Consider the following 144,179-nt stretch of genomic DNA (forward strand, 5'->3'; position numbering starts at 1 on the left):
CTCAGTCAAATAGTCTAGAGAGGTGGAATTCAGTACTTAAGCGAGTTTTGCGGGCGCTCTGTTACGAGCACAAGGAGGACTGGGAGAATTGCCTTCCGGCCACTCTGTTTGCTTTGCGAACGGTTCCTCATGAGGCTACATTGTTCTCGGCAGCAGAACTAGTGTATGGGAGGACACTCCGTTCTCCACTGAGAATGTTAAGAGAGATATGGGAGGAAATAGAAGGTCCAACAGCGGTAGAATACGTGCTAAATCTGCTAGAACGGTTAAGTGCAAACCAATAACTAGTAGAAAAGAACATGGGAGTAGCTCCAAAGAATGCCAAGTTCTATAATCGCAAGAATGCGAAGCTTCGTACGTTTAACGCCGGAGACCAGCTAATGATCCTCAAAGCTTCAAGAAAGAAAAAAGCTTGAAGTTCACTCGGACGGGCCCGTTAAAGTGTTGCACAAACTTTCAAATACTAACTATGTTCCAAAAATGCCCGGTAGGAAGGAGGTGAGGATATACCACTGCAATTTGATGAAGCCGTACGTAGAGCGGAGTGGAGTCGTTAACTGGACCATCAAAGAGCAGGATGACACTAGTACCAAGTTTAATAAGTGTAAGGTGACCTCCAACTCTGAAATCAGCCTAGAAGAAGTGGTAAAACATTCCGTAATCTCGCACGCTCTTAAACCCGAGCAGCTAGTTGAGTTGAAAGTGATGTTAGGGGAATATCTCGACAGATTCAGCAATCGGCCAGGTAGAATCGAACTAATAACCCATCAAATAGAGTTGACATCAACCGAACCCGTAAGATCAAAGCCTTACGGGTGTCTCCACGACAGAGAGAAATTATGGAGGCAGAGATACTGCACATGATAGAGTTGGGAGTTATTGAGCCCGCTGAGAGTGACTACACGTCACCGCTAATACTTGTAGAAACCCCTAATAAGGACCCTCGTCCGTGTATTGATTACAGGAAGTTAAATATGATCACTAGGGATCAGCTGTACCCGATACCCAACATTAAGGAACGAATTGAAACTGTTAGCTCTGCTAAATTTATTTCGACTATAGATCTCTTGCGGGGATACAGGCAAGTACCCCTTTCAGAAAGCGCCAGCCGCTATGCCACATTTATTTTACCTGTAGGCACTTTTCGCCCTCTCACCCTCAGCTTCGGGCAGAAGAATGTGCCGTTTAGCTTCTCTAAGTTAATGGATATTGTCCTAAAAGTCATGCAGGAGTTCGCCTTGCCATATCTTGATGATGTAGCAATCTTTTCGGACAGCTGGGAACAAAATGTGTCGCACCTCAAACAGCTGTTCTCACGGTTCAGGGAAGCTGGCTTAACGATGAAGGCCGAAAAGTGTAGGTTTGGCTGTTCTCAGGTTACTTATCTGGACCATGTTGTCGGTCAGGACATGAGACGGCCGGCCGAGCTGAAAATAGCTACCATTGGATATTTTTCTCAGCCGCGCACGAAAACAGACATTCGTTCATTTTTGGGACATGAGGAAGTACTATCAACGGTATATTCCGAATTACTCGCAAGTGGCAAGCCCTGCAAAGGACGCCCTCCGAAAGGGAGCACCAAGTAATGTACACTGGGATAAGGGCACAGAGAACGCTTTCCAAGGTGTGAAAAGGCTATAGGTTTCTCGTCCTGTGCTTCATGCGCCAGACTACACACATGAATTCATAGTTCAGTGCTGCGCAAGTGACAGAGTTATGGGCAGGGTGCTTAGTCAGGTCGGCGACGATAACGAGGAACGTCCTATCCTCTATGCCAGCCGTGAACTAACTGTAAGAGAGGAAGCCTACAGCGCTTCAGAGAAGAAATGTGCTTGTTTATTTTGGGCAGCCCAGAAGTTGTGTTAATTGTACAAAGCGAAGTTCATCTTTGAGACCGACCACTGTCCTCTGACGTGGCTCAATCAAATGTCACACAAAAATTGCCGCTTTCTCCGATGATATAATGATGATATAATTCTTTAAAGCACTTAAGAATTTTTCTACAATCTTTGCTTTTGCTACACAGATATTTACCTTCGCCACACACAAAGATTCCATAGCGCGCCTCCCCGTATCCCTTGCACTAAATTTGATAGAGTTAGGCCCGGGCAGCGGTCTCAATTTTCAACCGCTCATAAAACACATAGCGCTTCGCAGCACTTTATACCTAGTTTATTGCGAAAACCGCCAATAACTCACACCATATAGACTTGGCCTAAAGATTACCCATAACGTGCCCCTTATGCAGGCGCAAGCCTCATATGTCTCATGGCTCAGTGGAACTTGAGCGAAAACGTGTGATGACACAAATCGGGCTAAAAGGTTACGAGCCCTCGACCTTTGGTGGGAGTCGAACCCTGGGCATTTGACGCGGATTGAACTCACAACCTTTGCTGGCAACTACGGTGAAGTTAACTAAGGCAGACGTAATAAATATACAGTTAATTCGGGCACTCGCACCCGCGATCTTTGGTGAGAGTTGAACCCACAACCTTTGTTGTTAATTAAGGCTAGGTTAAATAAGGCTCCGGAAGCTAAAACAGTTAATTAGGGGAACTCGAACCCATGATCTTGGGTGGGAGCCTAACTCTCGACATTTGGAATTCAGAGGGATGGCTAATCGAATTAAGTGGGCTGACCAAGCGAAATAGATTAAGCGAATTTTGGAGGACTGTAGGTCATGTCTCCGTCTTTATGGCATCGGCACTTGGGCTTGCGCCTTCAAGTTGTTTTAGGGATAACATAAGGGACCCTGTTAACTTAGATTTTTTTTTCCAAACATCATGAAGGTGCTTTGTTTACTGTTCACACCTGAGGAACCAACGACGAATCTTGTGTAATGCGTGAAAACGTGAAAAAAGAAAAGGTTTTCATAGTTATTTGCCACACTGTTTATAAACACAGGAAACACAGCTGTTCGCCCCGCATTATACGTAACATGCCAACCACTTTCACCAAAATAAGAGATGGTGTGTAGAACAATTGCGTTTTGACTCTGTTTTGACGGTCGTTGACACGCTGGAACGCATCAATAATGAGTTTTCTACAGCCGAATAAAAAAAATTACCTTTAATCGCTTACATCTTACTGCATACTTCCGCGAAATCTAAGCAATGTGCCTGACATTGTTCATCGAGCAGACTGGACAAATCAATTACACGCCTTGCATAATGCCCGAAGATTTCAAAAAAAGGGACATTGCGTGATTATTTTTAACAGTATTACCCTACAAACTTCAAGAGTTTGGTATACGTCACACGTAGCATGGCCCCTGTTTCCTCTAAATGTCAAATGGTTGCGGTATTAGTCTTTCTAGGAAAGCGAGGAAAGGCTGTAATCATTACCGACAACGCCTCTACAACGGCCGAATATGAGGTAATTCCTTTCACATAACCCCTAAAAACATCGACCTTAAAATTTGCTTCAAATCGCCTCTAACATTTACTGTTTCTTCTAAATACAAGCTTAGTGAGCGTTCTAGTTACTTAGTTTTTTTTTAAAGAAAACCGTGACTACAGGAATATAATGTTCCGATAGTTTCTAGTAGCTTTACGAGCTTCGCCCTAAAAGAATACGCTAGTCATGAAAGGGGATGTATTTTGCGACGAAAAAAATTGCGTGACCAATTGCCAGCATCACGCTGTCAGAAAATTGTGACAAATTTATTGTTTGGAATTTGTACGCAGACGTCATATCCGGTGTCGTGAGGCAAAGAGGGGCAAATCGCCTAAATAGAGTGGCAGAAAAGAGTATTTCTTTCTCCAATATTATTTGTTTTAGTACGTGTAACCAAGCTTTGCCACCATGTAATAAGTAAAGTAAGACAGCTATATCTAATTTGGCGTGCATGCCTAGAAAGCGGAGATATTCAGACACAACAAACTCGCCATCTTCTGCAATCCACCGTTGTATGCGGAATACATAAATTTCTAGGTTCGCTTTATTTTATTATTGTCACTTTGTTCTTCACTGCGTCATCTGCAGTCTGATTAGAAGGCTTTACGTCTAAAACAACACCTGCCTTCGCACATATAGAGAGGAGGATGAAGAATGGTAAACTGATACAGGCACCATGACGCTTTGTTACAACTATTTATTTGCGTACAATATTCTTTATTTCGTATCTTCTCTTTATTTTTGCAATGTATTGTCTTTTAGTCTCTAGAACTGCACAGCTTTGGCCCACCACCTCGTAGTGGGTAGTACCTTTTAATTTAGGATCAACCAACCTGCGCGAGATGCACTGTCATCGTGTCATGTCGACGCTCTCACGGAATACGACTTAATTTGCACCCTGTTGCTTAAGAGCGTTTCGCAAAGTCCATTAACGTAGGGAATACAGTTTCCTCACGCATAACTTGACGGCGTAGTCTACGGGATGAGTGCGGTGAAGCGCAGCGGTTCACAACGACAACTGAGCGGCTTCGGTGGACTCCTGGACTGGCGACCACTCGACTTCGCCGAGAGCGTTCCTTACGTATTCTGTTGCACGCTCTGTGGCGTCTTGGCAGCGTTTCCAAAGAGACTCACGCCGTGCTGTCACGTATTTTGCCCGGGGTGCTTTGACAGGATTGCCGGGGACAAACGAGTATGTCCCTTGGACCAAACGTCTTTCACGGACCACATGATCGAATCACTGGACTCTGTTCACAGCGGCATCAACCGGCTGCGGGTGCGCTGCCCGAACGCGACTCACGGCTGCACCTTCGTCACTGCACTTGGTGAGCTCAAGGATCACTTCCCAGACCGGTGCGACCACCACAGCGTGGATTGCCCACGCTGCGGTCTCACCGTACTGCAGCGTAATGCACTGATCCACTACTCACAGTACTGCAGCGGTGTGCGCAAAATTCTATCCGCATCCGAAGACGGCTCCTCCTACAGGGACATTTCCTGCAGTCCTCGCCGCAGTCGCAAATCTCGGTCAGCAAATAGCCTCCTGGGTTCTCCAGCCCCTACAGGCCGTTACGCTGACGCTCGCAAATCAACCTCGGCTGATACCGCAGCAGATAAGCCTCAGAATGGCACCGCCATCAGAACATTGACTCAGGAGAAACCCGATAAATCCGTTCCTTCAGTCTCCAGCAGCAACAGCGGTGAATCCTCCGTAGAATCGTCCCTGATAAAGAACCAAGACGACGGAGCATTGACCAAGCAGGACCGCCAGCGTGATCCCAACACTACGAGCCCACGAAAGAGAGCCGGAGGCGCCATGAAGAAATATGACAGCCTCTCTGAGATTCAGCTCCTGGATAAAGTGGAATCGATGTTAGCGCGGGCTGCTCAAAACGCCGCGGACGCTGCGGCCATCGTAGAAGTTGACGTGCAACCACCGACCAGAACCAGAGAAGGAATGAGCACACCTGGCGCTGAGGCTCATAACAAGACATCCGGCACAGAGGTCCCGACATTATCATCGGCGGAACGGCTCCGGCGCTCGTACAGAGTGACGCTGCGCGATAACGTCGACAAGCAGGACAGCGAAGAAGGCGTCACCACCGCTGCGTCTCTGGCTGGCTTTGCGTTCTGCTACATCACGGGCCTTGTAGGCTCCGAATCTCGTCTGGCGTGCGGGGAACAGTTGTTCATACGCAGCGACAGCTCGAAACTGGCCGACTGTGCATTCCGAGTGCACGCAAGGCTTCGCCGCGATTCAGACGGAAACGTGCTCATCTGCTTCGCGCTCTGCATATGCGGCGGAACTTGGCGCCAAGTTACCGAAATTGCTCTCTCCAAAAGAATCAACCTTGTTCTTGTGCACCCATGGAACCAAGGGCAAAACGAGCAGCTGCCGCTGTGTCTAAAACCGGATGCGATGCCAAGACGAAAAGAAAGAAACCCTCTTGGGCGGTGGGACTTCTGGACTCCCACGACCGAAATGAAGCTAAGGGATCTCGCAGCCCGTGGGTTCGTCTCCAGTGGTGCCCTCTGTGTGGCACTAGAGATGGAGTGAGCAACGTAGCATGCGAATGTGGACGGGCGCAAACTAGATCCGGGCACAATGGAAGGAGGGGGGGGGGGGGTCGGTGTCATGCATGAATGTTTTGTTTTCTCCACAATAATTCAAGTGACCACAGCGTCTAGGAAAAGCGATAAATATTATTAACATTTGGATTTTAGGTGACATGATTTCAGACCATCATTCGCCAGGTGTATGAGTTCAAGTGCTTTTGGGCTGTCGCTGTACTATATTGATACAGAATTTTTAACATGATACCTAAAATGGTGAGCCTCACTAGTAATTTTGACTGAGTACACCGTGTCACAGAATAGCATAATATCACTTGTGACCTCGGACCGCTGCAAAGTCGAAAAATTTCGTTTATTATTATTCCGACGTGAAAGGATCAATAATAGTAAATTATATAAATTAGTTCGAGCAATGAACCTCTGGGTTGAGTGATATTTCTCGCGTTTTATGTCACTTGTACTAGTGGATCGACAGTTCAAAAAAATTCGTGCACAATGCTTGTTACTGCCATCATGATCGCGCTTTTTGCTAGTACAGTTTATAATATATATTTTGCGATACCGCGACGAACCTAACGGAGGGGTATTAAATGCTGCTTGGGCTATTAGCGCAGAGTTAACGGTTATACATTAGCACAATCTTCCTCCTAAAGGTGATGATACTTAAGAGAAGCAAAACATCAGAGGGGCGGCCACACGAATCATGTGACATCTTGATAAAAACTTGCAAAGGTGTGCTGTATGGCTAGCAGATGGTGGGTACACAACTTTTTCGCGATTGAGGCGATGTGCATGACGACGAGCTCGCCTAATGACTGGAATACAATGTGACACGTATTAACTAGGAGAAATTGCACAGACGAGCAGTTGTGCGGCGTTGAAAGGCTTGCAAGGTTAGCACAGGACTGTAGTTTGTTGATACCTGACCGATATGGTTCATCGGAGAAAATGAATTGTGGTGCAAGGTTTCGTATCGTATTAGTATCGAAAAGAGTTGAACTGCGCAAGGTTTAGACAGGGATTCGCTGGAAAGATTCGTGCAATATGAAAACATGCATGTAAGTTTCTGCGAATGTAGGCACGATTGCTGGTGTTGCCAAATTTCCAAGGGGGGCTGTGTGTCTTACTTTGAGTGCGACTAGAAAAACAATAAAGAAATATAATTCCAGCAGGGAACAAACAAAATCGATTTTGAGTCGCGCATGTCTGTCATGAAATAAAAGTACAAAGTAAACTCCTTTGTCTAACAAATTCAAACGCTATTCATAAGAACAGGAAGTCAGTAGAACACTGGATATGCCTTTACAAACTTTCACTAACTCTTTGCCCAACGATCACTACGGTGTGTGCAAAAATAATAAAATATGGACGTAATCCCGGTACCGCAAGCACCAACATGTATATGGAACGCAGTTTTTTTTTCTCATGACAGCTCGAAAATATGCGTGAGTAAAATACGATACAATGACTAGTAAGACGAACAAAGAGGAATTGAAATGATCAGAAAGTACGTGCATATGAAAAGTCAGCCATAATCATAATTACTCTGACGCACATAGTTTATATGGGAAAAACACTGTCGCAAGAGTACCGCAAGTAAACCGACGAGTTAACAGCCTGATGTTGGCAAGGCAATCATTGCAGACCTTTGGTGAGCGACCGTCTCAGTCATATTCACTGTGGAAAAAAATTGTTCTTCATATATTTGCAGAGCTTATCATTTCAATAATGTGCAACGTTCAAGTACCATCAAACAATCTCAACTTTCACGTAAAACAAACCTGCTAGACTAAAACAAAGAACGAAAAGCATTGCGTGGAGTCCCAGTTGATACTTCTAACACGAGAGATCTACGCAAATGGATTAACTACACAATCTAGCCCCATTTCAATTACCTTCCACTGCCACTTGGACCATACAGAACTACGGAGTTGAAACGCGACAGAAACTCTTCATCTGGCTCACAACTATGCAGCAGTCCCCACTCTCTGCCAGACCAAACTTTACCTGAAGGAGAGCTAGCAGTGTCTCAATCTACATGGGGTATAGAAATAAAGCCTGGCTGAACATGCGTACGGCGGCTGCATTCGGAAGAGGCAGCGCAAGTAGGGACAAAGCAAGCCAGACAGCAGGAGGAACAATTCTCGTTTAAAGTGACTGGCGGATTTTTTCGTGAAGTTACTCGATACAAAAAGTAACGTGGTGAGTTTCTGGATCACCAAGCAATAGGCTTCGAGGAACCCTTGATGAAAATTGAAAGACCACGGGTGAAAATGACGCCTCAAGACATGCGTGCGAATGCTTGAGCTGTCGTGTAAGTCCACATAATAGTTTTCTGCATAGCAGCTCGCACGGAACACGTACTCGACAGCTGTCAGGCCCACTGTTTTTCTTACTGAAGCACGCGTGAAATGGCAGCAGATGGCGCCTATACCAATGCAAAAAGAAGAGAGGAAGGAAGGAAATCAACTTTAGTCAAGGTAATGCTAGCTACGAGAGCTTTGGGCTCTCATGGATTGCGTAGCGCTCGAATCACGTATAAACATGGCAGCCATGACATAACGGTGTGCTCCAAACGCCAGCGTTTCCTAAAAACACAACCTTCGAGATTCCCTACATATCTTTTTCAGCAGCAATGAGCTTTCGGTTTTGATAAACCAGCGTTCCTGAATGTTGTCAGTATTGACGTGGTCAGGCCCCGCACACTTTCAAGTTCCAGCGATCGCCCCGGAGGGCGAAAAGTCAACCGCGGCGCGTTCCAACGTGAAGCACGTGAGTGGAGCTACTGTATCTTGGTCGAATACTTTAATTCGTAAGTTTTCTTCTAGGGGCGCTCAACGCGGCTAAATAGGGAGGGAAGCTCGCAGTAAAATTGAGTATGAAGAACGACTGTGGAATATGGAAGGAAGCAAATGGGCTGGGAGAGTGTTCAGGTATCTGTACAGGAAAAAAATTGATTCACAGAGAATGAAAAGAACTAGGAAGCTTACCAGCAAGTATGCTGTCTGTAGGGTGGGCAACACAGCAACAAAGAACCTCAAGCGGAAAGTCAGAGAGGCTGAAACAATCTCATGGCTGGCGGCAATGGAAAAGAAACCTGCTATGAGTGTCTACTTAAGAGGAAAAAACGAGACCAGGAAAGAAACAATTTATGATAACTCAAAAGGAAGCTCATTACTTTTCGAAGTGAGATCGGGATGCCCTAGAACATGCACATATAAAGCGAGATATAAGAAGGAAGAATATTTATGTGCTTGCTGCGGTAAAGTTGGGAAACTATGGAGCATGTTTTATTAGAATGTGAAGACGTCGCCTCAGAGGTCGACTTAGGCACTACGGGCCTCCTTGAAGCTCTTGGGTTCAACGAGAGCAGTGGAAAAGTAAACATGTTCGCAATAGGGATTAGTAAGATGCGACTGGAGGATTGGTGGAAGAAAACTAGGCGATTCTACAGAAAACGGAGACGTACAAAAGGAAAGTTCGCAATAGGCGATCAGAAAATTTTTTTGTGAGACTTCATAGTGTTCTTTTTCTTTTTTTTCTTCTTTAACTTAGGACATTAGGCAGTGTAATAGCAAGGCATGGTGGCGCAACTCACCGCCCTCTTCCAAAGAGGACTCTCATAAAATCCATCCATCCATCCATCCATCCATCCATCCATCCATCCATCCATCCATCCATCCATCCATCCATCCATCCATCCATCCATCAATATTTGATCTATAAATGTACATATAACATCCGACAAACATCTTACATCTTATTGTTTTACAAAATAAGCAGAGCATTGTTTTATTGGACTTGTGTTACTAAAATGTGTGCTTTAGTACTTGAAGGAGGATTTTGAGACCACACCGACGTGTGATAAGCAGCAGCCTACTGGTATCGATGGCAGTCCGTACTGTTTATCGATTGAAATTGTGCGGTGGTAACAATTGCGAACGGGGTGGTCGTTTCCTTTGAGCTACCTCACGCAGGTTTGTTTGAATTAGACGACAATAATATCTCAGCCAGTTTACACGTCCAACATTCCATAGCCGCCACCAAGCGAACCTGTTTAAACACGGTGAACTTCATCAGCTGCGGCATTTTACTGGCATAACGACTGCACGGCTTCCGCCGTTAGTGATCTGCCGCGTCTGGTCGCGTAAAGACGTGTTGCTTAAGAAGTGTGCTAGCTAGTGCGAAAATTCATCGTTAGAACCAAGTAAAGTCTGCTTGGAGACCACGCCACGAACGTGGATTAACCTTTCAGCCTCTGGGCTGAAACTTAGAAACTTTGAATTTCTTTGTGTACGAGGCGGATAAAACAGATTCCTGTAGTCATTTCGTAAAAGTAGAAAATATTATTCATTATAAAGTTATTTCTTTCCAAGGGCAATTCAAACTAGGTTAACTTTCTTTGTTCATCGCTCCATGATGTGACGTGATAGCATATTGCCCTACGAAAAAGCCCCAGAGGGTAAACAAGATAAATAAAATGTAAGGACCGCGACCCTGTATGGGCTGCATTCCGTTGTTTTGTACAAGCTAATTCTCAATTTATTCGTTTAGGATCCGTGCCCTGCTAAGCATTTTTAAAATTTCCCGCCAGACGCAGCCGCACCTCTTAGTTTGCTTCGCAGCCCGCCACTCGGCGCGCGCATCGTGGTCGATGCAGAATGTCCTAAGCTGCGGTTGTTTTCGTTTGTGTCCATAAAGAATGTGGCGCCCACCTGCTATCGGAGATTGGTAAAGAAATGGGTGTAGTATTTGGACGTTTCCCCTATTTTTTCTGTTATCTACGTGTGTTAGCTAGACAACACCTTGAACCTTGACAACGATACACTGATGGATTTTAAATAAAGTTTTATTCTCTCTAGCAGCATCAGAATCTCGCCGTCGTCGTCATCTTTGTTGTAGTTGCTGCTGCCTTTCACATGCGGCACATACCCACAAGGGTATGCAGTTACGTCCTTTCATATGACCAAATGTTAATGTTAGGTATACGAACGTACAACAAATGCTGCATAAATAATAAAATCGAACATGCCAATCTTTCAAAATTCGGCCACAAAATAAAGGAGGGAGAAGAAGACCAGCGACCGAGCAGTGAGCGACAGAAGAAGAACGGTCCCTTCTCGAATAAAGCGACCTTTCTCGGCCCTTTATGCGACAGTTCGCGTCGAGGCCAACTTGGTGCCGCGACCTCTGCCAGCCGCCATGGTGAATGTTTCCTGCCAGTTTATTTTTCTTTTACTTTTTCTTTATTGTGCCCCTTTTGTGGTGCCTAAAAGGCTCACGCCGATGCATGCGTGGGCTCCATTCGACTTGTGTGCGCGTTACCTGACTGCCTTGCAGGAAGGGGGAATACCGTGAACAGCTACACCATAGCGTCTAAGCTGGGGTTATTGACGGTGGCAGGTACGTCTATGTTCATGAAAAATGCCTATGCCAAGAGGTGCAACCACAAAAGTGCCTTCGCTAACACCAGCCGAACAAAACTTGCCTTTCCCGACTAAGCGCTGCTAATCGCCGGAGCTTGAAATCTAACTCCTGAGCTACGTTCCCGGAGGTGTGGAACAACTACCTATTTCTGGCGTCCAACAGGATGAGGTTCGACCGGCATACCAAATCACATTGATGGTACAGATTATCACATTGTCTTAGAGAAGTGTGCTTGCAAAGAAACGGACAAGCCTGACTACAGCTCCAAGGACACTGCCAACGACGATGACTAGAAAGAACCTGGAATGGAGGAAAATTAATTTAAATAATTTGTATAGGGCGGTAATTCGTTTTATTTTAATGCAAAGAAAAAGATGTGTGTATGTAGGCCTGGCTTTGCTAACTCCCGCGCTAATGAAAAAAGAAGAGAACTCATCCAGTAACTTGCAACCTATAATGCCTTTTCATGTGTAGTACAAATCCATACTAGCGAGAAAGCGAGCAATGAGAACGATGCCCATTTCGGGGGGTTAGTAAGGTATCACGCCGCAAAAACAGAAATGGATTGATGGAGAAATGCGCTATTACAGTGTCGCTCACATAAAGAAGCATTAAAAAAATTAGCGTTGATTACTCTTTCATAGGAATTAGTAGAATACGAAATTCAAGCGTGTCTTTACAGAAGCTGTTGCGTGTGTTCTTCGTGTACTGACGCTCCGCTGCAGCGAAAGGTGCGCGATTTTCGGGTCAACAAGTGTGTGGCAGGCTGTCTTGGTTGCAGGCTTTCTTTCGGCGACGGTACGAGTATTTTAGTCTGACTCCATAGTGTCTTGGGCAGCCAGTTGAGTTGCGACGGGCATAACTTCAGCAATGCGAGTGGCAGAGTTGGCAGCGTGCGCCGCAAACGTGCTTAGGCGTTCTGCTTCACGATGGCGTTCTACTTCACGCTGGCGTGTCTCTCGCTGGACCAAAGCGAGATTACCCCCATCGACGCCGTTGCCTTTCTGCTCCGCATCGCCGCAACAGTTTTCTTACTTGGTGACATCTCAAACGAAGAAGTAGACGGCGTGTAAGCACTGCTGATCCATGTTGAAGCTGCGCTCCGTAGGCAATGAGGTGCGACAGGCTAATCCGACGCGAAAGACAAAGCATGCGCGCAAAGTGCCAACACCAGGCGTTGGAGCCTCCGCTGCGCTGTGACTACCGAAGCGCTCCCTTTCGGCGCTCGTTAATGTCACGATGCATTACTTCGCTTCACTGGTCCTATCTCCATCTCACAAGCTGGTGGCAGCCCTGCCGAAGGTACAAGGTGTACACAGGTAATATCCTCGCGCAAGGGTATGTAGTTTCGGACGTAACTGGCTGAATATTGGGTACACACTTGAGAGATTTGTTTTTTATCGCTACGTGATCAGGTAGAGCGAACGTGACATCGTAGGATGTTTGCGCATGCACGTCGTATTCCCAAAATTACTGAGGCAGTTACCGCCTGTAATCATATTAGCCACCCTAAATGTGATCAACTATAACCACACGGCAGCGCCTCTACAGCGTTGACCACCCGAATCGATCCGAATTTACGCTTGTTACTAGCTCTCTGCCATGTCAGCAGGAAACAAGCGGGAAAATGCTTGATCGCTAATCTTATCTAAAGCTGAGGTCCAATTATTAGGTATGTTTTGTCGAGAATATTGAGATCGGCTGTTTGTTCTCCCGCTGCTAGGACTACATGCACGGCATCGAGCCGTGAAACTTATTTGGTTTCTGCTTAGCAGATGGCTACACAGCATTAACATTGGCGATGCGTTGACGATGCGGAGTATTACAAAAACCTAATTGTTCACTGCATCGTTAATTTACTACGCCGCTCTATACTCGCCACCAACTTTCTGTGGCAATGAAGGCAAAGCTACGGGCGCGTAGCTGCTGCAAATGTGTTACGGCGCCAAGTAGCCCGCCTGGCAGCGCTTTTGGTTCCTCGAAACAGACGCTGAATCGACGCAGCCCCACGTGCGATGGTTTCGTGTTTGCCAAGACGCGGAAGGGAAAAGCCCCACAATAAGTCAAATTTTACATTCAGTGGTGCGTTTTATCTTATTTACCTGTCGTTAATAAGGTGTTTATGTTTTCTCTTCCCCCACCTTAAACTAAAGTGGATAAAAACAGGGGACTGTTTTCAGAAGCGCCCTCACTTGTGTGTGCTCTGCCTCCGTAGCTTTATAACAGCCAAAGCTTGAGTAATAAATTTGATGAGGTTACCTTATTTTTACCGAACCTAAACCATGAATTCGATTTCATTTGCTTTAGTGAAACATGGTTCACACCGGATGGTTGTTTTTTACTACCGGGATATGACTGTGTGTCGGCCTGTCGTTCATTGAAGCGTGGAGGTGACGTTGCCCTTTATGTCCGTTCGGATCTGTCGTACCAAATTCCACCAAATTATACTATTGTGAACGAAAATTTTGAGTGTGTTTTTATTCACTGTTATAGCATAGTTCTTGCTGTCGTGTACCGACCGCCATCTGGGTGTAAAAGTGAATTTATGCAGTTTGCAGAAGGAGTATTTGTGCGTAGTATTGAAATCAATCGTGAATGTGCTTTTGTCGGCGACTTTAATATAGATGCTTCTGAAAATAATGCTACCTTCTTGCATTTCAGAGAACTTTTCGAATCATATGGTTGTTCAAATGTAATTAACGAGCCTACCCGTGTCACCTCAAGTACTTAAACGATATTATACCTGAGTATTACAAGCTTTTGCCCTGATGAAGTTAAGTCAGGTGTAATCACTTGTGATCTTACCCATAATTTACGAATTTATTATCTAATACCATCGAAACAAAAGCGTACATTAGAAAAAGAAGCTCTGGTTAGAGAATACTCGGAACAAAACATGTTAAGGTTTAAAGAACTCATGGAACAATAGAAATGGGATAGTGTCATAAAAGAAAACGATCCAGATGTTGCTTATCATGTCTTTCTGAAGTGTTTTACTTCTGCCTACAATGCCTCTTTTCCGCTAAAAGCTCCTAATAAAAAAAAAACAAGAAAACCTTAGATATCGCATGAATTATATACCAGAATTAAACACAGGCAGAGACTTTTCCAGAAGTTGTTGGACACAATATGTGAAGGTGATCTTCAAATATTTAAAGAAAGTGAGGAACGAATTAAGTGGTGATGTCAAAAAAGCAAAACGAGAATTGTACATGAAAAAAATTTTCTGAAATTATGGGAAATTCTCGTCTTGTATGGAAAGCGATCCGGGACATTATAGGCAAGACAAGTCCACCAAAACGTGTTTTGTATGAAAGTGAGTCCATGAGTGACATCGAGGTCGCTAACTTGTTTAACGAACACTTTATTAATGTGGGTGCTTCGGCAGATGACCGCGCTAAAATACCTTGCGAACATTTTGTGGGAACACACTGTCAAAATACTATATTTATGTCATCCACTGATCAATATGAGATAACTGATGGCCTATTGGCTTTAAAAAAACGATTGCGCCGCCGGAGCTCACGATATTAAAGCTAGACCACTGAAAGCTGTCGCGCAGATGGTAAGCATCCCCCTTATGCACATTCTCAACCTTATTCTTTCAACCGCAGTGTTCCCAGACGCAATGAAGTTAGCCCGTGTGGCCGTAATACATAAACGTCGTTCGGTGAAAGAGAAGAACAATTACAGACGAATATCAGTGCTTGCTATCTTCGCAATGATAGCGGAGAACATAATACATAAAAGACTTTCTGGGTTCTCACGGCAAACAATATAATAGTAAGCGGACCATTCGGGTTTAGGAAAAACAAGTCGTCTGAAAGTGCACTTCTCGAAATAAAGGAGCTCATGCTGGACATCATTGAAAGGAAAATAGTTACCCTGGGAATATTTCTGGATTTTATAAAGGCTTTTGACTGTGTGCAACACAATATGCTCTTAAGTAAATTGCCATCGTATGGAATACGCGGCAAAGCTTGGCCTTTGATAAAAAGCTACTTAACTTTGAGAGCTCAATTTACATACGTAAATGGCGTAAACTCGGACCTAAAATTTGTAAAATTTGGCATACCACAGGGATCATTACTAGGACCAACGTTATTTTTATTATACATTAACGATATTGTAAACATTAACAAAAATACAAAATTACTTTTATATGCAGATGATACAAATGTATTCTTCTCAGGTGCTCATGTAAGAGAGGTATTTCATCGAGCTAACGAATGGCTAACAGATCTGGATTAGTGGCTTCAATCTAATAGACTTCAATTAAACATCAGTAAAACGAAATACTTGCTCTTCCGGCTGCAAAGAAACCACCCGACTGTAAACTTGGATTTAAAATTTCAGAACGTTATCATCGAACAATCTGTATCAGTTATATTTTTGGGGGTGACGTTTCAGGAAAACCTCTCATGGACGCCTCACGTTGACACGCTCCGAAGTGAGCTAGGGCGAGCTGTTGGAATCTGAAATAAAGTAAGATATTATATCCCGTCTGCGGTGAAAAGGCAGATATACTACGCCCTTATTCATTCCCGGTTATGTTGCTGTTTCTTAGTATGGTCAAGAACGACTAAGACCAACCTCGACGGTCTTTTTTCCTTGCAAAAGCGAGCGGTGCTTGCAATCGGAAAATTAGAACTTTCTGAAGACACTGCACCCTTTTTTAAAACAAATAAAATACTGCCTATTTATAAATTTTATAAATACACACTGGCCCTAGAAATATTGCATCAGCACCCAACAACACCTTTCCAAACCAAATATCAAGTGAAACCTGGTCCCTACTGCCTACGAAAGAATTTAATACCCAGGCCACGTTCTCGTTCAAAATATGGCGATCAAAAACTAAGTTTTATGATACCAGACCTCCTAAACGAATATCCGGAAATAGCTGAAGCACTCGTTACAGCTACCTCAGGGCACATTTTCAAAAAAATATGCTCAAATTTTTTTTGTTGACGAAGACTAAAAATCGTGCCGGTCTGATCCCAGTTGGTTTCTGCTTACTCTGTGTCTCGGCTTTTCATTGTGAAAGTCCGATATATATTCTGTACCCGGACGACTGCTGTTTCCACATACCTGTACAATGTATCTGATTGTATCTGTATTTATGGTATTGATGTAAAAAAAAAAGAAAGAACACTTGTTGATGTTTAAGTTTTACCGTGTTTCAAATTGCGGCTATTGTATTCTACACCTATTGTTAATAATTCATGTGCTTGTGTGACCGCAGCTGCCAAGGGTGGCGAGGCCCCGTCATGCACGTTCAGTGCCTTTTGTCGCGTCCCCCAAGAAATTTCTGTACGGAATGTCATGAATAAATGAATAAAGAAAGAAAGAAAGCTTTCCCTTCATAATCACAGAAAGTTGTCCGCGAATATAGCATGGCACGTGTTGACGGTATCGAGGAAAGCCCAAATAGACACCGAGCAAGCGATCGGGCGAAGGTGAGCATTTGTATGGACATTCGTCCGTACTGTTTGCTAAGGAGGCTGCAAGGTAACTGTAGGGAAAGCCTACGTACAGGTAAGGCGAAGCCCTGGTTTCGCATGCATGTAAGTACAGCTCATGGTTACGGCGTCAAAACATTATTTTGCATCAATAAGGATATTACAGGATGGCAAGCAGACGTTGAGTAGACGACGCGGCGCGCATGAGGACATCTCGAGGGGCATTCAGCCTTCCTATTGGCTAAAAATTCGTGTAGCTTACACAGTGCTGCAACCAACCAGCTATTTTACTATTTTAACGCTATTTTTAACGACACATCCGTTACCAGAAGTCGTGCGTGGACCCTGGCATAAAAAACTTTCATGTTAAAGTATATGCAGACGCCATGCACTGGGGTATTAGTTCAGGCGATCTTCTTTTTTCTTTGCTTGGTTACGAAGAATACTCTCCATGTTTAGCATTGATTTTTGAGTATAGAACACGCCTGGCTCGACACAATGTTTGGCGCTCGCCCGCGCAGACGTTAGCAAGTATGCTGAGCAGGGAATAACGACAATGTGATGGTGACGACAGCACGACGATAATGGGACGATGATCCTGGAATGACTTTGATAGAAAGAAGATGGCATGGTGACAATGTCGGCAATGCAACATCATAATGACTACGTTTGAACTATCATGACGGCATGGTGACGGCTGCATGACAACGGCGCAGTGACTACGTTATGAGGAAGAAGGAATGACGGCAATGAACGGGCTATGGTATTGAAGACTGTGGCAGGAAAATGGCATACATAAGGCTTGAAGGAGGACGATGAATAACGATGATGGCATGACAACAATAGGATGCCAATGACTTTATTACGACAATGGCTTGACGACAACGGGTTGATGAAATTCGAATCAGGATGATGTAATCATCAAAACGGCTTCACGACAACGATATAACTGCAAATTTGTGCTGGCCACGGTAGGAGAGGGGCTGCTGAAGCATTCTTCTGAGACCTAGTTGGTGAGACGGGATGCTACGAACTTAAAAGTTGACCTTTAGGGATGGAAAGATTAAGTTTAAATTCAGCCCAATCTCGGAGATGGATGTATTCAAAAGCTGCTGACCACAGATACTGTGGATTACATAATTTGCCCGATCGCAGAAACCGTGTCATGAACGTTGGTGACTTGGTAGGCCCAATTCTGACACTAGTGAACAATATCTGTGTTTGCCAGGATCAGAGTTGAATGCGTCTTTAACGGGACCCGAACAAGTCCGCAGTAGAATTCTGATAATTCTGAAAAGTCTCTTGGACTGACGACGCTTAAATGCCGCACCCAGACGTAGCATCTTTTTCTCTTCGGCCGTGTTTGGCGTTGGCAAGTATCTGCCGGGAGAGGGGCGGGGCGAAGCTAAGAAGAGAAAACAGCAAGAATATTTACAGGACAAAGAACATTTACAAGGATCACGGAAAAATTCGGCGTTGTCACGGCTCGCCCCAATGACGACAATGTCTGTGGCGAACTATGTCAAGTACTTCATCCCCCAGACATTTCAAGAAGGCAAGAAGGAAGGCAAGCCGCAGCCGAACTTTGTGATACTGCGTAAGGGGAGCCTCTGACTCATTCCGGATGAGCTGTACCCCGTTGACCACTAAAAGTGCATTGCCGGAACACTGTTCAGCGAATAATTGGAGAATTTTCGCTACCTAGATATTCGTCGCTCCCGGTGGTAACGGCCGGATCGTTCACCTTGCAATAGTAGGAAAAGTGTCCTATGAGCATCGCGACTCACTCGTCTACGATACCGAAGGCAATGGGGCCTAAATGAGTGTAAAATAAGTGGCCCTCCGTTCGTGACATCTACAATGTAAATAAACTATTCTGCCAAGGTAAACTCTGTCACTGCACGGCTTCTCTATTGCAGACGGCCATGTCCAATCCAACTGTACACCGCATCACATACTGAGAAGCAAACTACTAACTGATTTCAAACTGCATTTCTCACCATTTGAGAAAGAGAGAGAGAGAGATAGAGAGATATCAAAGATAGGAAAGGTACGGAGATCAACCAGATGAGCGTGCGGTTTGCTACCCTACACTGGTGGAAGGGAAAGGGGGAATAGAAAGAGGAAAGCGAAATATAGCGAACGCTGTGTGTGCATGCAGCAAAGTGCTTTGAAATCAGTCAATTCCAAGCAAGTGCCCCGCCGATACTTTAGGCTGCAATAATCATGCTGTCTGAAGCTGAACTTGGTGCTTCCCGATAGCTGGTGATGCTCATTGAAGTTACCTGTGAAAACCAAGGAGCCGGTGGGCGTCAGCAGTACGTTTGAGGATCTCCCATAAACAAACGGCGACAAAAAAAGACATTTAGAAGTAAAAAAGTCGTGTCCGCAAATGCGCACACAAGTTGCAAGAACATCTAAGCAGCTCGCAGCCATCGTTCTTTTTAAAAATTTCTTGCGGCTGCCTCAGCTATAAGGGCTTCAGCCTCAGCCTACATATGGCGCCTGTTTTTGGAAGCTGGGTTAATCATAATGCAGGCTGATAAAGGCGCGTGATTTGAATGCCTTATAACACTGCTAATGAATAAGGAGATTAGCGAGAACGTCATGTGTGCCGCTCCGAAACGTCTTCTTTCTATTATTTAACGGCCACCTCTACGAATGCTGTGTCTTCGTTACGAAGCTATGTAAACCACGATACAGGTTGTGGAAAGCACACAATTGAAGGCTTTGCCCCTTTTCGCTGAGGAGTATTTGGCTTCAGGAAAGTGTCCACAAATGCACTCTGGTAGGGAGGAGGCTATACCAGGTTGTAATGCCCGATATACTAAGTGGAAGTTCTCTTCCGTCCCATAGGTCATATGGTGTGGGTGATTCATTCATCCCATCTTGGTCAGAAGGCGCTGAAGCAATAAATATGAGTGTGCAAATTTTATAGATTGTGTAGTTAAGAATCATGCTTCGTAATGTTATTCATTACCAACCTGGCTATCGACTTCAAATAATCGAAACTTCCTCGTCGCATACTATAAGCCGATGTGAAATCGTTTTTATGCTGAATTAGAGTGTGTAAATAGATAAACACACTAGAAATAAAATAGAATTGCATGCATCACGTATCTTATTGCACGGCATTTAATAATGCGAAAATTTTATATGCCGCATTATGCGAAAATGCTATGTCGTCTTCGGTGGCGTAACTAAAAGACGATACCAAAGATGGCCGACGGCGCGACGAGCAAAAACATGTTAAAAATACCCTGACTGACGCGAAATTTGTCACGTCAATGTGAAAGTCAATTAATGAAATTGAAATGAAAATTTGATAGATCTCGGTCTGCGTGGTAATCGAACCCGGGCTTCCTGTGTGCGAGCCGAGCACGCTTCCCCTGACGTCACGTGGCCTTTTTTTATTTCTTCATAATTGGAAAGCCATGGGAAATACATAGTTAGAAGGAGAATGAGCTCAGCTTATGCTGACTCTCCGTTGGCATTAAACTCGTTTGAATTTAACCAATTTAACCAGCAAGTCGAACAGGCGCAACCATTCGGGTGGCTCTTCATGCGCTTTGTACACTTCACGCATATAGGCGACACTGAATAAAGTTTTTTCGGACAGAACGGACATTCACATCAGCATGACATACCAATATTCTTGTGCACTATATACTATGGAGGCTCAGTAGCATAATAAAGTCACGTGGAACATTGTTATTCTCTTTTTCTAAGTATTTGATACCACTTCGACCTATTGGTAATTCTTTCTTCATTGTTCGTTGTAAGATGTCTGAATGAAAAATGGGCCCCAACATTCAATGAAGACGTGGTCAACAGTCTCTGCGTTTTTACACATTATAGAATCGGCAGTCCGCGGCACAAATATTCCCTTGTCTGCCAGCCAGGTCCTTACAGTCATGGCATTTCTGTTAATATTAAAGAATGGCTTTACCGATTGTTTCACAGGCATTCGTTTGAATCTTTCGAGCGCATCCCCTGCTAAACCTCCAGAGTATGCTATTCTATACAATGGAAATAGTACTAATGAGTATAACATATCCTGATACAATTTCTCTCATTTACTCGAACTTCAGTATTCTAGTGAGCAACGAACACTACCTAGCGCGTGCGTCATTGCACTCTTCACGTCACTTCCTTCGTCATTACCTCCCACGTGTCATTTGCTCTTCGGATTTCATCGGAGCTGTGTCTCCTTCGACGCACTCTCCGATGCAAAATGTTATTTATATAAAATGAGGTGTGCCTAGTGCACGTGTCATTGCAAACGTCACGTCGCTGCCACCCACGCTTGCTATGCTGTACTACGGGTACTGGGATGCACTCCGAAGCCTATGCCGCGATGTCATCTGTTAAACGTGGTTGCCCATGGAAGCGCGCCACAGAAGACGAAGCCAGGGAACACAAAAAATAATGCCGTGCAGGTTTACAACGTGCACGACGACATACGGATGAATACTTAAGTGAAAACATTTCCCCAAAGCGGCTACAATGCGTTCGCATTCCCATACGTAAGCAGTCTTAAGTGTGTCCGCCGAACTTTTTGCAACAATTTGAAAGAGATTAGTTTTATGTAGATTCTAAGAGGTGTTTTCGATCTGGTCGTATCTTTATTAGACTTCTCAAAAGTAGCTGAAGCTTAATGATAACAAAGAATAGGAAACAAGTTCTCTAGCCTAAATATTCATTTCGTGCACCAAGTCATCCCTGCCAGGGGACCTGGGTACTGCGCACGCATGTAGACATTTTTTTTAAATATTTCCTAGTCTAAATAGCAGTTTCTATATGCTGTCTTTGAAGAAACTGCAGCCACATTTTCTGGCTCTGTTTCTACTAGGTTACTGATGAATAGCAATTTTTTGTTAGTGAGTTATTCGCTTAAGCGCCATGTTCTTTCTCATTTTCTTAACTCCCGCTCTCTTACAATATATGATTTCTCCTTCCCATTAATTACTAGTGCTTAGGTACAAAAGCTTTAAAAACCCTTCTTCTTTCTAGCACTACGTGTTAGGCGTTAAGATTATTAAAAATGCCGTGGGCTGTTGAACCTGGCGCTTTATTATGACCACACCCGAAACAAGATCGCCGTCTATGCTCAAAGAGAATCGCGCCCCTGAAACAAGTGTCCCGTGGGGCGCTTCGCGCCAAGTAGTGAACATATTCAGCAACGTAAAACGGAGTTGTTAATAAAGGAGTAGCACGGTGAGCTGATGTCAGAGAAACAAGTTTCTCAAATAACAAGTTCGTCAGTCTTTGGATATAGGGGTTTCTATGCCTGGGTTACATAGAAACTAGGAGTTTAATTCGGATGAATCACGCCAAAGTTTTGCGACTTGTAAAGGAACGTGGTCGCGGCGTTCAGAAAAACACGACTTTGTAAGATTTTTAATAACATGTAAGCCTTTCTTGCTCAGCAGAAACAATAAAGGCGATAAATGGGCTAGCTGTGATTTTTTTACTTTGGTTGCTACCTCCTAAGAAATGGTGGGTACGAAAATTCACATAGGCCGCCGCGCAGTGTTCCGGGAGAGGACGGCCGGAGAACAGCCCTCGGGATCCTGCCCCAGTACCATGGCGAGCCAGCGACGTGCTGCCCGGATACCAGGCTCGCCGAGCAGCTGACCGCCGGCAGTTAAACTATCGTTGTCCGCGACCCACCCGCCAAGACACCTCAGCGTTCACGCCGCTGAACGGCATGACATGCCGGCATGTCTTCGTCACGTCAGCCGGGGCACCAGTGATGCTAGACTGCTGTGATGATTGGCCACGGACGGGTTGTGACGAGAGACCAGAGACCGGGTTGCCAAGACATCTGCGATGGTCATAACCGGTACTGTAACCGCCTTGATGCTAGCTTATAATCGATCGCCCCAAAGACGTTGTTTAACACGGGGGACGTTAACACAACACCTAACTAGGGAGGATGCATTCCGTGTTCAACGAGTGCTGTATTTTAACGTGTGCGCAATTTAATCTTCTTATGGAATGAATGTTGTCTTGGTACGCTGGAATGCCAATGCATTTCTCCGCAAAGTACGGGCATCATTATCTCGAAGCTGATGTCATCCTGAGAACTCATTCCAAGTGGATCCGCCTTCTAAGCTCCTTGGCTAGAATTTGTAAATTTCCGTATCCGCCATTACATAATTACTTTCAAAATAATTAGTGTATTATTGTGCTAGGAATGTCCGCGTCGTCGGGTAGACAAGCATATGGACTAGAATCGTGAAATCTGTCAAAGGCAATTTGTAACCATTTTTGAAAGCCTTCGCTGAAACGCCTGGTATGCAGCAGTGCTTTACGAAGAAATTGACGAAATATTTCTCTCACCGCAGTGACGTTGCAGACACTATAGAAAAAATGCACAAGTTCAGGCAGACGCGGCGCAGCTGCGCTCAGCAAGAGGTCAAAACAGGAAGAACATCTAGGTGGGTAGCGATGCCCGGGCTTTTTTTATAATGGCCTTGTAGAGAAGCTGCTCGATAATGTTGTATTTATAATACAATGCTAAAAGCAACCAGCCACGTGGGGCTCGCTCCCTTTTGGTGGGATTGGAATGTTGTTATTCTTTTATGTCGTGGGGGAAGAACTCTAAAGTTGTTATGCAAATAAGTTTATGTCTCTGGGGATCATTCAAAACATAGAGGCCACAACAGACTTACTTCGTGAGCTGGGCTCCTCAAAGGCACTTTCATATCGGTCCCATGGCGGGGCTCTCGACTCCGGTTCGTAAACAATTCTGCGAGAAACAGGGTCAAGAACAGAGCTTTAGCCGGCGTAGATATTGCCTTTATCGCCCTGGGGGACGTTCTTTTGTAGCGAAGCTGTACATGTTTTTGTCGGACTACGCTAAAACTATCATCATCAGCAATTGCTCGAGTGTCATCGTCTTCTCCCACAGCTGGCTCGTTGGCGCCCCGCGCGTTGGCGTTACCGCGCGAACACGCTCATGCCCCTGCTCCTGCGTTCGTCGTCGTCGTCGTCGTCGTCGTCGTCGTCGTCGTGATCGTCGTCGTGGTCGTATTCTTCTTCCACAGATGGCTCCACTGCCGCTTGTCATTGCAACGTGAAATTTCACATTTCTTCTGTCGTCGTTATGGCGAGGCCGCGTATACGGATGTGTGAGCCATTGCTTAACCCTTTCAGACGCTATGTACGCAATTGTGTACATTTCAATCTTGCGGCTTATAAAAAAACAAAAGGCCAAAACTCGAGGTTTTCGATAGTTCTGGCTTTTTTTGTGCTCTCGTCTGGCAACACTGAAGTTTTCAGGGCCATCTGGCGGATAGTAAAGCAAATATGACCAAAAACAAACATGGTGGCGCACGCGACGGCTTCCGCAGGTGAGCTTTTTCGATTATTTCTCCTTTTTTTCTCAGACCTATTGCGGCTCTAAAATATTATAGAAACAATGCCTAACATGCAGATATGTACGTATGTTGAATTATTCGGCGTTACTTGAAAGACTTACTTGCCAGCGGCGCATTTAGTGCATGGTAACAATTGTGTACATAGCGTGATAATGGAAGTAAAATCGACTGGGCGCCAATTTCTGTCAAATCCGTACATTACTTCTATTTTCCAGATGTTATGGGCTTGCCTTGCGCGTCATTCTACAAACCAAAGTTGCATCATGCAACCAAAGAAACAGCTGATCGACTACTGGAGAAGATTGCTTCGGGGAATGTTTCCGATATCGGTGAAAGCGACGATGAAGATGACGTTCCACAGGAAGACGTTCTGCGGGAAAATGATGGTAACATACAGAGTCCCAGCGAAGATGAAGAAGAGGAGCATTAAAAGGCGCCATTGAAAGAGATAAGTGCAGAAGACAACATACCTAAAAACTTTCAGTGGAAAAAGAGACTTTACGTGCCCCCATCAGACACCGACTTCAGCGGTCACAACGAGTGCCCTCCTGACGCAGGTGAAACGTGTACGCCGTACATGTACTTTTCCAGATACGTGCCCGAGTCAATTTTCAAGGTGATAGCAGAAAACACTAATCTGTATAGCGTGCAGTCAACTCTGCATAACGTGAACACGACAGCCGATGAAATAAGGAAGTTGTTCGGAATGCACATCATGATGGGTGTCGTCCATTTGCCTCGGGTAAGGCTCTATTGGAAACCGATGATGAAGGTTCCACTCATCAGTGAAACTATGACCGAGGAGCGCTTTTTCAAGCTTCGAAATAATCTGCACATTGTTCCAGAAGATTCTGATTTCCACAGTGAAGATTGCCTGTGGAAAGTGCGTCCTTTTCTGGAACTTATACGAAAGCGATGCTTGGAGCTGGCTGTTGAGGAAGAATGCTCAATCGATGAGCAAATGATCCCTTTCAAGGGCCAGCTTTCAATAAAGCAGTACGTGAAAGGTAAGCCATCTCCCTGGGGCATAAAAGTGTTTGCTATATGTGGTAGAAGTGGTTTACTGTACCACTTTGCGGTATACCAGGGTGAAAACACAATTCCTGCTGAGTTGAAGAAAGACTACGGTCTTTGTTCAGGCGTTGTCTTGCATTTGTCTAAACGAATTCCTTCTGGATGTAATTATCAGCTTTATTTTGATAACTACTTTACGTCAGTTCCCCTCCTTCGCCGACTGCGACATGACAAAATTTTGGCAGCTGGAACAGTGAGACAAAACAGGCTAGGCAAGTGTCCTCTTGAATAAAAAAAAGTGATGAACAAGAAGCCGCGAGGATACTCCGCTGAATACGTCACAAGTGATGATGTTGTAGTGGTGGTCTGGAAAGACAACAATGCTGTGTGTGTTGCATCAAACTTTGTTGCCATTGGTGAGGAAGAGGATGTCAAAAGGTGGGACAAAACCAAGCGTGAGCACATATTTGTGAAACAGCCCGAGATCATTGCCAAGTACAATAGAAATATGGGAGGAGTGGACAAGATGGACTTTCTGCTGAGCCTGTACCGCACCAAGATCAGGTCAAGAAAGTGGACCCTCAGGGCGATATTTCATTTTGTAGACTTGGCCGTCTGTAATGCTTGGATAGAGTTTTTACATGACAACGCACACACACGGCGGTCAAAGCTCCTTGATCTCCTGCACTTCCGCCTGCAAATTGCGGAGGCCCTCATCAGCAGTGTGCGTAATACAAATAAGCGTGGGAGGCCGTCCTACGAAGACGTTCCGAAAGATGTTGCTCACCAGAGGAACGCCCGCATTCGACGACCTTGCTCGGATGCACGCTATGAAGGCGTGGACCATTGGCCAGAAGCCCGGGACCAAACCCTTCCTTCTAGATGCAAGTATGAAGGTTGCAAAGGGCGATCAAGAGTTTTTTGCAAGAAATGTGAAGTCCCACTTTGTATGACGAAGGACCGTAACTGTTACTACAAATTTCACACTTGAAATATTGTTCCTGATTCTTGACCTCTATGACGCTATGTACAGAATTGTGTACACGACTGTAAAAAATAAACTGCTCTTGTATTTTCGACAGTGGCCTTGGAATTCATCTTATTTGGTCACATATATATAGTAGAAACAGAAAAAAAGATTTATAGGAAATAGTGAGCGGCGTCTGAAAGGGTTAAGGCGGTATGAGCCATTCATTGTCTTACGTGACGGAGATATTTATTTTGAAGCAATTTAATTTTGAGGAATCGCAAGCGGCAATGCTAGGCTGCTAACCACGCCAGCGAGCAAACTCGTGACGTAGAATGCAAGCGACAACGGCGGACGGCGAGCCTGTCGGCACTGACGTCGTTCTCTCCTTCGCAGCCGAACGTGAAGAAACACGTATTAAGAAACACAAGGACGTCGATCGTCAAACTAATCCTACCTAAAGCGCAAAAAAAAAAAAAAACACTGGGAGAACTTCAAGAAAGAAAGCACTCCTAAAACGTGCTCTCCACACGAAGCGCTCAAAAGCAAAAATGAGGAGAAAGAATGTGGAAAGAAGAGATTTACTATACAGACAGCTCATGAAGTTTCACTTGCATTGTGTGACACTCGATGTAAGTAACACAGCTTCGCTGTTCGACATTCTTCACGGACTGGAAGGGGCGGTGATATTTTTATGTAGTTTTGTTTTTGTGCCTGCGCGCGATGAATCGGTGTGCTAGTGAAATCGCTCGTGACATGTACCCCTCAAGTGAATGGTTGCCTATAACATTGCAAATTAGATTTCTGACTCAACTGGACAATGGATAACAATGGACAGATGTATTAAAAAGCAAGCTAACTAGAACAAACAAACGCAATCGCGAAAATTCAACACAGAAAAATTTAATTACGAAAACAAATTGTCTGTATACAAGCCTATAGTGCATTATATGAAACTGTAAATACATACAAATGGCAAATGCAGTGCAACGAATAACGTACACTTAGGTATACATATAAAACAGCTTAAGGGCATGATTAAATGAATGAAGGCATGAAGATTTAATGCTGATGGCTAAACCATTCCACAGTTTTCTAGCAGCGAATGATGCCGTCATTTTTCCATAGTTAGAATGAACCATAGGTAGTAGAAAATTGGCGTTATGTGCAAACCTGGTAACATTATTATTTATTTATTTATTTATTTATTTATTTATTCAAGATACCTTACAGGCCCGAAGAATGGGCATTGGGTAAGGGGAAAAAATTGACACAGTATAAACAGCAAACAATTATACAAAATTATACAATGCTTTGTTAATAATAACACAACGAAGAGTCAAGTTTACATAATGTAAAAAATTCTAAGATAAAAAGAAAAAAAAAGCATACAAGAAGCAACACAGACAAGAAGTGTTTTTTTTTTTCTTTTAAAGTAAGAAATGAATGTTTATGTCGTGACGGAATTTTTCTTTGTTAGCTTCAGCTACCAGGATATCGGGAAGATCGTTCCACAAGCGGATGACACGTGGAAGCGCAGATGAGTTAAAAGCGTCTGTTTTGCCGTAGATGCGCGTGAAAGAAAGATTATTATGCAATCTTCGTGAGGTGAATGGAGAAACTTGCAGAGCTATTGGTGATGGCCTTGGTCCGTGAACGTACTTGTGAAACAGCAATATCAGTGCTACATCACGACGAGCGGTCAAAGAAAGAATTGATAGATTGTTTTTAATTTGCGTTATACTTTCGTTCCAGTTGTAATTTTGTGAAATAAATCGAGCGGCTCTATTCTTAACTGATTCTAGCATAGTGGTTAAATAACTGTAATGAGGGAACCATATCGAAGAAGCAAATTCAAGTTTAGGGCGAACAAATGTAAGGAAGGCTAATTTGCGGATATTTGTGGCGTCTGGATATTTGTCGACGATGAGGTACCTCGTATTAATAAATTAGTCGAAGGCTGTTTAGTAAGTAATTTATAAGACACAATTATTAGGTGATAGCTCAACAAAGTTCGTTACAATAAGGATGGTATTTTCCCGAAGTAATAAAGCACTCGTGAAAAACCCACTCTTAGTGATAATGCGTATTTCTTGGTTTTGTAAGTGCTGAATAGGCGAGATACGAAAGTGATATATGTTTCCCCAGGAAACAATGCCGTGATTAGTGTGACTGTAAGTGAAGGCAGAGTACAATGCTAATAATGCGTCATTGGAGAAATATTCTCTTGCTTTGATTAATGCTCTAATACCGACGCTACACTTTTGCTTAATGAAGGCAATCTGTTGAGAAAATACTAGGTTAGAATGTAATTTGATGCAGAAAACTTATGCACCATCTGAGACCCGAATGTGATGACCATCTAGAGTTGTCTCAGGCAAGCCAGATAGTATTCTTTGGCTAGAACGGAAAATCCTGAATTGAGTTTTCGAAGGATTGATAATTAAATGATTGAAAAAAAAACACCATGCAACAATGTGGTCAAGCTCATTGTTTAGTTTAACGATTAAGGTTGTTAAAGAATTGTCACGCAACGAGATAGTAGTATCGTCTGCCTATAGTACACAATGTGCCGATTTAAGACTCGTGGGTACATCATTAATATAAAGGGAGAATAGTAAGGGACCTAGTATGATCCCTTGTGGTACATCTTGGTTAATAACTTTAGTATCAGAATAAGCACCTCAAAAAAAAAAAACTGTTTGTTCCCTATCGTGCAGGTAACGCGTTAGGAGTTCTAGTACTGGACCGGTAATTCCCAAGGGTTCTAGTTTTGTAGAAAGTATGTTGCAGTAATATCGTTATACCAACATGGGGGGGGGGGGGAGGGGGCAGCGAACATAACCCACTTGAGGCATTTCATTTTCATTTATTCAACCCTAAAGGCCCGAAGGCATTAGATAAGGGGAACGTGCATCAAAGTAGCACAGCTTCATAAGAAACATAAGAAAGTGCACATTGATTGTAATAGGCACAAAAAAGAGAGAATAATTACAAAGAAAGAAGAAAAAGGAACATATAAACAGTACCAACGAGGCGATAAATCAATATTAATAAGACAAGTGTGGTACTTAGGTGGTTATGTTGGCATTATCAAAATGTTTAGTTTTTCGCGAAATGTTTTGTGGTCGCTGCACGAAACAGTTTCATCCGGGAGTGCGTTCCGAAGTGTTACATCATGGGGGAAGATTGAGCTGCTCATCGCCGTCGTCCGGCGCTTTATCGCCGCCAACGGGTGAGTATGAGATAAACGGGACGATGTTCTGAACCGGCGTTTTAAGAGGGCGTGTCCTGACTGAGTGAAGTAAAAGAAAGTGTGAAGAAGGCAAAGACGAGCAGTTACGTGCCGTAAAGCAAGTAGTGAAAGAGACAAAGTTTGTTTTAAAGTGGTTACGCTGCTATGTCTTGAATATTGTGACGTAATGAAGCGGGCAGCGCGGTTTTGTACGGCTTCTAAGTCATCGGTGAGATAAGCTTGCGAGGGATGCCAGATCGATGATGCGTACTCAAGTTTGTCTCGCACATACGTTAAATATGCGAGTTTTTTTTTTATTTCAGGCGATGCGGATTTTAAGTTACGTGGCAAACACTCTAGCGTGCGCGAAGCTTTACAGCGAATTGTTTGAATATGTTTTACCCACGAAATTGTGGTCAATACGAGCAGAGTTAATGCGATAAGTGTGGTGCATGGTGGTCTGTTTGCTCGTGAAGGATATTACTTTGCTTTTAGTCAGGTTTAGAGGCATATGCCATTTTTCGTACCAAGAAGCGATAGTGTCAAAATGGTGCTGTAGGGCGATTGTGTCGTTAGATGTATGAAGGGGGTTGTAAAGAACGCGACAGTCTGCAAAAGCCCCAGCTTCGTTAAACTATTAGAGGGAAGGTCATTTATGTAAATCATAAACAATAGAGGGGATAAACGTGCGCCTTGGCGAACACCGGAAGTTACATTGGTAAGGGTTGACTGAAAATTGTTAGCATAGGTAAACTGAACGCGCCCTGTTAAAAAACTTTCAATCCATTGATAATCTCGGGCCGGATACCAAGGGAGGATAATTGTGCAAGGAGATGGTTGTGAAACACGCGATCAAAGGCCCTTCAAAAATCTAGGTGTATTGCATCTATTTGAAGGTGATCGTTGATGTGTAATAGTAGGTCTGGATGAATTAAGTGTAATAGTAGGTCGTGGGTAAATTCGGCTGGTTGGGTTTCGCAATACAGACATTTACGAAAACCGTGTTGTATAGCGTAAAAAAACTGATTGATTCTAGGTAATCCATTTGGTTAGATGCTTTAATGCGCTCAAGGAGCTTACATGAGACACTGGTTAGAGAGATGGGATGGTAATTAGTAGGGTTATTGCGCCTTCCTGGTTTAAAAATGGGAACTACCTTCACTTTTTCCCAACCGCCGGGCCCGTTTCCTGTGTTTAATGATTGAATAAATATAAGGTAGAAAAATTTAGTACGGAGACTTATAGTGCTTTGAAGTAATTTGGTGCTTATGTCGTTGCAGCCAGCCGAGGATGATATTTTAAGAGAGCGAATTAGATTACATATGCCATCCGGGTTTATTTGCACTTTAGGCATTGTTGTTGCCAAGAAGCTAGGTAAAGGTTCGATAGTGTAGGGATTAGGGACGTGAAATACCATCGTGAAGAATTCATTTAGGGCTGCTGAGGAATTATTAGGGCTTCTAGCCTCACTTGAACAACATGCAAATCAGTGGCTGTGTCAGCTGCAGGTCTGCTTAAATAGCAGCGAACTGGAACTAAATATAAGAAAATCACCATATCTTATTTTCCGCCCCAGAAACAAGCCCTTGAATCATCATGTCCAACTACAGTTCTATACTACCAATCTATCGCCAACAAATTCTTGCCGCATCCTGGGCGTCTGTTTCAAATATGACTTAACATGGACGGATCACGCGGATCAGGTTCGTTTGAAAGCATCTAGGTCTATTGCTTTATTGCAACGAGTAAAATATCTTTTACCCCTGCGTTTGAGAAAGCAGGTTTATTTTTCCGTAGTTCACTCCTATTTTATATACTGTCAGATAGTTTGAGGCACATGTAACAAATTAGATTCAAACCGCCTTTTCTCGCTTCAGTTCAGGGCGTTGAACACGGTATTCCGTTCCGCACCTATTACCAAGGAATCCCTGTACGACGCAGTTAAGGTACTGCTGTACTATCAACTTTACAGTTTCTCATTAGCTGTACTTGTTTGTCATAAGATTAAGTATGATTTTACATCCTTTTCCACAAGGTACTTAAACAGGAACCTTACCCATAACTTGCGCAATGTATCTATGGTTTGGTCGAAGTCACGCACAAATTATGGTACTCAGATCATAGACAACCAAATAGTTACACTCTGTAACATATATTTTTTAATGATCAACTGCATAAAAATTGCAAAACGCTTTCTTAGTTTAAGAAAAGCATGAAATTGATGCTTTCTTTTCCTGCCTCTTTTACTTAGAATTGTACCTTTCTTTTGTCTTGAGCACGTGCAATTTGAATGATATTCTGCATCATTGTTTCCGTGAGTTAGAAGTATGTATTCAATGTATAATGTCAAATCATAAATAATTTGGCATATGTAAAACAGCATGTATTGCTGATTTTTTCATAGATTGCCTTGATCTCTCAATGTAGTGCAGTATTTTGTCATGTCGACCTGCTGTGATGTCGGCATGACAATGTCGTTCTCGTCAAAAAAAAAAAAAGAAAGACGAAACGCTACGCTTCTGCGCCGACTACAGGAAGCTCAACAACGCAATTAACAAGGACGTGTACCCACTGCCACGACTCGTTAGACAGACAGCGGCGCGCAGTATTTTTCCTCACTTGATTTGAAAAGCGAGTACTGGCTGATCGAGGTAGACGAAAGAGACCGCGAGAAAAGCGCCTTTGTTATGCTCGACGGCCTTTACGAATTTCGAGTGCTCCCTTTCAGCTTGTGTTCAGCCGCACCTACGTTCAAGCGAATGATGTATACTGTCCTCGCTGGACTGAAGTGGCAGACTCGTCTCGTGTATCTCGATGGCGTAGTAGTCATTTCTGAAACAATTCAGCAAAACCTTTTTCGCCTGTGCTAGGAGCAATCGGATTTGCTGATCCCATGCTTAAACCAGAAAAGTGCGACTTTGGCTATGAAGAGCTCAAGTTACTCGGACACGTTGTCAGAGCTAGAGGAGTCCGACCCGAACCCGACAAGCTTGCCTCGGTTACCGCTTTTCCTCCTCCGGCCGACAAGAAGCCTGTGCGGCGTTTCCTAGGCTTGTGTGCGTATTATCACTGTTTCATATAAAACTTCTCGCGGATAGCGGAGCCCCTCACTTGCCTTACAGGCAATGAAACAGTAATTGCTTATGCTAGCCACTGGCTGTCCCGTGCCGAGGCGAACTACTCTACCAAAAAAAAAAAAGTGTCTCGCGGTTGTGTGGGCGATCACGAAGTTTCGCCGTTATCTCTACGGCCGTCCTTTCAAAGTGGTGACTGACTTCCATGCCCTATGCTGGCTGGGAAAAAATACGCGATCCTTCAGGACGACTGACAAGGGGGAGCTTGCGGCTACAGCAATTTCACGTCACTATCGTTTACAAGTCCAGCCGCAAGCACGAAGACGATGACACACTGTCGCGTGCACCCGCCGAATCTGTCAGCCGAGAGTCAGAGGACGATGATGGCTTCCTGGGCGGCATTACTGCATTGGACATGATAATACGGCAGCGTGATGACGCTGAAATTGGACCTTTCATCGACCACTTGGAAGGCCGGCCAAGAACCATTGCACGCTTTCCATGTCGCGTATTTGCGTTCTTCTGTCAGCGAGACAATGTGCTTTGGAAGAAAAAAATACCCGTTGGAATGATGGAGTCTACCTCCTGGTGGTTCCAAAAGACTTGCGGGACGACATTCCTTTCGCTTGCCATGGTTAGCCCACATCTGGCCACGTAAGCTGCCCACGAACGCTTGGCAGAGTACGCGAGATATACTACTAGCCCGGGCTTTTGGCAAGCGTCAAACAGTACGTTAAAGGCTATCGCTAATGTCAGCGGCGAAAGCCACCGCCCATGAAGCCCGCCAGCTTATTGCAGCCCATCGAACCACCTCACAAGTCCTTCTACCAAGTTGGCTTCAACATTCTAGCGCCTTTTCCTCTGTCAACCGACAGGAAGTAGTAGTTGATTATCGCGACTGCCTATTTAATCCCCAATGCCCGGACAGAGGCGCGCTCACGTGCCACGGTTTCTTAGCTAGTGCAGTTCTTCATGTGCCACATTGTCTTGCGTCATGGTGCCCCGTCCACTGCAATCACAGACCGAGGGACGGCGCTGACAACACAGCTCATGGACGAAATTTTTCAATTGAGCAACACGAGGCATCCAAAAGCTACTTCTTACCATCCTCAGTCCAACAGACCTACGGAGCGCATAAGACCATCAAGGACATGGTCTTTATTTACATCGACATCCAGCACAACATATGGGATCATATCTTGCCCTACGTGATCTTCGCGCATAATACCATCGTATACGAAACGACGTGCTTTACTCCATTTCTTCTCCTTTACGGCCGCGAAGTTCAGACGATGCTGGACGCTATGGTGCCGTGTCAAGACGACGAGCGCCTAACTACTGCCAACGAAGAATTTGCCCAGCAGGCTAAGGAAGCTCGCCAGCTTGCGCGGTTGCACATCGGTCAGCTGCAGCACGCAGGTGCACATCCGCTGTGGGTGTGGACTCCTGTTCGACGCCGTGGCCTTAGTGAATTGTTGGGCAGCCGGTATTTTGGCCCACACAAAGTGCTGCGGCACCTTAGTGACGTGAACTACGAGATCCTTCCAGACAGTGCAGCTCACACACGGCGTAGACAACAACCTAGTCCTGATATCATTCCCGTAGTCTGCATGAAACAACATGTTGCACGTTCGTGAATATTTTTTCTTCATTTATTTTTCTTTCATATTTGCGCTCGTATGTGCAGCTAATGCGATTACCTCTGCTTCTTTAGTCTCTGCACGTTACGCTTTACCTCTGTGGGACTTGTCTCTTTCCTGTGGCTGTCATGGTGTTCTTTGCCCCAGCATCTGCCTTGACTACGCTTTTGTTTCCCTTACAGCGCTTCTTGACCATCGAGCTAATTCTCTTTTCGAGAAAGGGGGGAAATGCCACTTGCAGCAGCGAGGACAGTGCAAAGGAACAGGCAGGAAGGACAAGAAGGACGAAGTGCGCGTGCTACCCCCACTTGTTCGATAACCTGATCCCGCCGCCTTTGTTTTTCAGAGGCCAGCTGTCCTCATTAAACGTCCCGAGTCCTCTTTGGATACACTTGACTATATATATATATATATATATATATATATATATATATATATATATATATATATATATATATATATCAGCAACAGCAGCATATTTTATGCCTGCAGCAGGATGAACGCCTCTCGCTGCGATCTCTAATTAACGCTGTCCTTGGCCAACCGCTTCCAACTAGCGTCTACGAATTCAAGCGTTGCACTTATTCCATTGGAAATTATGTTTCTGATTATTTTATGCAATACCTAACATAATCGAATGGGCCTATAATTGTTCAATTCTTTACCATCGCCCTTTTTGTGGATTAATTGATTGTTCGTATTCTTGCAGTTGTCTGGGACCATTGAGGTAGTGAGGCAGTTTGTATAAAGGCTCGCCAGCTTTTCAAGGATGATGTCTACTCCATTTATGAATACATCGAGTGTTATTCCATCTTCTCCTGCCGAATTTTCCCGTTTCATGTCTTGTTAGGCTCTTCTAACTTCATCGCTTGTTATGGAAAGAGGCTCTTTAAGCGGTTTATCACAGCTCCGAAGGGAGGTATCGTGACTGCTCTGGGTACTGTATAGTATAGAATTCTTCCGCTGCTTTTACTATATATTTGTAATTGCTGGTAATATTACCCTGCTTATTTTTCAGTGCACACATCTTGACTTGTCCTATGCCAAGGTTTCCCCTCCCTGATTTCATGATGCATCCATTTTTTACTGCTTTCTGATTTCTTACATTATAATTTCGAAAATCCCTAATTTTCTTCTTGTTTATCAGTTTTCACAGTTCCGCGAATTCTATCAGATCGCTCGAGTTGCACACTTTGATTCATATTCCTTTGTTACTTGGGACAGCTTACCTACTTGTTGCCTTGGTGCGTTACCTCCCACTTCAATTGCTGCTTCTGAAGCCATCCCAGGTACGGTTCCACTATTACCTCTATGCCATCTTCACCTCTCTGTTCTAAGGCTGCAAATTTGTTAGAAAGCGCCTACCTGAATTGGTCTGCTTTTATTCGTACTGTGTCTAGGTTGGCGTGTTTCTTGATCAATTTTACCCTTTCTTCGAATTGAGCCTAATTCTAGACCTCGCTATGTTATGATCACCCCCCCCCCCCCCTTTTATCCTACCTAACACCTCTACATTCTGCACTATGCTGGGATCTGCAGAAAGTATGAAATCTATTTCATTTCTTGTTTCACCATTAGGGCTTTTCCCCTTTCGACTTTCTATGGTTACGCTTCCCGAAAAATATCTTCATTATTCACAGGTTATTCCTTTCCGAGAATCCTATAAGCATTTCTCCTCTATTGTTTATATAATCAACACTGTAGTGGCCAGCTGCTTGTTCACCAGCCTCGTTTTCCCCCACTTTTTCATTAAAATCTCCCAGTGCTACAGTATACTGAGTTTGCCCTTTTGGGATCGCTAGTTCACCCACTTCATAAAACTAATATATTTCATCATCATCACTGCTGGAGGTTACAGCGTAGGCTTCTACTACCTCTATTCTATACCTCTTAATTTTTTTTACTACTATTGCTACGCTCGCATTATTGCTGTAAAATTCGGGAACGTTGCCCGTTATTTCCTTATGTATTAAGAATCTTACCCCATAATTCTTCTTATCTGGGAGTTTTCTATAGCACAGGGCATCGCCGTTAGTCAGCACTGTGCAAGCCTGACCAGCTCTAAACTCAATAGGGCCAATGGCATCCCAAACAATGCCTGATAGTTCCTCAAAGAGTCCTGCTAAGCTACGTTTACTAGAGGGATATCACGTGTTAAGCGTAGCCAGGGTCAGTTTCCATTGCCGGCCTTTCTCACTCCCCAGATTCTTAGCGCCCTCGTCTGCATTACAGGTCTGACTGCCGCCTTCGTCAGGTGCACCGCAGCTTCTGGGAACTGAGGGCCATTGGTTGATCGAATGAGTCATTTAGAAGGTAGTGCCCGAATACAGCCCGAGAGAGGCCAATTACTGTTTTGGTCAGGGAATGTTTCTTGTTGAAGATTAGTGGGTCTTCCTATTTTGGTTGTACCTCAATTAGTATAACCCCACGGGCTCTCCGTAATGTTCATCATCATCATCATCACCATCATCATCAGCCTGGTTACGCCCACTGCAGGGCAAAGGCCTCTCCCATACTTCTCCAACTACCCCGGTCAGGTACTAATTCTGGCCATGTTGTCCCTGCAAACTTCTTAATCTCGTCCGCCCACCTCACTTTCTGCCGCCCTCTGCTACGCTTTCCTTCCCTTGGAATTCATTCCGTAACACTTAATGACCATCGGTTATCTTCCCTCCTCATTACGTGTCCTGTCCATGCCCATTTCTTTTTCTTGATTTCAACTAAGATATCATTAACTCGCGTTTGTTCCCTCACCCAATCTGCTCTTCTTTTATCCCTTAATGTTACACCTATCATTCTTCTTTCCATAGCTCGTTGCGTCGTCCTCAATTTAAGTAGAACCCTTTTCGTAAGCCTCCAGGTTTCTGCCCCGTACGTGAGTACTGGTAAGACACAGCTGTTATAAACTTTTCTCTTGAGGGATAATGGCAGCCTGCTGTTCATGATTGAGAATGCCTGCCAAACGCACCCCAGCCCATTCTTATTCTTCTGATAATTTCAGTCTGGGGCTGCAGTGTACGGGCAATTCAAACTTCGAAAAATCACTTTCTGTGGTGGTTGCTCTGCTATCTGAGCTATCTACGAGATTAACAGTTCACCTAGCTAGAGATAATTATTTGACAACTCTGAACACCAGTGTTCAAGGAACTTCCTACACATAGTGATTTTCCACATTGTTGATTCACCTTTTTTGCCTGCCATCTTCGCGTTGTGTTCGTTTTCGAATCCTTCAAGCATTATGCTGTTTGTTACTGACCTTGGAAAAAGGCGCCAAATGTCCACTAAGTTAAAGTCTAAACATAATGTTTTGAGGAGTGTCTGAGCCTTTAACGTTCGCACTTAGTTGCTTCTGGAAAAGACGATGAAATATGTAATACTTGTCGTTTAGGTTCTTTCGGTTTTACTAGCTGTATTTACCCCCGAGATTTTTTAATATCAAACGACCACTCGAGCGTTCATAACTACTGCAGTACGTGATCCCAGTTAAGTCATGGCAGCGACGAGACAATTGCAATTTACCTGGGTTAACGCTAAGATGACATCCTAGACTGATTGACATGTGATGTCAAGGCGCAAGAGTGGAACCCTTGAAGAGCAAGAAATCCGTCGTGCCATTTGTGCAGATCATGAAGGTGCCAATTACGCCAGTGTGGCCTGAGGTTCCGTTACGAAGCTCGCACGACGGAATGTAGTAAAAACTGTAAGAGCAGTCTAGCCACATGATACCTGCAAACGAACAAGCCGCTGAAAAATTGTAATGAGACTAAAATACGTATCGAAGACACTGCATCATTGACTGACAAACTGATATAGAAACAAACAAACAAAAATTACGCGGTTCACTGCGCTTCCGGACCATCAGCACGTTTCAACGATGTCCACAACTTTCCCAGTAATAATTCCAATAAAACCATCACGTAATGATTTGAAAACACTCCAAGTGTAAAATTTTTACGTGCACTTAGTGGGGTGGGTGCCGAAGGCTTTTAGTAAGCAAACAACTCGTGCGCTCCGGAGCAGTTTGTTTTGCAAGGAAACTTCCTTTGGTGCTACTCCCAGTCTAGCTTAGACAAAGGAGCAACTCGTACGCAATCGGAGAAACAAAAGTCAAGCTGATGAAGCGCCATCATTAACTTTGGTGAACCTTCAGCCCCGGAGGCCTCGTTTCGAAGCGAGTGCTGATAATTCGCGATGGCATTCCGCCGTCGCGTTTTCGTTCGCGTGTAATTGGAGTCTGTGCTTAGCGGAGTCACAGCCATCGTTACAGCCCAACCGGCCCGTTTAATTAGTTTCACTTAATGAAAGGCCCCGTGGCGTTTGACAACTTGTTCAGCTCGATCGCAATCGCATCGGAAGTGCGAAATCAGTACCTCACTACCGTCCCCTGCGCTCTTGCTGTCTTGTGCAAGCTCTCTCAACATGTATTCAGCCGTCGTAGTGAACTAAAAGTGATATGAGGTGGGTAATACGTCTTTGAACAAATTATTTAAATGTGACGGGCACATGGTACATGTGGTCTAATCAACAATATAGATTGGAAAACATTTTATCATACAGAAATAGGCTCATACAGCATGAAAACAACACAGAAAGGGGGAAAATACGAGAAATATACACTACCTAAAAAGTATGAAGAACGCAAAAATTATTGTCCACCTGAATGTAGCAAGAAGCCACAAACGAAACCAAAGCGTAATTCTCGGAAATAAAGCCTCACATTTGAGAGAAAATTCGTCGTGGTCCGGGATTTCTCCTTTTATGAACTTTTTATCCACCCGTCGTGGTTCCTTAATGTCTATAGTGGTGGGCGGCTAAGCATGACGTCAGGGGCGGAAGCTCCCTCGGGACACTCGGTCTGACGCCGATACGCCGCGGCAGAGCCGCTTCCACCACTGTCGGTTGCCGGATATTCAACCGGAAATAATTCACAAACAAAATAATGCCTCCATGACGTCACTGATGAGGTCAGAGGGTAGAGGGAGAGGGCGCGCCGCGGAGAGGATCAGGCTTTCCGTGAAGCCCTCCTTTCCGATTTCGCGTGCAAGCAGCCTATGTTCCTGCTATCTCGCAGGTCCGCTGGCCGCGTGGTGACATTGGCCAAATAGCGAGCAACACCCTCTGAAGTGTGCTATGTTTACTAAGCGCTTTCTTCTGCCGCGTTTACTTTTTAAGCTTCTATTCATATTTTAAAGCACTGGGGCACCGCACGTACACACCAGTGCCAAACTATTATAATGATAAATAGTTATATAACAAACCGTCGTTATCTACCAATATTCGCAGGTAATATATTCCATTTCGTTATTTCATTAAAGCAGTGACATTTAAATTTCGAACTTGTTATGTTTAGGGCTGACATTCAAATACACTATTAAAGAAAAGAGAGCGAGAAAGGTGGAACTAGCCGTTTGGCTCCTTCAGGCCGGCGATTTCCTCCTTCACACGCACTTCGCATGTCGTGCCCTCTTGTGGCAATCAAAAGGGGAAGAACCTTCCTCCCTTGCGTGCGTATCTTGCGTCGCCGCCGCCAGTGACCAGAACCTTCCTCCCTTGCGTGCGTATCTTGCGTCGCCGCCGCCAGTGACCCGAACATCGGTTACAATACCTTCTTTTAGATGGAAAGTGACGCTAAGTAGCATAACCTGAGGTCTAAGTCTTCATGACATGCGACTACCAGTGCCAAACCTCTAGCTCGAACGGGAGCTGCGATACGAGAATACTTCAACTCAAAGCAGCGCCCGGCTGCTTACGCAAAGCGATACAAGCCCGTAATCAGGCATCTCGGCATAGGCACTGCAGACATCAGCCAGCCTTTCCAGTTTTGATGCGTGAAATTAGGATGAGGAGAAGGTGAAGCTATCTGAAATGTATTCTTCTGTGGCCGTTTTGAAGCGCCATCCGCGACAGCTTCGAAGCGAAAAAAAAATACGTTTCCTGGCGCCGTCGGCAGGTAGGCGGGCGGTGTGAGTGCATCACCGCCGCAAGCGACGCAATCAGATCCACAGTAGGAATACGATCTCTGCAACCAGAGCAAGGAGGCGCACGAGCCCACCGTGCAACCAGATGTACTGCTGTATATCTAGCGTCACTCGCGTGCCGGTGCGTTTGCGTCTCCGCCCGCTAGCGGCGCCTTCTCCGTGGTCCATCTTCTAGTGCGCACGACACTACAGAGATGGGAAGCACCAACCAACAAAAGAAGAGCTATTTCCTTAAAGGCGGGGTACAAGCAAACTTACAAACAAAAAACCTTTTACAAATTGATGACTTCTGCGTTGCAGTTCTGCACATATGGCTGTCGGCGTCCTTGTGGAAAAGGAGACCCTCCGAACATAACATGTAGAGGGACAATTGAAAGCACAAAGTACGAAAGGCCTAATAAAAGGCACACGGATACGGGGCAAACGGATACGCCCTGACGTGAACGGGCGACCAAGCTAATGGGACACACATGGGTACGGAAGTGTTCTGCACTGTTTCGAGTGTCGGGATTTAGAAAGCTGTAGGGCAGCGTGGAACTCAAACGTTGCTACGAAGCGGAACCACCTTCTTTCTAGCAGAAAGCATGGCTAGCACGGAGCAAACACAGCTTTGCCCTAGAGGCGCTCAGAGAGAGACGGCAAACTATAAAGTCAGAGCTATCCTTCCGCGTCACTTGTCGCAACGGTGACGCTTCAGCCTCTGTATTTACGTTGTGGTTATAGTAGTTGTAGCTTAGTAGACTGTACCTCAGCAATCTTCGTTACCACGGCACTACTGGAGATGGATATAACACCACTCACACCAGCAGTTAGCCTTCTGATATCATCAGTGGTGAGCGGGGCCAGTCACGCCAACCGCGGTGAGTAATCATTGGTTCTCATATCTAGCAGTATCCTGACATCACTGCGAGTAACTTATATCATAGGTTCCCTGGATACTATGCTAGTATTTACGTCCACTCTCCTTCAATATCCTTACAGATCGCACGCAACGGCTAAGCCTGTAGCAGCGAACGACGTCCTCGACGTAGCCGAATACCTTTAGTCTGTGGACAGGAAGGCAAAACAAGATTTCGAAGGCTTGCTTGACAGCGGTGGCTTCTGCGTCCCGGTCAGATTCATGCCTACGCTATACGCCCTGCCTGAATGTCGGCCGCCGGAAGTTGCCGGCATAAAGCACGCAGGCTCGCACGCACCCGCTTTGCAGCGGCGTACTGACGCTGCGGATAGTAGATTGTTTGCCATTTCTGTAAGAAATTAGGCGAGAAAAGGTTGAAGTGATCTCAACAGAATGTATTTTGCAAACGTCAGCGGTTCTTGAAGCGCCATCCGTTACGGCGTCGGAGTGAAAGGCTTAGATTGCCGTTGCCACCAAGTTGATAATGGAAAATCGCTAGTCAAAAGTATTCATTATAGTGCAGCTTTATATTAACAGCTCTGTGTGGATTTGCCGTGGCTATCAGGTGACTATACCCAAACAAGTATTCTACAGGAATTTATTGCTGAATAACGTATAACGGAAAGTCACTCACTGGCACTAAAATGCAGGTCGAAACATCATGGCTACACAAGAAGGTTCCAAAGCATGTGAATGTAGGCGGCTCGAGCAGTTTTTGTGTATGTGCCGAGTGTTGCGTGTTGCGGTCACTCTTTTCTGCTCAGTAATTGTGAAAGTGCTTCCGCGTTGCTCTGATTGCATAGTATGTCTCTGAAAGTGGTGCTCTGTCGTGACTTCGCCGAATGGAAAGTGCCGTTGAAACGGCAGCTTCCGGATGGATGTATGTTATGAGCGTCACCTTTGGAACACCTTTGGGTTGCGCCACCAAGCTCTTGATATTATACTGCCTAATGCTCTACATAGGTTAAACAATAAAAAAAGAAGAAAAAAACACTACGAACTCCCACAACCATATTTTCTGATCCCCTATTGCGAAATGTGCTTTTGTACTGCTGCGTTTTTTTGTTGTTTCCCTACTTTTATTCCACCAATCTTCCAATCGCCTCTTACAAATCCATATTGCGGACATGTTTACTTTTCCGGTGCTCTCGCTGACCCCAAGGGCTTCGAGGAGGCCAGTGGTGCCTAAATCGACCACTGGGTAGACGTCTTGACATCCTAATAAAACATGCTCCATAGCTTCCCCACCTTTACCGCAGCAAGCACATGCTTCTTCTTCTTTCTTATATCTCGCTTTGTAGGTACGTGTTCTTAGGCATCCCGATATCGCTTCAAAAAGCAATGAGCTTCCATTTAAGCTATCATAAATTGTTTCTTTCCTGATTTCGTTTTTTCCTCTTAAATAGTTTCTTTTCCATTGCTGCCACCCATAATATTATTTCGGTCTCTCTGATTTTCCCCTTGACGTGCTTTGTTGCTCTGCTGCCCACCCTACAGGCCGCATACTTGCTGGTAAGCTTCCTAGTTCTTTTCCTCCACTGTGAATCAATGTTTTTCTTGTACAGATACCTCAACACTCTCCCAGCCCATTTACATTCTTTCGTATTCCTCAGTCGTTCTTCATACTCAATTTTACTGTGAGCGTCCCTCACTTCAAAACTATTCCAGCCTATATCATCCTGCACAGCTTAATTTGGAGTCTTCCCGTGAGCGCAAAATGCGAGGCGACCCACTGACCTTTGGTTCACATCGAGTCCTGATTATACCCCTGATTTAAAGCAAACAACCGCATTTCCAAATGTAAGTCCTGGAACCATTACACCTTTCCACATACCTCGGAACACCTCGTACCTATTGTATCCCCTTGCGCTCTGTGCTTTATTATGCCTGCATTTCTCTTACCCTTCACTGTTATTGTTTTTCCGTATGTTTCCATATATCTATTGCCTTCGTTTATTCATATATAAAAGTATTTATATTCTTTTACCCGAGGTGTTTCACCGCCCTGTATTGCGACTGTCTGTTCACTGTTTTCATTCAATACCATAACGCCTGATTTTCTAACCCTACATTTCAAACCTAAATTGTTGCCTTCCTGTCCACTGATATTAGCCAGCCGTTGCAAATAACTTTGCTTGTTAGCTAGCAACGGAATATCGTCCGCATAAAATGACCCTGTAAGCTGCTGCTCTACTACTGTACCCGCCTGTTTGTATAAGATATTAAAACGGATATTACATTCTTCAGCGCATTCTTGATCGTCACCATGTACATCATAAACAGCAGTGGGGATAAAGGGCACCCCTGCCTCAGCCCCTTGTTGATATGAACTTTCTCCTCACTCCTCATCCCTTCCCTTTCAACGCAAATTGTATGTTCTATGTAAGTCTTTCTCAAAAGCTGTAGACAATCGTCACCTAAGCCTTCCCTTTCCAGACTATCCCACAAAATGTTGCGGTCTACGTTGTCATAGGCTCCTGTAATGTCTAAAAACGCCACACACAACGGTCTGCTTTCTACTTTTGACATTTCAATACACTGAGTAAGAACAAATAAATTATCATCCAAATGCCTACATATTCCGGAGCCATTTTGAAGCTCTCCCCAAATGCCATTATTCTCTGCCCATGCTTGAAGCTTTGAGTGCCTGCTCTGCTTGCCTGTATATTACCGATGTAGTGGTCACCGCCTGTATCAATAAATTCTATCTTTCTCCCGCCGACCTTTATAAATTAAATTCATTCTACTTTGTCGCCAACTGTCTGGTAATCGTCTATCTCTTAAAGTTTTTTTCCACTGCTTTCACCAGAGTTTCCTTACTTTTTGGTCCTAGTTCATTAATAGGCCTGAGCGGAACCTCGTATAGCCCTGTGGCTGTGCGCCTAGGAATTTTCTCTTCGGCTTTCTTCCACTTCAAATTTGTTAGCACCAGCTCCTTTTCCACCTGGGTCACATTCATGCTCTTTTTTTCTTCAACTACAACCTTGGTATTGCCTTAGAAAGATTCGGCTGTTACTTTTCGGATGTTTTTATTGCCGCTTCTCCTTCCAGTCTGTTTTCATCTTCGCCTAGGATATGTTGTTGTATTGTTGTTGACTTCCTGCCTAATAATATTATGTGGTTTCAAAATATTCTAGGTGCGGCTTTTTTTATCTCACGTATTTCTGACAACCAACGTTTACTTTCACCTTTTAATTTTTCTTGCACCAATATCTGAACCATAGACTTTTTCTCCCGGTATATTTCGCTTTTACTGGCTACTTCATCCTGCGGCAACCGCGCCTTCTTTGCCTGCCTGTGCTATTGGGATGCTTTCTGTCATTCGGCGATCGCTTCTCGTATCTCCCCGTTCCACCAGCTTTTCGGTTTCTTTTTTTTCCTTTCCAACGAACATGTTGTTTCTCTTTCGGTATTTCTGTCGTTATTACACTTAGAAGCTCACTATATCCGCACTCTTTATTTTGTCATTTGCCAAGTTCTTCCTCGACTCTAGTGACTATTTTTGTTATTTGTTCAGCGTTCACATTTGGACTGGCCATTTTGCACCCCTTGCTCTTTTTCCAAACTACAATCCCATTTTCAAAACGATGCGTTCATGATCACTCCCTATGCTTCTATACCCTTCTTCATCAATGACCATTTCTCTCAAATTATCATTAATTCCCTCTGTCATCAGACAGCAATCAATAGTTCATTGCCGGTTTTCCACTTCACACGTGACCTGCGCTTCACACTTAGGCCCTGTATTCACGATAACGAGGTTATGTTACTCACAAAGCATTGACTTCCCGTTTTTTTCGGTATAGCCATCTATATCCTGTATGTGGGCATTGACGTCACCTAATAGGATAATTTCAGCACCATTCCCGAAACGCTTAACATCAGCGCTTATGCATTCCACTAAATCTTTATTCTTCTCTGTGCAATTACTTCCGGTCCCCAAATACGTAACGCCCAGCCAAGTTTTTTTCCCACTCATTGTACCTGATAACCAAAGATACTCTTGACATTTTGAATTTACTCTTTCCCCTTTGGCCCCCTGATTTATGAGCATTACGACTCCCCCTCCCTTTCTTTCCGACTTAGTTCTGTTGCACCCTTCACAAACATGATTGTCAATCACTGGCAGCTTTTCTGAGTCTCTAAGGTGTGTTTCTGTCACCACATATACCCCTATTTGTTCTCTATTTACCTGCTCCTCAATCTCTGGCCACTTTCCTTTCTTCTGCCGCCCTGCATGTTTATGTAGCCTACTGCATGGCCAGCTCTTTCTTGCTTTTCTCCTCAGCCAGTTATCGAAGGCGATGCTCTTCTGAGGTGCCCCCTCGGGGCCTTCTTCATTACTACCTACTCTGGCTTCCTGAGCGCCAGTGGGCCGCCTAAAAAGCGACAGCGCGACCACCACGTCGCCAACCCACCTCTCGTGCTAGCCTGATATTGAAGTGGAATGCTGCATACGTGCTGCGTCTTCTAATGTCTGTTCCGAAAAGCACTGAAATTATTGTTTCGATCCCTAGTCGTCTCCACAGCGATGAATGCAGGCAACAACGTCTGCGAAAATCATTGCTCCGGCCAATTGCGAAGTGCATGCAGTGATTCTATTTTTACGGGCAAAAGGATCACTAGCTGCTCAGATACTTTGGGAGTTGGACATGAGTATGGACATAGAGTTATGAATGAAAGAAAAGTTAGACAACTAATTGCCAGCAGCAACTGCAAGGCTAATCCCACCAGGGGTGCGATTTTGTAGAAATGACTTTTTTCATGCCAATGCCTTCTCGCGTGACGTCACCGATTTTGGAAATTGTCTACACGTAGGCACGACGTTTTCTTGGATCGTCCAATCAGAAGCTCCCTTCATTGGCCGGATGTTTCTTTCGTATTCTCTTCTCTTTTTCCGGGACTGTATAGCAAATTTGTTTTGTAAAACGGCACTTAATAAAAGCGGACTTCCATGCTGCGTAAAGCAAATTCATTTTGTTACATTACAACGCAAAAGCTGCCGCAGTCCAAAGAAATGCAAACGCAAGTGCTCTATTTTTGAAGTCGCAGCCACATAGTAGTCGGATGTGCATCCAATCCATGCCGTTGAGCGCACGCAAAATGCCAGCCTTTGTTTACCTGTGAACAGCTGACAGCCCCTAGCGTGTCTGTCTGAACAGCTGACAGCCCCTTGCGTGCCCGTAATTGCGGCCCCGCCCCCGTCAGATACTGATTGAGGTGAGTAACTATTGCTCGTGTAGTGCTTGCATTGTCGTGTGGTTTTCGCTGCATGTCTGACGTGTGATAGTTTCTTCTTTAGGAAGGGCCAAGAAGAATTATCCGTAGCCCCCGAGGTGAAACTTTCCAACATAGTGGATCGAGAACTGTCAAGGCATTTTCCATAGGGCACCGCCATGAGATAACGATAGCTTCGTCAAAGTTATCGCTGCATCGGTAATACTTCCTGCACTGATATACTCCGAGAAAGAAGCTGCTACAACATTAAATGTGAGTAGAGACTTCACCTTTTTTTACATTAGTGGTATAAAAAGGCAGAAATAAGTCGTAGTGAGCACTTTATGCAGGCGCTTAGCTTGGACAGAATGTTTGCCTCTAAATTTCTTACTGTGCTGCGGGCCGGCTGAAATTCCCAAGTTGACAAAGAGAAAATGGCAGCAAAAGGGCCGCGGGTGTCGAAAGAGCAGGCGGCTATTCTCGTGCAGTTCATCGAGCAGCACCCATACCTGGCGAGAGCTTCTACAGAGTTCTCGCCACGTATGACTGCTGCTCGAAAAAACGAACTGTGGGAGGAGGTGGCGGCGGTGCTTAACGCACAGGGGCCAGCCGTAAAGGCCACCAGCCGTTGGCGCAACCATTGGGCCAAGATGGCCCATAAAGCGAAAAAAGAAGCGGCCAGGGCCGCGAGCGAGAAGAGGTGAGCTTCTAATGATGCTGACAGTAACGTAGTTTCACGTTGTCGTTGTTGCCGTGTTTGCAGGGCTACTGGAGGTGGCAAAGTGGGTGGCGTGGACGGCCGCGTCCTCGACGTCCTTATGAGGACAGGAGGGGTCCTTGTTTCCCCCCCTGAGTACTTCCCCGATAGCGAGGTGCGTACATTGGATTTAAAAAAGTTTTGTTTGTGTGACCTGCTGTGACCTCACAAATTTTCAGCATTACATTGTAACACAATATTGCAAAATTTTTAAGCCCTTTTTTTTGTGCAAGTGACAATATAGGTTATGTACTCTGAGCAGCAACTTGTGTACATGATGTGCATTGCACACACTGCTCGCAATGTCTCAACACTACTCTGATTGCAGGACGAGGCAAGTTCAGAGGAAGCTGCAGGGCCCAGCGGTTCCCGCAGACATCCACCAGCGACAACTGCTTTCGTGGTGTCGGGCCCTGCAGCTGTTGCTGGGCCAAGTGGCCTTACACGTAAGGCAGTGACCTAGCTTTTGTAGTAGCATTGTTGTTTGTAGTTGCTGTATGATCTTGCTATGAAGTAACGTACGTCACTGTGCTGTTATTACCTTTGTGTCCAACATCCAGCTCTTATTCATGGAGGAGAAATGCAAGACTACAAATCACATGATGATGTAATAGAGATTCCTTGTGCTTCTTAAGGGTTACTGCTACCAGCAACTTTCTGTGGCATCTTTTGCTCTAACTACCTGTTTTGTGTATCATTATTGTAGCTATGCAGCTATAATGACATTTCAAAGTGACTGGTTAGGACAATCAATCTGTGTAGGTCGGATAACAGTGAATGAGCAGTCTTTGCTTTTGCCTTGCATGAAGAGCCACCGGCTACGCCCCAGGTGCTGCGGCCTACCACCCAGGTGCCGCGGCCTACCACCCAGGTGCCTCAGCCAACCCCGCAGTTGCCGCAGCCAACCCCGCAGGTGCCGCAGCCAACCCCGCAGATGCCGCAGCCAACCCCGCAGGTGCCGCAGCCAACCCCGCAGGTGCCGCAGCCTACCCCGCAGGTGCCGTCTGGGCTGTCTACGGCTGTCTCTAGTTCCTGCTGCCTGGGCTGTCTACGGCACCCGCAGGTGCCGTAGACAGCCCAGGCAGCAGGAACTTAATGGTGCTGTGATGACGGCTACTGCCGCATACGTTCGCCAGAGCCAGTTGGAGGAAGCCAGAGTTCAAGAGGACACCCGCTTCCGCCAACAACTGCTGGAGCAAAACCGGCAGGTATGTGTAAGGCCACGGATGTATATTTTTCTGCGTATGAAATTGATGAGCATATGACCTCTCTAAAAATTATATTTATCAGTGAACAAGCATAACGTATACGTGTAGTCCTGTGGTGATATCTTGTACACATTCGCGTGATATAACGTGTAAATATCTACGCAATTATGTGGCAAAAAGTAAAAAGTGGCGTTGAATTCAAGGAAGCAGGTATAGCAATGTAACACATCTTAATGGAATGCGACGGCACAAGTTTGATGCGCCAGAAAAATATTTCCAGTGTTTGAATATACAATGACAAGACAATAGCCTGCAAATGGGGATGAATGCAACACACGAAGGCCTTGTTACTGAGCTTCTGTAATCAAACTAATTACACATCTTTGCTAACAGCACCACGAGGCCCACCTGCAGAGCCTGCGGCAGCACCACGAGGCCCACATGGAGAGCCTGCAGCACGTCGGGGAGGAGGTGGCGGGAATGCGGAAAGTGCAGTCGCAGCGCCTCGAAGTGCAGCGGCAACGCCTCGAAGTGGCGCGTCGGTCGCACGAGACCAACGAGCGCCTGCTTCAGCTGCTGCTGGCTGCACTGGGGCATGGTGGCAGCTTCCCCTCCCCCCTCTCAGGCCCCACATAATTAAAGGATGCAAAGGTAGCATAGGCAAGGAATTTGTAACTTATCTTAAAATTTGCTGATGTATTAATGATATGAAGGGCAAATATTGCTAGTTTGCAAATAAATAATTGCTGAAGTCACCCTTTAATGCAACCATAAGTAGCATAGCCGTTGCAGCATGAATTTTTTCTTCAAGGTTTGCTTCAGCCATAAGAGCGTGCACACCATCAGGCTCACCTGCAAAAGTGCCTGTAGGCGTGGTGTGTGCGGGCATTCCGACTGTGGCGCTGCAATTTTGAGGTGCCCAGTTATTGTCATGTCAATTTAAGCACGACGCCACACTGCAAGTGTTCTACAATTTATTCCTTGTCATCGAATGGTGAAATTTTCAGGCCTTATTATAATGTCGAAAGCAACCAGTCAATATACACAGCAAAAAAGAAAAAAGTTATGAAAATTCCTTGCCTATGCTCCTTCTTTTTATTTGTAATGTTTATTTTTTGTTTGTTGCATATTTGTTTGTGTCACTACCAACTGAGCTGGAATGTCTCTTTTCTTGCACATCTGTCTCATTATCAAACATTTTGTTGTCATTCAGTAATCTTTCAGGTTGTGATACATTGTATTTTAGCCCTTGTGGTGCAATTTCTGTGTAATATTTATGCAGTTTGTCTTACTGAATATCATAATATGGTGCTATGGCTCTTTCAGTTTCAGAGCGCCACAACAGCATGTTCCTTTCACATGTAGTGATGTACCTATACATTTCGCTGTGATAAATATTCGGTTGGCGTGTGATTTAAGCACCTGCTCATTTCTGTTTCTGGTGCAGTTTAAGCCAGTTGTTATTACTGTGTACTTGTGCAGTGTACAACAGTTTTCTTAAACGATGCATGCCGTTACCTGTGATATATTATGATGCAAGAACAATGTGATCCAATATTTATTCCAACTTGTCTGTGATATGTTGCATAATGTCTCTACTACTGAGTACTCATGATTCTCACACTTCTTCAATGTAGAGACTGTCGCATGTGATGTGTGCATAAACAAGTGTATGTTGAAGGCTGAAATACAGAAAGGTGCAGTTTTCCTCTAGTGCTTTTATTTACACATCGCAACCACATTTCTAGTGCTAGCTTGCACTGTACAAATATTACTGTTTAACATTGCTGAGTTCTGCTATACACAAGTAAGGTCACTTTGTTGAAATCTATCAACTGCTCGTGCGTGCACACACTTCGCGGGAGCCACAGCGTTTGACATGTCGGATGACCAGTTGGACGGCATTTTCGTCACTCGAAAGGAACTTTGCCGTTGTTGCGAGACAAAATGGTGGAGGACCTAGAAGCTGCACGTGCAACAGCAGGTTCCATGGAGCGGAAGGTGTGACGTGCACTGTACATCTTGGCTTCTGTGAGCTTCTCTGTGCTAGTAGAAAGTGAGGAGACAGGCGCTTATGTCCATCAATGCGTAAGGGGATACGAGTAAGAATCAGGCTACATGCATCTAGATGACGACAGCAGCAACAAGTAAATTGTGGCAGACACTTTGAATATGCACTTATTTTTAGCTTGCTTTCAATCTCATATGTCACCTCTAACGATACTGTTTTACTTACTATAAGTGCAGGCTTTACATAAGCCTTCACTACACAACTTTTATGTACCCACCGTGGTTGCTCAGTGGCTATGGTGTTAGGCTGCTGAGCACGAGGGATCGAATCCCGGCCACGGCGGGCGCATTTCGATGGGGGCGAAATGCGAAAACACCCGTGTACTTAGATTTAGGTGCACGTCAAAGAACCCCAGGTGGTCGAAATTTCCGGAGCCCTCCACTACAGCGTGCCTCATAATCGGAAAGTGGTTTTGGCACGTAAAACCCCATAATTTAATTTTTTTAACAACTTTTACATTTCTCAACAAATCATGAATGCTTTGCATTACGCAGACATCAACTGCAATTTCACAGCATGAAATGCACAATGCAATTACTTAAAACTGTGTGCATGCACCTAGCGATGCTGACACTGCTGTTGACGTCGCAGCTGCCGCCGCACGCTCCTCAAATAACGCATGTGCTGCGCACGGGTTATGCCAAACATGCTAATGAGATTGTCGCGAACAGCCCGCCCTCTCAAGTAGTGCATTCTAGAGCCCGTGTTACGGGGCAGACTGTGTGGCATGGGGTCGCCGTTATTGTAAAGCTCTCTACTACTGCTGCTGCTGCTGTCGTCATCACTGTCATCGCCTGACTCGTCGCCTTCAGAAAGGCGAAGGTTGTGCAACACAGCACTTGCCGCGACAATGTTGGCTGCACGTTCCGGCTCGTAGAGGAGGGTGCGATATCGCTGAAGACAGCGGAAACGGCTCTTTAAGAGCCCAATGCACCTCTCCACTACGGAACGCATGGCGGCATGTGCTGTGTTGTACTGCCCCTCGGCTGTGTGCACTGGAGGATGGCCAGGAACCGGGGTCAGGAGCCACGGCTCCAAGGGGTAGCCACTGTCACCTGCACAAAGATGGAAATAGTACATTGAGTACTCCGCTGACGAGAGGCAAGTTGTCAACTGAGGAAAGCTACAGCATCATTCAACAAAGGTAGACTTCAGGGTTGCAAGTCCCAAGTAAAAGCATGAGTTGAGCATGTCCATACCCGACACAAACTCTTAACCAATTTACAAGTGCACTACTCGGTGCCTGCCACAAACAAGAAATCAACACTTGTTGGTGCTATCAATGACAGTAGTAGCAGTAATGTGTGTTCATTTCTTCTGCTTCTGGCAGTCACTGGGTGCAGAAAGCACTAATACATGTTGTTTTCGTCAGCTCCTCGCAGACACATAATGTGCTTGTAACTTAACACTTCGAACATTGCCAATGGTGGCAGTCAATGTCTTAATTTTCTTTTTTTACTCCGGAATTACTCATGTTCTTGTGGTTTGGTTAAAAGTTTGGGTTGGAGCGGACACGGCGTTCTGCGCTGCTGAAGCGTGACTGCGCCAAAAAAAATTTTTTTTTCTCACCGAGGAGGTATTCCCCGGCATTCACGATGCGCCCCACTTGGAACCGCCGGCGCAACCATGTCGTCCGCCAGACAAAAGCGTCGTGGTCCGACCCCGGTCGCCTAGGGTCCAAGGCCAAGATTTTCATGTCCGCGTCGCAGATCTGAGGTAAAACGTAAACCAGAGAAAGTGCCCGTTGGCAAGAGCAACGTAACTTTCAAAAAGGATCGCAGAAAACGTGAGTTTTACTTACGAACATGCAGTTGAGGGCGTAGTATCCCTTGCGGCACATGAACACAGCCTTGCGCTCACCCTTGGGTGCGATAATGGCTATGAGGCTGCCGTCTACGCATCCGATGACGCCGGGGATAACGCCGCGCCGAAGAAAACCCTCCTTCACGGCTGCCTTTTCCTCGGCTGTCTTTGGAAAATGGACCCACTTGTTGCGGGCCCCTGCGTTCACGACAGCCTCTGCCACACTTCGCACGCACTCGCTCACCGTCGACTGCGACACACGGATCGTCTCCTCGCTCCCAACGGACGCTTGGAAGCTCCCGGTAGCAAAGAAGCGCAGCGCACACAACACTTTCCGCTCCACCGACAGTCCCGTCGCTCGCTCAGCTTCTAGTTCCCCCGCCAGTTCCTCGCACAACAACCGCACCGTTCCCTTCGAGAGGCGAAAACGCCGTCGAAAATGGTCATCCGGCATGTCAAACGCGTCGTCTGGCTCTCCCTGTTCACGTCGGCGACGGCGAAGAGCCACGGCCATAGCGATCAGAGGGGCGGCCATTTTTTTTATGCCTTCGGAAACGACCCTGCCTCTGGTCGTGCCAAAAATCCGTGCCTTTTTCTCCGCATAATGAGTGCGAGAACGTCACGATGACGATTACAGTTTTTGCGGGTTCCTGACGTCGCGTGATTGACAGACAAAATGGGCGCGGCCCGGTCATTTTCGACCGATGGCTGCTCAGTGATGGCGGCAAAAGGCATGGAAAAAGTAATAGAATTCCTATAAAATCGCACCCCAGTAGCCTATAACAACTCAACTCCACTCAACTCTAGTTAGACAACTGTGTCCACACTTAAAATGGTTGCACAAATGCGCATGCTCCAGAGCGCAGTGGTAGCCGCCGTACACAGGCCGATCAAATCGTCCACACAAGTCGCCAAAGGACAGTGGTTTGATAAATGATTCACAATTAGTGATCTGGCTGATAAACTACCTCTTGTTGGACGCACCACTATTTACGCGATTGTAACTGAAAAGATCGGATATTTGAAATTGCGTGCAAGTTGGATAGCGAAAATGCTTACCGACCAAGACAAAAAGCAAAGAATGCCAATAGGACGAGCATTTTTCGACCGCCAACGCCAAGACGACGACGACTTGTTTTCGCTCACAGTTACGGGTGATGGGATGTGACTCTCCTACACTAACAGAGAAACGAAACAACTATCCATGTTGTGGCGCCACTCTTCATCTAATATTCAAGAAATGTCCTTACTCAAGTCGATAAATGATGTCTACCGAATTCTGCCATGTAGTGCACATTCTTTCTGGTTGATATTATGAAATGTAGAGCAGCTAGAGCTGACGTGTACTGCGAAACTGTACAGTCACTGCGTGTACTGTACTGTGAAAATCAGCGGCTGCCCTCCAGAATACTCCTCCTCTACTACGCGCGGCTTCACGCAACTCCTCGAACAAACAAGACAATTTAAGATCTTTGTTGGTGATTGTCTGATCACCCATCCTACAGTCCCGACCTTTCACATAGTCAATATTGCCTCTTGTTGCACTTGAAAGAGTGGCTTGGTGGAAGACAGTTTGAAGACGACGTGGAACTGAAGACCGCCCTTGTAAACACATTCAGCTACCAAACGGCGAACTTCTTTGCCGAGGTGTAAAGAAGCTGGTGCAGCGGTATGAAAAGTGCTTCGAAATTATTGGCGATAATCTAGAAGATTAAAGTTGGTGCGAAACTGAAACCGTCAATAATGACTTTCACTAACGAATATATTGTTTTGACCAAACGGCCATTACTTTTCGAATATGCCTCGTAATTTGTGCCTGTGGGCGAAACAAAACTGTGACAATATAATATAACTTTACGCGTGTCAAAGTTGTTATAAATTAAATTAAATAAGCTCAGCGAGTGCTTTCGGTAGTTTCTTGACCGCTTCCATCGATTTACGTATTGTCTAACGTCACTGGCTTGCCCGTTTCACCGATACATTTTTTTTTTCTCACAGAACGTACATCCCAGCATATAAAACATGTTGAAACTAGTGCCGGTTAAACTCAATGTGTTTTAGTGCATATAGGTACTTGCAGATTATTGTTATTTTGAAGGTGTCAGCAGGTTCTACACGTGGACCTAAAACAGGATGTCATGTGGATGGCACATTGAAGGCTTACTTTTGCGTTGAATAGGCTTTCTGTAAAATTTATATTGCGGCGATATATTACCCTTGAAACATGCAGCAAAGCAGTTGTAAGGCACTCGCTGCTTTATAATATGGGAGTAAGTTGGACAGAGTTAGCTGTTCTTGTACAAACTCTGCTAAGGAAAGCGGTTGCGTCCTTGAAGCAGACAAGTCCCCTTGTGAAAACTGTAGCTCTGGCGAAATAAACTGTCCGGCTATTGTTAATCACTCCAAACGTCAAGCTACTCGCGAGAACGACTGAAAGTCCGCACTGAGTAGAATGTGCTCGTCATGGTAAGCATACAACGTTTATGTTGTGTACAATATCTGAATGGGGCACCGCACCACCCGCATCGGCGGCCGAGAACACAATTACCACGGAATTGCTCTCCGACTGCATTGATTTCCTCGACTAGCATACCGTCCTTTAAGGTTTACACACTTTCTTCCATATGCTTCACCCCAACATACACACACAATGCTGCAATGACCACTCAGTCTGTAGTTAAATTGTCAAATTAAGCATGAGGTTGCTGAATTAATACATAGAAGGTCAGTATTAGGTCCAAATGTTCGCGTAAAACTCGGTTTCTTGTTTGTAACCATTAATTGGTCGTAAGCAACACGACGGTCATGTATAATTCCGAACTGAGAGTCTCACCTGAAACTCCCCTTTCGGACCCTCGCTTGATCTTAATAACTGAAAAATCACTTCTACGCCGGGACACACACGGCGTCATCCTTTCGTGTGTCGGCTCCCTTCGCCGCAATCTTTCAAGTGGGGAAGGGATGGCCCTCACACGTTCGGTTACCTCTGACTGGAATGTAACATCTGAAGACGCAGTGAATTGACCATCCAGCGTCTACAGCAAATATTTCTTAGCTGTTGTGACTGTGCTCAGAATAGAAGGCTACGCAAAAGAACAGCTAAAGGCTTTAGCTCAAGGACCAAGTTTGCTAAGCTATTACGGAAATTTCTATAGGAGAATGGCATGCGTGCTATTGTAGAAGGGAGGCTTTCTTTGCCTACGTTCACAGGTTTGTTTTGGCTAGTTGGCTACCTGGACCCTTGGATATCAAAGTGGATATATTTGGGGAAGTGTTTAAGAAGAATACATGAAATTACCAGCAATGTGGCCCATATAATCTTTGTATGACTGACCGAGTATACACAGTTCTGTTCTGCGTTTCAAAAGAATGGATTCCTAAATATACTTGATTATATATTGTCGGCTCACAGATATATTCCAAAAGCGCATTCATTTATGATTTTTATGGCGAAATATATTTCGGGGATTTAATGTACGTTACATTCTTTGATTCAGCCGTTCGACATGCCCCACTCGGTTGCGCGCGCTTTTGGACAGTTCGCCATATTGGGTATGTGTCCCACTGCTACACATGAGATAGAGAAGCTTTAAATGTTGCTTGGTAGGTATTGTATATTCTGTGTAATAGGCTGTCAACACTATTCTGCCTGTGACAAGAACCACGCATAGACTTCGTCCTTGAGACATCTTTACGTATGCGCCTTACACTGCGCATCTGCTTGTTTTCGCTTTTGTGCTTCCTCATAGCTTATATAGGATGCAGTGAAAAAAAAATTGCATCTATAGTTTCGACATTTCCAGTGGTAAACATACACGTTCCATACGATTACAGTTTGCATATAGCAATACTGAACAAAATTTTGTAGTCGGAATAATTAAAGCTTATTTAACATAGATTTCAAACTTCCGGGAAGGATGCATATTTTAAAAAAATAATATTTTATTGATTGTATGATACTCAATGGCGCGACTTCCTCACGGTAGATTACGAAAAGCAAGAATTCAGAGGATGAACGCCGATATTATATTCATTAGCCTAACTTATGTATTGAGGAAGATGAAATTCGCTACCATATCTAGCTCTACAAAGCAAGCAAATGTCTGACGAAGACATGGCTAAATATAGGACCTCGCTAACCATGCAGTTCTCTTTCTGAAAGCGAACACTTGTGAGAAAAAAACTGCACCTGTACGTGTCCAAATCAGCTTTTTCCCTACAAACATCGCTATTTTGCCAATCTCCGGACACGAGATCTTTGCTGTGCATACTTGTCGAGGCATGTAGAGGTGCGTCACGAAAGTGTAATAAGCGTGAATACGGCTAGAACATGTGATAAAAGGAGACTACATGCGTCGTCACGCAAATCTTCATCGATAGTGCAAGCACACTTTATGTTTAAAGCACAGCACTATCATTACAAAAAAAAAAAAACGCAACAAGAGAAATGGGGACACATGTACGCACATATAGACGGCATATAGGCGTTGCATATTTTTGCCAAAAGCACTGTTTTGCTGTTGTACAAATATTTCATGTTGTCTAAGATTCCTATTGGTCACACGCCAATTTATTATGGCTCCCGTTCCACCAGCTGGAAATATACTTTGTCACTTCAGTGTCAAAGAGATGTTATTTGTCATTCCGCAGTTTTGGTAATGTTTCTTTTTTCGTAGAATTCCCGAAATTTCGGAACTGTACATTTGGCTCATCCTAAAACCATCATCAATGGGAATGAAACAAAATGGATATCTGAGAACTGAACGCCCCACAGTTTGGCCAGCGTTGGTGCAGCAGGTGATCAGACGCATCCAGAAACCGCAAGAACTCAAAACAACCAGTGCCCGCCGTGGTAGCACACGGGCTTTGGCGTAACTGTGCTGAGACCGAGGGTAGAGGATCAATCCCCAAACCGGCGCCTACATTTCGATGGGGCCGAAACTTAAGAACACCCATGTGCCATGCATTGGGGCGCCTTAAACAACCTCCAGTGGTGAAAATTATTGCGCAGTCCACACTATATACGGCGCGTATCATAATCATATTGTGGTTTCGGCACTGTTGCAACTGGGTCGCAAGCCCCAAGGGTAGCGTTGGCCTGGCGGCCTGGGGCACAGCTGGAAGCATCCGAAGGTCCTGGCAAAGGATGAGTCGATTGCTAAAAGAATAACTTGTTTATTATAGTATCGCAAAAGAGCGGCCGGTCCGGTCGACCGAAGTGGAGAGACGGGAGACCACGTTACTCGACGGAAGAAATCGGACCCTCTCTCGGCGTCCGTGGGCTGCTGCTTTTATACTCTCGGAGTCGAGGGCAAGAAGGAACGGCTCGCGATGAGGCGCACGTGACGGCGCCGTACGGACACGTTGAGACTAGAAGTGACGCATCCGCCGGGTCGGCGCCGGTCACACCTCCTCGCTTCACAGTTGGGGAGCTCCTCTCCCCGGCTGCCGCGCTTTGACAAGCGTGGGCAACAACATGCACACACACACACACGCACACACGAGGACACGTGGCATTGAAACATGCCTGGACGCGCATGGCAGGAGGCGTTGCGGCAGCGGCGAACGGGCCAAAATGTCCGCCGCTTTGAACGAAGCCCCGGCGTCCGTTGCATCCGCGCCGGCTATACCGTGCGTCGTAGGCGAAACGTAACAGACCGCCCAGCCGTGAGAAGGAGATCCCGATGGTCAGGGGACTGCATCCGCTGTCCGGAGGGATGTCGCTCGATGATGCTCATAACCGAAGTCGGGCGTCCTTCGGCGTTTCTTGAGCGCAGCGCACAGAGAAGGCCTCGTTCTCTCGTTCAGGTTCACACAGGACACTGCAAAGTGACTTCGGGAGAGTTGCATTTTTGTTCTCGTTCCCAGCAAGCGTTAGAACTACGCCGAAACTCAACCGCTCAGTCAGCAAGGACGACACAACCCTCACTAAGCCCTGCCAGGCTCTTTCCCCTTTTATACTTCTGCCTAGTTCCTTACAGTAGTCTAGCAGCACTCAGAACACGTCCAGAAATTGGAAAATTGCACTAGAAAGCACGTCATGACTTTGAAACACTAAACAAAAGCAATATGTTAAAAATCCTGCCTGAGGAAGAAAACATCAGTAACAAACAACTTTGAGGCTGATTCCTACGTTAGGGGCCTCGACTTAAGCCATCGGCGTTACCGTTGAGACTCCCCTTTTTGTAATGCACCTCAAAGGAATATTGTTGCAAAGCGAGGCTCCAGCGCAGGAGGCGGCCATTTTTGGAAGAGATAGTCTGCAGCCATTGGAGAGGGCAGTGATACGTCTCGAAGCATGCGGAGCGGAGACCGCAGCGAGCGATCGTACACGAGCTCAGCTGGTGAAAACCCCGTAGCCGCATGCTGCGCGGTACTCAATGCAAACATCACCCCAGGCAGACACAGCTCCCAGTCAGTTTGTTCTTCAATCCACAATGCTCTCAACACGCGCTTCATGACGGAGTGGAGCTTCTCAACGGAATTCGACTGTGGGTGGTACACTGAGCTGTGTAACAGCTTTGCCCCGCACCTATCGAGAAGGGCTGTCGTCAAGGCGCTAGTAAACACTGTGCCCTGATCTGACTAGATTTCCGCAGGAAAACCAACTCGCGCAAATATGGACAGTAGTGAATTGACTATCTCAACTCAGCTGAATTCTTTAAGCGGCACTGCTTCAGGGAACTTTGTCGCTGGGCAGATCACAGTCAAAATGTGTCTGTACCCCGTGGCTGTTACCGGCAGAGGTCCCACTGTATCAATAACGAGCCGCCTAAAAGGCTGCTTATTGATAGGTACCAACTTCAACGGCGACCGCGATTTGTCCCCTGGTTTGCCCACCCGCTGACAGGTGTCACATGTCCTCACAAAGTGGTCTGCGTCCCAAAAACACCCTGGCCAATAGTACTCTTGCAAGAGACGGTCCTTAGTCTTCTTAACTCCTAGGTGTCCGGACCATGAACCTCCATGCGACAAGCGCAACAGATCCTGACGGTAGCACTCAGGCACGATCAGCTGATCGAACTCCACTCCCCTGCGGTCTAGATACATCCGGTACAGGACCCCACCTCTTTCCACAAAACGAGCATTTTTCTTGGCGATACCTTCCTTCACATTGCAGCGCATGTTTTCTAGGCTGCTGGCAGACTCTACTACAGACTCTACTGCGACCTCTTCGAAGTCACCTCGCCCCATCCTACGCGTCTACACTTTTCTTCTTTGTGCGTTGCGCTTGCCGGATGGTAATCAGAAAAGCTTTTTGCCCTCGCCTTGTCGTTTGCAGCAATCGAAAAAGTAGCAGCAGGTCATCAAAATAAACTTCTTCTCCCTAGCACTTTACATATAGTCCGCTTGCTCACTCGATCACTTTGCTTGCGCAGTGCAGCACTTTCATTGCACTGATCCGAGAATGGCAATCCGAGCGTGCTAAAAAAACAAAAAGAAAAACGTGATCGGAGGAGCCTGGAGCAACAGGAGGCGGCAAGGTGGAAACACCAGGAGGAGCGAGTGGCGACAAGATCTAAGAATGGTGCTACCTTTGGAAGATGTAAGGGCTTTAACGACTATGGCATATGGTCAACATTGCGGGAGGAACCAAACTGCGCGTTGTAATGCAGCACTATTTTGTTATAAAGGTTGTAAAGCTGCCAGGTTCCAAGCGCGGCTTTTGCGTTGTTGCTTCCCTAAATATATTGCGCCCATCAACGTAATGATTGTAGCCGTCGAACTAACGTAGCACTGTTAGATATGGAGCTGTTTCCTGCGCCTACTTCGAGTTCCCCCGGACCACATCGAATCGCAGCACATTCCAGAGGATCGCTCGAGCCAACAAGTTCACGTGCCAACAAGTTCGTACGCCGCCGGTAGCTATTCAATGCTTGAGTTTTCCAGAAAACGAGGGGTAGCCCGGCATTGTTGCAAGGAAAGTGGGTCCCGAAACAAGACGGCTGCGATGTACCGGGAAGGCCCAAGCGTCCCCCTTCTTCGCCTTTGAAGAAGGCATTTGCCACCACAGCGGGGCTGTACCACCGGGAGCAGGTGAGCCCTCGGACAATGGAGCCCAATCTTCCCCTTCTCCGCCTTTGAAGAGAGCATTGCACCACAGCAAGGCAAGACCGCGGGGAGCCGCCGGGTGTGACATCACCGCACGGGTGCCTACCATTGGCCGAAGGTGGCGTCATCTGAGCGGGCTCTCCCATTGGCCGAACATGACGCGACTTCCAGTCCTCGAAGGGTTTAAAAGAAGCATTCCAGAGAGACCAGAGCATTGCCTGATTCACCTCTCTCGAACTTCTTGCCGCGGGCCGCAGCGTTCGAGTTGCTGCCGGCCCGTAATGACTGTACGACTGTTACTTGACTCTCACCTCTCTGTATATAATGTAAAATAAAACCTCCCAAGTTTTGTTTTCATCCCGAAGTCCGTCCTCCAACCCCTACATCTGGCGCCAGCGGTGGGATCTGCTCCAACCCCTACATCTGGTTGGCAGCGGTGAGATCGCCTCCGAATGCAACAGCTGATGGCAGCGCTACGGATCAACCTTCGTCGAGAGAGATCCTAAGGAACCGGGAGCAGCGAAGAAGAGAGAGCCTTCGTCGAAAGAGGTCCGAAGAAACTGGGAGTAGCAAAGAAGAGCGAGCCTTCGACCCAGGGAGTCCGGAGGAACCGGGAACAGCGGACAAATGAACCGGATGGCAGGGTGCTGCAACCGTAAGTGAGCGCGTGGTTATTTTCCTTTTGATTCGCCAGACTCAAATGTTGTGTGTTCGTTTTGATAGTTCTGAGAATCGGGAATTTGATGCATTGTGTACTTGCACAAATTAATTAAGGAAAACAGTTCTAACCACCAGTCGGGGCAGCTGCCATGGATCTTAGAAGGTTGACGAGGTTAGACTTGTTGTTGGTGTGCGACGATTTGGGAGTTGAGGCGGACGAACGGATGAAAACGCCAGCTATCATAAAGGCGATTCAAGATAGTGGCAATGATGACAAAAGCATTGAGCTTGCTTGGGAGGTGATACAGGAGCCACGGCAGCGTGAGCGTCGTGAACGTGTGCGTGAGCGTCGTGAACGTAAGAGTGAGCGTAAGCGTGAAGAACGCGAGAATGAACGGAAGCGTGAGCTTCAAGAACTTACTCTTAGCTGTGAGCGTCACGAACGTGAGAATGAACGCGAACGTGAGTATCAGGAACGTAAGCGTGAGCGTGAGCAAAAATATGAGAGAGAGAAGGCAGCACTGATCAAAGAGATACAGTATTGTGATCAGTTAATGGCACAGAGACAACGGCTGTCTGAGAATTCTGTAGGTAGTACAGAGCGAAAGCATGAGGCAGCATCGAGCGGATTTTCGCCAAAAGCCGACGAGAAGAGCAGTGCCTGTGAGATTGGCTGCAGATTCATAAGTGAAGGGAAAAGGCTAGCTGCTAACGATGCCTTAGTGGCAACAGAGGCCGTTAAAGGCCGCAAGGAGAGCGACGAGGTGCTGTGCCAACAGATGACTGTAGAGACAGCTAGGCCAGCTGCGAACAAATTGGCACAGTTACCGCGCGTGTGCGTCGCTGGTTATGTTAGCGAGGTTGCTAGCGAAGAAAAGGGTACTGCTGACCCGACAGACGCGAGCACCCATGTAGAGCCAGATCTGCGTGCAGAAGTGAAGTGCGAACTGGACGATGCAGTTCAGAGTAGTTCTCGGGATGGCGAGCTCCGTAGTTCACGAGAGAACAACTGCATTGTTCAGGGATCGGTGCGGCTCTCCGCCAGTCTAGATAGCCTAGATAGGGATGATTCAGTTGTTAATCATTCGCACTGTGCGCGTGAGACAGCGATCGATACCGACGGGCTGTGTGCAGATGCACAGCGTGAGCTGGGCAATGTAGTAGAGGGCAGTTCGCAAGAGTGCGAGTTGTCTAACTCGAGTAAAGCCTGCTGCATTGTTCCAGAGTCGGTTGGGCTGTCCGCCAGTCGAGGCAAAGTGAGAGTAGATTTAAATGTAAATCACTCAGACTGTGCGGGTAAGAGACCGATCCGGGCCGACGAAATGTGTACCGGCCAGCACGAGGCACGAGAAGGCGACATGAAAGTGAGTGTGAAGGGAAAGCGCCGTAAAAAGAAGCGCGATAAAGACGGAAAGACGGTAACTAATGTAGCGCCGCCAAAGATGGCGAGAAACCCAAAAGGGCAGGGCGCGAGGAAAAAGGTGCGGTCGTAACGGACGATGTTGACGCATCGAAAACGTTCGAGCCACCGGTCAAAAGGAAACCGAGACGCATGTTCTGCACGGACGCGGACAAAGGGCACGGGGCTGTTAAACTCCTCGTCGTTCCGTAGTTCTTTTTATAGCTCAGCGTGCAGTACGAAGAAGCGCAAGGTGGCAAGACGAGACCAGGTGGGGAGTAGCGACGCGGTCAATCGAGTTTGTGAGGAAGGCCGGGCACCAGGACGCAAATTGGCAGGAGACCGTAACGTCTTGGGGGAGCTGATAGTGAGTCAGCCCTTTTGTTGTTTCTCGGCAGCCAGAGTAGCTTTCAAACCGCGACCACCTCGGGTACGACTCAAAGTATGAGTCAGACGTAAGCGTATGGAAAGGGAGGCCGAGAGCCCTTCCGTAGAAACGAAGTGTGTTGTTTTTTATTTTGAGCATCGGAAAGTTTTCGCGATTTGAGACTAGGATTTCTTTCAATATGTAAGGTTTGAGCTTTGTTTGTGTTTTCGTTTGAGAAGCTCGGAGATTTGAAAGATGAGGTTTGTGTAAACATGTAGTCTCGCGAGTGTTAGTTAATGAGTAAATAGGCTTTCTTTTTTGTGTGTGTGAGTAACCTGAGGGTCAAGGTTATTGTTGAAAGGCCTATCGCAACGCGCGTGTGTGTTATTTAACCTTCTTTCTTTTTGAGTGTTTTTGAATTTTCTAAGGTTAAGCGCGTAGGTTTTCAGTGAGTGCATGATTTGCACTGAGAAGCGTTCTTAGTTCCATTAGCGCGTGTCCTGTGTGGACGGAAGGAAGCAGATTTATGACTGGGTTGCTGGTGTGTGTTGAGGGCAGCCGTATTCTGACTTCTTTAGTGAGCGTGCGTGGAAAGAGTTAGTAGAAGACGCATCATTTTAAGAGTTCTGCGGAGTGTGCAAGTCCCGCAAGTTTAATTGTTCGTTTAAGTCACGTGTCCTGTAGGACTTTCAGGGAAGAAACGTGAGTAAGCGTAATGAAACGTTTGCCTACGACGCAAGTACGCGTTCTGATTAGTGACCACAAGGCTAGCGCGCTTGTGATTACGTACTTGTGAGGTTGACCAGACTGTTCAGTGGCACCAATACGTGCGATAAGTACGCCACTGCGATAGATTGGAAACATGCTGTTCGTGTAGTTAGGCCACTTAAGTTATGTTCGGCTGTTTTCATTTGTTGTTTGCAACGTCGACGACCCTTTGTTTTGCAACAACAATAGTACTCTGGTCTTGTCGGCATTCGGGGAGAAATGGATAGCGGTTTGGAAAGGTGCTTGGAACTGTTTAGTCAAAATTGGGGAAATAAAAGATTAGGGTTCATTTTGACTCAGTAATAGCCTGGCGAGACAGCGGTGAAGAGCCTGCGCTTACGCGTGGTGCAGCGCTGTGTTGTTTTGTTTGTTTGACGTATGTTCTCCAGGGCCCAGGATCCCGAAGTTCGTCAAACGAGGCTCGACACCAATACCCTGCAGGTTCTTTCGGCGTTCCTCATGGCCAGCGAATTGAGTTCACCGGCCATTCAGAACATCCGGGGCGAGGACGAGCTGTTAGATATGGAGCTGTTTCCTGCGCCTACTTCGAGTTCCCCCGGACCACATCGAATCGCAGCACATTCCAGAGGATCGCTCGAGCCAACAAGTTCACGTGCCAACAAGTTCGTACGCCGCCGGCAGCTATTCAATGCTTGAGTTTTCCAGAAAACGAAGGGGTAGCCCGGCATTGTTGCAAGGAAAGTGGGTCCCGAAACAAGACGGCTGCGATGTACCGGGAAGGCCCAAGCGTCCCCCTTCTTCGCCTTTGAAGAAGGCATTTGCCACCACAGTGGGGCCGTACCACCGGGAGCAGGTGAGCCCTCGGACAATGGAGCCTAATCGTCCCCCTTCTCCGCCTTTGAAGAGAGCATTGCACCACAGCAAGGAAAGACCGCGGAGAGCCGCCGGGTGTGACATCACCGCACGGGTGCCTACCATTGGCCGAAGGTGGCGTCATCTGAGCGGGCTCTCCCATTGGCCGAACATGACGCGACTTCCAGTCCTCGAAGGGTTTAAAAGAAGCATTCCAGAGAGACCAGAGCATTCCCTGATTCACCTCTCTCGAACTTCTTGCCGCGGGCCGCAGCGTTCGAGTTGCTGCCGGCCCGTAATGACTGTACGACTGTTACTTGACTCTCACCTCTCTGTATATAATGTAAAATAAAACCTCCCAAGTTTTGTTTTCATCCCGAAGTCCGTCCTCCAACCCCTACAGCACCAACTTTGCTGTAGTCTGTAGTCTTTGCTGTACAGTGGTCTCTGCTGGCAGACCACTGTACAGAGAGAAGCACAAGCCGTAGCCGGCCGTCGACGCAGGGTGGACAGTTCAGACCGGTCATGCGAAAACAAATGTAAGAGACTTCGCCGCGAAGACCCTCTAATGCGCCCTGCCGAAAATGGAGTTCCTATGGAGCGGCTCCTCCAGCTTATACTTTGATTGTGTTGGGCGCGCCACATAGGCGTGTGACATATTTTTGTTTGTTACTCAAAGAACGACTACGTAATTAAAGATTATTCAAGATTTATCTGTGGTGCTTTGTGGCGCAAGCGCCAGCTATGGCGAGAGAGTGCCATGACATGTGGTAATGGATTCTCTAAGTAATATGTATACAGTGATCAAATTGAGTTGTAAATGTAGATTTTATGTGGCTGTAAACTGCGTAAAATATATAGGCATCAAAATAGTGGGAATGGCTTATAATAAAAGGGGCGTAAAAATTTCGGTATGAAGGAGTCATACGAAAGAATGCATACATGCACTACTGCCCCCACTGGGCTCTTGAGTTAAAGCAAGAGCTAAGGCGCACGGGCAGTAAAAACCTATGTCAGTGCAGCGACAGCCTCAAAGGCGAGGCTTTGCTACGCACGACCCGGCCGACTGAGTTCTAAGATACTAACTTAATCAAAAATGCTAAAGACTGTTTCCGCGTTACACAGCGGTTAGTTACAAAGAATAGATGCTGGTTAAAGTGGAATACGCTGATGAAACGCAGAATGAAAATACTTCTTATGCTCAGTTTCTATTTCCCTGCACTGGGGAAGGAGATGGAGGACTGTAAGGCTGTAGCCACACCTTCGCCATGAGCGAGGATCACTTCCTACCAGTAGGTAAGAGTGGGTGCCGAAGGTATGACCTATTCTTAGTCGATAAAGAAGCACTTCCTTGTATCGTGTTGTTTTCTCTGATATGCAGTGCCCTAATTAGCGTTTGATGAAGTGCAGTGTATGGATACCTGGGAATCCCATTGTTTTTACAAGTGCTTCTTCAGCTTGTGACATATGGTTTAAGGTCCGTGGCTGGAATGGGTATGTTTGTGTCGGTGTCCCTAATAGCTACTGAGGTGGCGTTCTCGTCAGCAGCTTCAGTGCCATTTATGCCACTGTGTTCAGGTACCCACATAAGGATTATGACTTGTTTATCCATATAGGCAGATCACAGTAATTAGGATATATAACTAAAAACATTGTTTTTGGCCTTATGTAAACTGACTAAGGCTCAGACTACACTCACGGAGTCCGTAAATACAATAGCCGTAGCAAGACTAGATCTAGAGCTGCGCAAGCAACACCATGAGGAGACCTCGAAGCATCTATTTAAAGTTCAGGACAGGCATACTTCTCCTTAAGTTCAAGAAAATGCCAATGTATATGTGCCTCAAGTACAAGTTTTGATATTCCTATGAAAGAGCTGTCACACTGGATAGTCTGCCACTCCCAGGCGGTAGAAGCCTGGAAGGAGCCATTAGGACATTCTCTAAAAGAGGGATGCTTGGTGTTTCATCTCACAGGGCTTCCCATCGGGGCGACAAAGGAGGCCTAGAGGCTTGGCGATTACTCAACAGCGTGGCCATGGAGAAGTCGTGAATAATTGAATGACATCGATTGTCTACAGCTGTTTTTACATTCAAGGCGTAGGAAAAGCTTAGACATGTCCTTTGGAAGTATAAAGACCATTCGTTAGGTTCGACGTACAAACTCTGCACAGGACTAGTCCTGAAGGCGCCTTTAGCAAGGCGGTTACCTAAGTAGTATATACGATCTAACATTTTCAAAGCACTAGGCGTAGCAAATTTGTACAGGGCGTTTCAGCTAACTTTAGCCAGAGTAAAAAATATGCCGATGCACTCTAACACGACTCGGCCAAATGTATGTTCACTGTTTTGTGTAATGTGTTACGCCATTTTTGCATTTTGCTTAATCAGATAATTAGTCAAGATTAATTAGGTAACTTCTGAACAAATGAAGCCAGGCAAAAAATTTCAAATAGAAAGTTGCAGAATGCTCTGCAAAATGTCCGATTAGGCAGTTTATAACTTTCTGTCTTGAAGTATTAGTGTTTTTCAGCTTATTGCGGATGCCCGCGAAATAAAAAATTAAAAAATACCATCTGACATACCCGCTTGCGTGCAGTGATTGCAGCGCTCCCAAACTGTCCGTGTATAAACGAACATAGCATCTAGCAGGGCGTACTCCAGCTTAAAAGGCGACAGGGCAGGGACGAAGGCATTGTCTGTGCCATTTACGCCAGCGATGTGCTTTCTTCCTGGCGGTTCATGTTAGCGATAAGCAGATGCAATGGCAGCATACCCGGCTAAACGCTATGTTCGTATGTGCAGGGAACGTTTGGGAGCAGTGCAATCACGACGCGCAAATGTGCATGTCACGTGGTATTATTTGTATTTCACGGGCATCCACAGCAAGCTGAAAAACACTAATACTTAATAGATAGAAAGTTAAAAACTGCCTAATCGGACGTATTTCAAAGCGCTCTGCAACTTTCTAATTGGAATTTTTTGCCTAACTTAGTTGTTTCAGAAATTGGTCAATTATCTTGAATAATTATCTAATTAAGCAAAAATACAAAAAGGTAGCGTGACACACGACATACAAAAGTGAGCAACATGCATTTTGTCGTGTCGTCTTACAGTGCATTGGCATATTTTTACACTCGGGCTAGACTTAGCTGAAACATCCTTTATACTATGGCTCCGTAGTCGAGAAGTGATAATATATACTTTTGTACAAGCTTATAAGGCAGCTCCTGTTGCTTCCCCAGAATGTGCGAGATAAGAATTTTAGCAAATTGATAGTCTTGAGGCACTTCGCCTTACAATACTTCAAATGCGGAACAATACTTGCTGTCTTAAAGGATCCCTAAATAATTTGTGTTCATGGCCCACAGATAGCCCTACTCCATCGATATCTATTACTGGGTCCCTCAGTATACCTTTCTTGTTAGAGGAAAAAACGCACGTACTTCTTTTAAGATTTAGTTCAAAATCGTTCTCGTCTGCCCACTTACACAATTAATGTACATTCATTTATTTATTTCAGAATACTGCAGGCCATTGCTTGGCCCAAGCAGGAATGGAAGGCAAGCTATACTTGTCGCTCGCAAATACTTAGATTACATGGTTTGTAACCAATCTGGATGTCATCCACGTATTCAGAATAAGACATAGTGCGTGGTATGACAGTGTAGAGCGAATTCAATTTGACAATAAAAATAGTGCAGCTCAGCACAAACCACCTTGTGGAACACCAGCCTGTTGCGTAAAAGCACTATGGATGAATGGATGAATAACTTTCTTGAGGTCGGTCAGTGCGCGCGATTAGTGCGCAGCGGGCCGCTCCCACGTCGGCACAGAGAGGTCATGCCCCTCCGCCGTGTCGCGGGCCCGATGGACAGCCATGAGCTGTGCTTTAAGGTCCGAGCTGCGTAGAGCTCGGTCCCACTCTTCCTTGGTGGTCCTGGCCCCCGGCGCCAGGGGACAACCCCAGAGCATGTGAGCAAGGCTTGCTATATCCTTACAGTAGCGACACGCATTGTGAGGGCGCGCGTCCGGAAAATTATGTGCAGGAAGGCCGGGCATGGGTAGGTGCCCGCCTGAAACCGCCTGTACGTGACTTCTTGTGCTTTATTGAGTGTTTTGTACGGTAGCGGCATGGTTCTCTTGACTAACTTATAATGCTGGGTGAGAGAGAGAGAGACAAAGAGGAGGAAAGACAGGGAGGCTAGCCAGTGTAAGTACCGGCTGGCTACCCTGTGCTGGGGAAATGGGTAAAGGGAATAAAAGGAGAAAGAAGAAGAAGAGAAAAAAAGAAGAGAAATCGGAAAATTCACGCCGTAACGCGATAGTACGCGATACAACACTCAAAGGCGATCGCACAATTCGCATGCTGGGTGAGATCGTTCTATGTCACGAGGGGGTCGCGCTCGCTCCCCAATCTTGCCGAGAGGGAGTCCGGGCTAGCACGATGAGTTAGTTCTCGTGCCGCCTCGTGTGCCGCCTCGTTGAGGTTAGAGAGCGGGCCCTCCAATGGGTCCCATGTGTGCCGGGAACCAATCGATTTGTGTGGGGTGAGCTGATGAGGGTTATGCTGCCTGTTTCGAAGGACACATTTGCTTTCTTGGAGTCGCAGTATACAAAGATTTTATCGTCTTCTAAGAGTGCAAGGCTGATGGTCACCTGCTCGGCCACCACGGGACTATCAATGCGGACCGTGCACAAGTTGATTACTGCGCCATCTTTGTTGACCACCGCTGCTACATAGGCTCGTCTGCCTGGATATTTGGCTGCGTCTGTAAACCAGCATGCTTTCCCGGAGGTGGCTGCCTGTTGGAGGAGTGCTTTGGCTCGAGCAAGACTTCTGTCGAAGTTGAGCTCTGGGTTCATATTCCTGGGCAGGGGAATAGAACGAGTATAACAGCCCGTGGCTGTTACACTCGATCGCCCTAGGTGCGACGCCGATTTCTCGTATGCTGTCCGGCACACCTGCGAGCAGGTAAAAGCACGAGACAGAACGTTACCTACTCTAACACGGAACGTGCGATGGGACAGGTAACTCTTAATTACATTCACAACTTCTCCTCGTACTCCCATTCCAGACAGCTTACGGAGGATTCCAAAGCGCAACTTGTGTCGTACGCGTTTGCTACACTTCAACGTGTTGTTATCACTGGCTTTATTCAACAATGAGATATAACCAAAACATAGACATTTCGCCTCCTGTGCGGGTGGCATCGTCAGTACTCGAATGGCAACAAATTAGTAAATACATCCTATTTATGTGTGATACTACCGTAAACATGCGGCAGGGGGCCACAGTTAGAATTGCATGCAGATTGATTGCGACGGATAAACCATGATTCCACAAATTTCCTTGGGCCCCATGGTGTCCCCCTGCGAACGTGGCTACATTATCAAAATCGAACATGTGACCTTTTGTTAAACAATGAGCCACCAGTTCCGTATTTCCACGTGTGGCATGGGTGGCTTCCGTAGCGTCCCTTAAGTGTTCCTTGAGTCTAGTGCGACGTCACTGCACCGTGTCGCCAATGTAGCTCCCAAATCTCCCAATCGGCTGTATCAACCTTCCACAAAAGTACCTGTGGTAAAGATTCGTTTTCTTTGGATGTTCTCAGTGGTATTGGCAAGTGATCACTCCTTTATTGAGTTTTGGTAACTTCCCACTTAATTTCAAGTAATATAGACGGGGAAACTATGCTAAGGTCAATAGAAAAAAAAGGATCCGTTTGCGAGACTAATACGTGGGTTGTTTTATATTCAGGAGACACGCAGCAGAGGAGAAAAGAAACTGTTCAACAAGATGACCTCGCGCAGAGTCGCCCCACAGTCTACTGTGTGCATTGAAATCGCCACGAACGAGATAAGGTTCTGGCAATTAATTTAGAAAGGACTGAAATTCACGTTCATGTAATTAGTAATCTCGGGGTACGTGCGTTAGCAAATGAAAATGAGTTTTTTTTTTTTTCAGGAGAACACCTTGTACTACTACTGCTTCAAGGGGTGTGTGTAGCTGTAAACGTTGACACGCTATACTTTTATGCATTACAATGGCAACAACTGCCTGATGATGCGAGATCATCATCGTGATCTTCCCGAAACGTAACATCTGTCGCAGAAAGTTTCTCTATTTCAATTTTAAGTGCATGTCCTGTACGGACAGAATTTCCGGATCGCGTTCAAGGAAATGTTTTTTCACATTATAGAGGCTTCTAAGAAGACGTCTGGCGCCCATTGTATATTTTCCGTATTTATACTGAAAGTAAACTGGCGCTGCATCTAGCAAAAAGTAGGTGTTGCTTTAGATTAGAGAGCCCTTTCGAGGCCCTGTAACGCACGGTTTGTCCTTTCTGGAGCGGTCGAGGGAGCGTCGCCCCTCCGTAGGTGCTTGGTGCTCCGTCAGGATAGGTGTACTGTCCATTGCCTGTTGTGAGGCGCCGGACACGCGCTCTTGCGAGCGAGAAGTTCCGCAAGAGAGTCTCGCCTCGGTAGGCGAAACCCCTGCGCCCACCAGCCCAGAGCTCGATGCGGCTGCTTTTGGGTCTGAACTGCGCCGCCTGTTGCCAGCGGGAGAAAAGGCCGGGGAGGGTGAGGCAGCCTTCTGTGCCAACTATGGGAGCCGCTGGCGGTCCTGCGGAATGACTACGTGTAGCGCAGGTTGCCGCCAATAACTTTTGTGGTGACGGCAACCCTAGGGTAGCCCGGCCTGTTTGGTAGTTGGGTGGAGTAGGCTTAACTACTTCCACCCCACGGGAGGAGCCACAAGCGACAGCTCGCTGCGCGCGGGCTGGGCACATGGCAGTGGCGGATGCGACGCTGCCCCCGACGCGCCGCATCAGAATAAGTTGTGCTGTGGAAGATGATCACCTCTTACCGGCTTTCTTGAAAAATATTTTCCATGACTTTTAGGACTTTGGGAGCGATCACAGGGCAGGACCGCCAAGACAAAGGGTAGGCAACTTGAAAGTATCGACTGGAACAAATTGAGGAAAATAAGGGAAGAGGCCGATGACACGACACAAGGTATTGAGGAATGGACCAAAAAACTGACAGGAGATATGGCGGCAGCGACGTAAACGGTCCCACCGGAGGCCCCGATAGAGAACCTAGGGAATAAGCTCGCACACATGTGGGAAGCTAAGGCAGGATTGCAACAGAGAGGGGAAAAACAATAACACAACCGGATGCTTCGCAGAAGAATAGCCAAATTTAACAGGGACATAGAATAGTGCGCCCAGCAGATATGCAGACAACAGCGGGATGAAAAATGCAACGGCATGGACAGTCAGATAAAAATGGCAGAAACGTAGAATATCCTTCGATATTTCTTAGACAAGGACGGGACCAAGTCGGCACATAGGCAAAATATAAATCGGTTAATACAAGCGTACCGACGGACAGAGCAGGACTTCCTCATGGAAGTCGAGAAAAGATACATCTCGCAAGCGATGCCCGTCATACACCCTGACTAGACAGTGCAAGCAAATGACGAATTAGACAACGAAATCGTCGAGTAAGAGGTCAGGGCAGCCCTTCAGAAACTCAATACCAAGTCGGCACCCGGACTAGACAGGATAACGAAGAAAACGCTAAGGAACTTGGACGATGAGTCTATAATTAAGTTTACAGAATATATCACCGAATGCTGGGAGGCAGGGAACATTCTGCAGCAATGGCAGACGACACATATCGTGTTATTACCTAAACCGGGCAAGCTACTGCAGATTGGGAACTTGAGACTCACATCTCTCACTTCTAGCGTAGGGAAACGCATGGAGCATGTGCTCCTAGTGCGGATAACCGCCTACCTTGAGGATTGGGGCGCGCTCCCACCCTCGATGATAGGATTCAGGAGAAATCTCTCAGCGTAGGACGCTCTGTTGATCATAGAAGATTCGAGCAGATCGAGAAATGCAATTCTCTGGTTGGTCCTAAAAAATCCCTTGGATAACGTAACACATGCAACGATACTAGATAGAGTAGAACTAGGACTGGGAAAACGGACGTAAGATTACGTACGCAATTTTCTAACGGGCAGAAAGGCAAAGATTAAGGCTCGGTATTATCACCGATGCCATTCAGTCTGGCGCTAATCGGGCTGCCATCCAAGCTACAAGAAATCGAGGGACTCAATCATACCTTATACGCAGACGATATCACCCTATGAGTGAGAAACGGAAATGACGGCCAAATAGAACAAACGCTTCAAACAGAGCTCGAAATGGTCCAGCATTATCTAGAGGGGACAGGAGTAACCTGCTCGGCCGAGAAAGCAGAGCTGTTGCTGTACAGACCGGCTCGCGAAGGTCGCAAACCAGGCAACTGCAGGGAAGATGTCACTGGTAGAGAGGAGATGCAGTTAAAGACCGCCCATGGGAAACACATACACAAGGTCGACAGGATCAGGCTATTGGTGCTCCTCATCCAAGCCAACGGCAGCAACGGAGAAACCCTCAGCATAGTGGTGGAAATTGTAGCGCAAATCATAATGCTAACCAAACGGATAGGAAACAAACACAGCGGGATGAGAGAGGAAAACACGATGAGGTCAATATAGGCCTCCGTCATAAGTAGAATAGTATACGTAGCGCCGTACTTGAAATGGCAGGCCGCGGAAAAGATGAAACTAGAATGCCTCATTAGGAAAATATATTAAACTAGCCATAAAGATACCGATCCGCACCAGCACCTACAAGTTACTAAAATTAGGCCTACACAACACGATAGATCAGCTCATTGAAGCGCAACGTACGGCGCAAAACGAACAGCTCTCTAAGACTAGAGCAGGCAGACACATCCTAGAGAAACTAGGCATATGTTACCACACACAGCGTGGTGTCAAGGTGGATCTCCAGAGAGAGGCGAAGGAAAGAATGGTAATACCCCCCATACCAAAGAACATAGACCCAGAACACCATAAGTACAGGTGAGAGAACAGAGCGAAGATGATACAGAAGAATCCGGCAGCGACAAGGACGCAGTCTTCGTAGACGCTGCTCGATGCAGTCGCGGAAAGGGGTTTACGGCAGCCGCATTCGATATTGTACTCGACGATGCGCACCACAAGTAACGAGACAGGGGAAGAAGTAGCCATAGCGCTCGCAGTAGCTCAGACTAACGCAAACGTGATAGTCAGCGACTCTCAGACGGCAGTATGAAACTTTGCCAACGGCCGAAACTCCCCGGAGGCACTATGCATTCTTCTAGCAGGAGGACAAAATTGCAAAAGAGATACCTAACATGGACGCCCGCTCACGCGCTCGCGGAGGACGGCAACAACGAGGCGGCACACGACGCGGCTCGAGGGCTTACGGTCCAAGCCGTGGTCTTAAATGATGCCCCGGCACCCTCAGGACGTGACGGTGCAGTAGATGAGGGGGAGAGGGAGGGTAGAATGACCACATTTAATGACATCACAAAACACTATACGTTACACGGGGGCATATTCCCGCGATCTCACTCAAAATTGACAAAAAAGCAGTCTGCGGCACGGCGGCAGTTACAAACTAGGACCTATCCGAATCCTGCGCACTCGCACAACATATATCCGGGTATATATCAAACGGACAAATGCAACAAATGTGAATCCAGAGCCGCAGTGGAGCATTTATTTGGGAATGCTGAGGGATGTGTAACAATAACGAGAACGCGGCCTGTGGCAACAGCCTTCGCACGCGCTGGGAGGCCGCGTTGCTCAGCCCCGCCCTCGAGGATTAACTATGGGCCATCCAGCGGGTCAAAGATGCCGCCAGGGCCCGCGAAGTCCTGGCCGTCACTTTGGCGGGGCCTTTGGCCCGCCCCACCAACTCGCAGGGCGCACATTAAAGTTATGTCCTCCTCCTCTCCCTCCACGACGTTTAGGGTCACGTGACTTTTCTTTTTTTTTTTTAGTTCGGACAGGACGTGAGTAGGCTGCGTGGCCACTACTGCAGTTCCCATAGTGAGGTCTGCCACCACAGTTGTCGGAGGGGTGGCCCTGGACTTCACCTTCGCACCGGTTATTTGACCACGAAAGCTCTGCGAGCCATGGCCGAATCTTCGGCATTGGAAGCACCGGCAAGGGTATTGGGATACGTTAACCAATGTATCCTGTTTTGATGGTTTCAGGCAGAACGCTAGATGCAAATGTTAGGATAGGATGTCTTTTTTTAAGATTCCCTTGTTGTCCCGTCTAACTATGATACGTTTCACATTGGTGACATTTCGATCATTCCACCCTTCCAGGAGTTCAGCTTCCGATAATACAGTTCTAGGAGGTCTGCTTCTGATGCGACTCCGCGTGAGCTTTTCATTTATTGGTGTTGTGTGATAGAAACTGATATGTTGTCAAACGTCAAAAGACTGCCGAACTGCAAACTAACGTTTCTGAGGGATCTCAAGAAGAAGGTCGCTGCTAGCCGTTTTGGTGACATTATAACGTCACCCTAACTCATCAGTCAAAAATTAGCAACTATGAATGGCGAAATGAATCAGGCCTTCTTTTCAGTTTTCACTGCGTACAACACGGAATTTCAAGTAGGTCTATTTAGGTCGGTTGAAACATGTGCTCAGTTCATCGGTGCGTCCCCTCTTTTGGAGTTTACGATCAAGTACGCGGGGAAATGCTGGTGCTCCCATAGTAGTTCGGTATCTCCTCGGCAGCAACGGCTGCCACTCACCATGGAGCCCAACTGGGGACGCTGCAGCGCTTAACACATAAGGCTGCAGACGCCAACCGTACATTGCCACTATAACCTAATATGTTATACTCAAAGGAAGGCACATACACAAGGTTAACACGAACCGCCTAGAATAAAAAAAGAAGAAGTGAAGGAAGAGAAGAGTAAATAGGAGAGCAAAAGAAGACAGGAAAGAAATACCTAGACAGCATTTGGAACTGCCGCACTACATACCGGCATTACCTACAGCCAATCAAAATGCCTTCAGAGGGAAAATAAACGAGTTTTCGAAGAAGGTAGCTACGTGGGCTTGTTGGTATGACATATCCAATTTTAGTGTAGCCCAAGCTGAACGAATGGGACCACCGAAAGGCACATTCGATAACCACATAGCATTGTGGCATTGTCAAATGTGCCTTTTTGTTGTCTCTGTCGTTCAGCTTGCGCTACAACAAAATAGAAGTGTTTCAAAAAAAAAAAAGAAAGTCCTGTACCTTTCTTTCATGAATCCTTGGCGAAGCATAGCGCTGCCGATCAGCAGCATATGACTGCGTTGTCCTATCGGTCACTCATCACAGCATCACTTAAGCGTTTCATGGTATCTAAAAGGTAATAAATGCAACAACGCAGTACTTCCTGTTTGTAATACGCTCGCAACTCCAATTTTTTATATAGTATGCGTGCCTAAATATATGACAATGCACAGTATGTTTAGTTGATGCTACCACAGGAATTTGTATAGATTATGATTAATAAGTAGGCGGCAGCTGACTTAGGCTATCATTAATGAAAACTTGCTCCTACCTTCCTGTAGAACGTTGCGCAGGCACTATTCCTACCGAGCTGCTGTTTTACAATGTAAAGCAAAACTAACAAAACTCACAGGTTAAATTCCTGGCCGAAGAGTAGCTGGGAACTTGTTTTGCTGAAATGATTTTCACCTAAGTTGTGCAGCGCAATATTTCATGGTGTACAAATAAGTTTCACATGTTTAAACAAAATTGCAATATGGACATTATCGCACATCGCCTCGAGAGAATTGAAAGTAGCATAAACATCACATGCAACAAATAAACGCAGATATACGCTATCTTTATCCTCGAAATGCTCAGCGTGGGATCGGGATGTACTTTTACATGCAATCTCGAAAAAGCGGAATTGCACTGCATAACAACATTCGCAGCTGTTAAGGTCAACTTTCCAATCTTTTTAATGCTTAGCATTCTCTGTCAAAGTTCATTTTCTGCTCCGTTCCATTCGTCCTACCGTATCGTGTTCCATAACCTGTACCGCCATCTGGTGCTCAATAGGCAAATTTGTATTAATGCACGAAAATTCCTAGATGCTTACCGCTATCTACTTGTGCGCAGAAAGCTCCGACTCGATGTGTTGGGAAAAAGCGGCCACGTGCCGCCGATACATACCCACCCAACACCCAAGCCATCAAGTTTCAATGAAATCATTTTAAGAGTGAACTTTGGCACTGGTATCTCCGAGAGCTGCAAGCGGGGTGGAACAGCCCGTTCCACCAGAATAGGAATAATAGGGGTTAGTACATATGTATGCACAAAGTTCATCATTCTGGCTTCAATTGCCTTCGCGATTTTGTAGACTCCGCGTATTATATAAACTAATGTGTTACAAATTAATAAACATAAATATGCATAACTCTGTCCGGCGGTATGATTTAAACACAGGATGTATAGTACAGAATGCCGATATCGAAACAATTACGCCACGGATTCATACATCGACAACCAGCACAAAACATCATTATGACTTTCTCGCTTGCCAGTTAGCACATCGAGATGCTTGGTCATAAATATCCGAGAATTCCATGTACTAACCATCATACCCATGGTAAGAGAACCACTGCAGCGCCAGACTACCACATAGAAATTTCTGTACGAAACTCTGTGGCCCCAACTTTTCTTAGAAATTTCTCCACACGAGTGCCGCATTCGACATCGGCGGACTTGCGTTATATCATAGGCCAGCAAAAAAAATATTATGGTTGCGTTCATTGCTTGTACTACACTGAATATGAAACTTGTGTGACTATACCGCGCCCAAAGTGACAAGGAATGGAGATGTCATAATGTGGTGAGCAAACATATACGAGACACACCCCTTACGGAGGCGCAGTTATAACGTAGGCGAAAGCTTGTGCGAGCAAGGTACTTTGAAGACAGGTATGCGTGAGGTATACTTTGTGTCAAATCGCCCATGCGACGGGGAAAACCCGGCATTTCATATAGCCGAGAACCGCGACACTGTTGAAAAACCACCGCCTAAATAAGCACTCCGTACAGATGGTTAACAAGCGAAGCTGAATTATGCCGTCCCTATGTTTATCGTTGTGTTAATCCCGACGGTTTATTACACGACGACTTGGTAGGCTGCCACATCCTCGATACACAGTTGCTGCTTGCGTTAGACTTCACGGGCATGCTCTTGTGCCCGAGCAGGAGCACCGGCACGCCTTATACGAGCCCGTTCCCGTTTCTGCTCGCGGCGTTGCTGATCGAAATCTGGTGCTCCTCGGGAGTAAGCATGACGCGTGGCTCACCTATCTTGGAGCCAGAGACAAACAACTACGCGCGCGCTCGGCTGAGACAGAGAGTAATGACGTCACTATTGGCGAAGCCTATCACGCGCCCCTCTTTCGCTATGTTTTTTTTTGCGCATGCACATGGGATTGAGATGGAGAAGCTTTCGGCGTACAGATGACAGAGAGACGGGCAAACGAATCCTAGCCATATACGGCTTCGTTGTAAAACGCTAAGGAAGCAGCAACGACAAAAAGACTGTTGTGCGCGCATTCTCATCTCTTTCCCCCGCGGAACCCACGAAGCTCTGATGTCTGCGTGCGTTTGCCACTGATATCTCCTCCCAGCCGGCGAGACGATTACTTTTATGCGCGTTCGCCCCTTCTCCTCGGCGAGGAAATCTCCGGGAGTGCCATTGTGCGTATGTTCAGCTCAGTGACATTTCCTCTGATGGTCCAGTGGCGGTTAGAAAGTCCGTTGAGCTTACTTCCATGTACCGAGTGAATGCCACTAGCGTGCAAAGCGTTCACCCCCACCAACATATTTCACCCTTAAGCACAAGCTAGAATATGTGTCTATCTCCATCAGGAGGCTTATAGGGCTGACCGCTCTGTACTTATGTAATTAAAAGCTCTTTGTTACTCGTTATGTCAATTGTACACGTGTGTGCCTGGGCCCCTGCCTGCCTGTCAAGCTTCAGATGTCTACACCCGCGCCACGTCCATGAAGCTGGGTGCACAGTTTTCAGCATTTGGGGCCAGCGGCGCAAACCGAGATACACTGGTTGTCTGCGTGAGGTTCAACAGTGCGTTAGGTTCCTCTGCACCGGTTTCTTTCTGCAAAGTTTGGTGAGTGAGAGGCTTTCCTTTGCCTAGCTGTACCGCGAATTTGTCAGTACACGCAGCAAACTGGGTACAAACAGTCGACCCATAGACGGTATTTTGTTCAATAGAGAAAGCAGCACTAAACTTAGCCATGAATTCGATGATGTTGCGTAAACCGGAGTTCTTGTAACTTGCGAAGTAATTGGTAGGGTGTCTCCGGCTGACTCAAAGAAGTAGACATGATACAGGCTAGTCTTGCGTCGAAGCTTTCGTATTGCCTAGAGACGATTCCGGTGAAAGCAAAAAGACTGGCACAGGAGCGCGAACATTTAAGGCAAGAGTGCCAGCTCGCACGTGAACTCGAAAGGCAAGAGCGCATGTACTTTTATATAATTACTAGAGGAAACTCTGGCGATAGTTTCTAAGGGAGCTGCAATCAGGCAGTTCAGCCAGCATGGGAATGGGTATACGCGTACATAGGTTTGCCAAAACTTCATCCTTCTGCCTCTAAATGGATTCATGATTTTGCGAAGTGATGACACATAGAAAAGCGCTGCGCTCTAAGTAACTGAAACAATATCCAAACTTGTCCGACAGTGTGCTTCGAACACAGGACCTGCCGCACAAAACCCTAACATCGAAAACATAACATGGACACGCATGGACAAGATGAACAACAGCAGTTAGACGCATGGACAAGATGAACAACAGCAGTTAGGAGTGAATATGCAAGCTTGTAGAGTCTCCTTGCCCTTTGCACGAAAAAAAGTATGAAGTAATATAATATTTAGGCCTGTTTACGCCCATATAAAGCTTAATTATTGAAGCAATAAGAACATCTGAAGCCCTGAGGAGGAAAATTGGACAAATCAATGTACTATTCATAATCCCCATGGAGGCCGAGCGATCGCAGCGCCAGAGTTCACCCTGGTAATGGTAGGAAACTCTATGCAAGAGCTCCAGCATGCACGTAAAATAAAGAGCGCAAAGCGGGAGTGCCAAGAGCGAGTGCGTCAATTCACACTTGAAATAACACGGCTTGATGCTGACCTAGAATGCTTCGAGCAGCTCGTTTGCGCAACAACCCGCCTGGAACACGAGAAAATTTTGGGAAACGTCCAAGGAAACGTGCCTTTGAGTTGGGAAGGAAGTCAAAGGTGAACCTGTTGAAGATGTGTTGGGATCTTCATCTAGATGCAGCGGAAGATATGACGATTGTCGCTCTCCCTACAATCATTTTAAAAGAGCGAAAATGATTGGGCGAACATCAAATACCTCGTTAGGAGGGTTCTAAGATCGAGAGTCACGAAGCAAGGAAGTGCCGAAGAAATAGAAACGTTGGACGAAGAGATGGAGCAACACCGACAGGAGTTAAGCGGCCTAAAACAAGAGCGCGAAGACCATGAGCGCAAAAAAATAAGCAGTGGGAAGTCACGGGTACGGTTCGCCAAATCCTTCTGGGCTCGCCGAAACGGCTGTTAATCCTGAAGCTTCAAGATTTTCTCTAAGACTTTGTAAGATTTTCTCTTTAAACTTTGTAGAACATTAGCTGTGTATTGAATCTTTCAAGATCGAGAATTAGGAGTGGGCTCATCTGTTTCTCCTCTGTGCACAGGGGCGGTTGCTGCGGCACTAAAATGTGTACTGAAGCGAAAACTGAAATTGGAAAATGTCGAATTTGCCGACAAACGCAAACGATAAAAATGAATTGAAAGTGATCACATCATCAACAAAAGTGCCAAAAAAATGCCACCTGCTCAATGACATAGCACAAAGACAATGATAATATGGCATGGATGATGCATTATGTCGAACAAGTACAGTCTAACGTCGTAGTGACAAACACTGTCATGATAAAAAGTTGTTCTATACGACCTAGATGTGATATATAACATTACGAGTGAGACTTGTCAGCAAGCGAGGGGGTTGATGGTGTACAGCAGCAAAGCTTGCCACCTGTCTCTAGAGCACGGAAAGGATCAACAGTCCGACATTGCAGAGTTCGATATATTTATTTATTCTATGATCAAGTTTAACGTATAATTTTTAAAATATATGTAATTCTTTATGAAGTCTGCATGTATTAGCTATATATTTATCAACATTCACTTGACATGAGTTGTCTTCCTGCATATTGGAAGGTAGGCAAGTGGATTCCTCTTCATCAAACAAGTAACAGACACTCTCAACTCGATTATAGTTCCATTTCCTTCAAAGGTATCCCAGGCAAACTTCTGAAATACATTATTGATTCCATGAACATTTTATGTCCAGTCGCTCTCAATTTATTTCTGCTAATACCATTGACTCGCCCTCTAGTACGGTATATTAGGGTGTGCCGAAGCGCTCGGCCGCAGTACGTCCACCGTGGGTAATCTATATTATGCACTTCTATTTCTGACAGTATTGATACCATTGTGAACTGTGGCATAATATTTCAAAACCGATTAGCAACCATGGTAAAGCCATTCTTTAATCTCACCTTAATGCTATCAATGTGTGTTTCAAAGCAGGGCGTGCGAAATTAAACACAAGCAAATAGAAGTAAATGCCTTTAACCAAGCGTACTGTTATCCTGCCACTTCAATTCATCGAAAACCTCCCTCTCGATTCTGTTTCATTCTATAAATATCTCTGCATTCACGTCTCGTCTCACCTTACCTGAAATACACGCATGACACACGTATTAAGCGACTTAAATAGATTTTCCGCTACCTCCAACGGAATTTTAGATCCAGCTCTTAGGCGTCCACGTGTGTGCCAAGCGTCGGCGTTGTCCCAAGTAACCGAGATAACAAGCACAGTGAAGGACGAAAGCGAACACGGAGCGCAGCGGGAGGTGAAAGACGGCGACAGCAAAGAACCCGCCGTGGTTGCTCCATGGCTATGGTGTTTGGCTACTGATCACGAGGTCGCCGGATCGAATCACGGCCGCGGCGGCCGCATTTCGATGGGGGCGAAATGCGAAAACATCCGTGTACTTAGATTTAGGCGCACGTTAACCCCACGTGGTCGACATTTCCGGAGTCCTCCACCACGGCGTGCCTCACAATCAAAAAGTGGGTTTGGCGCTTAAAACACCATAATTTAGTTTTAATAGCGAAGAGAGCGCGAGGAGGAAAGCGGAGGATGAGCGTGCAGCGGAACCCTGAGTAGGAAAGCGTATGCAGTGGCTATGATGCTAAAGTCTGGTTCAATGCGGTGATCTGGCTCAAAGGCGACGAGGCTTTTGCGTCTTATCGCTCACCGGCTTGACCGACTTCAGGTCCCGCCACATTCGAGGCTCCAGGTTGCTGTTTGTCTTCCGAGGCAGCCTTTCGCGCACTGAAGAAAAACCAACAAAACAAACAGGCAAACAAGACGCAAACGTCGTAAGCACACAAGTGACGTCACATAAGACGTGGTACCCTTACTATGAAATATACCACAGCCGCTGCCGCCAGAACGCCAAAAACACCAGCTAACAAACCAGAAGCCCCGATACCTATCTCGGAGAATCACCAGCTGGCCCCACGTTGGGCGCGAAATATGAGTTCAGGCCCCTGGCTCAGGGCCAGTGGCCAGCTGAGGCTCTCAGAGACGACATAGAATGCGGGAGACTTCCGAAGGACAACTTATACTGTCCGGAGCCCAGAACAACTAAGACCCTGCTTGCTGATCGCCGCTGCCCGTGCCAGGCTTGCTGCAAATGTCCCGGGCGCATGAGCCCCGCTGCGATGATGATGATGATGATGATGATGATGATGATGATCATGATGATGGCGGCACCGCTGTGCCAACATGCAGCTGGCGTCCCCATAGTAGACGAAGAAATTCGTGCACGCATGCTAATAATTAGCATCCCATGACAACTGTCGTACGCAGTCAACATCACCGCCAATTATCGTCATTGAACGCAAACAAGACAGAAAGATTCGCTTACAACGATTGCCACTATGCTGCGGATCTGCATGATCTTATTCTGGTGTTGAAAAGAACAGCACTGCTCTATGTCATGCTTTTTCCTTCAATCATCCCAGAGAAAGTTGCAGAGTTCGAGGATGTGCCATGAGCATTTTTACCCCATAAAGGTAATTCTGAACTTGTAAAGCTGGATAAGCATCAAGAGATTCAAATCCTCATACATCGTCAGCTATGTGCAGAAAAGAATGAACATTATGAGCAGAAATCCAATTTAAACATTTCTCACAAGCCCCAGCCTAAAGCTGTCTAAATAGGCACTCAGCAGCCTTGACATGAGTTCCCGAAAATTTTATCAAGAATCGTGATTGCTGCGTTCTATTAATGAAATTGTTAAATAATGACCAATTCAGACTCCCCCTACGAGCAACAGGCTCATAATATTGTTTCGGAGTAACCAGTATTGGCGTATAAGAAAAGAACAAGTCACAGGCCGGCGCGACACATGGAACATAGTCACAGCGTAAGCTGATAGAGAGCTCCAATGGAACCCCTCGTTCAGATCGCAATATCAGCACCCTGCAGTGGTAATTTTGCCGATGCTAGACACATACCACGATGTGGCTATGCAGCGGCAGATTCACCCCGTGTGGGTCAATGCGGCGCGACTTCCTCGTGAACCTGGAGAACGCGATAGGCAGCGCCTCGGTGCCGCGTGGGCGCGAGTCACAGAACCCACCGCAGAGAGACGTCCGAGATGACGCGCGTTACTCTGGAGCTTCCTTAAAGCCACCATGTCCGCGCTACACCTTTTATTCTCACGTTTCGCCATACCATCCTGTGCTTTCCGCCTCATGGGCCTGCTGCACCCTCCTCTTTGCTTTCCTGCTTGCGTGTTTCATCCCCCGTTCCGCTCTGTGTACGCTCTTTAATCCTTCGCTTTGCTCGTTTGCTCGGATACATTGACGCCAACGCTCGCCGCATCAACAGGTGTCGAAGAGCTGCGCTTATAAGTGGCAACGACAAGCAAGTTATAAGTAGGTTATAGCAGTCCGGTTGACGCTTTGTAAGTCATACATGTCCTTCAATTGACCAATCAATTGGGCATTCTGAAATTTTGATGAGACGACGGGCTCAGCCTTTCGCTCCAACATGCGTGTCTTAAATAGGCTGTGTATTACAAGTAGGAAAAAAATAAACATAAAAAGGCATGTCTTCTCGGTGTAGTGAAATCAATTATTGCATGGCATGATGATTCAAAATCAAGTCTTCCTTAAGAGTTCTGTGAAGCACATCCAAAGATAAAATGGCATCTTTACAACTTATAAGCAATGCACTACAGTCTCGGGTACATCACATATGCGACAAGTCACAGTAGCCGCAAAAATTTCTTTTTGTGGAACCAAGTTTTCAATTTAATGAAAAACGTGTTTTTTTTTTTTTTACGTCAGGATAAAAACATCTTGCGGACTCAAAGAAGTACATCTTACCCTGGCAGACTGGAGAATCTTAAATGGTAAAGGAGAGGCGGGAACATCATTGATATGAAATCTTTATATAGTTTTCTGGAAGCTGTGTAGAGATATTCAGTACAAAACCGAACAAACAGGAAATGTACAGCGAAATACACTTCACACATAAAACCCTACAAACAAGGTTGTTTGGAATAGTGGGATGAAACTACATTGTTTGGTAAAGCATTGACTAAGTTTACTTGTATGAATGATTGTAGTACTGGGTGTGAAATACCTAAAAAAAAAACAAGGGACAAAAGCTGTCGCAATACTAGGTGCACAAGATCATGTCCACCAGCACATACGAATCTAATGATATTATCTCGCCTCAAAGGCTCATAGGTAGAAGGCCACACAAAGCAGTGAATATTCTATGAAGACGTTTCAACTAAGTCCCGGCAACATATTTTTGTAGCATATTGCCCCCTGCTCTTTCTTGGAATCTAGGCGGCTGCCCGACTGAACTTCCACCACAAGCACTCAGCAAACCTGGTTTCACCTTTAATATTGCCAGGCAACTCCCCGTTCCCAAGTTGTCATAACGTGTATCCTTTTCCTGTGCTGAACTAGAAATACAAAGGCGGTGTGGCGTAAAAGTATCCGCATTGCGTTAAGTGGCCATACACCTTCTCGCAAGAAATATTCATTAAGTCTACGCATAACAAAAAGAACACCAATATTTTTAGGTGACATTGTATAACAACATAGTGGGTAGGCGTCCATCCCCATAAACCAAACCAATGACTTGAGCTTTCTGACCAATTCTTCTGGGCACTCGAAGCAATGCCGAAATGTTCAGTCAACGATAGAACTTTCTCAACGCTCGATTGTTAATGCGTACAATGACACATGCCTCCAACAGGCGCTTGGCCATGAAGTGTAAGGTTGATATTGTGCCAACGCCTACGAGCTCTTTGAGATGATCGCCGCGTGCTGATATAATGTACATACTTTGGAAGATGCCTACAACAAGGATCTGCCAAAAAGCAGATCGTATATATAAAATCATTGAGAAGGAATGAAGAAATGCAAGCCAATGCAAGTTTTGTCGCATCGCGTGACCCAAGTTCGCGTGAGCATATGCGAACTCGTTTCATTTACGTCAAAAGGGATGCAACGAAATCTTCAAATTTGTAACATTTCATTGAGCGCTTCAGAAAGGTTCCCGACACGTGCGATGGATGTGCATAGTATTTTCCCTATGTGAGCGCGCGAGAAACTAACGCTGTGAAAAATTGCATCAAGCCTAATTTCGAAATAAAAATATGAAATTCACTGACACAGGCTTGAAATCGTGACAGCATGTTTTGAACGCTCATCAATTGTGAACCATTGAGTCTCATTGATGTTTGATTGAGACTTTTTGACAATCTTATACTGAGGGCTGGTTGAAGGTGGGTTGTAATGAGAATAGTTTTTAACAAACAGGTCTCCTCTTTCAACCGCCGAAGCCACTCGAAAACGCGTGCACGGTTCTGTTGATCTTTTACAAACTGTTAAAACCGGAATCTAGTCGACACGATCGTGCCGCTGTGTCTTCTTTGCAGCGGTTCACGATTCCCGAGGAGGCCAGTCAGAGGAGACGATGCCGGCCTAACGATCAACAAAGACGGTACAGAAATTGCATAGAAGAAATCTCTACAAAGCGGTCAGCTCTACAATCTCCGTTTCAGAGGGCGGCACAAACGCTCGAAACTAGTGCTGAAGGCAGAAGTGCGTTGTAGGGAGCGTCTTTTATAGGGCCTCTCCTGAACCACCTCCCTGATCAGAAGGAGAGACCGAATGCTCTCGACGTTTGCGGCAGCCACTGGGTACATAGCATCAGTTCCAGGGTCTCTCCAACCGTTGGTGGTGAAACAGATGGAAACGCACTGGCGCGCACACACGCACACACATAAACCACCGGCGTCTTCCTTGCCGAGGAGAAGGTGCGAAAGCGCGCACGAAGCCTAAAGCCAGGTCTAGCAATTTCCAACTACCGAGCGAAGTGCGCACTAGGTGCGTTAACAATTGTGTCTGCAAAAAATTAACCCACTGCGCACCGCGAATAGAGCTGAAATTTAAAACCAAATTGCCTGCGCCCTTCTTGCGGGCGCCGCGCTTCAAGCCAGACAGTCGACGGAGATTGCGCAAGTGCGCCTACGTAGTTCGCCGTTCTGTGACGTCAGTAACAGTGGGAATAATTAGGGAATAATTCGATGCAAGAGCTCTTATTTCTTTATCTCTTGCTTCAATAGAAGATAGAAGGATAAATAATGAAACCTACAAACCAAATGTCTGCGTGTTATTGTTTTGCTTCGCCCAATATCAAGAGAGATATCAATCCGTTCCATCTGCTTGTTCCCATGTCGTGCACTCACGCTCGCAGAGAGCGAAACTATGTCAGCTTCTACAGTGTTTGGGTGCGCATGCGTGCTTTGTGATCGGCTTGGCTCTGCCTCAGTTTTTGTGTAGCGCTGAATTTTACCGCTACGCAGGCGCTCTCTGCGCAAAGCGCAAAACAAGACAAACGTGACAGCTCGCGCGCACGCGAGACTTTCAGCAGAAAAGGGCCAAGCGCACAGAAAAGAATGAAGAAGGCAGGGTTTGTCGTGTATGCGTCACGCCATCCTCCAGCTTCGGTCTGGGAGAATGTGGGGAAGCTATTTCTCTTGCGGAGGCTGAACGGAGGCAAGTGGATAGAGTTTCTGTGTTGGCGGTGACGCTCGCCTCCTGAAATCATGGGGATTTGAAAAGTGCTTGCGGTAGAACGCTCTCCACATCGCACATAACAACTTCCAACGTATAAGCAAAATTTGCCTTGTGGCTCTCTAAGACGCTTAGAGGGCTTCTCTAAGCGTCTTTCACGCGGTAAAGACAACACTGGCGCGCACGCCATGGCGAAGAAGGTGACGACGTGCGCACAGAGGGTAACGTATTTTAGCTGTTGCGGTCTCCTAGGCGTTTTTGAACAGTTTGCGGGCGGCTTCAAGCATTTGAAACATCCGGGCTTTCGTCATGGCTTTGACAGCATGAAGCGGATTGTTCCATCACACAAGCCGTTGTATCTAATCTGTTTCAAGCCAAAATATGGGCCCCCGCGCCAGCAACTACAGGTACCATTGCGGCTGTGTCACAAAAGAAAAATATATGAACAATGCCGCATGTGCAAATAGGTATGTGCTGAGCGGTAAGTGCCCATTCTTGGGTGATCCCTAATGACGTGTACGTGGCGCCCTCTTCAAAAGTCGCAGTTCCGCCCGAAAGCGGAAGCAATAATTGCGATAGTAAATTCGTGCACAACTTTACGAAGTAGGGATAATAGTTTTATCGGCCGTATAAACTTGGGAACGTTCGTTTACTCACTGAAAGAATCAGCATGGTGTGAGCTCGCACGAGCAAACATGAACACATCACACGCGATGAGCGCGGACACTCGCTGTCAAAAGGCTGGTGTGAGCAAGCGCTGCAGCAGCAGCTGCGAGCGAAGTGACCTTCGTGCTGTCTATCGCTTCAACGCAAGGGCGGCGAGAACACAGCGCGCACAAATGTGTAAGCCTTTTGTAGATGACTTTCAACATACGACGCGCGTGACCTCACGCGGCAGTACAAAGTAGTCACTTTTTTGGCGGTGTCGAAGGCTCCTACCCGTCCTCTCGCCCTGCCTCCCCGCTTGCCTCCATATATGGAGTGCGAAATCGCGCCGCGGTCGGCAGTTCCGCTTGTGCCCGCGAAATGCGCCATTGCTGCCGGAGCACAACGCCACCCCCCTCCCTCTTCCCCATCCCTCCACGGCATTACGTGCAACGGAAAAGGGCGGGTTTTCTCTCCGCTTGCTTTGTTTGCGCACGTCTGATTGAGCCGCGATCGTCAGCTTCCATCGCGTTCTTTTACTCGCACATACAAAGTACGACGCGCGGCAACGGTGTTATTGCCCTTGCCTTTATACGGAACATCTCAGCGACGCCGACGGCGACGGAATAAATCAGTTTGGAGCGTCCATATAATTGTTATGTCAATAGAAAACCTTAAAAATGCCTTGTGCTGCCAGAGGTTGAAACCGATTTAAGCCGGGTCCTCAAGTATAGAGTAGCTCGCTGCTTTAGGGCACAGCCGCACGAATGTGCGCGGGCAGCACTGGAACGATTTTCAGTGTTCGCCCGCACCGGCCCTCGCCGCACCTCGTAGCCTGCGCGTCAAGTTCACGGTGGCGTTTCTTTATGGTGCGGCATGTCCAGAGGGAATATCGAGAGAGTAGGCTCGAGAAGCAACACTTCTCACACGTGTCGCCAATTCACGTGCCTCGTTCGGTGAGCTCTCTCACCTTACCCGTTCATCACCCAAAGCCGCTGCTTACCGCTCAGAATTTGAATAACGAGCTCAGGTGCCGCCCGCCGAGTCAGCTCGCCGCCGCTCTACGGCGGATCCGCCATAGGTCCACGGGGAGAACCAATAGACCCCTTTTCCTAACGTCTATTTCTATATATATATATATATATATATATATATACCACTTCACAATAGCACGTGAAGCTCGTTAGTAAACACTCCGCACTTGCTAAATTTCACAAGTTTCTTTCTATCGCGGTGCTCCCCTCGCCATATTCATCACCATAATCGTCATGGAAGAAAGAACGTATCTTTACCAATTACATACCCATTATAACAAATAATGCTACTCACATTAACGAAGACAGTTATCTGCAAAAGATGCATGCGCCGCCATTTTCTTGAATAATTAAACATGCATTTTTTCCCAAAATTAAAGTAGCATTTTTTTAGACATACTTTCTTTTTTACTGGGTTAGTAATCGTAATACCAACTATGAGTGTTTTTCAAAGCTAAAGATCTAAATAAATTACAACTTCATTAAATTATGAGGTTTTACGCGCAGAAACCGTGATCTGATTCCGAGACACGACGTAGTAAGGGAGTCCGGAAGTGGGGACCACCTATTGTTCTTTACCGGGCTCCTTAATTTAAGTACACAGGTGTTTTCGGCCCCATCGAAATGCGGACACTATGGCCGGGTTGCGATCCGGCGACCTCGTGCTGAGCAGTTCAACACCACAGCCACTAAGAAACCAGGGCAGATAGCTGAATATCCATGTCTGCATTTGTTTTATTGATGAATAAATGTCAAACTAGTAACAATTGCTTGACCAATTGTCTTATTCACTGATTGGTAGTGTCACGGTTTCTAGCAATAAAATTTGAAAATGCTTCGGGTCAGTCCGAAAGAATAAATATATGCGAGATGATAGCGCATGCTTTCCATATCATGTGCGCTTGCAGGAATGTAATATCGAAGAGTAAAACGCGTAACTCACGTCCTCACTAGTATGGTAACTTTACAGTCTGGTGAACATCTTCCCAAATCAGGAAGAATAAAATGGTGGAGATTGGCACAAACTGTGTGAGTACGACATAAGGAAAGGCTGTTCAAAGGTGTAATATTGTACTCTACCTCGAATATTCTTAAGTGAACTAATCTGAATAACGTGCACGGTAGAACATAGCGTGATTATAGTAATTGCGCTTGACTATTCGAAATGACGAACAACACTCACACCAGAACTAAAGAATGCATGCTCAAATCACTAATAAATATTAGCTAAATAATCTCAAAAGAAGCACTTCACGACACTTATTACAATTTACAAATTGTAGGTGGTGAGAATGCAAGCAACACGCACTTCGAACCACTTCTATGGATCGCACGAGTTTCCAAATGTGAGTCATGAAACTTGCGGTAAAGATGCACTATTCTTCCACCTACTTCTTATAACAGCGCCCTTTTGTACACTGAAGCACGAAAGTAACTTGAACGCTCGCATATTTATCTCACAATTTGGCTTCGATGGGGGCGAAATGCGAGAACGCCGGTGTATTCAGATTTAGGTGCACGTTAAGGAAGCCCAGGTGCTCGAGTCCTCCACTACGGCGTGCCTCTTAATCAGAAAGTGGTTTTGGCACGTAAAACACAATAATTCTTTTTTTTAAATTTGGGGATGAATGTCTCTAAACTAGCGATATCATTCCAAAAGTTCGTTCTAAGTTGGCACGCCTTGCAGTCACCCTGGCTTGAGTTCGCAATATTTGCCATTAATTAATTATTTAAAAAGGTCTTTAGGAATCTTTTGGTCAATAAAAATTCTTCATTTTTGCTTTCTTGTGCAAGGAATGTCCGGTTATTTGAGCAATCCAGCTCAATGACCAGAATTATGTATCAGCACCGGCTGTTTGTTACCTGCACCGGCAGGCGGTTTTTAAAAATTCTGTATCATCTAAAAGAGAACATCCCGTCTATGTTGACTAGAAAGAGAAGAAGCATAGAGAAGGAAGTAAAAACGCTAAACTTAAAATTTATATCTGTTGCGATTTTGCTCGTATAAAGGCAGCAATCTCATTGAGAAACAAGCAATAGTGGCTGACTCCAGAATTATCCTGGCCACCTTGCGTTCTTTAGCGTGCACCTAAATATAAGTACATGAGCGGTTTTGTAATCCATTCCTCTTGGAAATGCGCCTGGCATAGCGACAATGGAACATATGAGCTGCTCATCCCGATAGCTGCTAATGAACTACGGCGGGTGAGTAAAAAAAAGTTTGATAACTTAAACCACACATACATTTGTTTTCGAAATATCTATAGATCGTATTTTGTAAATATGTAAGGGCTTAGCAGTTTTCACAACCTTCCTATACATGGATGTGAGGTTGATTTCTAATGTAGTTGCATAGTTGAGGTCAGTGGAAATTCCGCCTAAAGGAGTCACAAAAGAGCACAACATCTCATGATAATAAGCAAGCGCGAAAACTATGGACTTAGTAAGAAAATCATGCATTGTTCTTTCGCTGGAGCATATCTTCAGAAAAGTTCTAAGTTTACTCGTTCATGAATCTAAATTCTTGTAAACGCTCAATCCTAGATAACTGCGTCATTCCCCCTTTGACCAACAAATATTTATTTGGGGCTGGAGCCCATACTTAACGTCTTGTGATATTGCATCCTTGAGCTTGTGTACATAGCGGGAAAGATTCTGAAGTGAAGCGAGAACGGAAATGCAACGAGCAAAGGAGCCGCCTTGTCCGCAAATAGTAATTGTCTCAGGAAGTCGGTCGTACTTCTTCTCTGGGAAGCAAGTTCGGCTAGTTCAAACACAGGGCAAGTTGTGTTTACCAGTGGTTCCCCTGGCTTCATTAGTTCACGTTCACATCCGCTTGGTTACAGCTAACCAATGCACTCAGAAACTCACTGTTTAGAAAAATGGTGGAAGTCGATGTTTGCGCACACACACAGTTACTTTCTTCCGCATTTCTTCCGCATGGGCAGGGAAACCTCTTTCAGAAATATCTCAACTTTATATATCAAGTTTAATTAGGCTTTGGGGTTTTACGTGTTCAAGCCACGAGATGATAATGAGGCGTGGAGTAGGGCGGGACTGTGGATTATTTTTGACCACCTAGGGTTCTCCACCGTCCACTCAAAGCAAGGGATACGAGCGCTGCTGCATTTCGCCCCCATCGAAATGCGCCCGCCGCTGCCGTATTTTGATCCCGTGACCTCGAGCTTAACAGCGCAACACCAAAACTAACATACCTCCTCCACCACCCGCTGATCAGTTTTGAAAGTTGCATTCCCTAAGCAATGCTGTGCACTTGTTTCGTTCGTCAAAACAGCCATAGCATTACAATTTTATTTTACTGCGGATTTAGTAGCTTGGGATTTAAATAACAGTATATGAAATCAATTACAGATTTATACGGTTCTGTATTTTGTGATAGATTTCTTATAGGGGAATGACCTCTGTGCGGACATCTAAATCAGGCTAGTAAAGTTTACCATAGGCAGCTTGTGTCGATACCAGGGAAATTTATTTTCACCAACTGACGACTAATGCCCTTCAGATAACTTGGTTATGGAAAGAAGTAATAGATAGGGGACCTATCACAGCGCCGCACTCTTATAATGTTTTGCAGTCGTGCAATTTCATTGCTCTCTCTAAAGAAAAATATTGTTGCTGTTGGGCCACTTTTTCGCTTTATTGTATTGCGCTACAGTGGCGATTGCTTTATGGTCACCGAAGTGGCCATTAACAGCATTCGCAGCGTTCTTTGTGGGCACTAATTATATACAGGTCAATCGCTTCATTTAAGAATGCGCAGCTTTAGTCAGGAAGTGCAAGTGGCACCTTCATTTTTTTTCGCATCAAATTAAAATATGCCTGCTTGAACATTCAGTTTTTTGTAGGTAGTATATTTAAACTTTTTTTTTTACTTTAAGAAGTGTTCAGCAATAAGGATAACGAAAGGGCTCTCGCGCAGTTGCCGTGACGCTGTCATAATATTGACCAGTAAACATGGACCATTTGCGGAGGATAAGAAGGTAATATGTATAGACGTGTAGTGAGTTCCTCTCCAAAAGCGTCCAATTTAAGTGTCTTTACGCAGGCGATACATAACGCTAGACAGACTAGTGTTGTTGAATGCTGTTCCGCGCTATGTAGCAAGGTGAATTAGCCAAGCGCTCTGAGCACTCGGCTCTACCAGAGACAAATCAGCGTGCTGGCTTCAACTGTTGTCAATGACCGTTGTGCGCACAGACGTGCGCGTTCCTACTTAGCGGCGTGCTTACCACAGTGTGGTGCAAACACTTGTGTGTGCGGAAAGAAACGTAAAATATAGCGCTGCGAAACACCAAAAGGTATTTTCCGTTTTGCGCCTCTCTCGTCCCACGCACCATGGAAGTGCGATAACCACGTCGTGGACGACTTTCCTCAAGTGACAGCACAAGTCAACGGCGTGTATCTGCTAAGATGGCCCGTTGCGTGAAGTAGCGTCACGTGATGTCGCCTCAATGTATTGTAAGAACACCGTGCGAGAAGATAGGGCACAGCCCTAAACACCGTTATCACTGTCAACGCTTCCCCTTCGGGCATAAGTGTCGTTTATCTTACACTTGTGTGAAATTCTTAGGGTTTAGAACATAAAGTGTACGTAATAATCTTCAATAACATTCACTGCCGGAAATTTTTAACTAGGAGTAGCTTCTTCTGCCATTTCATGATAGTACCACTTGCTCTGTCGGGAAATTTTTGAAATGTTTGTCACTTCATGCAGTTTCACTCTAATGCCCCGGAATACACCACGTAAGCAACGGCAGTTTTAAGGCATCTATAGACGTAAGTTCCTCCGGCGGACCCGGGCCAGGTCCGGTCATTAAGACAGAGCCCTGAGTCGGAAAATTCGGCCCTTGCAGTGCTCTGCAAGAGCATTCGTTTAGGCCATGTGCCTGTCCACTGTTGTTTCCAACAGACTATAATAGAAGGCATTCAGGTCATTCAAAATAGTTCTTAAGGAGGGGATGCTATGAGGATTTGACCAGAGTTTGCTCAGAAAATTCTCATTACGAGCAAAGTGATTGTGGACATGCATTCCATGTCTCATAGAGCTGCCGTTTATTAGATCCGCGGGCCGCTGGAAATAATTTAGAGGTTTCAGTATAGCTCAGAATATGTCTTTATGGATAGCATCTCTGGATAGTAAGGGCGCCGATGACAACGTAGACAGGAACTTGCTCCGAGAGATTCTCAAGCATGAGGGCATAGACGATGTTTTGGGGGAATTATTGTGGGACATTTACGGGGGGTGTTGGGAAAGTACGTTTCCTCATTTATTTTCAGAAGGAAACTTTATTGCCAAAAAATACACCATAGCATCATGAATTATACGCCTCGCCCTATTTTCCAACATAGTCGCCACCGATATTAAGGCATTTGTCGCATACGAGCAATCAGTTCGAAGAAACCACTATGGTAAACTCGGTGCCCTGCAAAGCAAGGCATGACACATCACCTCTTCGCCGTACACGAGCTGTGGGTCTTCATGGATGATGGACACATTAGTCCCACGCACCCATTCATACTGGATAACAGCACGCACTTCCGCTGGTCACTACGTTGTCAGCGGACGTCTGTCTGCCATCATGATTCATATTCCAATAACCTCGGACCCGCCAGTCTGCTGCTACTCTGTCTTCTTTGAGCGCTCTGCTTATGCATCCCTCCTCCTCCGCTGACCTCCTTCCACCGTTGAACCACCAGCGGGCATGGATTCTTGTGGCGAATATTTGTTTCACCCGGTGCACCATCTTATCTTTGAAAAAATGACGAAAATTACTTTCAGAACATCCCTTGTATACAGAGAACTGAATACAAAACTTGTGGGAAGGCTGTAAATGCAATGCAGTTCTAAAAATTCCCTGAGGAATGAAGCGCGGCTTTTTCCCATCTCCAATGTTGTGTAGGCTTTATGTTGCGCCCGTAGATAGAAAGGTCACTTAAAAAGACTTAATTGGTTTCTGATCGATCTTGCATTCGTAATGGGCAAAAGGTGCAACAGATTGTGCCTGGGCTTATATATGTCCACGACATAGTGCTTCTATCTGACATTGGAAGAAATTTAGTCTTGAGGATATTATGCAGTGACGAATCTAGCACTGAAGTTGAACACAAAGAAATCAGAAATTCTCATCTTTAATCAAGACGTGAGTAATGACCTGGTATCAATTCAACTGGAAGTCATTCAAGTGGACTTCCGAATGTCCATAATCGATTATGTCATTAGATGACTACCGTTATGTGTCGGGGCTCAAAGAAAGAACAGAGGGAGCTCAGGTGAGAACGCTATTGTACAACATGGGCAGCAGGCTAGATACATTTTTTAGGCTGCGAGATAGCGAAGAAAAGTTTTGACGCCCATTTTCCGGACACGAAGATTATAATGTATGAAAGCGCAATCTCCCATCGCCGGAAGCAAGACATCGGATAAAGTGTGGACAACCTTGCGACATCCCTGCATGAACTTGCCGACCGCAGTGAATTTGAAGAATGCGGAGAGCGAATGATTTCGCGGCAAATTTGTTCTCGGCCTCGAAGACGCAGAGCTGTCAGAAGTGCTCCAGATGGATGCTACCCTTAGGAAAGCGAGTGCTCTGGCAAAGGCCAAGCTCATGGAAACAGTTCACTGGCAGCAGCTGGAACTCAGGACCGTAAGCAATGAGGCGACAACAGGCCAACTTGGCATGGTCCAACGAACATCGAGGAAACCATACAGCAAATGGGAGGGTGCCATCACAGAACAGCAGCTGTGGTCGCAGGATCCGCGGCGACAGCAAGGGTGCCAGTTCTGCGCGCAGCGTGCAACGGAAGGTTAGAAATCCTCAACAAAGTAGAATTGGCACAACGATGTCGTTTGCGTGCCGAAAGGTCTCGATGACGTTATACTGAAAAACAAGATCCTTTATTACACCCAAACAAATCCATGCATACTGGCAGCTTCGAATAGGCAGTGCCACAGCGATTGGCAGGCAGCTATATTCTATTAATTTCGGAATGGGGCAGTCTCCAGCTATTCAGAAAAACAGTGTTTTGGTTTGGCATATTAATGCCCCTTAACACGTATACGTCACAATGAAGCGGGGAGTTTTCGTGGTTTTATGGTGGTGTGTGCAAAACGCAATGTGGGCACAGCCCGAAAACGTTTGACGAATAGCGGCCGGTGAAAAGGCATCGAATGAGAAATTATTTTTCGTTGGTTCATTGCAATCTTGCAAATTGAATGTACACATATATCAGATAGGGCGTTCGTGCGAGTTTGGTGGCGTCGCGTCAAGGACAGGCGGCGTGGGTGACGGCTCGCATATTTTTTCACCCATCGGGGAAGGCTGATTGCAGAATTCGAATATAAATGTTTGGAATAGCTTTATCTTATAGCGCCCCTTGTATAAGCAGCTCTTCTTTGGCCTGGTCATGATGTCAGGCGAAATCACAACTAACGTGAGACAGGTGCCAAATGGTTCCATCTTAACTAAAACGTACGCGAAAAAGACGTAGGCGAAAAAGACGTAGACGAGATAGAGAGAACTACAAACACCGGCGCTACTCGCAAATAACAATTTATTCCAAAGAAACAAAATAAGTACAAAACTACGCGGAAAGGAGAGCAACGACCCTCTCAAGCGTGCATGAAAAAGCGAAAATAACATACACGGTGTAACAGCAAAGCTGGCTAATCAAGAACTGATTTGCACAAACTCCTGAAGGTAAGACACCTTCTGTCTGTGACAAAGCTATCGAGCGTTGTCTGGTGCATTTGTCACCCTCTAAAACACGTAAATTGCTTCAATTATTTGCCTTGTACTTGCGCTCTATGCATATACAAAATATCAGTTTTATCGAAACCGGCTTTACACATTTTTAAGCGGCAATGAACCGCCAAATGTAAACCAGTGTCATTGTTTACATTGAGCGTAGGTTCCTCGAACTGATATTTCAACATCGATTTGTTTGCCCTACGTAAACCTTTCCCCAAGAGCACGGGATTGTATAAACAACTTGAATATTGCAGTCCACGTACTACTTCTTATGATTTACAGAACTTCCTTCAGGTTTGTCACTCGCCATGCCATACATTTTTGGACAGCTGGGCAAAGCTGACCAAGCTTATGGCCTGTTCATTTAGTCAGGCTTTTCCAGCTCCTTAATAATCTTAGTGTTCAATATTTACTGTATTTACAATATATGCCCAAGCAGAGTCAGTGTAGTTAAAATGGCAGACCAGCAACAAAAGCACGCAGCAGTCAGCGTCTCGCGATCTTCTTCCTTCCACTTTTATCATTCCATAACAATATTGCTACATAGTTTTGATTTTATTCGAAGGACAGGAAATATTTTTGCATAATACCGTATGAACTATGGGAGTCCTCCTGTACGCTGCTGTACAGAAATGCTACGCGCGAAAACGCACCATTCTGTTGTCATACGATGCCAATGACCCGTACATACGTCACTATTATGTCGTCGTGTCGCCATGGCATTTCCAATTAGGGGATATGCGCATTTTCTTGTGTGCGGCATTCTTTAAAAGTAGTGCTGACTACTAATGCTATTCTAGAATGTCGCGTGGTTCGCGCTGCATTTTTACTCTTTTAATCAGGTTGCTCATACGTTCTGCTTTGAAAAAAAAATATTTTCCAGGAGAAAGACATCATAAACAAGTAATCTGTATTACGCAAAAATATATAACATAAGTAAAGTACTTTAGTTCAAGCAATGATTTACTACACAGTGTAGCAGTTACTTTTGTTGGAATTTGCGTATCACGTACATTTGCAGAAATTTCAACCAGATTGTTGTTCCTCAAAGGCGCCTGCCGTCAGTGCTCGTCGCCTAAGAGTCCCTGCTTTCAAACGATGTGGAGTCTAAAACAGAATCGAAAGTTAGCGTATGGTACGAATAGGCCCCCAAAACATTGGTGAAGAACTCAGAAGTCGGCTTAGCCCTACTTGCTCCCTCGTTTATATCAAATTATTATTTTGTGTTTGCAGGCAGACCGGCAGGCCGGCTGTCGGGCGCCGAGAGGATCCTTCCAAATGAACTTCCTTCAATCTCCGTAGCATAAAGCGGAATTGTCGCAGATCCCTGCACTGAAAAATGTTGACGTGGTGCAGTCTGGAAAATAAAGAAAAAATAAAATTGATGAAGGTATTGCGTTTTCTACGGGGAGACAGAAGTTCAGCAGTGGTGCAACTCAAACGAAAAAAAAAAAAAAAAGAACGCCGCCCTATATGAAGGCCACGATGCGAATCTTCTCAAAGAACTAACAGTCAGTCTTTCCAAGTGATGAGAAAAGTTCACTTGACTCACCCCCATTTGAGAGGATCTGCGCTTTCTTAGAGGTTACCTTTCGTATGAAGTTTAATCGTAGCTGCCAACGAAGGTTCTTTCATTGTAGCGTTTTGCTGCGGGCAGAGTACGCCGGTTCTCTTCTGTGGAACAAACGTCGCCGGACTCTCAAATTTCTAGCGACAGTACAGCAGCAGGAGAGTGTTTTCGTGTTATGTGATTTCTCGGTGTCTCGAGTGGACATCGATTGGCTTTCAGCATGTGCGGCATTTCTTGAAAAAGGCGCTTCCTTGGACCATTTTGGCTCAGGAGCACAGACTGCATGGACCCAATTTACGGTGTTTCCTACTATGCAGTCAACGCTGCGGAATCCGCGAAATAGCTGCGGCCATATATGTCACATGCTGCACGTTTTGCATTGCGGTTGTTTTAATTCTGCGATACCTTGTACGATAAACCTGCAGCATATACAAGGAATATGGTTTTCAGACGTAAATATACGACAAATTGATTATTTCTTCACCTTCGTCTTTCCTCTATGCGACGCCCTGCGTTTTGGCCTGGACAACTGCGCTGTGGCCGCACGCCACCGGAGCGTGACCCTCCTCTAGCTCTTACTCACTGCTGTATGGCAATCCAAGGATAGCGAAAACGCTCCGAGGGTGGTAGAAAAAAGAAAGACATGTCAACCACTAAGAAACAAATGAGCAAACTCATGGGCAAAACAGTTATATTGGAATGACAATGCAAGACTGAATAAATGGGCAGTGCGATCAAAGAAATAGGACAACAGACATACAGACAGACAGACAGACAGACAGACAGACAGACAGACAGACAGACAGACAGACAGACAGACAGACAGACAGACAGACAGACAGACAGACAGGCAGACAGACAGACAGACAGACAGACAGACAGACAGACAGACAGACAGACAGACAGACAGGCAGACAGGCAGGCAGACAGACAGACAGATAGACAGACAGACAGACAGACAGAAAACTTTATTTACAAGGTCCTGAAACGCTGTGCCCTAGGGCAGAGATGCGGGCCGCTCCCCCGTGGGGACTGGTAGGCCGTGCCTAACCGCCGCATCGTGGGCTCTCTGGACAGCCCAAGTTTGCCGTGAAAGTTCTCAGCTCTGGATGGCAGAGCTCCATTCTTCTACCGTGATGCTATTGGATCCCTGTAACGAGAGGCATCGCCAGAGCATGGGTGCGAGATTGCTACAGCCCCACAGTCGGAGCAAGTAGAGCTAAAAACCTCTGGAGTTATCGTATGGAAAAGGGCCAGGTTTGGATAGGCCTTAATCCGAAGCATGCCTAAAGTGTACGCCATAGGTCTAGCCAGTTTGCTATGAAAGGGAGGATAAGTGCTCCTACCCAGGTGATAGTGCGTAGTAATTTCGCTGAAAGTAGTGAGTCTGTGCCGAAACTGGAGAACCCAGGAGTCTGAGCTCGACCCTGCTCCCGCACGGTGGGTTAGTGCGCGCGCTTGGGAGTGGGCGATGTCATTGAGATTGGGAAAGGAGTCAAGTTGGGGGTTGGAGGTGCGCCGGAAACCACGTGATGGTGTGCGGAGAGGTTATCTTGCTCTTGAGAATGTAGTGAGCCTCCGCATCGATGGAACCGGAAGAGAAAGCCCTGACCGCCGATCTCCAATCAGTGAAGATTTGTGATCTGCTCTTATCTAGGGATGCTATAGCAAATGCGACCTGCTCCGCTCAGGTTTGTGTGGAGCACTTCAGGGAAACCGCATTCACTATCTGTCTATTGTGATCAACGACAGCAATGACAAGGTTAGACGACTGTCCATATTAGGCTGCATCGACAAAACATGCCGAGTAGGGATCGTCTTTGGTATGCTTGAGGAGGGCGAGGGCTCTTGCCCTGCACCTGCTTGCATTGTGTTGAGGATAAACATTAGGGGGAACGGTGCGACTCGTATGCTGTTCCTTTGATCTTATGAGTTCATATTTCCGCACTTCCATGAGGATATGATTGATCCGACGAAGCGCCGCGATCTTCTTTCCAGCCGGGGTAGAGGATAGACGGGCCAATCGGGTTGACTTCTGGGCCCCGATTATCTCGTCCAATGTCTTGTGCACGCCTAGTTGCATAAGGAGGTCTATGCTCGCTCGTAACCGAATGCCTCGTATTTTTTGTTACTCTTTCTGATGAGCGTGTTTAACCATTTCTTCTCGGAGTTATAGCTATTGTGCATGGCTGCCACATAAACTATATGACTCATGAGGAAGGCCTGGAAATACCTCAGGTGGTTGTCTTCCAGAAGGCCTCCACGCCTATTCGAGACTCTGTTGATGAGTTTAGTCATGCTCTCAGTCTTGGCTGTGAGCTTTTTGAGCGTGGTAATGTTACTGTCATTTTATTCGATGAACATGCCGAGGACCCGAATGGTGTCTATTCTGGGGATGGTAAAGCCGCATTTAGTGTAGAGTTTGATGTTTATTTCACAAACGAGAGGTCCCAAACGTAAGGCAGGAAACCTCCAGCCACTACGTTTGGGACCGCTCTTGACTGGCCTGCATAGAAGGAGCTCAGACTTGCTCGGGGAGCATCTAAGCCCCGTATTTTCCAGGTACATCTCTGTTTGATCTACAGCCTCTCGTGAGCCTAATTCAACTGCTCCTTCGCTTGCTCCGGTGCACCAGATTGTGATGTCATCAGCGTAGAGCGTATGATTGATCCCTTATATGATGGAGAACATTTGCGATAGTTTTATCATGGCAATGTTAAAAAAGCAGTGGTGAGACTACCGGTCCTTGTGACGTGCCTCCGGTGCGCAAACTGAAATTGTCGGACTTGAGGTCACTGATTTTGAGCGTGGCCTTGCGATCTCTGAGGAACGAGCTTATGTATCTGTGGAGGGCGTCTCCCAAATTCAGCTCCGAGATGGAGTTCAGAATGTGAGCATGGGATACATTGTCAACGGCCTTCTCCCGGTCAAGGCCTAAGATGCCTCTTATATATCTTCTGGTGTTGTCAATAATTTGAGACTTGATGTGCTTCATCATGTCGGACAAGGAAAAACAAACTTCGGCAGACAGTCAAGACTCCTTATGTGTGGAAATGCGGAAGTATTATGCTGTTTTTAGAAATTGGAATCTCATGAACGCGTCCATAAGCGCGCTCACGAATGGCCGCACTAACCACACCTTTAGTCAGCCAGATCCGTGGAGTGGGGAAGCGCGCTCGTGTCGGACCTCGGATGTCCGGGTTCATTTCCCACCCAGATCGATATGTACTGAGTTTCCATTTGAAAGTCATTATTGTACTTTGTTTACAGGAACCTGCCTGAGAAATGTGATGTGAATTGGAGTATTCTCGGGCGTGTTTTTACTCTTTGCGCCGTCAGCCATTTTTGGTACGATCTTTTGGTCACGCCGACGCCGACTGACTTTCGCGTAAGGCGGTGTGAATTCCTTGCCCAGAAATAAAGAAACAGGACATTCAATAGATATTGAAGCTCACGGCTAATTAGCAGACAGCAAGTAAGTATTCACATGTTTTATAGAAGAACGAACTGATATGCTTTTCTGAAGCAATAGCAGTACTGCGGGGGGGGGGGTATTAATAATAATCCGGAATTTGGTTATCTAGCCTTTCAATGCCATGATTCCTGCAGATTTCTTTCTTTTCAGGAACATGGTTTGTCGTATGTGTTAGCTCTGCTTTTCTCAAAGATAACTGCGGAGTAAAACGTGCCTGGTTGAGTTTCTATTGGTTGAAATATAGAAATTTTGCATTTTTTACCTCATTACGTTTTAAGTACGCAGTATCGGATCTTGAGAGAACAAACTATAGGCTGTAAGGCTTAGGTATATTACATTTTCAATAAACCAATACATTTTTTGGTAATTCAAGTAAAGTTGACACGTTAGTGTTGTAGTTTCCCAAACTAGTACGCAGTAATGAAGACGGGAGTGTATAAGGGGGTAATATAACTGTTTTTAGCCACAAGGGCAGCAACCGTGTTGAGCTACGAATAATTGCAGTTGACGGTGAGACATTAAATACTATACTATCTACGAGGAGAGGCCTGTTTAGGTTTTCCTGGAGCCGGGCACTGAGAAAGCTATGTTTAGAAATCAGTCCAATTGTACCGCTACCGAATGCTACGTTTAATGGGTTGATTGCGCGGCTGGAAAATGAAGTACTTCGTTCATTTCATATGTGTAGGCATTTCATTCGCCTGAATCCAAAAGGGAAGACTCCATCACCAAGCATTCGTTTTTTTATAGAGAACAATACATTTGTGTCGTCCGCATATACAATTATCGATGCCATTGAGATCGTGGTATTATTCTCATTTATACATATCAAGAATAAGAAAGTACCATAGTTGGAACCCTGTGGGGCACCCTATTTACGGGACCTTCGATCTTATTTTTATGCAAAAGGGTGAGGTGGCTCATTGAGCTAAAATGCCCGCGTCTGTCTTCCGTAGGATGGAAACGGCCCACAATTTCCCATTGGCTGCCACACCACGTCAAGAGCGGGCTTCGAAGATGCAAAGTGGTCCAAAGAGAACACATGGGTGGCGATTTTGCTGCCCCACTCGCGCGACAGGTCATGCGTGAGCAAAAAGGGCACAGCCGCGACACCACGTCAGCCTCTCTCTCTGAAGCCTGTGTTATCCGTGCGTTAGCCGCAAGCTCTACCCTGCGTTCTAAATGAGCATCGCGAAGGCCAACTCAAAACACGCCGAGTATCTCAACGTGCTGTCTTGATGGTGAAGAGTTCACAGCTCGTTGGACCAAACAATGGCGTTCAATTGCTCATTATAGCTTTCTTATTCACAACCCATACGAAGTGCTCAGGTGTCCTCATATTTTCGTTTCCTCGTTATTTGTTGATAAGACCTGTTTAGAAGCATTCTTATAGTGAAAACCGTATTTTTTTGCAATGAAAGTGTTGTTGGCGCTAAAGAATGTATTCTTCGGAGAATAATTGCTTGTTCTGCACTTTTCGATACATTTGTCCTTACATGAAGGGTTGGTAATTATTTACGTCGTTAATGAAGTGCAACAATTTTGTAGATAAATGAAAACTTTGCAATTGTTGCTTAGTTGGGAAAAAATACTAATAAGAAGTACCAAGCTGCAGATCTGACAAAGGAGCTTGCAAATAAATGTAGTGACTGCTTTGAGCATCTGTACTTCTAGCTCATTATCCCTGCATGTACACCGTTTCTGCAGTTTCTGAAGCAAGTTGTTAATTAATATTTCTGTGTTAGCAGCAATGGCACTCCTATTCATGTTTTAGAAATATAAGATGCGATGTGTAGCCAGTGCCCCTAATCATTTACCTACTGGTCCACTCAGCATTTAGGAAGGGCTCGTTAAATTTGTTCGGAAGTTCTATCCCGTGACATGGCATGCTTTCAACGTGCGCTCGAATTTTTTTTTTACATTCTTTGACGTTAGGTACTACGTGATTACGTTACGACTACTATTCAATTGGAGTTCCACGATGGAAAGTGTGTAGTCCCGCAAAAAATGGTGCCTCGAATTTCGGAACAGTATCATGACTCTGGCGGCCATGACAGGGTCTGGCAAACTTGAAGAAACATTTTGTAGCGTTTTGTGTGGAAACACATGAAACATGACGTCCAGCGATATGTCCAGACTTGCCATCAATGTCAAATCCACAAAGAAGTGGCTTCAGCGAACATACGAGATTGTCCTACCTCAGCATTCTGACATTGCTTGAAGTCATCAAGGTGGATTTTGCAGAGCTCAAGAAAAATGCTACAGGAGTAAGCAAAACAGTCATTGCTAGCTGCGATCGATCAGTGCACTAGAGTAGAGGCTGTGCGACCGGGAAGACGAAAGTAGTTTGATTGCCCGTTTGAGCTGACAGTATGCTTAGGAATACTAAAGTAGTGTTATCAGACCATTTACCATTATGTGTAGGAGTTGTTTTCCGATGCCGCGCGCCCTACCATCCTGCTGGAAATGGCAAGGCTGAAAGAATCATACAAGAGTTGATACACTTTATTTCCGTATATACAAGCTTCAACGGCGGATGGCAGTGCTGCTTGGAGGCCGCTGTATCTCATCACAATTGGTCACACACTGCGAGCACAGGCCCGTATTTCGCAGCACTTGGAAAGGCACTGGTGCTCCCCGCTGATGAACAGCTTGGTATTGCTGATCACCTGTAATTGCGCGAAAAGCAGATAATTCCGGAAGCATACGAACGATACCGCGAATATATAAGAGATATTTCAACCACCGCCACAAAATGCGGACACCTCGCATGCAGCTGAACAATTTAGTAGTCGCCAGAAAAGGTCTTCCGGGTACGGAGCAGGTGTACATGGTACTGTATCGTATGGTGCAATCTGCACTGCAAAAAGATGTTGTTCTCAAGAGAGTTCGTTAGGTCACTAATGACCGCGTGCTCGAGTTTCAACCATTGGAAACGTCTTTATGTAACATCCCAGGAGGGGTGAGTCTTCAGAGGGGCTGGGGGGGATGTGTTCCTGGCCGTTGTAAAGATGCTAGAGAGGGTCTCAACAAAGACGACGAAGTGCCAGGGGGTTCGGAATAAAGAAGGTAGCTGACACCATAACCTAGCCCTACTGTCTCTTACTACATCTCGAAGAAACGCGGGTGCCAGCAATTATTCTGAAACATTCGACGACTGGTGAATAAAAGCCGACTCGCTTGGCCCACTGATCAGATTTTTGATGATCTCCGACAGTGGTTGCCACTTGCGCTATGCTTTGTGCTTTAGGGGCATGATTTGCCGAATAAAGAGTTAGTTGTCCGATACATAGGTTTTGCTACATTGTCCTTCAGCGTCACTATTACGTGACAATATATGCCGGGTATTTCCGATAACATTTACAAAAATTTTTAAAGGTTGGCTGTCGCAGATAACGAAATTTTAGTTCATGAACTGGTCTACTCAAAGAGGATTTATTACTTTGAAAAAAATTGGAATGCATAGTGAAATAATTTTGAAAATTCGCTAATTAAGTTTTTAACTAGTTGCGTATTGGACCATATTGCAATTTACAAATTCTACCCGTAGAGTTTGCAAGACGGATCCAATTTGTATGATTTCTGTGGATGACACCATTTTGGATATTTCATTTTGCGAACTTTGCGAAGAAATGCATTGGCGTTACATTTAGTTTTGTGCTTCAGTCCATACAACGACGTGTTGTTAAGAAAGTAACTTGAAGGCCAATGCATTCCTCCGCAAAGTTCGGGAATTATCTCGAAACGGGTGTCATCCTGAGAATTTGTTCTCAAGTGTACCCGCCATGCTAACTTCACGGCTAGTATTTGCAAATTCAAATGTAGACCATAAGGCAATTTGTTAAAATGTTCAGTGAATTTTTGTTTTATTGTCGATTTTGTATTTCGATTTTTTGCGCAAGTAATGTCCGCCTCTTCGAGTAGACGAGCTCAAAAACTAGAATTTTGCTGTATGACATAAGCAACCTCTAAAAATTTTTGAATGTTTTCGCGGAAACTCCCTGTATATGTTGTAATGATGCAGGTGCGCCTCGTGTTTCCGGTCGCAGTTCGAAGATGACGGCAACGACCTGAGCGGGAATTGCAAGGTAGCTTGCAGCACCGTCCTGTGCTGTAAACTATTCTCGTGCACTACAGCCGCTACCGTGTCATACTCGACCGTTCCACCGTGTCGGCGTCGACATCACGGTCTATTTCCATGCAGTGGATGTGGAAACTGCTAGATTATTGTGGTTGCGGACCATGCCACACTCTCTAGGCGGAGACCGCGGCCGTTCCCGCGGCGACCGCGCACGACGTTGCAATGTTCATTCTTCGTAACTTCGTCCTTCGCCATGGTGGTTCTCGAGAACTATTCAGCGATATGGGTCGCGTCATTTTTTAGGAGGAATATGGTCGCTCCCTAGTGACTGGAAGACCATTCACCGGAAATTGACCGCCTATCACCCGCAAACGAACAGACTCACGTAGCGGTTCAACCTAACACTTGGCGACATGTTGAGGATCTACGTCGCGTCTGACCACACTAATTGGGACGCAAGCGCGGCGCAAGCGACCACTGGTATTTCGCCTTTTTGCTCTCGTATGGAAATGAGCCTTCGCGTGCACTGGAGGTTATCCTGCCCTGCCAACCTGACGCATCTGAGTGCACTACAATTTGAGAAGTCGCCCGATTTGCGGCAGATTGTGGCCGGCGGGCTCGTTTGCTGACCAGCGAGGATAAGGGACATCAGAAAACACGACGTGACAATCATCCGGTAGCGCCCACCTTCCCTGCTAGTTCCCTTATTTGCCTGTAGATGCCGCCACCTCATCAGCGAACAATATGCTTGAGCCCGTCACACCATCGCCGGACCTTCGTTGTCGAGGTGTCGAGACAGTGTATCTGTCGCCAGCTGAAGCTACATTACGACCCCCTCATCTTGTTTGCTCCCTGAGTCGCCCGGATGGCACAGTTTCACACCCGGAGCCAATGTAATGAAGCAGATGCGCCTCGTCTTTTCGGTAGCAGTTCGAAGCCGACGACGACAACGACCCGTGCGATGACTGCACGACTGCTCGGGCTGTTTGCTGCTGCTAGGCTGCTGTTAGACTGATTCAAAAAAATACTGTTAGACTGCAGTCAAAAAATTCAGTGCCGATTACGATACTCCATATTGGAAAATTTGATTGCAGCTCTGTACGGGTTATCATTTCGCGATATATTGGCTTGCGCAGACAACCTGTCCCGTAGGGCACGTTTCAAGCGACTGCCTAGCTACTCGGGAGATCGCGACGGGCAGAGCGTGGGCGACGCGTTGGATTGATTCGCAGCAGCCGCCGCCGACAGACCTCCGTTCATGCAGGGCTTTGGTGAACGGACGACGCGTAGGGTGCCTAAAACCCCTCACTCTCTAAAAGTAGCGAAAACCACTTCCCTCCTCCTCTGCTTCACTCCCGCTCTCGGCGCCGTCTATGCTGGCCCTGCCATAGCAGACCGCGGCTAACGCGCTACCGGAGGAAATCCGCGGAAAAGTTCGTTCGAGGCATGCGGAGCAGTTTTTTAGTTTATAACTGTCCTTTATAATGTCGTGTTGAAATTGCGAAATAAAAATAGATAAAAAAACCATTCTTTGGTGTGTAAAGCGCTTCGCATGTTGAGAATTCATGTTGCTGTAACACGACGCATGCAAACGGTGTGCTCAAACACGCGCGTAATTACCTCAGTGTCAGGTTTCGACTGCGTGGAGGTATGTGTACGTTGTTTCGTACGTTCATTTAGGTACATGCAGGACAATTTTGTTGAGCCGGCGCGTGAGAAAATCCAGCTGTCTGGGGCCAGAAATACCTATCAACAGGGTCGCTTCAGTTCCGTGCCTTTTACAGATGTGTGTAGCTCATGCACGGGTCATCGCAGCCATGAAAATCGTTTCCACACCTCTGCAGTATTCATAATTTGAACAACGTGCCAGCCCAAGAAATATTTATTTATTTATTTATTTATTTATTTATTTATTTATTTATTTATTTATTTATTTATTACAGTGCAAGTGGGCGGAATTTGACTGCAAGAACGAACTTGATGGGACAACTGGACAGAGGTTCCAAAAATGTTTATCATGCCCCCTCCCTCATTAGCACCAGTGACACTTTTCTTGAAGTGCTACTTCTATATCTCTTTACTACGCACGTCTGTATTCTTTTGCGTCGTAAGTTTTCACATGGAAGCAGTGTTGCTTTAACTGGAACGCTCAAAGCACACAAGACAGAAAGAAAATTGATTCTAGCGTTTTAGGAGCCGAAACCACGATCTGGTTATGAGGCACGCCGCAATGGGGGACTCCGGAGTAATTTTGACCAGCTGGATTTCTTTAACATTCTCCTTATGCACGCGACACCGGCGTCTTTGCATATCGCTCCCACCGAAATGCGGCCGACCCGGCCGTGATTTGATCTCGCGTCCTCCCGCGATCAATCCGTCTGCACGTACTTTTATCGTACTGGGCCGGTAATGGCGGATGGAGCGCGCTGGAAAGAAAAAAATATACAAAAGCGCCCGAGCACATCATAATTAGATCTCTCCGCTCATTGGGCGCATACGCGAGGAGCAGTGGTTGGGAGGGAGATATTGTGGGGACTTTCGGTCCTTGAGATTTCTCTTCGCCTAGGTACTACGGGGAAGAAAGTTGTTAGCTCCATTTGTCCCTATTGAGCTGCAAGACAGAATGCGTGGCCGGCAAGGCGAAAAAGCCGTGTCCGAGGTGAGTTTGCTGCTATTTTGTTGCGACGGTAGCGTATGAAATTTTTATAGGCCCAGGGGGCTACGTTTCGAAGTCAGGTATCTTCTCGGATTACTTTAGTGGCAAAGCATTACATCGTGCCGATGCATTGTTCATTAGTGTCGTTGAGCAAGGTCAGCATACCGCACACTTTAGGAGATTCGCGGGAACGGAAACAGTTTATGAATTCGACTTCCGTGCCAATGCGAGGTTGTTGCTTCTCTTTCTTTCTTTTCTTTTTGTGGCGGTAGCATATTGACACAATGATGTGGGGCTCCCGTACCGCGGGACGGCGCGCGCGAAGGCCGGCGCCATAAAAAACGACGAAGCGCGTAAGCTGCACGCTCTTCTTCTGGCCCGCCATTAAAGCGAAGTGTCCATTTTGTAAGATTCCGTCTTCAATGTACGTTACATTTTTCTGGTGGAGGTGCTGGGTAACTCAGATTGCTGAAATGATACGATTTTCAATGTACCCATGTCAGTAACATTACTGATTTCGTGAATAAATGCGATTGTCGTACCTCGCGGTACATGCCGATACTCGTTGCTGAAGTTTGTTAGCAAAACAACTGAACATTTGTTTTGCACCTGAAGAAGCCCTCTGGCTATGCAAATGTGGCGCTCGTAAAGGAGGGGGATGTTTGCCTCAGCAATTCCTTCGGCGTCGTCTTCCATGTCGCATCGGACAAGGGTACGCACGCTGCTCTTGGGTAGAAACGTGACGTGAACGTCAGCTACGCGAAGCGCAATGTCACGGTCGTTGTCATTACTGTTGGCTATCGCTTCCGTAGTAGCGAAGCTGACTCTGGACTCTTCCAGGTCAATGATGGCACCGTTCGCCTGAAGGAAATCCATGCCGAGTATAAGGTCCTTTGAACATGCAGGAAGAATGACGAACTCGCCGATGCACGTGAAGCCCCGAATGTTGACTCGTGCTGTGCACCGGCCCATTGTAGTTATGAGGTGCCCTCCTGCAGTACGAATCTGAGTTCCGGTCCATTGCGTCGTAACTGTGTTCAGTATACGAGCGAGATTCTGGTTTACAACAGACGTGTCCGCACCCTTGTCGATTAACGCCGTGACTTCGTGGTCATGTATGCTAACTGGTACGTCGCAAGATACTGACACCGAACTACACTGCTTTCTGTGCATCTCAATTACGTCATTTCGCGGTGGTCGTAGCGGAGGATCTTTAGCGTTCGCAACGTCAGCGACCTCACCTCCTCAGTTCGCTGGACTCAGTTTTCTCGGGAAGCAGGGCTGGGTGAGCGACGCCTTGATGCGCTCGGCGTGAAGACGGGGCTCGTAGACCTGTATCGGGCAGGTGATGATGACCGGGGGTCACGGAATTGTGGGCCAAACAAGCTCCTGGCGTCAGCGAGGTAGGCTTCAATATCCAGGGGGCGTTCACCTTTGCGCGGGCACGGTGCATTCAGTGAAAATCTACGGAGCCCAACCCGCCGGTAAGGACACGCCCTGAAGAGGTGATCGGCTTCACCGCAATGAAGACACAAGGGCCTCCGGTCTGCAGTGCGCCACACGTCGCTCTTGCGGGGTGGTCGTGTTTCAGTCATGAATGGCGTGCGGTGAGTCCTGAAGTCGCCAGTTGCTTGTTCAACGGCGCGCACACCATAATAGTCCGGGACGTCTCGCGCATCGTGAAAAGTCGGAGACAACGAACTTAGCGCAGCTTCCGCATACGACATGCGAGGCTGTGGCCGCCGTACCTCGTACTGTGGTGTCTCGCTGTGCTCCGGGACTTGTACTGCCTGCCTGATTTCTTCCCGGACGACCTCAGCCAGAGCGAGTCGCGGTACCGATGCCGGAGCCACCTGAAGCTTTTGGAGTTGTTCTCGAAGAACAAGCCTAATGAGCTCCCGCAAGGCGTCAGTACTGTCCAAGGGTATAGCGTCACGCGATGGGGTCGGCACGTCGCGGTTGTACTGACTTGTTCGTTGCTGCAGTGCCTTTTCCATTGATATGGCTTCCGCGAGAAACTCTGCAACGGTCTTTGGTGGGTTGCGTATTAGGCCACCGAATAACTCTTGCTCTACACCGCGCATCACGCTCCTGACCTTCTTTTCTTCCGGCATCGATGTATCCGCGAGTCGGAAAAGTCGGCACATATCTTCGACAATCATTGCGACGCTTTTGTTCGGCCTCTGTACTTTCGCCTGAATTGAAAATTCAGCTCGCTCCTTGCGATCGAGGCTGGCGTATGTGCTGATCAGCTGGCGTGGGAATTCGTCCCACGTCAATAAGGCCACCTCACGGTTCTCAAACCATGTCCGCGCATAGTCCTCGAGGGCAAAGTAGGCGTTGCGTAGCTTGCGCACTGGAGTCCAGCCATCGAATTCTGAGACACGCTCAAAGTGATCGAGCCAGTCCTCAAGATCCTCGGAGGTGTCCCCATGGAAGGGTGTGGGGATTCGTGGCTGGTTAAGGACGACCGTGGTCGGTGCCGTTGAGGAAGAAGACGGAACTGATGTACTCATCCTTCCGAATCGACTGGGTAGAGGCTCGTGCTCAGGTGGCAGTCCTTAAAGTCGACGGCTTGTCCGTACGTGAACAGGAGTCAGTTAGACCGGACTTCGTACTGGGCTTGTAGGCGGCGCTCGGTGTGGGAGTGGCAAGCTGGTGCGGAAGGCCCCATTGCTTATGCAAGCCGCAGTCTCACCAAGGCTGAGAAAAACTGCTCAACCACTGAAAAAGAATGCAAGCGGTTGTGTGGGCAATTTGTGAATTCCGACCCTACTTGTACGGTAGACCCTTTAAGGGTGTCAGCGATCACCACGCCCTGTGCTGGCTTGTCAACCTCAAGGATCCTTCAGGCAGACTAGTCCATTGGAGCCTGCGCTTACAAGAGTACGACATTACAGTTGTCTACCGATCTGGGAGGAAGCACAGCGACGCTGACTGTTTGTCACGTGCACCACTCCCTACGATGTCATCGGACAGTGACCACGACTTGCCATTTGTCGGCGTTATGAACGCCATGAAGATGGCTGAGCACCAGTGCGCTGACCCTGAGCTGCTGCCGCTGATCGAACATCTTCAAGGAGTTGAAGGTGTTTTACCACGCTCGCTCGTGCGCGGCTTATCATCGTACTACTTGCACAACAACGTCCTTTACAGGAAAAACTGTGGAGGCGGTCCCAATACGCACCTCCTTGTCGTGCCGTCGGCGCTACGCCAAGACATTTTGCAAGCCTGCCATGATGAGCCATGCGCGGGACACCTGGGATTTGCTAAGACATTAGCAAGATACGACAGAAGTATTACTGGCCCCGCTTTATTCTTCTGTGAAACGGTACGTGAAGACCTGCCGCGATTGTCAGCGCCGCAAGAAACCACCAGTAAATCGACTGGCTTTCTCCATCCTGTGGACCCTCCTCAAGCACCGTTCCAACAAATAGGAATTGATCTACTTGGGCCATTCCCAGTGACCTCATCGCGCAAGAAATGGGTAGTCGTCGCTACCGACTACTTAACCCGATACGCCGAAACCGAAGCTATTCCGCAAGCAAACTCGTATGATGTGGCCAGGTTCTTTGTACGCCCCATCGTCCTACGACATGGTGCACCGTCGTTTGTCATCACTGACCGCGGTACAGCATTTACAGCCGAATTTATGCAGGACGTTCCCCAGCTGACGCATTGCTCTCACCGCAAAAGCACTGCGTATCATCCCCAAACCAATGCGTTAACGGAACGTCTGAACAGAACGCTGGCGACATGCTCTCCATGTATATCGACGTAGAGCACACGACGTGGGACAAGATTTTACCCTATGTGACCTTCGCGTATAACACTGCTGTACAGGAGACTACACAGTGTACGCCATGCTACCTCTGGCTGATAATAGCCCGACCAGCGAACACGTAGAAGAGTTCGTAGAAAGAGCCGAAGTAGCACGCCAGCTTGCTCGGCATCGTATGCGGAGCCAACAGCATACCGACACCCTTCGATACAATCAGGGCTGACGCGATGTCCATTACAATACCGGCGCCTTCGTGTGGGTCTGGACGCCCATTCGTCGCCGTGGACTCTCGGAAAAGTTGCTCCGCCGGTATTTTGGTCCCTACAAGGTTACACGCCGCCTCAGTGACGTGACCTACGAAGTCGTCCCCTGCAGTTCTGACCCCGGTTCGCCCCGTCGTCATCCTCGAGCTGAAGTCGTTCATGTAGTGCGCATGAAGCCATACTATGCGTGTACGTGAACGCCGTGATGCACCTGAGGAGCTCCATTTCTTGTCGTCGCTAAACTTTATCATGCGACCGAGACGGTCGCTTTTCGCATAGGGAGCAATTGACACAATGATGTGAGGCTCCCGCACCGCGGGACGGCGCGCGCGAAGGCCGGCGCCATGAAAGACGACGAAGCGCGTAAGCTGCATGCTCTTCTTCTGACCCGTCATTAAAGCGAAGGGTCCATTTTGCAAGATTCCGTCTTCAACCTACGTTACAATATTAAATTCTGATAGTCGGAGGGGTATACGTTTGGACGTGAGGCATTTTCTCGGATGACTTTAATGGCAAAGCATTACGTGGTGCCGATGCATTCTTCATTAGTTTCGTTGAGCATGCCACACACTTCAGGGGAACCTCGGGAGCGGAAACAGTTTATGCATTCAACTGCCATGCCGATGCATTAGTTCTTAATGTAACTGAGCATACAATACACTTGGAGATTCGTGGGAATGGAACATTTTGTACTCTGTATGTGAAAGTAATAAAACTTGCGTCGCCATGCAATCTGAGCCGTATATCATTGTGAGAGCTGTACAGACACACTGGCAAAACACTACGCCCGGCTGATAGATACGGAAGAAATGTATGCTAAAGAACAATGGTCGTCATGCAATTTCATATAACAGTAGACCGTTGTGAAAGCTGTACAGTAACAGTGATATTGGGTACGTGATGCCGATTCGTAGCGATTCTCAGCTGCTTGGGAAAGACGACGACGGTGCGAGCGGTCGCATGTTGCCTCGGCTCCTGCATTTTTCCTTTTTGTGCCTACCCAATCGCTTCAAGAGCCTGATTTCCTGCCTGGACCTATGTGAGTGTTATCGGCACTTCTTGACAGTTCCTTTAGCAACTCCGACGTCCCTTACGCGACCCGCAGCCCTTTTTAGGGCTCTCGGCTGACCGTCTCGCTGCTGGGCCTAGCTCAGCCTAGCATGGGCGCAGGAACGGAGCGCGATGGCGCGCGCACCTGGCGCGAGATCCACAATAACCTGTCGAAACAGCGTCAGCATCCTTCGCCACCAGCATACCCCACAGTGGCTCATAGGACTCAATCAAGAGCAGAACCGAAGCCCCCGCCGCTGCCGCGCAGCGATTATAAAATCATCCTAAGAGTTCGTGGGGGCCTCAACTGCGCTGGAATCCATGCATGCATCCTCAGACAAGTCATCCTCAAAGCTGCGGGGCTCCCCATCAACAATACCGTTCTAATCAGCACACCAGACATGGGACGTGCAGATCTCTACCACAACATCCAGAGTCTGCAATTCAATGGTAACCCTTACGAAGTCGCCACCCATGTGGCCGATCCCATCGATACCTGCAGAGGATGCATTCACTTGCCCCCAGATTACTCAGAAGATGACATCGCCTCAACCCTCCGCAGATGCAACCCAACATTGATTATTGGGGGTGCACGACGCCTGGGCAATACTGAAACCATCATGGTCATATTCCAAGGCGAAATCATCCCTTTCTACGTCAACTACGACGGCTGTTCACTTCGATGCCGCCCCTTCAGGCAGAAGGTAGAAGCCTGCACCCGATGCCGCGGGATTGGTCATCGCCAGGACGTCTGCACTAATGCCACCGACACACTCTGCCCCAAGTGTGGAATGAAAGACGCACCCATGGATCACGAATGTGACCCGATATGTGTTGTGTGCAACGGAAACCATCAAACCGGCTCCTCACTGTGCAAACAAAGGTTCAAACCGCGTCCTACACGTCCCAGGCACAAACAAGACACTTCACCCACCAACCGAACTCCCAGTCTCGACCGCACTCGCGACTCAAGCCGGCGAAGAAGTCGGAGCAAAAGCAAGGACCGCGGGCCTGGCTATGCAACCCAAGACGTCGCCTGGCCAGCTCTATCATCAAGCCCTACTCTCGCCAACTCCTCGCGCAACCCACCCCAGGTAAGCTGGGCTAAGGTAGCCTCTTCCAGCTGCTCCTCAAACCAGAGTGCTAATAATGAATCCCTCCTTGAAGAAAATACAATTCTAAAAGCCGAAATTCAAAGACTAAAATTAGAACTCCAATCTCGTCACCCCTCTACTTCAACCTCTGAAGCCCCTCTCTCTAACACGACCCTTTCGACTCATCATTCATCAGCCCTACCTGAAACCTCTTCACACCGCCCCATGGACACTAGCCCCTCCACTGAACGGGAACCGCCTCACCCTCCCCCCAGCAAACGTAAAACTCCGAGCACTCCGCGATCAGAGGACACCCTAGACGAGACAATCTTAAATTATAACGACAGATTAACCGCTTTGGAGACTAAATTTCATAATATACTCACTGCAATTGAAAAAATCAATACAGAGAACACAGCCAGGAATGAAAAGCTCGACAAATTCATTGAATTCGTACAAGCACACATCCAACAAACTACAAGTTGGATAGCTGGAGTCACCGCGAATCATCCTAACATAGTTGCACGTGCTCGATCCGCCTCCCCACCAGCTCCGCTTAACAATGGCCAATAGTCCGACCCGCTCCGAGTTTGAAGTGTGGCAGTGGAACTGTAGGGGGTTTCGAAAAAAGAAAGCACACCTCCAGCAGTTTCTAGCCTCCTCTTCTAATCTCCCAGCTGTCATTGCGCTTCAGGAAACTCACGGACTAATCAGCTTCCCAGGTTATAATGTCTATCAGAACAACAAGGTCTCCCGGCCCGATACGGCAATTCTTATACAAAAGCACCTCACTGCCAATCACTCCCAATTCGACAGCGTCGATATAGAGCACGATTTTCTAGAAATTATTCCTCGCAAAAATTATGCACCTGGCCTTTACATTCTCAATATCTATAGTCGTCCACAAGACAAACATCACCGCTTTGACTCCCTTTTCGCTCAAGCTATTGCCGCTGCCACCCACCACCCCCTCCTAATTCTTGGAGATTTCAACGCACCCAACCATTTGTGGGGTCACTCTGTTTCTACTCCTAAGGGCAGAGCCCTATGGATCCACATACAAGACCACAGACTCACATTACATAACGACATCGATGCACCAACCAGGCTAGGCAATAGCGTAGCTAAGGACACCTCCCCCGATCTTACGCTTACACACAGAATCCAACACGTCACATGGCACAACTCACAAGTTAACCTCGGCAGCGACCATTACATCATTACCATCACACTACAATTCAAACACAAACCCTTTGCACCCAAACGCCTCAGCCTTACCAATTGGGACAATTTTCGAGAGGCCCGCCGGATATCAGCTCCCACAAACATTCAAGACATTTCAGAATGGGTTCAGCAACTACACGCAGACGCCCAGACGCACACTACCGCTCTGCCCCCCGAAACCGCTCTCACTACGGTTGATTCCAAGCTTCTACACATGTGGGAAGCCAAACAGTCTCTTCTCAAACGGTGGAAGAGGCAACGGTTCAACCGAAAACTAAGACTCAGAATTGCCAAATTAGACCTCCAGATCCAGGAGTACGCCACACAACTGGCCTGCCAGCAGTGGGGCCAGGTATGTGAAAGCATGCATGACAACCTCGATAACAAGCGCACATGGCAACTCTTGCGACACTTATTAGATCCTACCACATCGCGTACACACCACAACCATAGCATAAACAAACTGCTACATGCACACAAAAACAATCTCAACGGATTCTTCGACGACCTCCGCCATAAACATCTGCCTCCCGCTCAGAAGTATGACATGCCAAAATATACTGGCGAACCCAATGACTTACTTAGCGCCGCTATCACGGAAGCAGAGGTTCGCCATGCCCTCGCCACCCTGCGCACAATGTCAGCACCAGGCCCCGACCTTATTAACAATAAAATACTCCGAAATCTAGACGACAACTCTGTCACAGCCATCACGGCGTACTTCAATCACTGCTTTGACACTGGCACCTTCCCTAGTTCGTGGAAAGATGCCAGGGTAATTTTTATCCCTAAGCCAAACAAACCCCTCAACACTTCTAATCTCAGGCCTATATCACTAACCTCTTGTCTAGGTAAAACATTCGAACACGTAATCCTCAACCGACTCAGTAAATACATGGAGGACAACAATCTTTATCCATCTGAAATGGTAGGTTTTCGAAAATCTCTTTCATGCCAAGATATCATGCTTCGAATGAAGCATGACATCACTACACCAAATAGCAGTCTAGATACGCAAGCAATTCTCAGTCTGGACCTCCACGGAGCCTTCAATAACGTTTCACATTCCGCCATCCTCCGAGAGCTTAATCTCATTGGGGTTGGCGGAAAGACATATGACTACATATGTACCTTTTTATCCAACCGTACCGCAACGATACACATAGGCACAGAGCAATCCCTTTCATACGCTTTAGGTAGCTACGGCACGCCCCAAGGCTCAGTGCTGTCCCCTTTTCTTTTTAATCTTTCTATGATGCCGATGGCGCAAGCATTGCGGTCTATTCCCGATCTCAAGTTTTCACTCTACGCCGATGACATTACTCTTTGGACGACTGGCGGCTCCGACGGAGAGATTCAAGACACTCTACAGGCCGCAGCAGCCCCGTCGTGGCTCATGCCGGGGCTATGAATCTCACATGCTCCCCTCAAAAATCCGAGCTGCTACTTCTGCCATCCCACCGGGGGACCGGAAAACACATGTCTAGCATAGAGGTAATCCTAAACCACATCCCCGTTACTAGAGTGGACAGGCTCCGGGTGCTCGGTTTACACATTCAAAGCAACCGGCTCAACACATATACCCTACATACACTCCAGACCACAGTCGATCACACCCTGCGTCTTCTAGGGCGAGTCTCCAATAAACATGGCGGACTAAAGGAGGCCGAACTTATACATACATACAGTAAAATTACATTCGCAACACCATATCTACATTTCCTTAAATCAGAATCAGATAAGATCGACACTCTTTTACGCAAAATATATAAATTCGCTCTCGGGGTCCCCATACGTACCTCCACTGAAAGGCTAATGCTTACTGGAACTTTCAACACACTTTCTGAACTCACAGAAGCCCACCTCACATCCCAATATAGCAGACTGTCTAACACCGCAACAGGTCGACACATTCTACAAACTCTTTCTATCACTCCGGCACCCATCATCAAGACTAAATACACCATTCCACATCACATACACGAGAACCTCTGCATCCCCCCACTTCCTAAAGACATGCACCCTGTGCATCACAAACAGCGCAGGAGGCAGCGAGCAAAGGCTCTCCAAAAACAATTCTCCACCTCTAAAGACGTGCTCTATGTTGATGCCGCCGAATATGCGAACAGAAATCATTACGCAATATCAGTCATTAACTCTCACGGGCAGGTCGCTGCGGCCGCCTCCATTCCTGGCTCTTCCTCGGAGGAGGCGGAGGAAGCGGCCATAGCCCTGGCCCTCACAATTCCAAATTCATCAGTTATCGTTAGTGACTCCAAAGCAGCCATACATAACTTCGGAGCGGGTAGGGTCTCTAAGCCAGCTTTCTCTCTTCTCTTGGTTCATCCTTTCAATCAAACTGTGGCATTAATCTGGACTCCCGCGCATGCGGGCCTTGCCGGAAACGAGGCGGCTCATGCCAGTGCCCGAGGATTTACAGTCCGGGCTCAGGCATCAGATGCGTCGGACCTCGCCACGGAGGAGGCGCCGTTTACAGCGCGGGATCGACTTATTACTTACCACGAAATCTGCACACACTACCGATTAGACCGCTTAACCTTTCCGCCACTCATGGGCAAATCCCCGCGCAGGTGTGAAGTTCTGTGGCGACAGCTGCAGACTCGCACCTTTCCGTCCCCTTACCTCCTCCACTGCATTCATCCCGCCATTTACCTTTCTCCCTCTTGTAAATTCTGTGTCTCTCCCAGAGCAGACTTAAGCCACATCATGTGGGGGTGCCCTAAGCACCCCCTTCCCCCTTTCCTCAAGCAATTAATATCTAGTGAGGAGCAGTGGGAGGCTGCCTTGCGCAGCTCCAGGCCCGAACTTCAGGAGGCCATCCTGGAGTGGGCTGAGAGGATAAAGGAGGCCTACTTCAAGTAGTTCCTCCCCCCACCCTCTATTCCATTGCCCCCTTCCCTTTAAAGAGGGATAAATAAAGTTTTTCATCATCATCATCATCAGCTGCTTGTGCGGAAGGGTATTTAATGAAGGAGCGCGTATTACTAACCCCGGTTGTTGTGATGTCTAGCTCATATACGGGGCGCTCTATGTGGGCGAAACAAGGGTTCAGATCCCTACAACCGCGTGCGAAGTAGCTCTGAAGGCCTGCCAGTACACTTGTTCGGCGTCTCCGTGCTTGTACTGCGACAGGAGACGTGACGGCAGGTGCGCACGTATATCACACTATATCCTCCGACAGTGGCCGCTTTCCACTCTTGGTATACTTTGCCGCCATACACTCCGCATGTTTGATTGCGTGACACTGTTGGCCTACGGCGAAGCTGACTTTAGGCAAACGGTATTCTGCAACGCTCGAGCGATCTTGTCCGTCACTGCGCATAGAAAACGCATGCATGTTCAAGCTATTTGAGCTGCATCATTTTTTCGGTGTTTACCTCTCTTTACTAAATGAAGAGGATAACGTGCGCCTGTGCGGGTGATTTAAAATTGATAAAAACCTCGTAACCTATGTCCAGTCAGTCAAAAAACACTATTTATGCAGGCGTCCACGCTCCTGTAAAAAAAAATGCAATTCAGTGATGACCCTCTGGAGATTGATCCGCACCTATGTAAGCTCAGTCGGCTCATCAGTCACAAAGTAGGAGCCGAAGAGAACTTTCCACTGCATGGATGGCTTGCCTTGTATGAAAACGTTGTTTTCACCTTTTGCTCTCGTGTTCGCCACATAAGCATTGCGTATTAAGAAGAAATCTCACTGTTTAGTGCAATACGTTTGTCACTGGCTGACCACAATTTAATCGCTATCAATGTCGTATAATGAGCATTAAAAAGTTCTCATCAGCTCCTACTTTGTGACTGATGAGCCGGCTGTGCTTACATAGGTGCGAATCCACCTCCAGAGGGTCGATCATCACTGAATTGCATTTTTTTTACAGGAGTCTGGATACTTGCACAAATAGTGTTTTTTTACTGACTGCACATAGGTTACCAGGCCCGTATATGAGCTAGACATCGTAACAGCCGGGACGCGCTTCTTCACGCGCTTCTTCATTTATTACCCTTGCGCACAAGCACCTCAGAATCGCTACGAATCTGCGCCACGTAGCCAATATCAGTGTTACTGTACAAATTTCACAAGGGTCTACTGATACGAAATTGCATGACGACCATTTTTCTTTAGCATAAATTTGTTCCGTATTCATACGCAGGGCGTAGTGTTTTGTCAGTGCGGCTGTACTGCTCTCACAACGATCTAAGGCTCAGATTGCATGGCGACGCAAGTTTTAGTACTTTCACATACAGAGTACAAAATATTCCATTCCCACGAATCTCCAAGTGTGTTGTATGCTCATTTACATCAAGAACTAATGCATCGGCACGACGTAATGCTTTGCCATTAAAGTCAACCGAGAAGACGCCTCACGTCCAAACGTATCCCCCAGGGACTATCAGAATTTAATTAGCGACTGCCGCAAAAAAAGCAACAAACTCGCATAGGCACGGCAGTCGAATTCATAAACTGTTTCCGTTCCCGCGAATCTCCAGAAGTGTGGGGTATGCTGACCTTGCTCAACGACAGTAATGAACAATGCATCGGCACGATGTAATGCTTTGCCACTAAAGCCATCCGAGAAGACAACTCACATCCAAACGTATTGCCCTGCGACTATAAAAATGTAATATGCTACCGTCACAACAAAATGGCAACAAACTCACCTTGAACACGGCTTCTTCGCCTTGCCGGCCACGCATTCTGTCGATTGTTCTGCCAGCTCGGCTAGGGACGAACGGAGCTAACTTTCTTTCCTGTAGTACCTAGGCGAAGAGAAATTTTAAGCACCAAAAGTCCCCACATTTCTTTCTCGCAACTATTGCTTTTCGCGCATGCGCTGAAAGAGCGGAGAAATGCAATTATGTGCTCGTCAAAACCGCGACGCATGCTTCCACGTGATACAGATTGGCCGATGGGTTAGAGGAGGAGGCTGGGGCGAAAAAAGGCGTCGAGGAGGAAACGCCATGGAGAGCCGGGTTGCAAAAAGATCTAGGAGTGGCGCTACTTTTGGAAAATTGACGGGCTTTAAGAGCATGGAGGAAGGAAAAAATACTAGGAAGGAGCGTCACCTGATTCTGCTAGCCTCGGCAAGCCAAACTCCGCTGAAGCCGGCCCTCGGGCTCACTGGGGCCTTGTGTACGGTGCCTTTTGGGTAGGAATAGGCCCACGTTGTTGCGGGACCATTCGTATTTGTTTGGTACGTCGTAACGATTAGTGGCGCCTGCCCTCAGAGGCACGGAGGCACATAGGAAGTACAACGCATGGGTTTCTGCTATCGTGGTCGTCGTTCTTCGCTTCAAATGTGTTGCCTTGAAACGTGTAGATGGACTGGGGAACCACACCCGCGGCGACATAATTTTCAACACATTACTTGCCCTTACCACCGCAGTTAGTCGGCGCTCTCACCTCGAAATCCGTCCAAAGTATGCCGGCCTGAGCGCGGTCTTTTGTTTTGTCAAATCTGCTGTTTTGTACTTGAAACTCCGGTGCGTATGTTCTTGCTGATGTTTGTTCCGTGCTCTAGCACATATATAAGATGATACAAGATCTTTCGCGGGATAGATAATTGTTGCGTCTTTACTTAAAAGGTTCTGCTGTACGTCTTTCGTTGTGAAGGAAATAAATAGCATTACCCTGCACTCTACACGTCGAAGTCATCGCCTTTCCTTGAGATTTACGTGCACTGTTTTCTAAGATTGTGTGGTGCGACGTCATTACGTTGATGAGACGTGCCGATTGAGTCCTCGCACGTCTTTTGAGAGGCAGAAGGCACTGTAGAACGACAGCATCGACTGGGAGCGTCTGCCATAACAGTGGGCCGGCACGGCCCCAGATATGGTCGGAGTCCCCGGCTCGCCATTCTATCGTTAAGCACAAAATGTGACGTTTTTTTTTTCACACGGAGAAGGAGTCGCTGCGGACCTTGTACGCTCGCTTGAGTGCCTGCGCATGTTCGCAGAGGCGAAATACATCATATTGTTTTCCAGAATATTGTGCCAAACGTGACGAATCGCCGTCGGCAGAGCGGCTTCATTGCCTTGACACGTTCGCAGGGCGAAAGGTTTCCTCGTTTCCCAGAAAGCGCCCCGAAATGCGACCAGTCGTCCGTTACGTGGTCGTCGCAAATTGTTGAGCGTAATGCAGACGCCTTCGTTCGCTGCTGCATTGGCACCTGTCTGCTTCTTGCTTAAGCAGTGAGCCGCGTAGTGGTTCGCTGCTTTACCTGACTGACATAACAAACACTCGACTGCATCACACACCTTGAATTCCTTCACTCAACCTCGGATTTCGTTTGCCACGCCGACGGCGTACGCATATTCCAAAACCCCACAGAAGACGCAACCATCGCGAGCCGACAAAGGCTACCGCAAGCCTATGATGTGAGGGCCTATTTCCCGTCATCCAATTCCTCTAAAATTTTTTATGACTCTGCTGCAAAATTGTGACGTGACGCTCCCACCTACTATTTTCCTTCCTCCGTGTTTATGAGTGACTGGATGCATATGCCCCCGCAGTTGGAGCGGAGACAACCAAGCGCATCGAGGCACCTTAACAACGCACGCTTCTCTACCACCATCGTAGCCATCGTAATCAACCCATTGCATGCTAAGCACCTGACTCTGGAAGACCCATTGGGCATCGTTATATACCTAAAGAACAGTGCGCTGCCGCCTTTGTTGACACATTTGTGCAAAATATTTCTGACCCCTGTAATAACCGCCTACCTCCTACTCACCAGTACGATTATCTACTTATGCCTCCAGTCATCGTGGATACGGCTGGCGTTGCGAAATTAATTAATTCCCTGAACCAACCCTCATCGCCTGGTTGCGACTCTATTAACTCGAAAGTTCTTTAAAATACCGACGCCGTTAGTTCTGTTATACAAACAAAACTTTTTTACCAATCACTGGATACATCTACTCTACGTAGTGAATAAAAAATCGGGAATGTGGTTCCAGTGCATAAATCAGGTTACAAAATTTTAAGAGTTAATGATCGCCCCATCTTACTCTCAAGCACTTGCTGTAAAGTGTTCGAACACTTAATTTTTCAACGTCTGAACTTCCGTGAATCCAATGCATTTTTCACTCCAGCTCAGCATAGATTTAGAGAAACATTTTCATGTGAAACTCAGCTTGCAATCTTTGCGCACAAATTGTATCGTCATTTGTACACTGCAGTTTCTTAGGCTTCGCTAAAGCGTTTCATAAGGTATGTCATAAACTTTTACTTTATAAGCTAACTCAGCTGAACCTTGTCACTAACATACTAAAGTGCATTGAATGCTTCGTATCTAATCGCTCACCATTTGCAACTCCAAACGGCCATGTCTCCCAACTTCGAAGCGTAACTCTCGGTGTACCTCAAGGTTCAGTACTCGGGCCTCTTTTGTTTCTCATTTATTATAATGACCTCACTTCTTCACTATCATCTAACATTCACTCATTTGCTGATGATTGTGCTATCTTTCATGAAATAACTAATGCACAGGTTGCTAACCACCTTCAGTTCCATCTAATTAGTGTACCTAACTGGTGCACACATTGGCTAATGGAACTAGACGTTGGCAAATGTAAAATGGCGTGTATCCCGAATAATTAACATAATGCGTACATTTTACCTGAATAGGGTTACCTTGCAATTAGTTCCCTCCTATGAATACCTAGTTGTGCATATCTCTGCTAATTTGTCTTGGACTATTCACACCGACTAGATAATTCGCAAAACCAAGCGCATGCTTGACTACCTACGCCGTAACTTTTCAGCCGCCCCCTCATCCCTAAAAATACTTCTTTATACTACCCTTACACGTCCGAAACTTCAATGTTCATGCGCTGTTTGGGATCCTACCATTGACAAACTAATTAATTCATTAAAACTAGTGCAAGATAATTCAGTTCATTTCATCTTACGTAATTACAACTCGAAGTGTGTCCGCCATGAAAACCAACCTTGCGCTTACCCACTTTCTTCTCGTCGTAAAATTGCACGTTTAGATCTTTTTCATAAATCTTACCATCATTCAACAATCCGTAACGATTTCATTTTTCAGCCACAATACGTATCGCCTCGAATCGACCATCATGACCATGACAATGAATCATGTCATGCTAAAGTTTTTTTTATAGTCATTTTTTCTGCGGTCAACAACGCAATGGAATCTTCTTCTGGGTGAAGTCGTATGTATTTACGATAACCAAAGATTTCGAGCAGCTCTATCTAACATTGTGTAATTGAAACATTTTTTGTTATTGTTGTTGTTTACTGTATGACTGTAACCTAAGTGCTTCTGTATTTACTGCTTTACCATCTTAGTTTGCTATCAATTTGTCATGATGTTGTAAAAAAACTGTATAATCAGAAGCCTTTGTAGTTAAACGTTCTAACTGCTTATATTTGCTTCTCTTTCTCATTTGCTGTAACCCACTCCCCTCTTTATTGCTTTGGCCTTGAGGGTAATAATAAATAAAAGTAATAAATAAAGCTCTGGCGAAAGCAGCGGAGAAAACTTTAAAAAATCGACAAATTCCAGACAGTTGGCGACAAAGTATTATGAATTTAATTTATAGATGTAATGGGGACAAAGAATTCACTCGTACAGACCGCTGACACTTACATCGGTAATACATGGGTTAGCAATGCAGGCAATTTAATTAAAGCTGCAAGCATGGGCAGAGCAGAGAATAAAATAATTTTGGGAGAACTTCATAAAGGCTTCAGAAAAGGTAAGCGTTTCGATAGGTTAATTTTCTTACTTACTGTATTGAATTATCAAGAGTAGAAAGCAGACCGTTGTATGTGGCCTTTTTAGACATTACAGAAGCGTATGACGACGCAGACCGCAACATTTTGAGGGATATTCTTCAAAGGGAAGGCTTAGGCAACGATGATCTACAGCTTTTCAGATAGATGTACCTAGAAAGTACCATTTACGTTGAATGGGAAAGGATGCGGAGCGAAGAGAATGTTGATATCGATAGCGGACAGAGGCAGGGGTGCCCTTCATGCCCACTGCTGTTTATGATGTACATGCTGAGGATGGAGAGGGCGCCAAAAGGCAGCAATATCAAGTTTAATCTCTCGTGCAAACAGGCGGTACAGTAGTAGAATAGCAGCTTCCAGGTTCATTTTACGCGGACGAATGAATGAATGAATGAATGTGTGGTTTTTAGTGGCGCAAGGGCCAGGTATGGCCAAAGAGCGCCATGCAAGTGTTAGTGATTTCGCAGTGGAGTTATGAATTCTGTGAAGTTGAGGTGACGTGGCTGTAAAGGGGCCTAAAATATAGTCACTGTAAAGTGCGTAAAATGTACGTGTAATAAAATTATGGCGATGACAAATGACGTGTACTATGTGCATTAAGGTGCATTGCAAAATAATGATATGATATAAAGAAATGCATAGGTTTCTAAAATTAACTAGAGCATCATGGCCTCGTTAGAGCCCTTGAGACACAAGGGCCTGGAGGCATGTGCTATATAAAACAACTATCACAGCGGCATCCTCTGGAGAGAGGATGCGCTACGAATTTATTGGGCTCATAACATGTAGGACAACCTCATTTAAAAAATTGAGGACTACTTTGGTGTTGAAAAATGGTTCTTTGCCAAGAAACATAGCTGGGTGAAGAGGTATGCAATAACGATATGCTAGAGGAAAATGCTTCTTTCTTTCGGGTTCGGCTTCGCGACACTCCAAGAGGACGTGGAGGACGGTCAGCCTCTCACCACATCGACCACAGGTTGGCGGTTCATTTCCAGTAAGGAGAAAATTGTGTGTACCAAATGTGTGTCCTATTCTGAGGCGGCAGAATAGGACATCTGTTCGCCGTGATTTTGATGGCGAGGGCCAAAAACCTAGCTGTGGCTTTATAATGTGCAGTTTATTGTTTATTTCTGCGTTCCACATGCGTTGCCAGTGTTGTCGCAGTTTCTTACGCAAGAAAGGCCTCAGATCTGTGACCGGGACAGCAGCTGCAGAAGAAGTGTTTAGTGATGTGAGTGATGTGGCCATTCTATCAGCCAGTACATTACCCTCGATACCTCTATGGCCAGGTACCCAGCATATTACTATATGTATATGTGATATATAAATACTGCATAAGAGGGAGTAAAGTTCAATGAATACAGGATTTTTAGGCTTTTGTAATGAAATTAACGCCTTTACGAGACTTAGCGAGTCTGTGTATACAATTGCTCTGTCGAGTTTTAATTTCTGTATATGTCTTACTGCAGACAGTACTGCATAAGCTTCTGCAGTGAAGATACTTGTTTGCGGGTTCAGTAAGTCAGATATAGAAAGAGAGGGACCAACAGCAGCATAAGATACACCAGCATGTGATTTAGACGCGTCTGTATAGAATTCAGAGCAGTTGTACTTCGATTGAAGTTCGCGGAAATGCATAGCGATTTCGATATCAGGTGCGTGTTTTGCGACCTCTGCAAAGGATACGTCACAGTCTATCACCTGCCACTCCCAGGGCGGTAATAGCTTAGTTGGAGGCATTAGGCGATGTTCAAGAACAGGGACATCCATTTCCGTGCTAAGTTCTCTTGCACGCAGTGAGAAAGGAAGTCTCATGGAGGGTTTATTATTAAAAAGTGTTTGACACGTTAAGTCATTAACAGTTTTGAAACACGGATGTTCTTTATTGGAGCGCACATTGAGAAAATAGGTAAAGCTTATGTACGTTCTCTGAAAATGTAGTGACCATTCGTCTGACTCTGCATATAGACTTTCAACAGGGCTTGTTCTAAATGCGCCAGTGGCGAGGCGGATACCCAGATGATGAACGGGGTCTAAAATTTTTAGCGCACTAGGTGCAGCAGAGTGATATACTACGGCACCATAATCTAACCGTGATCTAACTAGGCTCTTGTAAAGATTCAACAGGCACCTCCTGTCACTACCCCATGAAGTGTGGGATAGGATTTTAAGTAGGTTGATTGTTTTTAGACATTTTGTTTTTAGACATTTTATGTGTGAAATGAATGTAAGCTTGGAGTCAAGTATAACACCTAGAAATTTGTGCTCTTTGTTAAAAGGAATTTGTTGTCCGCCCAGTTCTACACAAGGGTCTGGGACCAGGCCTCTCTTTCTTGTGAAGAGAACACAGGAACTTTTGTGGGGGTTGATTTTAAATCCATTTTGATCTGCCCACATGGACACCTTGTTTAGGGCCTGCTGTACCTGTCTCTCGCAGACTGTGAGATTGCAGGATTTGAAACCTATTTGTATATCGTCTACGTAGACGGAATAAAAATAGCTGGTGGTAATGATGCCCGAAGCGTGTTCATCTTTACGAGAAAGAGCGTGCAGCTTAGTACTCCACCCTGGGGTACCCCAGTTTCCTGTATAAATGTACGCGACAGTGCAGGACCTATTTTAACCCGAAATGTACGGTTCGCTAGGTAGCTCTCTATGATAGTTAACATATTACCGCGGATGCCCAGCACCGAAAGGTCGCGCAGGATACCGTCCCGCCAGGTTGTGTCGCACGCTTTTTCCATATCCAGAAATACAGATAAGAAAGATTGTTTGTGTACGAAGGCATCGCGAATGCTCGCTTCGATGCGCACGAGATGGTCGGTTGTAGATCGCCCTTCCCTAAAACCGCATTGAAATGGGTCAAGCATTTTACTAGACTCTAGGAGATGTATCAGACGGCGATTGATCATTTTTTCGAAAAGCTTACAGAGGCAGCTTGTAAGCGCTATGGGACGGTAGCTAGTGAGCAATGAAGTGTCTTTACCATGCTTCAATATAGGGATCACAATAGCCTCCTTCCACTTCGATGGGAGATAACCAGCAGCCCAGATAGCATTGAAAAGTGTAAGTAGCGTGATTTGTGCGTCGGATTGCAGGTGTTTAAGCATATCATACATGATTCTATCGGGGCCCGGTGCAGAGCTCCGACATACTGACAAGGAGGTTTTAAGTTCGGCAATCGTAAAAGGACGATTATAAGGATCGTTTGGGACGGATTTCCGATTCAGTGGCTTAAGTTCTTCTATTGCTTTACGTTTAAGAAAGTTCGCCGAATACAGAGTGGAGCTAGACACGCGCTCGAAGTGTTCACCGAGAGCATCAGCCTGGTCTTGCAGTGTATCGCCTTGTGTGTTTACCAAAGGGAGGGAGTATGTTTGTCGCCCTCTTATGCTATTTACCCTGTTCCAGACTTTGGCCTCATCTGTATACGTGTTTATACCCGTTAAAAACTTCTGCCAACTGTCTCTTCTGGCCTGTCGGCGGGTTCGCCTGCCTTGTGATTTTACTTTCTTAAAATTGATGAGATTCTCCGCAGTGGGGGAGGCGCGTAGCAACCCCCACGCTTTGTTTTGTTTTTTACGTGCGATCCTACAATCGTCGGTCCACCACGGGACGCGCCGTTTGCACGAGAGGCCATTTACTTGTGATATGCATTTAGATGCGGCATCTATTATGAAGGCTGTGAAAAACTCCACTGCAGCATCAATTTCTAACGAAGACATGTCAGCCCATGAGATACTAGTAAGAGATCGAAATTTCTCCCAATCAGCCGTCTCAATCTTCCACCTAGGAGCGTGTGGTGGATATTCGTTTTCTTTAGGTGATCTTAGCAGTATAGGGAAGTGGTCGCTGCCGTAAGGATTGTTGGCAACTTCCCATTCGAGTTCAAGCAGTAGAGACGGGGAGACTATACTAAGATCTATTGACGAAAAGGATCGGTTTGCTAGAGAGTAATATGTGGGTTCCTTCTTATTCAAAAGGCACGCACCACAAGAAAAAAGGAACTGTTCAACAAGACGACCTCGCGCATCTATACGAGAGTCGCCCCACAGGGAGCTGTGCGCATTGAAGTCGCCAAGAACAACATAGGGTTCTGGCAGTTCATCTATAAAGGACTGAAATTCATGTTTAGTTAATTTGTAATGTGGGGGTATATAAAGCGAGCAAATAGTGATGAGTTTGTTTCGCAGAACAACTCGCACCGCCACTGCTTCAAGGGGCGTTCGAAGCTGTAAAGGTTGACATGCTATACTTTTATGAGTGAGAATCGCAACACCACCCGATGATGCGACGGCATCATCGCGATCTTTGCGAAACGTAACATACGTACGGAGAAAGTTTGCGTGTCTGGATTTTAAATGTGTTTCCTGTAAACACAGCACTTTTGGATTATGTTTGTGGATGAGTTCTTGCAAATCATCAAGGTTTGTAAGGAGACCTCTAATGTTCCATTGAATGATTTGTGTATCCATATTTAAAATAAATTGGTGCTGTGTTTACGGAAACGGACGGGATGCCTTAGATTACAGAACCCTTTCGAGGCCCTGTAATAGGGGTTTTGTTCTTTTTGGAGCGTTCGAGGGAGCCTCGCCGCTCCTTAGGCGCTTGGTGCGCCTTGAGGATGGGTGTAGTGTCCATTGCCTCTTGTGAGGCGCCGGACACGTGCTCTTGCGAGCGAGAAATTACAAGAGAGAGTCCTGCCTTGGAGGGCAAGACCCCTGCGCCCACCAGCCCAGAGGTCGATGGGGCACCCTGCGGGATTTGGCTGCGCCGGCTGTTGCCAGCGCTGGAAGGGGCCGGGGAGGTTGGGACAGCCTCGGCGGCGGCCACCTTCGGGGTCGATGGTCCCTCATTCTGGGTCGACGGAGCAGCGCTAGCTGCAACCGCCGCGGGGGCAGATGGCGTAACTGCCGACTCACTGCCTGTGGGTCGGACAGTTGCCGGAGGCCGTTGTGGCGCTGCCCCCTGACGCGCCACTTCGGCAAAGGTTTTCTTGGGCAGGTACGATACCCGCCTGCGTGCCTCCTTGAAACTTATATTTTCCTTTACTTTAACTGCTACAATTTCCTTTTCTTTTTTCCAGGATGGGCACGCACGCGAGTACGCGGCGTGCTCCCCTTCACAATTTACACAATAGAGAGTGTTCTTGCAAGCTTCAGAAGTATGTTCATGGGCGCTGCACTTTGCACAGGTTTGACGGCCTCGGCAGCTCTGCGAGCTGTGGCCGAAACGTTGGCATTTGAAACATCTGAGCGGATTTGGCACATATGGCCTAACACGGAGCTTGATATACCCTGCCTCGATTAATTCGGGCAGGACACTTGATCCGAAGGTGATTATCAAGTGCTTGGTTTGGATTTCTTTGCCATCTCGCCTCATCTTAATTCTTTTGACATTGATTACATTCTGTTCACTTAAGCCCTCCAAGAGTTCAGCCTCAGTGAGCTCGAGCAAGTCATCGTCCGACACAACGCCGCGGGTGGTGTTCATAGTACGGTGCGGGGTTACTGTTAGTTGGTGATCCCCAAATGACACTAGCTTAGGCAGTTTCTCGTATTGCTTCTTATCGCGGAGCTCCAGGAGGACATCACCGCTTGCCATCCTGGTCGCCTTATAACCGGCTCCAAAAACATCAGTCAGGGTCTTTGATACAATGAAAGGTGAAATGGTGCGTACTGGTTTGCCTGGTGTTTCCGAGTGAACTACATGGAAACGTGGGAAGTTGTGGACTTGGCGTCCGAAAAACTGAAAGACTTCATCGGTGCGCCCTCTTTTCTGAGGGCGATCAGGGAGTTGAGGAAAGGAGCTATCCATAAATATATGTGATATTTCGGCAGTAACGCCAGCCACCCACCATGGAGTCCTACAAGGGGACGCTGCAGGACCTGTGAAACACTGCCTGCAAACGCCAGCTGTACATTACCACTATAACCAAATATGAAATAACCAAGGTTGGCTATTCACACAAGGTTAACCCTTGCTGCCTGGAAAAATCAGAATGAAAAGAAGCCAGAAGAAGACAGGAAAGGTGGAAAGTAAGGGAAAGACGAAGGTTGTAGGGAGAGAGAGACAGGAAAAGGCAACTACCGATTTCCCCCGGGTGGGTCAGTCCGGGGGTGCCGTCTACGTGAAGCAGAGGCCAAAGAGGTGTGTTGCCTCCGCCGGGGGGCCTTAAAGGTCCAAACACCCGGAATCGGCTCAACCCCCAGGATCCCCCTTTCCCCGGACACGGCTAAGCCGCGCACGGCTACACGCGGGAGGGTCCAACCCTCGTGTGCTCGGGTACGTGGTGTCGCAACACACCAAACGCCTGCTGACGCAGACGCCCCTGCGGGGTACGCGGACGACATTGTCTTGCTAGCTAACAAGCAAAGTGATTTTCAGCGTCTGGGTAATATTTGTGGGCAGAAAGGCGAGAATCTAGGTATTGAAATTTAGCCTTGAAATATCAGGTGTCATGGTATTCAATGAGAACAGTGAACAGACAGTGGCAATAAAGGGCCAGGAAATACCTCGGGTAAAATAATATAAGCACCTTGGTATATGGATGAACGAAGGCAATAGACATATGGAGAGACAGTAGAAAGCAACAGCAGTAAAGGGAAACAGAAATGCTGCCATAATGAAACACAGATCTCCTTTGTTGGGATACAATAGGTACGAGGTCTCTCAGGGACAAACGTTTTACACAGCGTACAGTACGACAAACACACTTGAAGTCTCCCAACAAAACTAGTATTTTCCACAATCGAGATACATCTGAGAACGCTCATTAAGCTATTTTCTCTCTGCCTCTACATCTGTAGCATACGCACAAATGACACGGAAGTTCATATTACAGTGCAAAAAATCAACAACCAGGAGGCGGCCACTTTGGCACGAAAAGAGCGACTGTACAGTTATGCCGACACGATTGCGGATGAAAAAGGCACAGCCACCAGAGGGACCGACAGAACACAACACACAAACATAATATTGCAGACGGAAAGCGGCCACCATTCGATCAGTCGCTTCGTGGCTATCACTTTTGGTTTCTCGGATTTCTACTAGGTGTAGATTGTTCTCTAAAAAAAGATGACTTAGTTGACACGGTCGCCTTCGTGCTCCTAGACCTCGTACATTCAGAGTGGCGACATGTAGTGCTTCAGAAAGGTTGATCCCCACATCGAGAGAAAAAAGGACACTGCCTAGTTTGCAACCTTTAGTACAACATAAAACCAAAACTACTTTAAGTGGGAACTTTGGAAACATAATGCGAAATGGATGCAGGATGAGGGTTTCGTTAAAGGTACATTAAAGCGAAACAATAAATCAGTTTAGACTAATGAAGCATTGTTTGAGAACGCTGCAGACAGTCATTTAAAAATATGGTTATAATATTAGATGAAAAAATGAAGGTCCAATTATCAGTATTTGAATTTCGTGCCGAAACCCCAGCGCCGGTACGTCAGCGTCTCGTCAGGGATTCCAAAGTATGTTTTGGCATTTGGGCCACGTTGGCTGAATAAAGGTTCCCGAAACTTGTCATGTTTATTATTTCGTTCATTTAGAACAGAATGTAGTTAATCTGTACCGTTATATACAATTAGTAGGCCCTAGAAGATGCCATCAAAATCCAAGACGTCATACCCCCAGGTGCGGGAGCTTAGGCAGGCTTCGCCACCTGTATTTCGTTCTTGCACTTTTTCTGGCTTACTAAACGTCTTATCGTTGTAAGAGTGGTGTTTTTGGTGTTGTAGAACGGTAATTTACTGATGCAGAAGAAATCATTAGATGAGAAGCTAAAGAATCTACTCGCAGTGCATTATTTGAGCGTTGGTGTAGAGTGGGAGGATTTTAAGCAAGTAGTAAAAATGAAAGCCATCGAAAGAAGTAATACATTGCGGTATGATGACAAACGAAGCGAAACATTGCCTTGAATTTCTTATTTATATGGAATGTTCCCAACCAGGTACTTATACCAGCAAATTAAGAAGCATAAGTTTCCTTGGAAAGAATTGATGTAGACATGTACAGAGCGGCGGTTATTGGTGCACGGGCCGAGAAGCTGTGCGCCGGGGAAAGGCCCACAAAACGTGCGTTATCGGTCGAATGACGATATGCTTGCACTAAGCAAATATGGTAAATGAGAAGTGGGAATGACGTTTCGGCGAACGACAACGTTATCAAGCGCGTCATCGCAGGTCATTCCAAAGTATTGCTCGGTCAACCGCGCACCAATATCATCATCATCATCATCATTATCATCATCATTAGCCTGGTTGCGCCCACTAAAGGGCAAAGGCCTCTCCCATACTTCTCCAACTACCCCGGTCATGTACTAATTGTGGCAATGTTGTCCCTGCAAACTTCTTAATCTCATCTGCCCACCTAACTTTCTGCCACCCCCTGCTACGCTTCCGTTCCCTTGGAATCCAGTCCGTAACCCTTAATGACCATCGGTTATCTTCCCTCCTCATTACATGTCCGACCCATGCCCATTTCTTTTTCTTGATTTCAACTAATATGTTATTAACCCGCGTTTGTTCCCTCACCCAATCTGCTCTTTTCTTATCCCTTAAAGTTACACCCATCATTCTTCTTGCCATAGCTCGTTGCGTCGTCCTCAATTTCAGCAGAGCCCTTTTCGTAAGCCTCCAGGTTTCTGCCCCATACGTGAGTACTGGTAAGACACAGCTGTTATACACTTTTCTCTTGAGGGATAGTGGCAACCTGCTGTTCATGATTTGAGAATGCCTGCCAAACGCCCCCCAGCCCATTCTTATTCTTCTGGTTATTTCAGTCTCATGATCCGGATCCGTGGTCACTACCTGCCCTAAGTAGATGTATTCCCTTACCACTTCCAGTGCCTCGCTACCTATCGTAAACTGCTGTTCTCTTCCGAGACTGTTAAACATTAATTTAGTTTTCTGCAGATTGATTTTCAGACCCACCCTTCGGCTTTGCCTCTCCAGGTCAGTGAGCATGCATTGCAATTGGTCCCCTGAGTTACTAAGCAAGGCAATATCATCAGCGAATCTCAAGTTACTAAGGTATTCTCCATCAACTTTTATCCCCGATTCTTCCCACTCCAGGTCTCTGAATACCTCCTGTAAACATGCTGTGAATAGCATTGGAGTGGTCGTATCTCCCAGTCTGACGCCTACCTTTATTGGGATTTTGTAGCTTTCTTTATGGAGGACTACGTTGGCTCAGGAGCCGCTATAGATATCTTCCAGTATTTTTACATATGGCACATCTACACCCTGATTCCGTAATGCCACCTTGACTGCTGATGTTTCTACTGAATCAATCGCTTTTTCGTAATCAATGAAGGCTATATATAAGGGTTGATTAAATTCTGCACATTTCTCTATCACCTGATTGATAGTACGAATATGGTCTATTGTTGAGTAGCCTTTACGGAATCCTGCCTGGTCCTTTGGTTGACAGAAGTCTAAGGTGTTCCTGATTCTATTTGCGATTACCTTAGTAAATACTTTGTAGGCAACGGACAGTATGCTGATCGGTCTATAACTTTTAAAGTCTTTGGCTTCCCCTTTCTTATGGATTAGGAATATGTTAGCGTTCTTCCAAGATTCCGGTACGTTCGAGGTCATGAGGCATTGTGTATATAGGGTGGCCAGTCTTTCTAGGACAATGTTCCCACCATCCTTCAACAAATCTCCGGTTACCTGATCCTCCCCAGCTGCCTTCCTCCTTTGCATAGCTCCCAAGGAGTTCTTTACTTCTTCCGGCGTTACTTGTGGGATTTCAAGTTCCTCTAGACTATTCTCTCTCACATTATCGTCGTAGGTGTTACTTGTACTGTATAAATCTCTACAGAACTCCTCAGCCACTTGAACTATCTCATCCATATTAATAACCATATTGCCGGCTTTGTCTCTTAACGCATACATCTGATTCTTGCCTATTCCTAGTTTCGTATTCCCTGCTTTTAGGCTTCCTCTGTTCCTGACAGCATGGTCAATTCTATCCATATTATAGTTCCTTATGTCAGCTGTCTTACGCTTGTTGATTAACTTCGAAAGCTCTGCGAGTTCTATTCTAGCTGTAGGGTTACAGGCTTTCATAGATTGGCGTTTCTTGATCAGATCTTTCATCTCCTGCGATAGCTTACTGGTCTCCTGTCTAACGGAGTTACCACCGACTTCTATTGCGCACTCCTTAATGATGCCCATAAGATTGTCGTTCATTGCTTCAACACTAAGGCCCTCTTCCTGAGTTAAAGCCGAATACCTGTTCTGTAGCTTGATCCGGAATTCCTCTAGTTTCCATGTTACCGATAACTCATTTATTGGCTTCTTATAAACCAGTTTCTTCCGTTCCCTCCTCAAGTCTAGGCTAATTCGAGTTCTTCCCATCCTATGGCCACTGCAGCGCACCTTGCCGAGCACGTCTACATGTTGTATGATGCCAGGGTTCGCGCAGAGTATGAAGTCTATTTCATTTCTAGTCTCACCATTCGGGCTCCTCCACGTCCACTTTCGGCTAACTCGCTTGCGGAAAAAGGTATTCATTATCCGCATATTCTTCTGTTCTGCAAACTCTACTAATAACTCTCCTCTGCTATTCCTAGAGCCTATGCCATATTCCCCCACTGACTTGTCTCCAGCCTGCTTCTTGCCTACCCTGGCATTGAAGTCGCCCATCAGTATAGTGTATTTTGTTTTGACTTTACCCATTGCCGATTTCACGTCTTCATAAAAGCTTTCGACTTCCTGGTCATCATGACTGGATGTAGGGGCGTAGACCTGTGCTACCTTCAATTTGTATCTCTTATTAAGTATCACAACAAGACCTGCCACCCTCTCGTTAATGCTATAGAATTCCTGTATGTTACCAGCTATATCCTTATTAATCACTAATCCGACTCCAGTTCTCGTCTCTCCGCTAAGCCCCGGTAGCACAGTACGTGCCCGCTTTTTAGCACTGCATATGCTTCTTTTGTCCTCCTAACCTCACTGAGCCCTATTATATCCCATTTACTGCCCTCTAATTCCTAGTTGCTTCGCGGCTGTTGCTTCGTGGCTTCGCGGCTGTTGCTACTAGTTGCTTCGCGGCTGCGGGGGGCTGAGGGCCGGGGTTTGATTGTTGTATTCATATAGGAGGTTGTGGCCAAGTACTGCACCAGGGTGGCCAATCCTGCTCTGGTGAGAGAGTGCGTTACCGGTGCTGCTATCCGGGATCAGGCCGCACTCCACGCCTGTTAGTGCAATTTTCTCAACACACGGTTTTTTTTCCGGTGGAGTATCACGTGGCACCGGGATTCAAACCACGGTCCTCTTGCACGTGAGGCGGATACTCTACCGCCCGCGCAGGAGTTGTACGCCTCATTTAACCTAGAGTGGGGCCTTATTTGATCAGTCAAGGTGGATCAATCTTAGCTCGGTTATACCGCACGGATGGCACTCAACTACAGAACCTGGTATTTATGACCTGCACATGTGTGGCCATACATAATAGAGAAGATTTTTTTCTTTTTTTTAGGAGGGTCCCTGTACAGTTATAAAGTAAAAGAAAAGATATATTAAAAAGGGGGAAAAGAACGAAAAAAAGAAAAAGAAGAGAACAGGCGATTTGAACTCGTGACCCTGGATGTTGCCCGGAAGGATAGCTCAGTCGGTTGGTCCGTCAAGCTCCAGGTTTCTTTGAAGCGCCATAGCTCCTGTCCAGAGCCTCCCGGGATTTAAAGCAGAATTTCCGTCGTTTGTGCCAAAGCTGGATGAAAAAGAAAGAACGCGTCTGGAACAGTCGGCTGTCGTGAAAAAAATGGAGGATGCAATAGTAGCATTTTATGAAATATTCGAAACAATGGCATCCCAGATTCTTTTCAAAGTTATCGCCGTATAAAAATCGTATAAAAAACATGTGCCACTGTCCTGACTATAAGATATTTATGGAAGTGTTAGCCAACCGATTGCAGGGTGTGATAACGAGGCTGGTTGGCATGTATCGGACCTGTGGTACAAAGGGTCGAAGCATCACCACGAACATACACGCAGCTTGAAGTACGCTAGAATGTTGTGATGTATATTGTGATCAAATGGTTATGATGCAACTACACTATAAGAAAAAAACTAGTGACTCTTTCTTCATTAACGGAGAAATGGCGATGTCCCCTATGTTCATCTTTGAATGGAGCAAGTTTCCTCCCTGCTGCATGGGAGTAACGGTCACTCCCTCTCTGAAACCAACATAGCTGGCGCCATGCAAGCGAAGCGATGGATACGACTAGGCCTAGGAACTGTGCTAGTTCGCAGCTGGAAAACAACGTACGCGTCATAAGCAGTGTACGTTATGATATTTTTGCAAAAGAGAGAAAAAACACTCGCGCTTAGCTTTCTTTGTCGCATACAAGAAACCAGGTGCAAATACGACACGATTTTGAAGCGATGCGTTCCGCTCGACTGCCCCGCTTATCACCCACCGTTGACGGCCGGCTGATCACGTTCACAACGAAGGCGGAGCGTCGCTCTAACCACTCTCAAAGCGCGAAAAGGCGTGGGAATATAGTAAGAAGAAAGAGTGGGAATATAGTGAGCTTCTAAGTTTATTAACCACACAAATACGGAAAAAAAACAACATGTTCGTTGCAAAGGAAAAAAAAGAAAGGTTATCAGGTACAATGAGTGGGGAAAAAAACTTGGCTGGGCGTTACGTATGTGTGGACCGGAAACAATTGCACAGAGAAGAATGAAGAGTTAGTGCAGTGCATTAGCGCTGATATTAAGGGTTTCGGGAATGGTGCTGAAATTATCCTATTAGGTGACATGAATGCCCACATAGAGGATATAGACGGCTATACCGACAACAACGGGAAGTCAATGCTAGATCTTTGTGAGCAACATAACCTTGTTATCGTGAATACAGGGCCTAAGTGTGAAGGGCAACGTGTGAAGTGAGAAACCGGCAATCAACTATTGATTGCTGTCTGATGACAGACGGAATTAATTATAAGTTGAGAGAAATGGTCAATGATGAAGAAGGGTATAGCAGCGTAGGGAGTGACCATGAACGTATCATCTTGAAAATGGGATATGTAGTTGGGAAAAAGAGCAAGGAGCGCAAAATGGCCAGTCCAAATTTGAACGCTGAACAAATAACAAATATAGTCACTAGAGTCGAGGAAGAACTTGGCAATTGACCAAATAAAAAGTGGGAATATAGTGTGCTTCTCAGTGTAATAACGACAGAAATGCGGAAAGAGAAACAACATGTTCATTGGAAAGGAAAAAGAGAAACCGAAAAGCTGGTGGAGCAGGGAGATACGAGAAGCAATCGCCGAATGACAGAAAGCATCCAGAGAGCACAGGCAGACAAAGAAGGCGCAATTGCCGCAGGATGAAGTAGGCAGTTAATAGGAAATATACCGGGAGAAAAGGTCTATAGTTCAAATACTGGTGCAAGAAAAATAAAAGATGAAAGTGAAGGTTGGTTGTTAGAAAAAGAAGGCCGGACCTAGAATATTTCGGATTGACATAAAATTATTAGGTAGGAAGTTAACAATAATAGAACAGCATATCCTAGACGAAGATGAAAACAGACTCGAAGGAGAAGCGGCAATAAATTACAGCCGAATCTCTCAGAGGCAATGCAGAGGTTGTATCTGAAGGAAAAAAGAGCATGAAAGAGACCCAGGTGGAAAAGGAGCTGGTGCTGACAAATTTAAACTGGAAGAAAGCCGAAGATAAAATTGCGAAGCGCACAGCCGCAGGGCTATACAAGGTTCCCGTTAGGCTCATTAATGAACTAGGACCAAACAGTAAGGAAGCTCTGGTGAAAACAGTGGAAAAAACTTTAAAAGATAGACGAATACCAGACAGTTCGCGGCAAAGTAGAATGATTTCAATTTATGAAGGTAAAGGGGAGAAAGATAGAATTCACTCGTATAAACTGTTGACCATTATATCAGTAATATACAGGCTAGCAATGAAGGGAATCAAATTAAAGCTGCAAACATGGGCAGAGAATAATGGCATTTTGGGAGAACTTCAGAATGGCTTCAAAATAGGTAGGCGTTTGGATGATAACATACTTGCTCTTACTCAGTGTATTGAAATATCAAAAGTAGAAGGCAGACCGTTATATGTGGCCTTTTTAGACAATACAGGAGCCTATGACAACCTAGACCGCAATATTTTGGGGCATATTGTAGAAGGGGAAAGCTTAGGTGCCGATTGGCAACAGCTTTTGAAAGAAATGTAGCTATAAAATACCGTTTGCGTTGAATGGGAAGAGATGAGGAGCGAGGAAAAAGTTCATAGCAACAAGGGACTGAGGCAGGGGGGGTGCGTTTTGTCCCCACTGCAGTTTACGATGTACATTGTGAGGATGGAGAGGGTGCTAGAAGGAAGTAATATCGGCTTTAACGTCTCGTACAAACAGGTGGGTACAGTAGCAGAGCAGCAACTTCCAGGTTTATCTTATGCAGACGACATTGTGTTGCTAGCTAACAAGCAAAGTGATTTCCAACGTCTGGCTAATATCTGTGGACAGGAAGGCAACAATTTCTGTTTGAAAACTAGTGTTAGAAAATCAGGTGTTAAATAGGGTGTATTCAATGAAAACAGCGAACAGACAGTTGTAATACAGGGTGAGGAAATACCTTGGGTAACAGAATATAAATACGTTGGTATATGGATAAACGAAGGCAATAGATATATGGAAACACAGGAAAAAACAATAACAGTGATAGGAAGAGAAATACAGCGATAATGAAGCCCAGAGCGCTATGGGGATACAATAGGTACGAGGTTCTTCGGGGTATGTGGAAAGGTGTAATGGTTCCAGGACATACTTTTGGAAATGCGATTGTTTGCTTGAAATTGGGAGTACCATCAGGACGCGATGTCAACCAAAGGTCCTGGGCGCTCACGGGAGACTACAAATGAAGCTGTGCAGGGTGATATGGGCTGGACTAGTTTTGAAGTGAGAGAAACTCGCAGTAAGATTGCGTATGAAGAAAGACTAAGGAATACGGAAGAAAGTAAATGGGCTGGGAGAGTATTGAGGTATCTTTACATGAAAAATATTGATTCACAGGGGAGCGAAAGAACTAGTAAACTTGCCAGCAAGTATGCGGCCTGTAAGGTGGGCAACACAGCAACAGAGGACGTCAAGCGGTAACTCAGAGAGATTGCAGTTATCTCATGGACAGCGGCAATGGAAAAGAAACCTGCCATGAGTAACTACTTGAGAGGAAAAAAAAAGAAACCAGGAAAGAAAAAGTTTATAACTCAAAGGGAAGCTCATTACTTTTCGAAGCAGATCGGGATGTTTAGAACACGCACCTATAAAGCGAGATATAAGAAGGAAGAAAAAGCATGTACTTGCAGCGTTAATGCTAGGGAAACTATGGAGCATGTTTTATTAGAATGTGAAGACGCCTTCCCAGCGGTTGATTTAGGCACCACTGGCCTCCTTGAAGCCCTTGGGTTCAGCGAGAGCAGTGGAAAAGTAAACATGTCCGCAATAGGGATTAGTAAGAGGCGATGGGAGGATTGGCGGAAGAAAAGTAGGGAGACGACAAAAAAAGGTAACGTAAAAAAGCAAAGTTCGCAATAGGGGGTGAGAAAATTTGGTTGTGGGAGTTCACATTGCTTTTTTTTCTTGTTTAACCTAGGTAGGACATTAGGCGGTATAATAGCTAGAGCTTGGTGGCGCAACCCACCGTCCCGTTCCAAAGGGGCGCTCTTAACATTCATCCAAATAGTGTGCAAATTTGTGTTGCAGCTCTGCAGTAAAGCAACTCCTCGCGCGCGGTGGAGGCAAATGCCGCGCGGTCTTCCATTAGCTTCTTCGACTGCTAGTCGCGAGCTACATGCGGCAATTATTCGCAAGCACTGAGAAATCTGACACATTTAATGGAGGCTACGCTCGAACGAATGGCGTATACAGAGGGGTGCCAACCTCCCGAAAGTTTAAGTTTGTATGTACATATATACACGCACAAATACAAACACACGCACGAAAGTACGTATAGGAATAGGGCCCGCCTCGATCCCTCGAAATAAAATCCTGACTACAACCGCGGCTCGAACAGCTCAAAAGTTCGCATGCAAACGCGCATTACCTTGCAACAAAAAGCGGTGCAATGTTTTTCAGCATGCATATGAACTTTTTCTCGTGGACGCCGGGAGGCAAGAAATGTTTTATAGGGTGTTTCAAGAAAACTCCCGGCACGTGTGGCGGACAATTATGTGAGCACATTTTGGCTGCCGAAACAAGATGAATAATGATCGTGGCCAAGAGAACTATCCTGCCTGCAGGTTTGTCAGTGCACGTTTTCGATATATGCGTAACATATACGTAAATTTAAACGCATTTCAAATGTTCACATGCGCACAGTTTCTGCAAAGCTTACTTTTACGATTCATACCGCATGCTTGGCAGCTGCTGCGTAGCAGCAATTCTGCAAGTGGAAAGAAATTCAAGATGCACGAGTTTCTAGATACAATTTATTTCGTACAAGGGAATGGATGACCACTGGCTCGTTGCAGCAGGTGATGAGTACTAGTTCTTGGAGCCTTGGGGGGCACAATTCAAAGCCACTTGAAAGGTAAAAAGTTATTAAGAGTAACAACAGGTTATTCTTATAGCACATAATTACATAAGATGGCAAACTTGCAAAGTAATTATGTACACATTGCTGACTGTAATATGACAACATACTTTTCTTTATCTCTTCATACTACTAAGGTTAATTTACTATAACACAGCGCTTATTAAACGTACAAAAATAATTTTACATTCCTCAGGTCGGCTAAGGCTGATCGAAGAAGCAACATATTGCGGGTGGTAAACGATGAAGCTATAACAGCTTTCTCATCAGCGGGAACGCACGATGTTTTCGATTACCACAAAACAACGAACACCAGTACATCAATCAACCTTACATGAAAAATGAGAACGCCGACAAAAATTGGAAAGAACACAGTAGAGAAAAGCCAGGGTGCAGCGGGCAAATTATACCTACTAGTATTTACTCTGTTTTTAACACACTGTTCTGGAGCCGCATAGTTAGAACAATCGTACAAGCAACACAACGAATTGGGCAAGTTGATAATTTAGTATTCTTGGCGTATATAGGTGCAGGCCGCCACAGACGTGTTGTTTTTTCTTTGTACCGCGTCTGTGTCGCGCTGCACATATGCACCAAAAATTGCACAAGTGAACAACCTCTTAGGCCAGGCGTACGCATTTCAGCGTGTACAGGAGTGTTACTCAAGATAAATGCTGCTTTAGTGTAAACAAGCCGAACTCTCCGCTGTAACGAAGGCGAACGCACCTCGCATATCAAGGTCCCTATCGTAGCCGGCCGGCCTCGTCCATGCGGACGGCGGAAAAAAGTTTTGCCACCTTCCGTGCGATTTGTGCAGTTTGGAGTGTTGCAACCCGTCATGCTGGATTACAAGTGTCAAAATGATGTGCTTCGTAGCACTGCACTAAAATCATTAACTTAATATCGTCGAATACTATATCTGCTGCAACTCGGACCTGATCGTTGCTACGCACGCTCGACGGTCCGCTGAACTTCGAGTGTGCGTAATGGCTCGCACTGTTATTCGCCGCTCGGCGAATAACAGTGCGAGCGGCGCCGGAAAATTTATGCGCAACTCTGCTCCCTGCAGGAGCATATACAGGAACACTAAAGAAAAAGAAGCTGCTACTTTATTTAGAATATTCCGCTCGGTAAGGTAAAGACTCTATGGTCACAACAGAGCAACAGAGCACAGACATATTAATCGCAACACAACGCATACACTGCTCCAGTCACGACAGAGCAACCCAACAAGGTATAGTGCGCAGAACAGAGCAACCACAACACTCGACACACAGCACATGCATAAACGCTGCTCCACTGAGCACAGCCACATCCCTTGGAACCTTTTTATATAGCCACGATGTTTCGACCACTGAGGTGCCAGTGAGTTACTCTCTGTTATACGTAATTCAGCAATAAATTTCTATAGAATACTTGTTTGGAAATAGTCACCTGTTAGGTACTGCAAATGCATACATACCTGCTAATATAGAACCGCGCTATAATGAACGCTTTTGACTAGCGTCTTTCAATTATCAACAAGGTGGTGACGGTGATCTAGGTGTTTCACTTCGAAGCACTAGCGGATGGCGCTTCAAGAACCGCTGCCGTTTGCAAAATACATTCTGTTGAGATCGCATCAACGTTTTCTAGCCTAATTTCATGCATAAATGGCAAACAATCTGCAATCCGCGGCTTCCGTGCCCCGCTGCAAAGCGGGTACTTGCGAGTCTTCGCGCGGTATGCCGGCAGCTCCCAGCAGCTGGCATTGAGGCAAGGTGTATAGCGTAGGGATGAATCTGACCGGGATGCTGAAGCCACCGGTGTCGAGTAAGTCTTCGAAATCATGTTTTGCCTTCCTGTCCACAGAGTAAAAGTATTCGGCTATGTCGAGGACGTCGTTCGCAGCTACAGGCTTAGCCGCAGCGTGCGATTTGTAAGGATATTGTAGGAGAGTGGACGTAAATACTAGCATAACATCCAACGAGGGTATGATGGAAGTTACTGGCAGTGATGTCAGGATAGTGCTACATACGAGAACGAATGATTACTCACCGCGGTTGGTTTGGCTGACCGCGCTCACCATTGACTATATCAGAAGGCTAACTGCTGGTGTCTGTTGTGTTATATCCATCTCCACGAGAGTCGTGGTAACGAAGATTGTGGCGATACAGTCTATTACGCTGCAAATGCTACCATAGCGTAAATACCGTCGGGACAAGTGACCGGGAAGGATAGCTCAGACTTTGCACAATGCCGTCTCTCTCCGTTCGCTTCTACTGCAAAGCTATGTCTGCGCCGTGCTTGCCGTGCTTTCTGCTAGGGAGAGGGTGGTTTCACTTTGTACCGACGTTCGAGTTCGACAGCGCCCTGTAGCCTTCTAGAATTGTCAATTGTCCCTCGACATGTTATCTTCAGAGTGCCTTTTTCTTTACAGACTCCGTTGTGCAAAACTCCAACGCGCAAGTCCGCAATTTGTAAAAGCATTTTTTTCTAACGTATTTTCTGAATACGTTTTGTTTGTACGTTTGCTTGTACTCTGACTTTTAAGAAATACATCTTCTATTGTTGGTCGGTGCTTCCTGTCTCTGTAGTGAAGTGCGCACTACATGATGCATCAGAAGCAGCAGCCGCTGGCGGGCGCATACGCAGAAGAACCGGCACGCAAGTGACGCTGGATATACAGTTGTATATCTTGTTGCATCGGGCGCTCGAGCCCCTCCTTGCTCTGGTTGCAGAGTTTGTGTTCCAGCTGTGGATTTCATGGCGTCGCTTGGGGTGGTGATGCGCGCACACCGCCTATCTATGTGCCGACGGCACCAGCTAACGTATTTTGTTTTCCCTTCGAAGCCGTCGCGGATGGCACTTCAAAATGGCCACAACTTGATACATTTTAGATAGCTTAACATTCTCCTCATCCTAATAAGAGGCATCAAACCAGAAAGACTCGTTGATATCTGCGGTGTCCAGGCCGAGATGCCTGAATGTGGGCTTGTCTCGCTGTGCGTCAGCAGCCGGGAGCTGCTTTGAGTTGAACTATTCTCGTATCGCAGCTCCTGTTTGAGCTAGAGCTTTGACACTGGTGCTTTCTTGTCATGCAATGTTTAGACCTCAGACTTTGCTACTTGGCATTACTTCCTGTCGAAAAGAAGTTATTGTAGCCGATGTTCGGGTGGCCGGCGGGAGCGACGCAAGATACGCACGCAAGAGAGAAACGTTTCTCCCCTTTGATTGCCACAAGAGGGCGCGACATGTGAACTCCGTGTGAAGGAGGAACTCACCGGCCTGAAGAAGAAAAACGAGTAGTTCCTCCTTTCTCGCTGGCTTTTTTAAAGACTGTAGATCTCGCTAAAGCCTTCGATAGAGTTTCCCACGACGTTCTCTTCTCCATATTAGAGCATTCCTAAGTAGAAAACCTAATACCAGACGGTGTCGTCAGTATGGCATACGCGAACTGCTCAACTCGGGTCATTGTAAACGGGGACCTGACTGACAGCTTGCAACTGTGGTCTTCTGTGAGGCAGGGGTGTCCGCTGTCACCCCTGCTGTTGGCGGCCTACCTGGAGCCTTTTTGCAAGGCCACCCAGAATAATGGACTGATAGCGGGCTTCACGTTGCAGTCAACACATGTGAAAATTTTGGCGTATGCCGATGACAGTGTCATATTCTGTTCAAACAGAGACATTATTTGTGAGGCCGTGGCGGTAGTTCAAACCTTCGGCAAATGCGCCGAGGCGCAAATAAATGAGAAGAGTTATGGGTTGTGGCATGGTTAATGGGAGAAACCGCCAGACTACTACTCTCGACTTCGGTGGTCAACCACTAAAACGACGTATCTAGGCGTGCCTCTCGACTCTTCTCGCGACCCGGAGCCGTAGTGGAATGAACAAGAGGGGATAGCAAAGGAAA

At 46.2% G+C, this 144,179-nt stretch overlaps 1 protein-coding gene, 1 long non-coding RNA gene and 1 pseudogene across 2 annotated transcripts; 2 read left to right on the plus strand and 1 right to left on the minus strand.

The window, feature by feature from the left end:
* The first annotated feature begins 24,189 nt into the window (after positions 1–24,189).
* Positions 24,190–45,485, plus strand: LOC140219566 (piggyBac transposable element-derived protein 3-like; annotated as a pseudogene).
* A 1,127-nt stretch (positions 45,486–46,612) lies between these two features.
* On the plus strand, positions 46,613–47,914 carry LOC140219259 (uncharacterized). Its single transcript, XR_011895401.1, has 3 exons — positions 46,613–47,139; positions 47,353–47,470; positions 47,834–47,914. It is a non-coding gene; the product is annotated as an uncharacterized lncRNA (long non-coding RNA).
* Positions 47,915–50,191: 2,277 nt separating this feature from the next.
* Positions 50,192–100,310, minus strand: LOC140219567 (uncharacterized). The gene is made up of 7 exons (XM_072289454.1): positions 100,070–100,310; positions 81,440–81,516; positions 70,586–70,718; positions 52,105–52,304; positions 51,873–52,014; positions 50,980–51,358; positions 50,192–50,198 (listed from the first exon to the last, which is right to left on the minus strand). The coding sequence occupies exons 1-7, from the start codon at positions 100,308–100,310 to the stop codon at positions 50,192–50,194; spliced, it is 1,179 nt and encodes a 392-aa protein (XP_072145555.1).
* Between the last annotated feature and the right edge of the window lie 43,869 nt (positions 100,311–144,179).

The sequence above is a fragment of the Dermacentor andersoni genome, chromosome 7, assembly GCF_023375885.2.
Source record: "Dermacentor andersoni chromosome 7, qqDerAnde1_hic_scaffold, whole genome shotgun sequence".
Classification (NCBI taxonomy): domain Eukaryota; kingdom Metazoa; phylum Arthropoda; class Arachnida; order Ixodida; family Ixodidae; genus Dermacentor; species Dermacentor andersoni.

Coding starts and splice junctions, on each gene's coding strand:
- LOC140219567 (XM_072289454.1), bottom strand. CDS start 100,310: ATGATGAAGCACATCAAGTCTCAAATTATTGACAACACCAGAAGATAT. Junction 81,517..100,069: donor TTTCAGTTTGCGCACCGGAG/GCACGTCACAAG, acceptor GTTTTTCTTCAG/TGCGCGAAAGGCTGCCTCGG. Junction 52,015..52,104: donor ACGCCCTCAACTGCATGTTC/GTAAGTAAAACT, acceptor GTTTTACCTCAG/ATCTGCGACGCGGACATGAA.